Consider the following 144,179-nt stretch of genomic DNA (forward strand, 5'->3'; position numbering starts at 1 on the left):
AATAAGTAAAGCCACAATCATGAATGGAAAGCAAAGGGACAGAGTCTAGAGAAGAAAGAACATAATAGAATCAATGTCACCCCTAGTGCAATGTGAGTGCTCTGACTGAGCTGGTTTAGAGAGGATAAGCATAGTGTAAATAGAGAATAAGATACATTTTAGACTAGTCTAGGAAATGTTGGATCCCAGATCTGGTGTCTTGTGTGTGTGTGTGTGTGTGTGTGTGTGTGATGAGATAGAAGAGTGTCTTAAAGGTCTAGACTTCACATGACTTCAAAGAAGATCCAGGTAACATGTCATGGTATCCAGAGACTAATACAACCTGTCATAATGTAAAAACAAACAAACAAACAAACAAACAAACAAACAAAACCTGTCAATGCTCTTTTGGTCAATGAGGCTTCCAGAATCAGTATTAGGGATTATAAATAACAGTAGATATTTGGGATTTAGAAAGCAGCAAAATTTCATTCAGTTTGCATAGGAATGTAGTTGTTTGGTTGGAAACATTGTTATTTGCTATGCAGAGGGATACTGGTAAGAACTAAGAAGACTTTACGATTGCCAAATAAATAATAGTGGTAAAAAAAAAAAGTAAGTTCTGGTAGCAATAGCTTAATAGTACTATTGCTAATAGTAACCTGGGTTTCCAGTCAGGACTTTGTACTCAGAGAAGAGTGTTAGGAATACTAATCAAAGTAACCACTGAAGAGATGACTCTGGTCAGAAACCTAGTTCTTTAGACTGGACCAACATGTAGATGGTATGCGATAGAGCTTATTAATTTGGTACCATCTAGGGACCTAGCTCTCATATGTTAGCTCTGAAGCTAGAAAGGGACATAAGAAGGTAATGTGGACCAAATAGCTCAGAATTGAGCTAAGTTCTCTGGGCTTGTAGGTTCACTTGATTTTACCTTCAAGTAGGTAAGAATGAACTAGGAAGAGAACATGATACATGTTTTTTTCTATTGTTTCTATTGTTTTTGTTTCACATACCTGAGAAGGTCTGAAGCTACAAGGGGAGTGTGTCAGTAGTTGTAATTGTAATGAACCTAGGAAGGCTTAAACAGATGTAGAAAAGATAGATTCCAGATCTACCAGTCATTAAACTGTGTGACTTTGAGCAAGTTGAAACGGTTTTCTCTTTTCTTTCCTTTTCCTCTTTTTTGCTTTGCTTCCCTTCCATTCTCTTCCCTTCCCTTCCCTCCTCTACCCCCCCTTTTTTCTTTCCCTTCCCTTCCCTTCCCCCCCCCCCCCCCCCCCCCCCCCCCCCCCCCCCCCCCCCCCCCCCCCCTCCCTTCCCTTCCCTTCCCTTCCCTTCCCTTCCCTTCCCTTCCCTTCCCTTCCCTTCCCTTGAGAGAGCTCGAGCAGGTGAGATGGGCAGAGGAAGAGAGAGAGTGAAACATAAGCAGGCTCCAGGTTCAACACCAAGCCCATCAGGGGGCTCAATTCATACCATACCATGACCATGGGATCATGACCTGATCCAAAATCAGGAATCCAACACTCAGTTGATTGAGTCTTCCTGGTGCCCCAAAACAATATTCACTTGTACATCCTTAAATGTAAAAAATAGAATAACAATATTTATTTCATTTTAATAATTAAATGGCATAATTTGTATTAAAGGACTTAGCCCATGACTATCATTTCTTCAGATGGCAAGGTACGTGAACACAAAGACCACAAGCATCTTTTCAGTGTTACACAGTATCTAGCACATTGTAGATACTGAAAATTTATGAAATTAAGATAAAATAAATGAAAATTTATGAAATTAAGGAGCTCTCTTCAACATTTCTGAATAAATATTTACATGAAATCAGAGAATGCATGTTTTAAAGTAAAGATGACACATATGTGGCCAACATACTAGAGTTTTGGAGAAACAGCATTACATGGCAGAATGTGGTCTTTGGAGAAAAAGCAAATATATAGAAGACTAGGTGATCCTGTCTGGCTCCACCAAAGTCTCGGTAGTGACTTACTCAGTGGATAGATGATTAAATTATATGTTTTCAGAAGTGGTTTTTAGAGGTTCTACGCTCTTAATTTTGTATTTTTTCTGGTTTTGAGAAAATGAGAAACTTTATTGTTTTTAATGAATTATAATAGTTCTAAAAAGAAGAGACTGTCTTCTCAGTGACAGGACATGTCTCATCAGTATAGGAAGCTGCATATATTATTAGCTATGCACATGTTTATGCATATTTATCAGACAAGTATTGAAAATTTTGCCTGGGGGGGGATAACCTTACTGCATCCCAGAGTTCTTCCTTTTGCAGATATTTAAGAACCTTTTAAATATTCAAATGCAAATTTATTTGTATCTGTTATATAAGTGATAATTTTAGAGAAAAATGAGAAATATACTATAAAATTTCTTATGAAAAACAACTGAAAATCTAATTCTGGTTCATAGCAATCATGCCAAATTAAATCCTTCTATATTCCTCACATCACTTCCTCTGATGCTGCTTAGTTGTTTTGAAGGTTTTTATCTATATTGTGTCAGCATGACTCAATACTTTACTTTGAAAAACTGATGGCGATTCATCCATTGATTTAAAACAATTATTTCTGGCAAAAGAAGAGTCTATGTTTATGTATAATTAACTGTGCCACATCAAAGTCATCAGGAAACACTGAGAACATTCTTACAATTGAGTTGCACACTTTTTGTCTTAATCAAGAAAATCTAAAATATTGATTGAAAATGCCTCACTTGCAGGTCGGTTTTGTTAAGTATGTACATTGACTATATTAAATAATAATTTAAAAAACCAGCAACATTAAAACTACATTAAAGGCATGGCTTGAACTGACAAAGCTAGCCAATTTTAAGCTGACATGGAAATCAATCATTTATAGCAGTTCTTAGCCATGAAGAACTCCCTTTGAAATCATGGTGACATTTTCTGCTTTAAGCACTGTAGAATCGAGACATTCAACAAGTCCAGGCAGTGCATAGAATCTACACGGCGGGCAGGCATCTCATGTGTCTGGCTATAGTCAATTAGTTGAAAGATTATATTTCATTATGGATCCAGAATTCCTCAGCATTGCCACTTTTACACAGCATTGTTGACGTTTGTTTTAGAAAGAAACCCACATTGAAAAGAGAAGTCCTTTAAAAATAGTCTGCCTTCAATCTCTGTCTTGCAGTTTGTCCCAAGTGCCACTGTGAGCCCATCACTTTCTTCCGTCTGCCCCTTTTAGGATCCCAAAACTGCGGTCAAGCCTGCAGTCACCCTTCATGAAATTGTCTTAATCAATTTTAACATCGGATCACAAGATAATTATAATAAGTATGACTAATTAACTTTAAAAAATTACTCTTAATTATTAATTTTGTTAGGTACAGTGTTGTAAACATCAGTAGCTGACTTTTATTGGCTGATTTCCTTTGTGCAAAGTGCGTGCTGAGGGGCTTATAATCTTTTGCTCATTATATGAGCAATCCCATGTCAAATGTCTATCATTACAACTCATCTAGAAACTTTATTTTGGAGCACACTAAATTAATGTAACTTTTTCAAACACATACATGGCTAATTAATTCGATATTAATCAAGTGCCTCTTACAGTTTAAAATATTTACTAGATATAAATGAGTTTACAGTCTAATTGGTAAGACAACACAAATCAATGAAATAATTTTAGAAGTTGTACCTGTGTTAAAATGTAGCTGATGATGTTTATTAAATGGGGAAAAAGTGGTTATACGTATGTCTATGAACTTGAGACATAAACCTGAGATGTGACCTCTAAACTGACAGTCTGCATCGGTATCCATTAAGGCGGTTCATGCCTGAAACAAGTAATTTGGTTGGGAGAGACCCTATTGCCTTTGAAGACTGTGTGAAAAACAAAACAAAAATCAAAATGAAACAAAACAAAAAACTAAAAGTCTAAGAAACATCTGTGAAGTAGTCATATCTTCATATTAATTGTCAAAGCTTCAGAAAAGAATAAGGACAAGGAAGGTGATTATTTTTTATTTAAGAATACCAGTTTTTCAGTACTCTGGTTTTGGGACAAAGTGATAGTCTCCTAGCAGGAGATGGTTGAAATTCATGAAAACTAGGGAAACAGATTCATTGTCAGACTTGCCAAATAATCAAAATTATTTAAATCAGTATGCATGTAGAAATAAGAAAAACATCCGTTTGAAATTTGATATTCTTCTAGTAGGTCACACATGCAAACATGCACATAGTTATGTACATGCACACATATAGAAAGACCATATTGAATAAGTAGTCAGTAATTCTTAGAAGTAAGTAAAAGAGAGCTTTAAATTATATTATGGCTTAAGATATCTATCTAGCATTTTGAAGTTCATACTGCATATTAAATAAGTTTGAGATTTTAACACAGTGTGCTTTCAGAGGTATTAACAGGACTTGGCAGAACAATGGAAAAGAGCAGTGGACATTGTTATGGACTTAGTGTTTATGCCCACCCCAATTCATATGTTAAAGACCTAACCCCTTGTATGATGGTATTGCAGATATACTCTTCGGGGGCGGGTAATTAGGTTTAGATGAGGTCCGTAGGGTAAGGCTCTCATATGGAATTATTTCTCTTATAAGAAGGAACATCAGAAAGGTTACCCTCTGCCCCAACATGTGAGGAGGACACAGTAAGAAGGCAGCTACTTGTATGGCTGGGAAAGAATTCTCACAAAAACCCAGCAGCTCTGGCACTCTAATCTCGGACTCCCAGCCTCCAGAACTGTGACTGTTTAAAACAAATTTCTGTTGCTTAAGACACCTAGCCTATGGTGTTTTCTTATGGAAGCCCCACATGTTTTTTCTAAAGAAAGGAAAACAGAAGATGAGTATATTGAGAACATGTATAATTTTATGCTTTGTTTTTATAAACATGCCTTATTAATTAAAGTCTATGAGTAAGGGTAAAAATAAGGAAAATAAACAGCATTAATATCATTGTGGGTTAATATTCTGCCAAAATCTGGCTGCTAGGAAGTACAACATAAATACAAAATAAGTATGTTTTGAAAGACTGATATATATTCAAATCAAATGAAGATTATGGATAAAAATTCATGGGAGATTTCCAAATTAACACAAAACCATATGTATGAAAATAATGGAGGACTTAAACTCTGTGAACATCTGTTAGAAATCTAATTCTGGTAAATGGATGGCATCTAATAAATTCGTTATTTACCTTGTTGACAATTTCATCTTACATGAGGAAGCAAATGGGCATTTGCTGGATTTCATTCAGATGAGGGAAGAAAATTGGCTGGGGATATGAGTGTGATGGAAACCTTTCAATTAAAGTGGCTGTGCCTATTTAGAATTTAGAACGTTGAAGGACAGAATTGCTCAGTGGATTCAAAGACACGCTCTTGACTTTAGGAAAGCTTAGAAAGGTAAATGTGAACCCATGATCTAATCTGTATCTCTAAAGTGTACACGTTTTGACAGTGTTCAAAGAGTCTGAAATAAATTTTGATGATACATTTCTGCATAACTGTAAAGCAGAAAAATAGGAGACAGTAAATGGATTCTAAATGATAGTTTGGGGAAATCTTCAACAGGCTCAAATTTACCAGCATTTTCCAAAGATGAAAGGAAGGTCACAAAACCAAGGCAAAAGGCAAATGGAAACCAAGAAATTCTAAGAATAGAATTAAAGTACTTAAATCCAGAAATAAGTTGAGTTAATGAGAAAAGTGCTGGTATCTGTTGTTAGAATAAGAGGAGAAGTTAATGAGGTAATTGTCATCTCTTAGAGAGAAAGGTATGATATTCATCAATGGCATAATGAAGGCTAAATGCTCAATTCCTGAATATGTCTGACTTCTTCCATAAGAAGACTAGTCTTTCCAATTCTCTCCTAATAATCGTTTTCACACACCAATAATTTGAGATAAAATTAGAGTTTGTCTTAGATTGGATTTCCCAGAAGCAAACAATGAGATGGGAACCATATGTAAAAATGATTTTTTAGGAGCATTCCCAGTGCAGTTTGGGGGAGGTAGGTAAGTCTTACAGGAAAGAGTTTAGTTTCAGAGGGAGACTATGACAACAGCAATGCACTGTCTCACAGTTTCGAAGTGTAGACCTCTGAGAGTTGGGTGTCAGCAGGACTGATTCCTCTTGAGAGCAAGGGAGAATCTGTTCTTTGTTTCTCCTAGCTTCTGATGGTTTGTTGTCAACCCTTGAGTTTCTTTGGCCTGTAGATACATCTCCCCATCTCTGCCTTCTTCTTTACAAGCTGTTCTCACTGTGTGCATGTCTGTGCCCAAAGTCTCTCTTATGAAGACAATGGCCACATTGCATGAAGGTCCACACTAATGACCTCATTTTAATTTTCTTCCCTCTGTAATGAACCTGTTTCAAAATAAGGTCACATTCTTAGGTAATAGAGATTTGGACTTCAATTTTTTTTTTGGAGGGACATAATTCAACGCATAATGGAGTAGGACACCAAGCAGTTACCACATCAGACAGTTCGTCATAATCTAATTTGGGCTCAGTCCCACAGAACGCTCTGCACATGTTGTGGCCTATATCTCAGAGTTGTCTTACTCAGGAATAAGAAAATGAGAGTATTTATGCCATTGTATTATCAGGTTTGGATTAGAGGCTGCCTCACGTGGCCAGAACTCCCCAGGCACTCCCAAATCTAGACCTAGAATCTAATAACAAGATTCTAAGAAAGGAGTGCAGAAACTGGCTTTGAGGGATCAAAACACAGAAGGAGCCAGTATGTATTAAAATGGTAAAGGGATATGAGAGGCTATGGACAGACCATTGACAGTGTCTGTAAACAGCGGCACATATACACAAAAACCAGTTCATTTAAAGGATACTAGGTCTCCAGAACTGGAAGAATTACATTACAGATTGCTTAAAATACGTTGTAATTTTAACCACAGAACCACTGTAAGAAATCCATGAGAAATATGATGAACATTCCAGATTTTCCAATATTGGTAAGGAGCATCTGTTCTGTTTACAAAAAAGGAATACACACACACACACACACACACACACACACACACACACATATATTCTGGTAAATCTCACGTATAACTTGAGAGGAGTTAAAAATAAAATCAGTGGTCATAATTAGTCCACATGTATTCATCATGGACAATGTGAAAAAATGATTTCTTTCTGATAATTCTGTAGACCACATTTCAGGGAGATATTAGAGAACTGCCTGATTGAACTTCACTAGTTCCATTCAGGTGATGTCCCCACAAAAATGTAGTGAACAGTTGATATGGTCATTTGTATTGGCCCCATATATACAGATATGTGTAATAATTTAGCTTAAATTTAGGAGTATATTTGATAAACCTCCTAATTAATATCCTTATGAATATAACATAGATGGATACATAGATGGTTGGACTCTATGTTGATTAATAAAAATGTAAAACTAGAGATAACTGACAGCACATGAATGGATCAGTATTCAATTTTTCCAAACTATTATCAATTACTTGGATAAACACACATATTATCAAATTTTCTTATGTATTTGATTATTTATTATTGAAAACCAATTTGTATTCTTATGGTATGTCACAGGCTATTATTATTGAAGCTGAGAAACATAGGTAAAAGGACATGCCTGAGTCTTTTTTTTTTAGGGTGCTTACAGTTTGGCTGGGAAACCATCTTAATAATTAAAATAATACTAAAATATACCAGTCCCTATATATGAAGCCCTATGTAGTAGACTTTGTAATCAGTAAGTTTCTTAGAAGGATTTCATCATTTCTCTCCTTTTTTATCTTCCCAACAAATAGTGATGGTTTTTATGGCAAAGTCCAAAGACATCCACTGAATGGGCTAAATTTCTAGAGGAGCAAACACTAATAGCAAGGTGACAGGCCTTACTTGGTCAAATGCACCTTCTTTTTTGCTTGCTTGTTTTTATGTTTTTAAAATGTTGTGTTCTCTGTACTGGGAGTTGTAAGAGCATTCCAGAGCTGCCTAGGGAGTGCTGAGCTTCCCCTAGGAAGATTTCCAATAGTCAACTTTGGCCAGCTTCTCCTTAATGGCTGGTCTGTTCTACCTAGAACAGGTTTTTCCATTTCATAAAGTACAAAGAAATAGGATTCAGGTTTGGTCTTAAAAAGAACAGAGCAATACAGGCTCCTGGCTTTGAACCCAGTTCCAAGTATTAGGCCCACCACTAGTATAAGTAAAAGCAAGCCAGCTGGATTCATTATGATTTCATACTCAGGTTAGGGCAAAACACCTACTTGAACAGTGTTCCTTTCTGTAACTTTCTCTATTCTCTCTATATTTTAAAACACTCAGGGAACCTGGGTGGCTCAGTCTGTTAAGCATCCAACTTTGACTCAGATCATGATATCACGGATTGTGAGTTTGAGCCCTGGGTCAGGCTCTGTGCTGGCAGCTTAGCTCCTGGAGCCTGCTTCGGATTCCGTGTCTCCCTCTCTCTCTGCCCCTTTCCCACTTGCGTTCTGTCTCTCAAAAATGAATAAACATTAAAAAAAATTAAAGAATTCAAAAGTTAGTTTCTTAGATTGGCTTTTCTAGAAACAGATTCTGAGATAAAAAGGTGCATGCAGAAAATTTGTTGAATAGTGGTCTTGTAAGATAACTATAGAAAGTGAGACTTGCTGGGCTGGGCAGCAGGAGAAGTTGACCTCCATTGTTGTTTGCAGCTGAAAATTTTGCTGTTATTATGCAAAGCTTTGGATCTGGGATACTTTTTATAAATTTGAGACAGATGATAGGCCTGGTAATGCCTTTATTTCTCTGTTTCAACCTGTCATTGGCTATGAGCAGCACCTGGGGAATGAAGTTCCTGTGGTCAAGGGCAGTTCTCAACTAGGAACCGATCTATGAGTCTCCACAAGTAGTATTCCTAGAAGCTGGAATATCAGTGCATAAGCTTTGAAGAGGAGTTCTGAGTAGAATATTATACTATTTAAACAACTGGTTTAAAATATTGAAAAGAAAGAAAAATACTGGAAAGGAATATATGTGTCAAGAGTGGGGAGGATAGAAGGAAACCTATTTCAGATAATTCCAAAGAGAGAGGACACATGCAACTAAAACACATGAGTTGTTATTATCAAAGATAAACTAGGTTAAAAGCATGCTAAAAAAAATACATGGAAGACTTCAAAGGCTAGGGGTCGATGTGACTAGAAAAGTCAGACATTCACAGTGGAATTGTGGGAACCCATCTGTTGGGATATAAAAAAGTGGTCTCCATGGACCTGAGTGTGAATAATACAATTTAAAAAACTAATTCCTTATGCTCTTTTAACTTCTACTTTTAGCAGAGATCAGTGCAAATCACTAAGATTTCTTAGACTACTAAAATCAAAAATGTAAAGTTTCAGTAAGACACATATCATTCGTCTTTTTTACATAGGGAAGGCTATACTTACATACAGTTGTTCTTTCTTGCAACAGACTACACCAATATCAGAAATATTCGTTGTATAATAAATTTCAAAAGTAGCTGTTGTAGGTGTGCCTGGGTGGCTGTCACTTAAGCGTCAGACTTCGGCTCAGGTAATGATCTCATGGTTCATAAGTTCAAACCCCTCATAAGACTCTGTGCTGACAGCTCAGAGCCTGGCACCTGGTTCAGATTTTGTGTCTCCTTTGCTCTCTGCCCCTCTCCCACTTGTGCTTGCATTCTCTCTTTCTCTCTCTCTCTTAAAGATAGATAAACATTAATTTTTTTAAATAGCTATTGTATTTTTATGAGACTTGAGTTCCTAAAGTCTAAAATCTGGATTGTTTGTTTATTAAGATTTTATTTTGGGGGCGACTGGGTGGTTCAGTCAGTTGAGCATCTGACGTCGGCCCAGGTCATGATCTCACAGTCTGAGGGTTTGAGCCCCACGTCAGACTCTGTGCCAACTCAGAGCCTGGAGCCTGCTTCAGATTCTGTGTCTCCCTCTCTCTCTGCCCCTCTCCTTCTCGCTCTCTGTCTCTGTCTCTCAAAATAAAATAAAGACATTAAAATTTTTTAAAAACAATTTATTTTTTTAGTGCAGTTTTAGGTTTATAGATAAATTGAGAAGGTACAGATTGCCCTGTGCCCTCCGCCCTGCCCTCACTCATGTGTAAGTCTCCCAATTGCCAATATCCCCCATCATAGTGATATATTTATTATGATCAATAAACCTACACCGACAAGTCATAATCACCCAAGTCCACATTTTATATTTGGGTTTACCCTGATGTTGTACATTCTGAAGCTTTAGACAAATGTTTAATGACATGTTTCCAAACTGTTATAGTATCATGGAGAATTTTCATTGCCGTAAAAATCCTCTGTGCCTCACCTATTCATCCCCACTCCTTAACCCCTGGTAGCCGCTGATCTTTTCACGGTTTCCATAGTTTTGCCTTTTCCACTGACTCATATTGTTAGAACTGTACAGTATGTAGCCTTCTCAGATTGGCTTCTTTCACTTAGTATTACGTATTTAAGTTTCCTCCATATATTCTCGTGTCCTGACAGCTCATTTCTTTTGGGCACTGAGTAATACTTCATTGTTCTAATTGTATCACAGTTTAGTTATCCATTCACCTACTGAAAGACATTTTGGTTGCTTCCAAGTTTGGGCTATTAGGAATAAAGCTGCTATAAACGTCCACATACAGATTTTTGTGTGGACATATATTTTCCATTCTTTGGATAAATACCAAGGAGTGCAACTGCTGGATTGTATGACAAGAGTATGTGTACTTTTGTAAGAAACCACAAACTGTCTTCCAGAGTGGCTGTATTATCTTGTGCTCCCATACACAGTGTACCGGAGTTACTGTTGCTGCACACCCTCACCACATTTGGCATTGTCCGTGTTTAGTAATTTGGCCCTCCTAATAGGTATGTAGTAGTATCTTATTGTTTTCATTTGAATTTCCTGATGACATATGATGTGGAACATTTTCTCATATGGTTCTTTGCCATCTGTATGTCTTCTTTGGTGAAGTGTTTGGTAAGATCTCTGGGCTATTTTTTTATTAGATTGTTCATTTCTTATTTTTGAGTTTTCAGAGTTCTTTCTATTTGTTTCATAACAGTCCTTTATCAGATGTGTCTTTTGCAGATACTTTCTCCCAGTCTGTGGCTTGTCTTCTCATTCTGTTAGCATTGTCTTTCATAAGGCAGACATTTTTAATTTTACTAAAGATCATCTTATCAATTATGTAATTCATGAATCATGCCTTTGGTGTTGTATCTAAAAAGTTGTTATTACACAAAGTCTTTCTCCTATGTTATCTTTTAGGAGTTGTATAGTTTTGTGTTTTACGGTTAGATCTGTGATCTATTTTGAGCTAATTTTTGCTAAAGTAAAGTCTGGATCTAGTTCTGCTGTGCTCTGTTATATAATCAAGATAACATTAGCAGGTAATATCATAAGTACATGAATTGAATTTATATTTTATAAATAGGTACTATGAAACACTAAAATGCACATGGAAATAATGTGATGCCTCTTGATATTTGATATTAATTATCCAGAATTGGACTCGTTCTCTAATTTTATTCAGATAATTTAGTCTGTGAGAGAACCTAATACTTAAACAACTGAATTGATTTGCAAGGTTTTTAACAGTGATAGATTGTACTCTATGTGGATTAATGTAGACAAGTACAAGAATACTTTTGTTGACTTTATTTAGTCATTCTTGTTCATATCTAGGAATTTTCATGCCTTTACAACATTTCATGAACAAGTGATCAACAAATGGCACCTGCTCACCAGCATATTTAAAGAATTTTTAAAAATTGGTATATTTTTGAGAGCAGAAAGAGACAGAGCAAGAGCAGGAGAGGGGTAGAAGGAGAGGGGGATACAGAATCTGAAGCAGGATCCAGGCTCTGAGCTGTCAGCACAGAGCCTGATGCAGGGCTCAAACCCTGGAACCATGAGATCATGATCAGAGCTGAAGTCAGACACTTAAGCAACTGGGCCACCCAGGAGCCCCTAAAAGTATGTTTAAATATTGAATTATATATTTGAGCTTCTTTTGGAAAAAGTGGTGGAATTATTATTTTTAAAATATGTATGTATACTATTGTATAATAGGTCTTTGAGTGGGTTCCTAAATAAGGAAGTGGTAAATGAGTAGATCAGAGAACATAATTTAGTTTAGAATTTGAGGGGTAGTGAAATAATTCCTACTCTAAGATTCTGATTTCTTATTCTCTCCTTTTGCTCTATGATCTTATTAGTTAGAATATGCATGTCCAGTGATAGCACAATATATATGTGAAAATGGGAAAAGGTAATCAATATGTCCAGTAAACCTACAGATAGTAAGCTTAGATGTTCAAAAGTAACATATTTGCTAACTAATTCCAGAGGTTTTTGGTGTACCATTGATATATATTCAAATTATTGAGATTTAAGACTACCAAATGTGTAATCATGCAATTTATAAGCCTAAGAGTGCTGTATTTCTCCTCAAATTCATTTAGTTATGAACAAAATATATAAAATACTGACATACTTGTTACAAAAGCATTTTAGGTGTAATTAGGGTCATTAAATTTGAAGTGTTACCAAACCCCGTATGACAGCTACTGGAGAGTTAGTAGACACCAATTCAGAAAAAAATACAAATAGCCTTCAAGCACATAATTCTAGGCTCTGCAAAATCGTAGTGGTAGCAAGAGCTTGAACCTGGTATTTTAAGGATAAAATGTAATATTACCATTTGGGGGGTTTATCTTATTTTTCCGATCAGGACTGGTATGTTTAGAAGAGAACTATCTGCTAGTATTAACATGACATTTTAGTTAAGGAAGCTTCCTCTGACAAAGCAAAATTTGCAGTATTATAACTACACAATCTTTTAGAACTCTGTCTTGGCAACTGGACATAAAATGGCAACACTTATCCTCACACATTATTATTGAAAAAAAAATAGTATAAGTCTGTAACAGGCAACCTGAGAAAAATAATATGAAGAATCATATTCATTTCCAAAAGTGTCTGAATGCCCTGCTGCTATCTATAAATCTGATTTTCTTTGTCAATAATATAACTAATGGTAGAGTGTCCAAACTGTGACTGAGCGTTTCAATCCACAGCTGACTTTAATTTGCTTGCTGATTAATTGGTTTGGGTGAAGTTAGGAAATTCAATCTTTTCTACCTTTATTAAATTGCAGGACCAGAGGGACCACTTCTGCTGTATGAGCGACTGTAGCAATGGACTGAACTTGGGGAAACTGGGTCGTAGTGTATCTGTGCCTTTGACTTGTTCCAACGGCCTGAAACAAAAGATACATATATTTTCTTCATTGAAATTCCTTACAAGAACAGGGACTGGATTAGCTGAGCTTACCTTTCAACACTGATACTATATTTTTCTTTTTCCTTTGTGCAAGTGCAGGGGTGGTAAGAGGGTATTATGCAGGGTGACATATCTGAGGTGTTTAAAAGTTGGAATACATTATAGTTACTAAATTATGAAAGAGATTTTATTGGGAAGCAACTCGAGTATATTAAAATTATATAAAGACAGTTTTAATATTAGAGCAGACTTATTTTAATAGGGGGAGGGAACTATGTATGTGATAAGACTCCCTCCTGGGGAAGGGAGTTAGGACTCACAGGGGCCAGCCAATCAGTGTTGGTAACTGGAATGATTTTATGTAAATCCCGGGAATCAAGCAGTCATTCCATGGTACCTGTATTCGTGACATGAGAAAAGAAAATAGAGCAAGCCTCCCCAGTGAGTATGGGGAGGATGAGGTTACTGCAGAGGGAGGGGAAGAAAGAATTTAGGCGGCTGCTGCTTTCCCGCGGCTGCCTGGGGGCCTGAGAAAACAGAACAATTCCTGCCCTCCTCTTCATCAGAATCACTGTTCATCAGTCCTCTGAATCACAGCTCCTCTTCCAGAGAATTCTAAAGTAACTCAAATGAATTTCATTTGGTTTTATTTCAGTTAAAATTTTTATGGGACTGGATCAGGGTTCACAAGGCATCATGGTCAGAGGGCTCAGATAAGCCTGAGGAACACTGACTTTGACGTTCAAGGGGAATAAACGAGAGTCTGAAAAGGACACTGTGGCAAGTGATCGGAGAAGCAGAAGGAAAGTCAGAGGAGGTGGGGGGCCAGTGCATCATCTATACCCCAGTCGCTCCAGAGTCCCCACCTTACTTTTCATATTGAAACACACTTGTCATTAACGTGAAAAATGGTTAGGAAAATGCAGCTACAGTGCATATCTCCTAGCAGTATGTTTATAATAAATTTTTGTCCCTAAGCCTACTTATACAGAAATCCTTGTGCTCTCACTGTTGAAAAATAAAGGCAAAGAGTGCTTTGCTTTGAAAGAAAGCAGGTGATAACACTGTCAAACATTGCTGAAAGTTCAGTAAGAGGAAATTCTTGAAATCATCTCCTCAGTGGAGCATTATGGAGGTGAGAGAGGTTTATATTGAGTGTTTGGGGAGGAAGAGAGATAGTTCAGGTTGAAAAATTGGAGAACAAAAAGGTAAATGATCAGAAATTGGAAGAGGGACAATACAGAAACTCTGTAAAAAAGAGGAGTAGATAGGGCATTTTATAAGAGCATTTAGGAAGGATTGTTTTTTATTTAGAGGAGAGGAGAGCAGTGTAACTAAGCTCTAAAGAAGCCAGTAGATGGTGCCTGGGTGGTTCATTTGGTTAAACACCAGGCTCTTGATTTTGGCTCGGGTCATACTCTTAGACTAGTAAGACTGAACCCTGTGTCTGGCTCTCTGCTGACAGCGCTGAACCTGCTTGGGATTCTCTCCCTCTCTGTCTGTCCTTCCCTCACTTGTGCACACATGCTCTCTCTGTCTTTCAAAGTAAATAAATAAACTTAAAAAAATAAAGAAGCAGGGACACCTGGGTTGCTCACTCTGTTTAATGTCTGACTTTGGCTCAGGTCATGATTTCACCGTTTGTGAGTTTGAGCCCCACATTGGGCTCTGTGCTGACAGCTCAGAGCCTGTAGTCTGCTTCTGATTCTGTGTGTCCCTCTCTCTCTGCCCCTCCCATGCTCATGATCTGTCTCTCTCTGTTTTCAAAAATAAATAAATGTTAAAAAAATAAAAAAAAATAAAGAAGCTAGTTGAGGAAAATAAGGGCACAAAGGAGAGTGAATATGTCATGGAGAAAGTTAGGTTCTGAGATAATTGGAGAAACTGGGATTCAGACCATGGCAGGGGTTTGATGCTGTACCAGTTTCCCAGTTCAGAGTTGGAGGTGGAAATCCAAGTAGGCTGTCTTAAATTCCAACCCATTCACTCTACTTAATCCTCATGTGGGAGAGTAGTTTTACCTGACATTGCAACTTTTAGTTACCCCTCTGGCACCACTTTTGTTATGAAAAACCCTTTATATTTCCTGTGTTATATATAACTTATACAAACAGTTAATTTGATAAATGCTTTTATGAAGAAAAGCATTTTTTTCTTAGAGAGAGCAAGAGGGATGTGAGACAAAGGATGAAGGAGAGAGGGAGAGAGAGAGAGAGAGAGAGACAGAGACAGAGACAGAGAGAGAATCTTAAGCAGGCTTCATGCTTAGCACTGAACCCTGTGGGGAGCTTGGTCCCACAACCCTGGGATCATGACCTGAGCTGAAACCAAGAGTTGATTGCTTAACTGACTGAGCCTCATAGGTGCCCCAAGAAAAGCATTTTCAAATTCTGATTTTATAGAAACTAAATATTTAGTGATTACTTCGATGTTGCCACATTTTAGTGTTTTCTACCTGTGAGGTTCTTTACTATTATATGTATATTATATGTATATATGTATATATGTATATTTCAAAGCCATTGGGATACGACCATTCATACCTAAGTGCAGGGTAAATCCTTGACTTAGTTTCCTCAGGGATCTTAAGGCTGTTGTTTTATTTCTAAAGTTTACTTAAATAATGCTGAGATAGAACTTGAGAGACAATCTTTTGTTACTTAAACTATTTGGAGATATATTTATAATACATTTATATACATCTTTCTGACTTTTCATCACCAGGATGTCACCAAATAAATTATTATTCTATTTGAAAAGACAAAAATGATGTTTCTATATTAATCATGATAGGCTAAGTTATGCTGCATTAACAAGAAAATCTAAAGTCTTGTTTTGTTTTGTTTTGTTTTGTTTTAATTAAAGAGAGAGTGAGAGCATGCACACATGCATGTGTGTGGGGAGGAGCAGAGACAGAGGGAGAGAAAATCTTAAACAGGCTTGGTGATCAGTGTGGAGCCCAGCTTGGGGCTTGATCTCATGATGTGAGATCATGAGCTGAAATCAGGAGTCGACCACTTAACTAACTGAGCCACTCAGGTACCCAAAGAAAGTTTCAAATCTTAATGACATTTTAATGTTATAATATAAAGTTATAAAATAAAATGTTTCTTGCTTACCTGACATGTCCTTTGAAGTCCTACTCAGGGTTCTGACTGACATCACTTCAATCTACCTGACCTAGGCTTGACCTAGTATGTTGCATCCTAAATAAAGGGGTCTCCATCTTGAAAATTGCGAATCTACTAGGCAGTGGAAAAGAAAGCTCTGGAGAACCCCTAATCAGCTATTCTATGCTTTGGCTTCCTTATAATTCATTTGTCGTAGCAATCATGTGAACTCTTTTACCTTGTTACAACTTTCTCACAATCCAACTTCAGGAGATATAGGAAGTGCCATCTTGCCTTACCTCTGGAAAATGAAGACCTACCTGGAAATAGTTGGTAAACAATACTAAAGGTGGATTTAACAGGGTATTTTAACAATGTGGACACTGTTGTTAAAATATAAACACTACCATATTTGAAAGATCTCATATCTTACACCCATTTAAGATTTGTATCTTAAATGTCCTTCATTAGCTTTTTCATGTATTTTAGGGCATGGAGATAATTTGATGCAGTTTATTCTATAATGTTTCTTAATCTTTTTAAATTTATTTCTGTTCTTATTTGTAATTTCTACAAATATCTCATATTTTATCTGATAAAATATTAAACTATTAAACCTGATTATTTTCAAAGATATGTAACTGAATTTGTTTATAAACATTAAGTGTTCCTACATGTGTGACATTATTTTCTGTACCAATTTGTCCACTGAACTAGTATGAGAGAATAGGTCGTGATTAGATGTTGGTGTCTCATTAATATGTATAGTTGTTTTTCCTTTTTTTATTCACATTTTCCCATATATCTGGAGATAAACATGTATTATGACTAAACTTTTTTGGTTTTTGGTTGTATAATTGTTAGATGCAAGTGCCCTCCCTTCCTTTTTCACTGTCTCCTATGAGCCAAGGTATCAACTTTGGAATCTATTTGAAGAAAACCTAACCTGAATAAAACATTTTATGGGATTTTTAAGGAATTGAATGAGTTAAAATATCTGAACAAGCAAACCAAGGTTAGAAAGTGTTCTTTGTGTTTATCAAGACTGATCTGCATATTCACATTATCTGGGGCAATGTGTTTCTAAAACCTGATTATGTGTGTGTACCTATACGCACACATACACACACTTATATAAATTTCTAATGTTATGTTTAACTGAAATATTCAATGGGTGAATGTTATAGAATAGTATATACATCTTTTCTATGAGTATTTAAGTGTACTCTGCGGGGCACCTGGGTGGCTCAGTCGGTTAAGCCTCCGGCTTCGGCTCAGGTCAGATCTCACGTTCGTGGGTTCGAGCCCGGTGTCAGGCTCTGTGCTGACAGCTAGCTCAGAGCCTGGAGCCTGCTTCCGGTTCTGTGTCTCCTTCTCTCTCTGCCCCTCCCCCTCTCATGCCTGTTTCTCTCTGTATTAAAAATAAATAAAACATTAAAAAAAATTAAGTGTACTCTGCAACATGTGAAACAATTATGCTAATATATGCGCTATATATTTAGAGTAATTAGATGCTGCAGAAAAGAAAGGAGACCTTCTGGTATATGTTAATCACTAGCTTTGCATTGATATATGATTAACATTCCAGTTTACTTTTTCTTTAGCACTAATATATTGTATGTGGCTTTCATACATTTGAAATACTTAGCATTTTTAGAGTGAGATATTTGGTATATGGCATAGTTATACTTTATAAGTGTTTATTTGGTTTACTGCCAGAAGTATGCAGAATTTCCTTAAATTTACCATATACCCAAAGCCCGCAAAAAATAAATATTATTATTTTGTTTCGTAATGTATTAGTTAAAAGTTCCAGGGCCAGGCATATCTAGACTCAGCTCCATCTCCTCCAACTATGAGCCACTTGACAAAAAATTATTTAACCATTTTGTGGGTCAGTTTCTACATTGAAGAAGAGGGATAACAGGGTTGTGGGGAGGAATAGGGGCGATTTAGTTAATGTCTGTGAAGCACAGTGCCTTGGGTAAAGGAGCGTAGAGTAAACATTAGCTCCCATGGTTACTGTCAGATAGAATTGACAAACAGGCAAAATACTTACTACAAAATACTACAAATTCCTAAAAATGTCTAGAGTTGCATAAAGCTTGTATTTGCATTCCTAATGATTAGCCTGAAACTCTGGAATATTGAAAAATACTTTTTGAGTCAACTGTCAGATTAATTTATATTTGATATAACCTAGTGTCCTTATGTACTTTTCGATATAGTAATTCTCAGTAAATATGTAACAATTGATTGCTATCAATGGCACACATACCGGAGTGGCTGCTATGATTTAGTCAAAATAACTAAATCAATGATGCTCAGCAAATGACTTAATGTCTCCATTTTCTTTTCTGAAAAATGAAGAGAATAATGCATGCTGCATTAGGCAGGATTTATTTCAATTGTAAATGACAGAATCCAAACACAAAGCCGCTTAACAGAGTGGGCTAGTAAAAATTTTGAGAGAACCGACTAAATCAAATGGGAAGCAGTTGGAACCAGGAATTATCTAATATCCCAAAGGAATGACACCACAGACACCGGAATATTTCAATTTTCTCCACTCATTTGTCTCATGATTGCTTCTCTCTCCTTTGCTGTAAATGATTTCCTCCAAAAAAGAGAAGACCATAGGCAACCCAAGGGTTACACCATCAATCCATTGTAAGCTCATAACATATTTCTCTTTTGGGTGAGAATTATATACTCAGGGAATGAATCAGCTTGATTTGGGCTATGTGTCACTGATGAGCTAACTTGCTGTATTGATGAAGTTTATGATGACACCTAAATTTACTCATTATGATTCGAAGGGGCTCTGGCTTTTACCAACACTACCAAACCCCAAAGAAGCTCCTTGCTAGGAGCATGCTGGTTTCCCCCAGCAGCTGCTCCAAGGGCCACGTACTCCAGAAGTATCATAAGTAGAATCTAATCACCACTACAAGGTCACCACTGCCACCGACAAGGGGTGGGGAGTTGAGGGAAGTGGTGAGAAACTTTGCCTAATGAGAAATAGAAACAAGAGGAAAGAATCTGAAGATAGGCAGATAATTTCCCCTTCCTTCTTGTCTTTGAATGACTGTTACTAGTTTTCTTGAAACCCTGTCCAGAGCTATTCCTTATAGCCAATAACCATGACCTTGAAGCAGCAGCCAACTTGGTAACACAACCTTGTATTATATAATCCCAGCCTCCTCTGACATATTGAAATTTTTCTTCACTCTCACTGCCCTGGTTTAATGCTACTCAATGAGGAATTGACATTTGGTTGCTTTGATGCAGATTCTGTTTTCTAGGGTTCCTAAGCTAAAATTAATACATACTAAGTTATTTATCCATATTTCTTTTAATGTAAGCTCTAAGAGACTTAAAAAATGTCTTCTTCACTACATTCTCCAATGCTAAATCTTCTTGAAACATACCAGCTCCTCAAAAAATAATAATTTTAAGTTTAAAATTAATGGACTCCATTTCGGTTATATGACTTCAGGAGGGCGATTACAAAACGAAGTGCAAAAGAAGACTTTTTCCAAGGTGGAGCAGTAGAATAGTGACAAGCATGAAGTAGCGCTCAATAATTCTTCAGGAGTATTGGAAAAATAAGATTGATTCTATGTTGAATCTTAGCCATTTACTGAGTGTCTCCTGCATGACAAGTACTGCAAATTGCTGAAAGTGTAGTGATGACAGGGCAGAGTTCTCGCCTTCAGAAACCTGCAGTCCGGTGGGAATGCATAACTTCATAGTTGGCGTGAGGTATCCCAGCAAAAAGAGAATACATTGTAATCACTTCATTTTTCATGAAAAGAAAAGAAAAAAAAAACCATGTTGTTTGTGTCGATGACTGTCATCCTACTGATGCCTTCAGCGGGTTGCCAGGGATGGCAAGTTCGCTCCAAAATAAACGGCTTTGCTTAGGCCACTTTGCGAGCTGAAATGTTGCAGCAAGCTAAGATGGAGTAGAAACCCCATTCAGCAGCTTCCTTCCCTGTCCCAGTATTTATTTCTCTCTTTCCATCTGGCAACAAGGGAAAATAAACAAAGGCAACAGCATCTGTTGCTCCTGCTGCTTTGAATTAAGCTGACTTAGTTTAATCAGTTTGCCCCCACAAAATCCATCGGTGCACCTTTCCAGGTATTAGTCTGACCTTTCGTTTGACACTGCTGTTGGGTGAGTTTACCAGATTTCTTCAAAGACATAAAACAGAAATATTGCAATTAAAAAGTTAAAAACGTTTAATAACTTTTGCTTCAGTTGTATATGTGCATGTAAGCTTAAGGTTTTTAAAATACAAATCTCTACATTTGTGTCTATATGAAGCACAAGTAATAAGCCTCTGATATTAAAAGCAATGGATTTCCTGGAGATTTGTTTTAAATGATAGGCTTTTGAAGCTTTAGTGGTAGTTGTGGGGTGTTTCTCCTGGATAAGGAGATGGGATGTAAGAGAGATTACTAAATGATTTTGAATGTAGAGAATGCACTGATTTTTATGCAGGTCTTGATACGCTCGCTCGAGCACACAAATACAGGCCATAAATCTGTCTCAGTTCCTTGGAACTCAATGCATTTCCTCCTGAATTCTTGTCGTGATCAGCAACACACACACACACACACACACACACACACACACACACACACACACACCTCTTAAAAATGCAGCCCTAACATGAAGAAAGAGTTGTAATTCCTAATCTAATACATTAAACTAAAGAAGTAAGAGGAAATCGGAGCGATTTCTTCTTGTAAAATTGTCTCTGGGTATTTGAAATCTGTTCACATGATTGTAAAGCAACATTATGGCTCTAAAATGTTTAGAATGTCTGCCCTCTCTTTTGAAGTACTTAATTAGAAGAGTTTGATAAGAAAGGTGCTATGCAATTAAACTTGTGGACCATATTAACATTTAAATGAGAACAAGCAGCATCAAGATATTTAGAATAAGAAGTTTAAGAGAATATTCTAGCAAGGCCCTGACAAAGAAAGAGCATTTAGGATCTAACTTATAAAGTTCATATGCTAATTATCAGTTCCCTGTATAAAAATACAGTTAGTAAACATTGCCAGAAAGATGTTCTAAATCTTAACCCTCATTTCCAAGAACTTCAAATTCAAGCAGTATGTTTTGATCGTTAATGAACATAAAGTTTACCAAGTTAAAGGTTAAAACATACTACTGTTATAACTACCCATTTTCAGTAAGTAGGCAATTTAAAAAAAAACAACATTCTGTTACTTGCTACTGTTTTTTATAGCAGCGAGCAGTTGTGTTTTGCTTAAACAACATTTGTGAAATGTCTTGTGCTGATACTTGGTAAAAATGGAAAGATCAACATTGTTTATGTAGGTTTTCCAAGCCATAAATCAGTCAAAGGTACATTCTGTTCTGCAGTCTACCTATTAAGTATGAATGGGCTTTTCTGATTGGTGTGACATTTTACTTGACATTGTCAAATAACAAAGACAATAATACCCATTTAAAAGTAAAACAGAATGAAATGTTCATCTTTTTTGTCAAACAGAGAACAAATGATCCTTGTAAGAATAAAGCACTCTGCTACTCTCCAAATTGTCCAGCATTCAAAAGTGCATTTACCACAAGGCATTAAAGTAATTTTGTTAGGAGTGATTTTTTTGTGTACTAGTGATTTTTTAAACTTTTTATTAAGAATGTGAAGTATTTTATTCTTCAAGCTGAAACTTACTTGGTTATAAATCAAAGTCACTAAATTTTTTTAATTAAGTTGCCTTTAGAATTCTTTCCTTGCTTCTGTATATTTCCCCTTGTACAGACGTATGGAATAGAAGAAACCTAAAATTGGCAATGTCTATGCAAACCTCCTCCATTTTGTACGTGAGGGGATTGAGTCTAAGTTTTTATTGTCTTCTGTGTACCTAAATCTTACAGTTTTCTCTTTATTGAAAAGTAAATATGTCATCTTTTAGAGAATTACATATATTCAAAAAATGTATTATAATAAAATTATAAATTCTAATTAATAGTTCTTTATATATTAGACAAAATGCAATGAAATATATTTAAAGCATACATAGAAATGTTTAAAAAATTTTTAATATGTTTATTTATGTTTTGAGAGAGAGAGCTGTCAGCCAGAGTTTGATGCAGGCTCAAACTTGTGAACCCTGAGATCATAACCTGAGCTGAAGTCAGAGGCTTAACTGACAGAGCCACCCAGGTGCCCCAGAAATGTTGATAGCAATTTAATAATAGCCAACACATGCAGTCAATGATAATGGTAAGAATACTGGAAGTCACCCTATTTAATACAGAATATGAAGAAAAATTTGAACAGCTCATTTGACCCTTGAACAACATGGGGGTTAGGATACCTACTGTTACATAGTCAATATTTGTGTATAACTTTTGACTCCTCCGAAACTTAACTACTAATAGCTCACTGATGAATGGAAGCTTTAACAATAAACAGTCAGTTGGCACATTTTGTGTATGTTATATGTGTATGCACTACATTCTTATAATAAAATAAGCTGGAGAGGAGAAAATGCTATTGAAAAGTTCCTAAGATAGAACAAAATAGTTTACTGTACTGTGTGTAAGTGGACCCTAGCTGTTCAAATCTGTGTTTATGGTTCACCTGTAGAATATATTTTATAACTTATATTTTAGAATTTCATGCTTTCCACTTTGTTTGGAAGATTAGAGTTATAAGTATACAAAGTTTATTATCAGAGACTGCATTTGAGTGGATGTAACTTTTATATAACAATTACAGTACATTTGGTCCCAGTATGTCCATAGTAATGTGCAATGAGAAATGCTGTGACAGTCTAGGAACTCTGAGGCAATGTGTGTCATGCTTAAGGTCATTTTAGTTGTTGTTCAAACTTTGGAAAATTGTTTATGACTTATATAGAAAAAATCCAAGAATATCTATGTTCCATTTCAAAAATTGCTCTGAATGAATAAACAGGGTTTTAATATATTCTGAATAGGTTTCTGTATTTCCTTTTGGTGAGAAGATGAGCAAATCTCCATAAAATGGGCTAATCAGATTCCTATGGAGCTGCATCAATACTCATTTTTGCAGCCTCTAAAATATAGTTGGTTTAAGCAACTTACAGATAAATACCAGAGTTGGTGTATTCCTAAGAGATAAGGAGCAGGGACCATGACAGTCTTAGAAAGACCAAATACCAGTTAAGAATAGGACAGTAGGAAAACAGTTTAATTGGGAAGAGACAGAAAGAATAAATATTTTCAAAAGACTTTGATTTTGTTGATTTAAAAATGTTTTATTGTGAAAAATCTCAAGCACACACAAGAATGTGAAACAGCTATCTGGATCTTGCCTCACCCATTCCTTTTTCGATATGCTGTCCAGTACTCTAAAGCAACTGAAAGACCATACATCATTTCACCCATTCATCTTAAGATGTGTACATCTCCCCAAATGGTGGACAGTTTCTTATGTATTCACAAGAATACCTAACAAATTTAACAATACTTTCTTGCTATCATCTAATACCTAGCCGTATTTAACATTGTTTATAAAACTCAGAATGTAAGACAAGTCCTTAAAATGCATTTTTTATGCCTCTTATTTTTTAAAAATCTACAGCCTCTTGTTGCAGTTTTTAAATATGTCAGTAACTCATTGAGTAATTTGTTTCAGTTATTTGTAAGATGTTATAGTTCTTGGTTTTAACTCATTGCTTTTTTTATGGTGTCATTTAACTTCTTCCTTTTGGTTTTCCTGTAGAGGAAGGTACCTATATAAAGATTTAATAGATTTGTTTTCAACTTTCTTTACCTAACACTATTGATTGGTAATGCTGATTATTTCATGTTACGTTACATTAGGCAGCATAATGTAATGAGCAAATCTCATTGCATCACTTTTAGTGATACTAAGATTAAACAGTAGGTCAGACCATTACATCCTGAACCCTCATTGTAAAGTTCCCCACTAATCCTTTATCTAATGGTTTTATCTCTAAAGAACATTGCTTGAAACACTTCACATTTATTACTGAATGTTTTCTTTCTTTAAATATTAACTTTAAGAGGTACCTGGATGGCTTAGTTTGTTAAGCATCCTCTTGATTTTGGCTCAGGTCATGAACTCACGGTTGTGAGATTGAGCCCTGCATTACTGGGTACCTTGCTGGGCATGGAGCCTACTTAAGATTCTCTCACTCTCCCTCTATCACCTGTGCTCCCTCTCTCAAAAACTTTTTTTTTTTACTTTTCATACTCACATTGATCTTTTTAGTCTTCAACACAGTTTACATAGAAAATGTAGGTAGGGTACCTGGGTGGCTCAATGAAGTGTCTGACTCTTGATTTCAGCTCAGGACATGATCTTACAGATCTTACAGATCTCTCTCTCCCTCTCTTGACCCTGACCCTCCCCCACTTGCATAAGCTCACTTTCTCTCTCTCTCTTCCCCTCCCTACCCCCCCTCAAAATGAATAAATAAACTTAAAATAATGTAGGATAAATGCTGATTTCTTTCCATTGACTTTTACCCCCAATCTCTTTTATGAGTATTGATTTGTCGAGTCTCTTTTTTATGAAGTATATGCCAATCCATTGTAGTTATTATTTTTTTCCAATAATCCAATTGTTCCATATTTGGCCATGTGGAAAAGTTATTTTTAAATTCCTGTGTCATTTTCATTTTCATCTTATTCATTATTTCTCAGCTTTATTGAGTATAGGTGACGTTTAGCAAACTGCACAAATGTAGAGTGTAAATCAGATAAGTTTCCAGACCTGTATGTACCCATAGAATCATCATCATAATCAAAAGGATGAACATAATCATCACTCCCAAAGTTTTTTTCCTTAGTATAATCTCTTCTTCCAGAGTCTTGTCACTAGACCCACTCAGCTGTCTATCCCCTTTGCCAGCCAACTACTGATCTATTTTCTGTCTCTCCAGTGTTGCCTTTTAGAGAATTTGATGCAATTTAAATCATATCATAGTTTTTTGTGTTTGACTTCTACTTAGCATGTTGGTTTTGAGATTGATCCATGTTGTGTCTGTTGATATTTCTTATTGCTGAGGAATGTCCATAGGGTGGGTAGAACATTTTCCTCTATCCATTCTCCAGCCAATTAGCATTTAGGTTATTTTCAGTTTTTTGGCTGCTACAAATAAAGCTGCCGAGAACATCTGTGTACAACATTTTGTTTGCTCACATGCTTTCATTTTCCTTACATAAATGCCTAGAGGTAGAATTGCTAGATTTTATGGTACATGCATGTTTAACTTTTCAGAAACTGCCGAACTGTTTCCAAAGTGATTGAACAGTATTGCATTATCACCATCAGCGTAGGAGAATTACAGTTCTTCAATATCCCTGCAAACAATTGTTATACTCAGTTTGTTTTATGCTTAGGCATTCTAATAGGTATGTACCATGTATTGTGGTTTTAATTTGCATTTCCCTAATGACTGATGCTTTTCAGTACTTTTCATGTGATTATTTGGCATCTATATTTCTTCTTTGGTGAAGTCTCTATTCAAATATTTAGCTAAATTTTTTATGGTCTTGCTGATATTTTTAATTGTGTTTTGAGAATTCTTTAAATTCTAAAATCAAGACCTTTGTCAGATACATACATTGCAAATATTTTCTCCCAAAATACTACTAGTCTTTTCATTCTCTGAAAAGTGTCCTTCTAAAAACAGGAGGTTGGGGTGCTTGGAGTGGCTCAGTTGGTTAAGTAACTGACTTAGGCTCAGGTCACCATCTCCACAGTTCACAAGTTTGAGCCCACCATCAGGTTCTGTGCTGACAGCTCAGAGCTTGGAGCTGCTTCAGATTCTGTGTCTTCCTCTCACTCTGCCTTCCCCTGCTCACATTCTGTCTGTCTCTCTCAAAAAAAAAACCAGTTTTTTTTAATGAATTCCAGTTCATCACTGTGTTCCATTATAGGTCATGCTCTTGGTATTATAGCTAAGAAATATTTCCAGTTCAAGATGATAAAATTTTTCTTTTATGTTTTATTCTACAAGTTTTATAATCTTAGGTTTTATGTTTATTATCTATATGAAATTAAAGTTTGTAAATGGTGCAAATTATGGATTGAAAACTTTTTTAATGGATATTTACTTTCCAGTATCATTTGTAAAAAGATTTCCTTTTTTACCACTTTGCCATTATATCTTTTTGAAAATCAGTGATCAGTATTTATACATATATATATATATATATATATATATATATATATATATATATGTGGATCTATTTATGGACTATTTTATTCCATTTATCTACTTCTATCTTTACACCATTACTAGTCTGTTTTGATTACAGTGACTTTATTATAAATCTTTAAATATCCAGAGTCAGTTTTCTAACTTTATTCTTCTTTTTCAATATTGTATTGGCTGTTCTAAGTCCTTTCCATCTCTCTCATGTGCATACATACATATATGTATATATATACCTACATACACAAATGTATATACATACATATATATTAGAGTCGATTTGTCACTCTTCATTTTTAAAAGAGTCTACTGACATTTTAAAAAAATATTTATTTATATTTTGTTTTTTCTTAGGGGGCAGAGGTGCAGAGAGAGAAGGAAACAGAAAATCCCACACAAGAGCTTATGAGATTTTAATTGGGATATTATTTTTTTATGTTTATTTATTTTTGAGAGAGAGAGAGAGAGAGAGACAATGTGTGAATGGGGGAGGGCCAGAGAAAGAGGGAGATACAGAACCTGAAGCAGGATTCAGGCTCTGAGATGTCAGCACAGAGCCCAATGTGGAGCTTGAAATTATAGACCACCAAATCATGACCTGAGCCAAACTAGGAGGGTTAACCAACTGAGCCACCCAAGTGACCCAGGATTTCATCAAAGCTATAGATCAGTTTGGATTAAATTGACATTTTAATGATATGAGTCTTCTTACCCATGGACATGGTATATTATTTCTTCATTTATTTGGGGCTTCTTTAAATTCTCTCAGCAATACTTTATAGGTACCAGTGTATAGGCCTTTTATGACTTTTGTCACATTTCCATCAAAGTGGTTCATATTTTTGATGCAGCTGTAAATAGTAATTTTATGTCAATATTTGCTTATTTGATGCTAGTATATAACACTACAATTTATTTCACTATATTGAGTTACTACTCTATAAAATTGCAAGCCTCATTTATTAGTTTTGGTAGCAGTGACTGATTCCATCAGCTTTCTACATAGTTTTACTTCTTTTATATTTTGGATGCCTTTTTCTTCCTTTTCTTGCTTATTACACTGACTAAAGTCTTTAGTACAATATTGAATAGAATGGCACAGTGATTCTATACTTCCGATCTTTGAGGGAAAGCATTATTTTCTTTCGCCATTAAGTATGATGTTATTACTAAAGTTTTTTTGTAGATACATTTTATCAGGTTTAGGAGGTTCCTAAATATTCCTAATCTGCCTCGAGTTGTCAAGTGATTTTTCTACAAATATTGATGTAGTGTTTATTTTTACAAATAAAGCAAGTGTGTACATGTGCAAATATAATTCTTTGTATCCAATTCTGTGCCTTGTATTTTCACCTAAGCCTACATCTACATGACTAAAAGACATCTCATTCCTTTTTACAGCTGTATGCTGTCCAATGTGTGGTTGTACTCATATGACAATTTCTTATTGATAGATTTATGGATTGTTTTTAATTTTTGCTATTACTAACAATGTCATCATGAATAACATTTTGCATAATTATTTTGTCTTTCTTCCAGGGTGTCTTTGGAATAGATTCTCTCAAGTGTGACTGATGACTCAAAGGTACGTAATGTCAATGGAATTTTTTTACATATTGTATTTTCAGCAATAACATAGATTGATGTCTATTTCTTTTTTTAATCTGTGATATATATATATTACAAATATGTTTTCTAGTTTGTTACTATTATTTTTATTTTGTTTCTAGTGTCTTTGGCCATGTGGTTGATTTTATTGTTTTCCTCTTTCATTGGGTTTACCTTCTGAAGGACACTTAGTTGGAATGTTTTCTCTTTAGCTCTGTATTGAAAAGAAGTGCATCCTTGTTTTCTTCATATGTCCCTGTACCCTGTATTGTTGTTGTGTTGTTATTATTATTATATTTCATTTATGCCTCTTAATCATTTAGAATTTGTACTTTAGCTGCTGCTTTTATTGGTCCCTTGCGACTTAACAGCAGACTCCTGAGAGTCTGAAACAGAAGCAGCTCATATAAACTTCTATAAAATAACCAGCTAGTTCCATGAGTTTACATTTCTGTCCTATTACAATGCCCATAAATAGCAACAACAAAAATAGTTGTCAGGAAAGAATCTTCAGAATACTAAAAACAAAACAACAACAACAAAAAACCTCCTCAGTATCATTTGACTTTTTAATTTTGTGAGTAGAATATATTTGGGTTCCTTTGATAGCTCTATATCACCTGTAGAAGGTTTAAAAGGCCTATTTTCACTACTGGATCTTATAGTTATTCAAGAAATCTGAGGCCAACTTGCATTCCCTTAATATTTATAATAAATCTTGCTAAAATAACAAAAGATACAGTTATGATTGATCAATGTTATTTGAACTCCTCATTAGACTGAGTATTCTGAATTAATGGTGAACTCTTTAAAATCAAATTCTGTAATTGTGGTTCTCCTGGTAACCTAGAGAAGCAAACTATTAATTTCTTTAGGCTGTCACAATAATACAAGATTTTAAAAACAAAATATTAATCCCTCTACTTTGCTTTATCTCTCTTTAAAAGCATTTCTGGCTTCCTCTGTAATGTCAATTATCAATAGACTAATTAAAACATAGTCACACATTCTATTTCCCAATGTTTATATTATAAAGGTCAACAAAATGGCACAAAGACTTTAACTGTCATATTTATTTTTAAATTGCTGAGAAATAATGATACCATACTCTGCATTCTATCTAAGTAATTTAGCAATTCTCTAAGTGGCACTCAAGCAAGGCGAGAGAGGGATAGTATCTTTTCTGGGAAGCCTTTCTTTTCTGTCTCAAATTCAATTGAATTAACCCCTATGGAACTTACTCGAAGACAGGAATTAAGAGGAAAATGGTAGCAATGAAATGAATGTGCCCATCTGACTCTTTGCTTCTTTCAAAATGAAGTGGCTCCGTGGAAATGATATTACTGACATGTTGTTTGGTGGGTAAATTAAAGATAAAGTAAAGTAAAATACAAAAAGGGACTAAGCTATTTAAAAAATGGCATAATTAATGTTGGTTTAGTTTAGTTTAGTTGAGCCTGTTATTGGTGACTTTACAGAAACTATGTGCTAATGTTTGTATTAAGTGAAATGTATTCTGCTGTCAGTTTTTGTTGTTGTTGTTCTTATTGTTGCTGTTAATGTTAAAAAGCAGGCGAAAGCTTCAGAGTGCATGTGTATCTATTTATTGTATAAAGAGATTATTCAACATATTTAAAGTATCTTAAAGTGATAGTTGAAGTGTAGGGTTTTGTGTAATTTTCTGTGTCCAAAACCAAATTTAAGTTACATTTTGCTCTATGGTCAGACTGTGTCTATTTTTAAAAAACTGCCCGTGTATGTAATCTTATTTGTAAGAATGTAAAAACAAACAAAAAAACAAGAACAAAACAAAATGAAACAAAACCTTGACTTTTTACTCTTTGATATCCACAGTCTAATCAACATCATTTGACTCCGTCTCTGGGTTGCTTTACTTTTTTAGGTATTTGTAATTTCTTACAGTATTGAGATAGCTTTACCTATATCCCTATCCAAAAACACTTTTAATCCATAATCTTTTAAAGGATTATGGCCATTTTCCACATTCTTTTTTTTACTTTATTAAGGAATAATTAATGAATCTAATTACATATATTTAAAGTGTACTCTAGAATTTGATAAACATATATTGCAACACATCCAGCACTTGACATAGTTAATTCTCCTTTGTTTGTGTGTGATGGGAAAGCTTAAGATCGATAGATCTATTCTCAGCAACTTAAAAAAAATGCTTATTTTTGAGACACAAAGAGAGAGAGACAGAGACAGAGAGACAGAGTATGAGTGGAGGAGGGGCAGAGAAAGAGAGGGAGAAAGAGAGGCAGGCTTCAGGCTCTGAGGTGTCAACACAGAGCCCAATACGGCCTTGAACCCATGAGCTGTGAGACATGACCTGAGCCAAAGTCAAATGCTCAACTGACTCAACCACCCAGGTGCTCCTCACAGCAACTTTTAAATTGTATAATACCATATTATTAATGACAAATCACATGCTATATATTAAATTCTCAGAATTTATTCTTAAAACTGAACATATTTACCCTTATTCTGAAGCTCCCATTTCTTCCATCCTCTGTTTCTATTTCATCCCCTGACATCCACTGTTTCTGTGAATTTGGCATTTTTTCTTTTAAGATCCCACCTATAAATCATGCTATATGGTCTGTTTTTCTCTGTCTGGCTTATTTCACTTACCATAATGCCTTCCAAGTTCTTCTATGTTTTAACAAATGGAAGAATGTCCTTATTTTTTTATGGTCAAATAATATTTCATTGTATATACATACTACCTTCTTTATATAATTCATCAAAGAAAATTTGAGTTTTTTCCAGATCTTGCCTATGGTTGTTTGGAAGATACTTGATGTGGTATCAATCTCCTTAAATTTGTTAAGACTTTTTTTGTGACTAAACATAATCTATCCTAGAGAATGTTTCATGAACACCTTGGAAGAAAGTATATTCTGCTGCTGTTAGATGGAACATTTTGTATATGTCTCTCAGGATCATTTTGTCTAAAGTATAATTCATGTCCCTTATTTCCTTATTGATTTTCTGTCTGGGTGATCTAACCATTGCTGAAAATGAGATATTGAAATCTTCTACTTTTCTTGCATTGTAGTCTATGTCTGCCTTCAGAAAGGCTAAATATTTTTTAATATATTTAGTGCTCCAATATTGGGTGTATGTCTATATATATACACACATATAGGTATGTATAATTATATAATCAAAATCATAAAAATTGTACAATTTTATAATTGTACAATTATATTTTAGAATCTTCATCTAATAACCTAATTCTTCTTGTGACAGCTTTTGCTCAATGTGTAAGTTGTTCGATATAAGTACCTCTGCTACAGAGGTAGCATATCCTTTTGTTATTGTAGCTACTCTATGTCTTTCAATTTGAGACTTTAAACCATTTTTATTTAGAGTAATTATCAAAAGTAAGGACTTACTATTACCATTGTGTTCATTGTTTTTTGATTGGTTTGTAGATTCTTGGTCCTTACTTTCTCTCTTGCTGTCTTTTTTTTAATAAATTGATGATTTTTTGTAATGATATGTTCTGATTCTTTTCCTTTTATGATTTGTGTATCTAATATATTTTTGCTTTGAAATTACCATAGGGCTTTCATAATATAACTTATAGTTTATATCAGTGTATTTTATGCCAACAACAGCTTGACTTCAACTGCAGAAATATGTTCTATTTACTTGTCTATCCCCCAAATTTTATGTTTTTGGTATCACCATTTACATTGTTTTATATTATGTATACATTATACATAATACAGTAAAACCTTGGTTTGCAAGCATAATTTGTTCTGAAAAAAATATTTGTAATCCAAAGCACTTGTATATCAAAGCAAATTTTAAGAACCATCGGCTCACTTGTGATCATGTGATGCTGAATATCACGTACTACTTGTATTGCAAGACATCACTCATTTATCAAGTTAAAATTTATTAGAAATGTTTCCTTGTCTTGTGGAATGCAAGTTACTTGAAATCCAAGGTTTTGCTGTATGATAGCTATAGATTTTTTAAAAATCTCTCTTATACTAGAGATTGAAATTTAAAATGTGTTGTATATACTCATGTATCCATTGTCTCATTTTATTGCAACCAAATTTGGTGAATATGATTATCAAACTCAAAAAATTCTGCATGCCAAAATGAAATTATTTGTCTAAACCTGTATTAAGAATCCTGGCAAAAGCCTATTTCATCTCTTGAACCCAAAATTTATTCAAAGTTTTTATCTAAACCTTAGTGACTCAATAGTTTTTAAATATTGGTTCTGTCCAATCCAGTTCTGTTTTTCCAAAGCACTCACCCCTGTCTCTGTTTGTGATGTTATCTCCTTTTGCTCCAGTTGTTCTGGGAAAAACTAATGATTTTATTACACATTCTTCTCCACAATATGACTCATGAGTCCTTTAGACTTTAAACTTTGATATGTACAACTAAGCTTTTAGCGTTTGCAAAATCTTTTTCTTTTATAAGCCCCAGGTTCTTAAAATTAGAAAACATGGCTTTCAGATTGCTCTTTGCCACAGATTTATAGATGTCTACTGCAACATTGGTACTCCCGGGAATTTCTCTCAGTAAGTCAAGCAGTGATCTGCCAGTTGCCAAATCTTATGCATATGTTCAGTCCTTATTTCATTTGACCTCGCTGGCCTTTGGCACCATTAATGACTCTGTACTCCTCCCAGGATATCTGTGAAAATGTTCATTCTTTACTCTTCTATCTCCACAGACCACTTATTATAACTTTCCCTTTCAATTTGTGCACTCTGTATTGGTGTCTGAAAGGGTTCTGTGTTGTGTACTTTGCTCCTCTTTTTTATTTTTTTAAATTTTATTTTATTTTTTAAATCTAATTTATTGTCAAGTTGGCTAACATCTAGCGAATATAGTGTGCTTTTGATTTTGGGGATAGGTTGCCATGATTCATCGCTTACATACAACACCCTGTACTCGTCCCATCAAGTGTCCTCCTCAGTGCTCATCACTCATTTTCCCCTCTCCCCCACCCTCCCATCAACCCTCAGTTTGTTCTTGTATTTAAGAGTCTTTTATGGTTTGCCTCCCTCTTTGCTCCTCTAATTTAGATATCCTGCCCAGGATTTCAACTGTCATTTGGTACCTAGATTTCTAGCACAGATCCCCTAGAGTTCCTATGCAGAAATGCAGCAAATGGCTATTGTTCTTTTTTATAAATTTTTGGGTTTTTTTGTTTGTTTGTTTTGTTTTGCTTTTGGCTTTCTTGTCCCACTCAGGTACGGGCAATGCTGTATCTGAAATGATATGACTCTGGTCCCTATCCAAACTTATATCCTGTCATTTTTACTTTCTAAATTATGGTTAAACACCAAACTACTTTAGGGCTCTGAAATTGCCCTACTCTATTACTCTTTCATGATTTTACACAAAATCCTTCATTTGTTTGTAATACCTTACCTACCACTTCTTACTATGGGACATAGTAGTGTTTATCCTGTAATACTTAATTCTGATGCTTCCTCCTCTATGAATCCTCCATAGACTTCCTCAGTCAAATTAAGTATTTTTTTCCATAAGGTCCCTCTTTGTACCTTGCATATAATCATTGGTATAGCAATTATCATATTGTTTTATAATTGTTTGTTTTCATATTTTTTTCTGTACCAGATTTAGAGGTCATTTAGGGTAGCCATAATGTCTTTTATTTTGATATTTCTAAAATCAAACATCATGAACTGAATAGGATAGGTAGTTAATACATGTTGGCTAAATAAATGAGTGGTATTTAGTTGATGTGGCCTGTTTTACACATTGGACTAAATGTACATTGACTTCTTCACATGTGCTTTCACTCTCTGTCATTCCCTATGAGTAGAGACTAGTTTTTCTATTGAAAACTCATGATGAGTATGGTATTGTATCCAATCAGTCACTGATTATGGTTAGATGATGAATTGTTCATTGGAACTATGTTTTGGTAACAGATCTTAATAACATATCTTCAGTTTAGGGATACAACTGCTTCACTTCCAAGAAGGGAGTAAGTAAAAGCCTGCACATATAGGCTTGGTTGATCTGCTCCAAATCCAATCTATCTATGTGTTAGCAAAATTGAAGATAACAAAGTACAAAGAGTTTACATGGACAATTTTAATTCTTAAGACTCATTATCATTTTTTAATTTTAAAAACTATTAATCTTGATTGCTAAGACCTTAATATTCAAGAATGAATCATCTCTTATGTAACAAGGTATAGGTCTCTTCGAAAATAATTCTGAAAAAGTAGGTATAGCTTAATGTCTTGGAAATAACGGTGTTTCTCAAGCAATAGTATATTAAAGATACATTAGTGTATATATTAGATGAATTATGAAAATATATATCTAACTCACACTCATATGTTTATCAATAAATATGTACCATACACTAATATTTTTATGTATGAATATAGGAATAGACATATCCTCATAAAAATGGGGGAATGTTCTTAAGGATTCAGTTCAAAACTCCTAAATATCCTAATAGTGTTTTGATTAGTAGGGTTTCTAGTTGATTATTTGTTATTTATGTAAAGAGAGGGGGGATAAAGTACTTATTAAAAAGTATCTTCCTTTTAGCAAGTAATTTTGCTAAATTGTTTAATCTTTACTTTTATAGTTTTATCAGTTTTCATCCCTATCCCAAATCCTAATAGAACTAAAAACAATTTCAGAAATATTTAAACACAGAGTTACATATATCACAACTAGTTTATGCAGTAAAGAAATAAATTAAGTCAGAAGTTAGAAAATTACAACTGAAAATAGGAAAGGAAAGTGCTTTAACTGGGGTCATGATTTTGTTTTTACTGTAAATTCTAATAATGTATTACTAAAATTGATGGCAGTCAGGGAGAGGATAATCTGCCCAGGACTGGGGAGAGAATCTGCTGTCTAGGGGGAGTGTGGAGAAGCCACAGCAGGATGGAACAATCGGGCTTCTAAGCTGAATGAACACGCTGTGGGATGTCAGTTAAAAGCATATGGTAATAGTCCACACAGAAGGCCAGGGACAAGTGCAAACATATTTTATCCAAGAATATGGACACCTTGGGACACCTTTGGAGTTTTATATAAAATAGTGTATTAGATAAGTGTTTAGTTCATTTTATTTTTTTTAATTTTGTTGTTTTTATCATCAGTATTATTAATATGTAAAATAACTCATGTATCTAAATAAGCATATGACAATGCAAAACAATACAGCGCTCTGTTAGTTTATATTCCAGAAATCTCAGATAGGACACATGGTTTTCCTTTTCACACCTACAGTAAGTTTCTTCCCAGAGTCTACTGCAATGCCTTTAGTTGTTAAGACCTGTTTATGGTGACCTTTCATGCCTCCTTTGTGTCCCCATTCTCATTATTCCTCTTTCCTCTCTTCCTTGCTCTTTATGCTACATTTGCTTCTCCCCATCTTGTCTTTGCCTTTCTCTGCCCCTATTCGTGCTACTGAAGACTGACATTTTTGGACTGGTCAATCACGTTCTCTTGTTCTTGATTTCCAAATAGATTTTGCCAGTGGGTGGCATGGGCAGGAGAGCAGGATTTAGGAAGTAAGAGACTGTGTACTTGTTACACTAGCTGGTTTCTTCCACTGCACCACCGCTATTACATTCCAGAGCACCAGATCCTCTCCGAAGCCCCCATATGGTGGCTCTTGCTTCCTCTGGATTCTGGCAACAGAAGTTCCTCCATTTACCTCTTTAGGTCTAGAGCTGGTATGTCTTCTTCAGCTGACTTTTACTCCCTTAACTTCTCTTAGCCTCTGGGTTCATATCCCCTTCATTACACTGTTTTCAGTTACCCTCTTTGAGTGTGTCATTTTTTTTCCTGTCAAGGTAGGTAGGGCTGATACATTTTCTCCAATTTCACATGTGGGTACTAATTTCAGATTTCTTGGAACTGGTATAGCTTGCTTGGCTATGGCTGTGGTGCCCTCCCCATTTGTTCTTCTTTAAAATTTTTTTGTCTTTAATTCAAATTAGTTAACATATAGTGTAATATTAGTTTCAGGAGTAGAATTTAGTGATTCATCACTTACATACAGCACCCAGTGCTCATCACAAGTGGCCTGCTTAACATCCATCTCCTATTTAGCCCTCCCCCACCTACCTGCCCCCTAGTCATCTATTTAGCCCTCCACCAGATACCTCCCCTTGAGCAATCCTCAGTTTGTTCCCTATCGTAAAGAGATTCTTTTGGTTTGCCTCCCCTTCTTCCTTTTTCTTTCCCTTCCCCTATGTTTATCTGTTTTGTTTCTTAAATTCTGTATATGAATGAAATCATAATATATTTGTCTTTCTTGGAATAATTTTACTTAGCATAATGCTCTCAAGGTCCATCCATGTCCTTGTAAATGGCAAGATTTCATTCTTTGTTAAGGCTGAGTAATATTCCATTGTGTATATATGCCATATCTTTATCCATTCATCAGTCAATGAACATTTGGGCTGTTTCCATAATTTGGCTATTGTTGATAATGCTGCTATAAACATCAAGTTCAGTTATTTTTAAAGTATAGACATACCCCCCAAATTGTCTCCCCATTAGCATTTCTCAATAAACTTCCCCTTGCTTTTGGAAACCTTTGTTGTTTTGTGTTGGTTTGGTTTTACAAATGCTAATGTAGGGTTGACTCTTATTGAAGAGTCCAAAACATAATACATGATGTGTGAGAAAGTTATTATCAAAAAAACTCCTAAAACTCTCATTAGCAGAATATGCTTAGATGCTTAGAAAAGTAGAGTGAATGCCATAAGCAATGTGCAGAGGCAATTATGAATATTATCCTTTTATTGAAACCTAAGACAGGCTGGATTCTTCCAACATGCTTATTTTTTTAAAAGCTGAAGTTTAGCAAAGTGTAAGCAACGATCAATTCTGTCATTCTTTCACCCTTAAGCAAGAATCACCTAACCACAAATATTTAATACTTATTCCCTGTCAGCAGCGCCTAGAGCGGCACTGAACAGGCGGGGGTCTCTGCCGGCTGCTCTGCATCTCAGGTGTGCCTAAAGTTGCCCCTCCCTCACTCCAGTCCTCTGCCACATCCCGTTTTCTGTTTTCTTCCTTTTTTTTTTTTTACATCTATATGTTTATTTGTGATTCATATTCTCCTTTATGCACATTTCATTTCTGATAATATATTCCAAATTCCTCAGGTTAAGCATGTAAACACTGCTTTGTTAACTTATTAGGGCATTGTGTACATATTTTTCACATTTGTGGTAATGTAATATTTTAGATTATTTCAATCGAGAAAAGCAGACTCTCGAATAATGGATATAAGAAGACTGCAATGGAGAAGTAACAGAAAAAGAAACCCAAGAACCAGACACTCGACCAATTCAAAGATTATAAACGTCAGGGTTTTTGTTTTTCCAGGAATTTGGAGCTCTTGTCATTCTCTATGTGTGTCACTTCAACCACAACGATTGTGTTTCATTATTTCTCTTCTCTTTGTGTCTTGGTGCTTGTTTTATCAGAGCTTTTGCTGTCCCATAGCTCCAACATACCATCTTTCTTCGTTTTTTTTTAATAGTTTATTGTCAAATTGGTTTCCATATAACACCCAGTGCTCTTCCCCATAAGTGCCCTCCTCCATCACCACCACCTCTTTCGCCCCTCCCCCTTCCCCTTCAACCCTCGGTTCATTTTCAGTATTCAGTAGTCTCTCAGGTTTTGCGTCCCTCTCCCTCCACATCCCATTTTCAACCAGAAAGGGACACAGACTGCTGCAATCCTCTTTCCTCCTTTCCTCTTTCTTCAGGCTTGATCTTCCATGCCATGTGGGATATAAGTAAAACTTCATTTTTGAAAATTGCCTCCTTCTCACTATACATTTTTATTTGTATTTCTCTAATCAACTCATGTGTTGCTATCTGATGGGTTTGCTCTGCTTTATCCTAAAGCAGTGTCACTCTTAACAGGCTGCGAACTGCACAGAAAGAAGCGACTGGTTAAAAAACAGCTCGTGGTCAGAACATGGTGCCTTAAGCATCTCCTATCTTAGCACGATAGTTCTGCTGGTCACATGTAAGAACATTACTGTATTTTAGTTACCTTTTAGGAAATGGGTCTTTTGGTTTGATATGTAATTATAGCTTATAATTTATGAAACAAAACAACAACAACAACAACAACAACAACAACAACAACAACAACAACAAAACAACTGGGAGATAGGCTCCAGGTAAGCATTTTAATGCATATCATTTGACTTTTCAGGAGATCAGGAATGGATTACTGTAAGCAGAGATGCTTAATCTCCCCTCCCCTTTTTTTTATTACAATGTTTATTTTTTTCTTTCTGTTGTCAGAAACAATGACCTTGCAAATTAGGGGATGGCAGTAGCAAGTTGGGGAGACCTATGCACAGATTTTGCACATTTCAGAGCAGCAGTTGAATTGAGACAAATGTTACACGTGTGTAGCCTAAATTGAGCTCTGCATCTCTGAAACAAGGTTGAGAAAAACTTGAGTAACAGTTTAGTAATTTTTTTTTCCTAAATACACAGGGCCAGAAGAGCACACTAGAGGCAACATTTCTGAACCCCCGGACTCCAGTAAGAATGAAACTAAATAATTTCGAAACAGATAGTTATTTCCGCTCCTAAAATATACCCAGGAAATGAGAATCTACCCTTTGGTAACTAGTTCCACTATCTCACAGTCATTATGCCAATATGTACTATTAAGAGGCCTAAATGCACACATTACTGACACAATGGGCTATAATTGCGCTTTTGAAACTGCTACACAATATCCAATCTATGATTATTTAGGGAGTTTACATCTACCCATTATTGATGCAACAGCCCTTAATAGCACCTTTGTTGTCAGAAGGGGTTGTGTTGCTTAATATTCCCAGCATTGTTTGAAATAAATTGGTAGAATACCACAAACAGTGGCAAGATTTCAGATATTTACATGCAAGTATTATGTTCCGCACTTAAAATTGAATTTACACATTGTGTAGCTAGAGGAAGACTTCAATATTTTGGAATATTTTTGAAAACAATTCCAATTCAACAGAAGGATTCAGTATAACCAGAGCATGAAATAAACATTGATAAACAAGCCACAGTATGAGGACCTATGGTTAGTTAGGTTGTTTTTATATGCTATGTATCAAACATTTAAGAAAAAAAAATAAAAGGCATACTGAATTTTGTATCATTCTCTATATAATCCTGTTTTAATTGAGATATAATGGGCATAAGATTGTGTACATTAAAGTATACAATATATTGATTTGACACATATTCCTTATAGTCTTTAGGTAGCAAAATTTATCTAGAAAAAGTATATTTGTGTCAGTTTTTTATTATACTTCATCAAGACCAACATAAGGTAGAGAATCAGATGTGGAAATCCAGTAAAGGAAACTTTGCTACCATATATTTGTTCCTAGGTAGAAAGTTACAGGCTCATGAAGCAAAGAGTTGAATAGTGGATATTCTGGAATCTATACTGTTGAGAATATTAGCTTTTTTCGTCGAGTGTTGTATTTAATTCACAGATTTTCTTTTGAATTTTCTCTTTTGAAATTTTATGTTTCTGGAGACACAAACCAGTGATCACTGATGAGTTTTGGTATGATATACCAACATCCAGAAGGTAGTTCTAACTGGTAGTGATAAAGAACAAAAGGTCTTATGAGAGAGAGAGAGAGAGAGAGAGAGAGAGAGAGAGAGAGAGAGAAAAGAAGAAGAAGAAGAGGAGGAGGAGGAGAAGGAGGAGGTAGAGGAGGAGGAGAAAAGGAGGAAGAAGGGAAGGGAACATGAGTGAAAGGAGAGAGAGGAGAGAGAATAATTTGAGTTGGCAGTTTGGTAAAGACGATCAGAAAATACTCCTAAAATTAAAGTTTTATTTATAGTTGTTTAAGTTCTTGGGGGTCAGAGACTTACTACCAACACATATAACTACCCCACCTCAGTGAATCACAAAGTTAAATATAAATACTTTATACTGATTTACTCAGATACCTTTTTTTATAGCTGTTAAAATTTCACCTCATGTTTTTGTATAGATTTTTAAAGATATTAGTTTTTTGTTACTTTTTAAATTTTATTTTCTTAGTATTTAGAGGCTCAAGTTTAATTAGCTTGTTAGCTTCTTGAGTTTCCTTCTCAGTTCAGAAGTACATAAACTCACAAAGTAAGAAAATAAGCAATAAGTGGAATAATTAATACAACACATTGAAACTAATTTTAATTTATGTTGCTCCCCAATTCTTACTGGGGAGTAGAGAACTCAAAAGTTCTAGAGGTTGAAATACTCCAGTTCCAGTTAATTTTGAATGTATTGTAGAACTCAGAGTTTCTGTAAATTTGCAAATTTAAGTCTTAAAATATTTCTTATTTTTTAATGTTTATTTTTGAGAGCACGAGAGAGAGGCAGAGAGAGAGAGAGAGAGAGAGAGAGAGAGAGAGAGAGAGAGGAATACACAGAATTTGAAGCAGGCTTCAGGCTCTGAGCTGTCAGCACAGAGCCTGATGGGGGCACGAACCCATGAACCATGAGATTATGACCTGAATGAGTCAGATGTTTAACTGCCTGAGCCACCCAAGTGCCCCTGTATTTTTTTATTTTTAAAGTGAATTGTAAACTTCCAGATGGGAGGAAATGGAGTAGATATACTTTTCCATATTTCTCCTGCTAAGTACAACAAAAAAACATTAGCATTATATATGAAACAAACAGATGATGACTCTGAGAATTATAGAAAAGAAAAACTAGTTAGAAACTTAGTATCCTCAGAACAACATCTTAGAGTTGGAAATGAAGAAGCCAGCAATCCAAAAATGCCAGTAAGTGCAGACAAAAACTACAACTATAAAATTCTGCTCTCTCTAGCAAAAGGACCAGGAAGAGGTAATCTATCCTTATAGAAAATTCCTGGACAATAACTTCTCCACGTAAACACCACAGAAAAAACTCCTGTCCCTCCTCTACTCATGCCAGCAAATGCCAGGTGGGGAGTATAATCTACTACTCTGTCCAGGCTGTATGTAACAAGGCCCTGCAAAGCCCCACACTGGGGTCATGATAGAGAAGGCAAAGTAGGGAGCTGAGATTACCACCTGCATCAAGTAGGCAAATCCCACTTCTGCCTCTCTCCCGCATGTTCTCATGGTATGAATGGAGATATGTGTGGAGGATGGCTCCTCCCATTGGCAATAAGGAGTTGCCATCTTCCCCACCACTGAAGTGGTTCCAGAAGACCTAGTGGAGAGTCAGGACTTTTTCCACTTGCCCCAGTGTCCTCTGCCCCAGCCCACTCCACATAGTGTCAGTGAAGGCCATGTGGGAAGAGTGCTGAGGTGCTTTAACGACACCCCTCCAGCCAGGGAGGGCTCGCTGGAGGTTTGATGAGAAGCTAGAACTGTCTCTCATGACCATCATTTACAAGGAGCCCTCACGTCTTGTGTGTCAGTAAAGACCAAATGGGATACCCAGACTTCCTGCTTCACTTGGGAGTAATAAGGCAATCTTCCCTCTTTCTCTGCCTGAATGCTATTGTAAGAAGCCAATTAGAATATAAGGTTTAAATAAGACCCAGGGTTTAACAATACATTATCCAAAATGCCTATGTTTCAATTGAGGATCTCTCTTGTCATACTAAGAACAACAATGTATCAAAAAGGAAAATCAATAAGATGCCAACTTGAGATAATAGAGAAGTTAAGGTTATCTATCAAATATTTTAAATAGCCATAAAAATATTGAGTGGGCATTTATAACACACTTAAATTTAAAAAAAGGTTCAGCAAAGAAATAGATATCTCAGCAAAGAAATTAAAGATATGACAAGAAAACAACTGGTCATTTAAAAATGACAAATACAATAACCAAAAGGAAAAACTCAAAGGATAGGCTCAGAGCATAATGAAAGAAGGAGAGGAAAGGATTCTCTGAATTGGTAGATAGAAAAATGAAAATTGTACATTTGAACAAGATAAAGGGAATAGACTGAATGAAAATAGAGATTCAGGGACCTGGGGTACAATAGCCAGAAATCTAAGATTCATCTCATCAGAGTTTAGGACAGAGAAGAGAAAGAAGGTGCTCTTGTTGACTTTGTCTTTGTGTGGTCTGTAATGATCGATTATAAAACCATTCTTCGATGAGTTTCTGTTCATAGGCATTCTGTGCTTCCAGTTGGACAGTATGTCCCTATAGAAGTTTTCTTTAATTCTACCCAGAAACTGATAATTAAAAAAAAAGTTTTCTTTCAAATTTAGTTTCATTCTAAACTGTCATGAGACATAGTGCCATTTACTTTTGCCCCCCAACCAGAGCTCAAATAACTTTTCTAGTCACCTCTTTGTGCAAATAGAATCTTTCACTTTAATATTTCTTAAAGGAAGCATGAATGAATAAGTGAATGAACATTTAGAAACACAAGATAATATAATAGTATAATGCAATTTTAATACCAATCCTAATAAACTTATTGGGAATCTAATATTTTTTTCATTTACTGTAATAAAAGGAAATACCTGTAGAAATAACCAATTTTAAAATAATTTTTAAAACCTAATGAAGAGATAATTGACTTGCCACATAGTATAACTTATTATAAATTCACAACAATAAAGGCATTATAGAACTGGAACAAGAATAGTGAGATCAATGAACGAAAGGTGAAAGTGAGCAGGCAACCCCAATGACATTTAATAATTATTAGCATAAGATGAGAATGGCAGTTCAAATAAGCAGAAAAAGAGCTGATGAATCAATAAATGGCATTATGGCAACTAATTAGCATTTTGAGTAATACATATCCTTATTCTATATTTATACAAAAATAAATCCCAGATCAATTCAATTTTTTGTTGTAAAATACTAAAACTAAAATGAAATTTATATAACATAAATAATGTTTTATGTAACCTTTATAGAGAGGATGATATTATGGGAATGATACTTACACAGAGAACTCTAGGGAGCTAATTGTTACATCTTAATTTTTTTTTATTTTGAACTAATTCTTAGTCTATTGACAAGTTGCAAAATTAGTACATTGTATTTAGATATTCCCATCAATTAGCTTCCTCAAATGATAATGTCTTAGGTAAACAGTACAACATAAAAAGTAGGAAATTAACATTGACATACTACTAGTAACAGATTTACTTACTTTATTCAAATCTTTACATTTGTTCTGGAAATGCTCCTTTTCTGATTCAGGATTCAATACAGGTAGTCAACCTTGTGTTTAATCATGTTTTGTTAGTCTCCCCAATCTGGAATATTTTTCAGTCTTTCTTTGGTTTTCATGACCTTGGCACTTTTGAAAGTACTGACAAAATATTTTGTAGAATCTCTTTCAAATTCAGTTTACCAGATTTTCTCATGGTTAGATTGAAATTGTGTATTTTCTGAATACTTCAGAAATCATGTGCTTATTTCTTGTTTCTATTTATAATATTGTCTACTGGTTTTAGTATCCATAGGTGACTTTTTCCTAGAAAAAGTTTTACTCTTTTATTAATACACCAAATCATAGTTTTCTGTTTCCATTTTTCCTTCTATATTTATTAATTTGAAATTCTACCATAAGGAAGAGCTGCATATTTCCTCTATATAGTTATTTATTCAATTATTTATTTATTTCTGTTTGGATTCATGGAGACCTATACTATGGGTTATAATCCATAACTTAATTATTTTGATGCTCATATTGACTCACTTTTGTCTATTGGTATTTTCTTCAAGTTGGTTGCTGTCAGATAGGTTTTACTAGATGGATGTAGAAAATCTGAATATATTTGAAAATCATTAAACAAAAATTTAAGACAAATGAGTAAGTGGTAAAGGCTCTTCAATAAAAAGGAAAAACAATTTAATAACTTTAACATATACATGTTCTTACATATAAAATAATAGAAACCAATAAAATATGTAAAGCATCTAAAATCAACAGGTATCCAAAAATTAACAGATAATTATAATCTCTTTACAGATTTAATCTGATTGCATTTTTATAATAAAGGGAATGCATGGACATCATGTAATGTAATTTTTAAATATTTTCAGCAAGATTATAGTCTATATTATCAGACTTATGAAAGCAAATGCTGGCTGATAATTATGGTGAGGAGTATAAATTGCTGCAAACTTTTGGAAATAAGAAAATACATATTGAAAGTTCTAAATTATGCTATTATATTTCTGGAAATATTTTCACAGGAAATAATCATAAGATTATGTAAAAGTTTAGCTAAAATGATTTTTACTCCAGGGTTGTTTATTGGCAAGTGTTGGACAAAGATCAAATATTCAAACTGAAGAGATTAACTAAATATATCATAATGTAGCAACACCCGAAGTTATGTTAGACCTTTTTCCCCAATGCAAGTCACCAAGAGTAGAATCCACCAACACAAACGGAGTTGGTTAATGGGTTTTAGTTCAGGACGGCTCCTCCCCAGTAGCTGGAAGGAAGTCCTCAGAAGAGAGCCTCATTGAACAGGAGTTCCAGGGTTTTTTAAGGGTTTTGGCAAGACAAAATAGGTCATCATGTAGTTAACCAATTACAATTTACAGCATTTCATTGTAGCCATTTATATTGTAATACACAGAGGTTAGTTTCGGCGGGAACCTATTATTTTAAACTTCTTAGTCTTTTAAAATGACCAGTCATAGAGACATCTAAGATATCTAGGTGTCTAGGGGCTCGGTGACTTTAACCTCATCTTGGACTTTGCCTCGGCTAGGTCTTATGAAAAGGGTGGGGGTGCTTAACAGAGTCTTGAAAAACAAGTTAAATTTTAGGTCACAGTGTTCGATATCCAGTTACATTCTTAGGGTCTTTCCAGAGCCCAGTTGCTCAACCTTTAATTATTTACCAGAATGGGAATGGGACAGTGAAACAATGGTTAGTATTTTAGGGTCCAGTTTTACCTGAGTGGGTAGGGTTTTACAACAATTGAAAGATATATATAAACATCAGCAGTGGTTTTTGAGTACTGAACTTATGAGTGATTTTAATTTTCTTCTTTTTGCTTATCATTATTTGTGTATTTTTGTGTATGTTTAAAACTTTTTAATGAGGTAAAAATACAATGGCTCAAAAACTCTTATTCTGATAGGAAAAAAATTCTTTAATATATATTGCTTCATCTATGGAAAAAATAATGTTAAAGATTAAGTTTATCTATACGACCAAATTGAGATTTCCATAAATATGCCTTCATATGATTGATGACAGTTTTTACAAGTAAATGAAAGTGTATATATCTATTTATTAATGGAGGGCTCTTTTGGAGAGACTAGTAACATATCTGTGTGCAATCAGAACTGTCTTTTGATTATGTGATGATTGAATCATTCATAACTCTATGCACCAATTTAAAGACCTTTTGCTATTGAGTTGAAAAAAATCCATGTACAAAATCTTCTGGCTATTAATTATGTTGGAGGGTAACCCATTCTGAGAAATAACTCACTTGTCTTAGAAGCCCACATTGTGGTAATAAATGTCTGCAGCCAGCACTTGACTGGGAGATGGCAAAATCATAAAAATGAGCTTCTATTCTCTTGTGATTCCTGATGACTTTTCTCCGTGTTCAGTCTTTCACTTCCCTCCCTCATCCTCATGCTATAAATGTTATCTGTAATCAGGAGCGAAGGGATGGATGCACACCACAGGCTGTCACCTGAGTGATTGCAGCATTTAGACACTAATAATACCTGGAAGTATTCAGGATAAAAGAAATGTCCTATAATGTTTTTCTTTCAAAATACATATGTAATATAAAAAATCAGTAATGCATGAATTTTTCTTCACCTTCCGGCAAAATGTCCATTTTTAAGGTCATCTAAGGTGAGCTATTTAATTCAGCCAATCTTTCAACCTTCCATCTCTAGTAGACCATTTGGCGATGTAATTCTCAAGACTGTCATGTTCAGCAATTGGACTGGACAGAGCCTTATTAGAGAAGGGCTTTTCCCTGATTAATCACAATCAGTTCCCATGTTCTGAAGAGCACTGGAAATCTGTGAACTAGTTTTCAGAGACACTCGAGTCAGATGTTCTTATCAGAAGTGGTGCTTTTTATACCCACAAAATTAGAACCTGGAATTCATTGTATTACTGTTCTATGAAACTAAGCTCTTTTGCTATCAATTTAAAAGTTCATAAAGCATGTATAACTTTTTCCCCCTATTTGCATTCTAAATAAAATAGTCTATATCCTTAGTTTTATAGAGTTAATGCCTCTGTGGTTTATACCATATAGTCTGGATTTTCTACACAAAATAATTACTTCCTTGCTTAATCAAAATATAAATTTTAAGATAAGCTATTTTGGTGGAACTGAATATAATTTAGAATTATTTAAGAAACCACAGTAGCGTTGCATTTTGAACACTAGGCTTTAAAATTTTATTTTGGAATAAATCCATAATATAAATTTATATAATGTCAGTCTAATGATTATAATGGCCACTCAGTTTTATTCCAAAATACCATTCAATGTCAGTTGCAATATTAGTCTTTAGATGTTATAATGAATTGGACAACTTACAATCACACTGATTTCTATAGCATAATTGTAGATGCAAATTAAAGTAGTGTTTATGACACCCACATACAGAAGACAGAAAAGATTTAAAACACTGATTTCAGGGGCGCCTGGGTGGCTCAGTCGGTTGAGTGTCGGATTTTGATTCTGACTCAGATCATGATTGCATAGTTCGTGAGTTCAAGCCCCGCATTGGGCTCTGTGCTGGGAGTACAGAGCCTGCTTGGGATTCTCTCTCTTTCTCTCTCTCTCTCTGCCCATCCCCTTTGCTCTCTCTATCTCCCTCTCTCAAAATAAATAAACTTTAAGAAATAAATATAAAATTAGAAAAATAAAATATTGATTTCATTGTATCCTAGTGGACACAAAACAACACATAATAAACTTGAGGCTAATAGCTGTTTCTGTTTGATTGTTTTATCAGTTTATAGATTTTTATGTTAATGTTTTTCAAATACTATGCAAACCTATGGTTCAAATATCTGAAACTCTAAATAAGTATGTAAATGAAAGCTCTCTCTTCCAATCTTGTCCCTATCTGTCTCGTCATCTTCCTTTCCTCAGTTTAACCACTGTTGTTGGTTTACTGGAGACTCTCTGAGGATTCGTATATGAGCAAATACGTTTCAAAGTATTTTCACCTTTTTTTCTCAATAGTAAAGCACTTTGATATACTTCTAATACCTTCTACCCCTTTCTTTCTTCACTGAACAGTGTATCTTGGGCATTTCCCCTGCAGAGCTTTCTCAGTTTTTATTACTACTGAATAGTCTGTTAAATTGATAGGTTTGTGTGTATAAAATTAGTGTTCTCCTTTTGGGTTTCTAGGTTGTTTCAATTATTTGGCTTTAGCAAACACTGCTACCATCAGTAAAATAGTACAGATATCATTCCAATTGTGTATGAGTTTATCTGTAGGATAATTTATACCTAGGAATAAAATTTCTGTTTAAAACTGTATATGTACTTGAAATTTTGGTAATTATTACCAACGTTTCCTTAGAGTAAATACCAATAAACATTCCTACTAAGAAAAGTATGAGAGTTCTTATTTCCCTACAGTGTCTCTCACTAAGTGTATTACCAACATTTAGATCTTCCTAACCAGTGAGATTTTGATGGAAAAATAAGACCATATGTAAACATACATATATGTGTGTATCATATATATGTGTGTATATGTATGTATATATAATCTATATATATGGTTAATATTTGAATTTCTTGGTTTAGCATTTCCTGGATCTTATTCTCAAAATTTGGTTTGTCCTTCTGGAAATATGGTACTTCCCTAAGGGTTTATAACTTGAACCATGCAGAGGAAGCAAATCAGTGAGGCTTATAAAAATTCAAAATTCAGTTCTCTGAAGTTAATTGTTTCATCTAGCAATGCTCTTATTTTTCTTTTCCCTAATATATCCCTGTGACATGACACTCTCTCATTAGTAACAGGGGTTTACTACAGCAATTGTTCTTAAGCGTGGGAAGACAAAATAATTCCCCCAGGGCTTGCATGAGAATCTTGGTGAAATAGTAACAAAATGTGCAATTAGAATTTCTTCCACCAAGAATTTGCATGCCCTGCCTTATTTTGTGTAAAGATATGACAAGCTAGGTGTGGCTGTCCTTGTTTGGGCAATTGCATTTTTTGCAAAGAATAGACCCTTACCTACATAAGTCTGGGAGACGAGGTGGTCAGTATAGAGCAATAATGTACTGGAGAACCTGACAAATATGTTCGTGAAGTTACTAACACTGTGGACAGTAGTCAGTGTAAGATGAAAAATAAAAGTGTGAGTTACATGAAGATAGGACTCTCTTCACTAACTCATCTTCATCAGTTAGAACTGTGCTTGCCACATTACAGTTGCTTCATAATAGGATTATTTAAGGAATGTCTTAACTATAATGTTGCAGTATGGTAGGAAGCAACAGAAAACGTTTTGTAAAGATGCAGAGATTTGGGTTCTAATCCTGGGTCTGTGTTTTCTAGGTATTCTAAGCAAGATACTACACTCTCTGGGTGTCAGATGCTCATCTCTAAACTGAACATACTAATACCTGTATTATAGTCTATTCATAACTATGCTAGAAATAAAACCCATCCTGTAGTTTTCTGAGGTCCCAAGCTGAAGAATTACAATGCATATCTTAAACCAGCAACTTCCAGACCACGCAAATTTGCAAGGACTCTTCAAACGGAGGGTATGTAGGTTTTGCCTATCGTGAGTACCAAACAACCTCATTCATAACCATATGAATACAGTCAGGTAAAAAATTAACAATTAAACAACTGATTGGATTTATTATTCTCCAAGAACGTTGTAGTGGAATAGGCATCCCTTCTTTGGTAATGCAGCCTAGTCCAAGCTTCCCAAAGGTTTTCTCTGTGTTTAACCTTCTAAGGTCTACTTAACAGTTTTCACACATTGTAAATAAGTCTCTGGTATGCTCAGACCCAGGAGTATACTGACTGAGGTTTATTTTAAGAAAGAATCTTGATTTTCCTAGAAGTACTGAGATGGCTTTACAAAACCCTATCTTATCTTTTAAGTAAATACCATGCATTTTTAGCCTTATTCCCAATCTCCCAAGACTAAAGAAATTAAATATCAAAATTATATTTAACTGACATTAAGGCTTCAATACATATCAACACATGGTAGCACATTTGTTGAAGTGACTTACCTCTTGTCTTTTTAAATCACATTTAAAGATACAAGCTTTTATTTTTTTCTAAATTTAATGTATTTGGTGTTATTTATAACTTTCCATTCTTTTTTAAATAAGTTTTTAAATGTTTGGTTTTTTTGAGAGAGAGATAGAGTAAGAGTATAAGCAGGAGAGGGGCAGAGAGAGAGGGAGACACAGAATCTGAAGCAGGCTCCAGGCTCTGAGCTGCCAGCACAGAGCCCGACATGGGGATCAGACTCATGAACCATGATATCATGTCCTGAGTCAAAGTTGGACGCTTTACCAACTGAGGCCCCCAGGTGCCCCATTTTTTTAAATAACTGTTTATTTATTTATAAGATAGAGAGAGAGAGCACACAAGCAAAGAGTAGCAGAGAGAAGGAGACAGAATCTGAAGCAGGGTCCAGGCTCCGAGCTGTCACTACAGAGCCTGATGCGAGGCCTGAATCTACAAACCATGACCTCTTGACCTGAGCAGAAGTTGGATACTTAATCTACTGAGCCACCCAGCACCCCTAGAACTTTCTAGTTGCATCCTATATTTTCTCTGTATAATTATATATCATGTTTTCAGTGAAGTTTCATAGAAATTGGTAGGAAGACACATAGAAAATTATATAAAAAGATGGCTCAGAAAATAGAATATACCTAAAGTTTAAAAAGCATGTGTACTTGAGAAATCCTGCAAAAAGAAGCAGGATTAGAATTCCTTTCACGTTTATGATTATCTTTATTTTAAGATGCTTCTGCTTTTAGCTAGCAAGGCAATGTGTTTACCTGTGTTGACATCGAAATGATATCAGATATTTAAAAGCATATATACAGAGAAAAATCATGATTTGATATTTTGTCTGCCCTCTTCAGTGCACAGAAAAGCAGAGTTTTTGTTAAGAGTTTTTAAAATGAGATTTTTTTGGATACATAAACAGTAAAATTGCACAAGTCCATCCATGGACCATATTCCCTATTTTAGATTCTCACTGCCTTCAGAGCCCATCTCTAGTTGTTAAGTCAATTATGTGTATCACTAGTGGCTCAATCAATTAAAAAAAAAAGGTTCTACTGGTGTATTCCTGGCTGTCTGCCCCCCAAAAAAAATTTTTTTAGATTCCCTCTTGGTGTGCACTTAATCAAATTAACTCCAGGTAGAAAACGTGATATAGAGATATAGAGATCAAAGGAAAATGTTTAACTATAAATTATCTGAAACTCTCTTGGGAAAGAGTTACCTTCATCTAGATTAAGTGTGGAAGTATTTCATTCCTGTATACCTATTTTGAATTCCCCCACTAAAATTTTGATGGCATGTAAAGAAGACACAATGAAAAAATACAGTCAGAAGGCTGCCTTCTGGTTGCTGATTTTCTCTAGACAGTTGTCATCAAGATGCGTGAGATAATTTGAGAAACACCAAATAATAGTATTGTCTATATTACAGATTGGATAATAGAGTTACAGGATATCATGTGATCATACCTTACTTTCATTTTGATGAAACCAATTGATGGAGTTTTAATTTTTTTAAGACTGGAAAATATTATGAGATTATGTTTAAGGATAAATTTATTAATGAGAACTTTTATGTTGCTCTTATTTTCATACAAAATGTGTTAATGATGTTAGTCCTTTTCTTCTGGTTAGATGCCCACATTCCCCATCTACTTCTACGATTGACACTAATTGGCAAGTCTTTTGGCAGTCACAGCTAGGAGACAAATGACCGTTGGACACAGAAACTAAACAAGGTACTATGTGCTGGATAGAGTTAAAGGACATTGAGTAGGAAATCTATGCTGCCATTGGATTTGCCTCCACTAGGTTGCAAGAAGGAAGGATCCAGAATTTCTAGGCTGTCAGTTTAAACTTATTCATAGCTATTATATTCTAAATATAAATCTATCAATTGTTGGTCTCTGTGTAACAGAACTAACAATGTCAAGATGCATTTCACACAATTTCATCATCATGAACATGAAGAATGAAATCCTTTCTAGCCGACAATTAAGTGCCATTGTTGTTCACTTAAACAAAATATGCTAACAGCATGGTCCTTGTTTTCCTAGACACAAATTCCCAAGTAGGACAAATTGGCACAAAACCGTCAACACTGTGGGAAGTTTCAAGGACCACAGAGGTAACTGATAGCCACAGACTTGGACTTTCTAGGAGATTTTATTCTAAGAATGAACTATTGTGGATGGTCAAAGAATTTCTCTCACATTCCTTTCTGTCTAAAAGGCACATTAGAGAACTTGAACTTTAAATTGAGGACACAGGAATCACATACTTATGCCAACAGTGGAAAGAAGAGTTTCGGTGGCATAAATGAAGTTTTTCAGTTTCTTTATTTCTAGTTATCAGCTTTTCCTCATTTTAAGAATGCTTTAAACCATGTTTTTAGAATATAGCCCATGAAGTAGGAGTGATAATTATCAAGATATGTGCCAAAGAAAAAGGAAGCCTAGGGTTTACTAGGGTTGGCTTTAGAATTTTCTCTTGATCTTTTATATTTTGTTTGACTTTCTCACCAGGGAAATAGACAAGATAGGAACTCAAAACAAAGCCCTAAGTATGGTAGCCAGAAACCTAGATAGATCTATATATACTTTTGAATTCTGCTCTACCACTTAACGCTGAACTGGGACAAGCACATTAACTCCTCCAAGGCCTTCCTTTCCTAATCTGTATAATGGAGATAATGCTGTCTTATCATTTGTTGAGGAGATGACATGAGATTTTCAGAGAATGATGCCTGTCACCTCAGAAGTGATTAATATATTGTAGACAATTAAAAAAAGAGAATGTACCTGGCATAGCTTTCTTTTCCATCACTACCCTAGAGCTCACAGTACTTCACTGTGATTGCTTGCAAGTTGATGGTTGAAGTTTAGCAGTAGATAAAGAACCTCATTTCCCAGTTTTCATAGGAAATGGAGAATTGTAATAAAATTTTAGGAATAGGTAATTTGTTCACCTCTATGTCACAATTTAAAAAATTTTAAATTAAAATAATCATAAATTTTACTCTTATAAAGTACTATTAGATTCATGTGTTCAATGTCATTTTTTATTAGATTAGAACACAGGGTAGAAGTAACATTAAGCATTGAGGTTCCTTTGTCATCTGCCTCATAAATATTATAAACACTAACTTTGATCCTCTTTTTCTAATTCTCTGTCTCTCTCTCCATAAATATCACTTATTAAGCTTAAAATATGATAATGCTATGCATTTTTAAGAGCTCATGATTTCTTCATATATGATATTAGACTTAAATTAGGAAAATTCAGTCAATTCTCATTATTTTGGCTAGATCAAGTATAAGAAAATTCAAGTGAAAGATTGAACTTTACATTTTAATTATTTCACTTGATATCATTTAAACGTTTTTAATATATGTAACATTTTCAAAAAATATTATATTCTTTGACCAGCCTGTTAATCAACCACATCTGACATAGTCTGTTACTTGAATAAACAGTCAAGAGAGAAGGTTACAGGGGTGCCTGACTGGCTCAGTTGGTTAAGTGTCCAGCTCCTGATCTCTTGCTCTAAGGTTGTGAGTTCAAGCCCCACATTGGGTTCCATGCTAGGTGTGAAGCCTACTTAAAAAAAAAAAAAAAGAGAGAGAGAGAGAGAGAGAGAGAGAGAGAGAGAGACAGAGAAAGAGAGAAAGTCACAGAAGGAAGAACTGGGAGAACTGGGGGCTGATAACTGGTAGCCCACTGACAAATAATGAGGCAGATTTTATATGGAAATCTTCTTCACTATTTTAGAATATATGTAGATAAAAGATTCTTGAAAGGACTGATTTGTTTCAAAACTATGGAACCATGTCCTACACCCATGCATCTATAATGCATCTATATCACTTTTGATCATTTACATTTTTCATAAATAGCATTCCCAAGGCATTTCTATTTGTTTATTAATAAATTGCATACTTGCACTACCACTACATCAATGTACTATATAAATTATAAGAATATAACTCAAAGTATATGAGTAATCAAATACTTATAGAAATTGTAGTAATTTCCTCCTCTAACCCCGTGTATCTTTGTGCACACATTTTCCAAACTGGATGCTAATCATTTGGTAATGAAGTTTTATATTGTTAGTTTGTTGTCTATACAATTTCCCTAAATTCCCAAAATTTCTATTCTGTATAAGATAAAAATGATTTAGAGTCTTATGCCTCTGCATAAATATATATGTGATTATTCAAGAAATGTCACATATATATCATGTATGTGATAACACATATGTATATATACAATTATCATTAGGAAAGTTGTTTTAAAGACATCTCAGAAACTTTAAAAAATATTTTTAAAAAAGGTTTTCATGGATTTAAATGTGCTAAACTTAAATAATGTTTAAAATTGATCTCAAAATACAGTTTTTATACATGTTTTCCCTAAACTATTTTTTATGTCATCTGCAAAAAGTGAAAGTTTGACTTCTTCCTTGCCAATTCTGATGCCTTTTATTTCTTTTTGTTGTCTGATTCTATTTTTTTAATGTATACTTACCTACCTATGTAATGATTGTTGCTGTTTATAATTTGAAATAACACCATCCAATTGTCAATTTATTTTAACATATTTTTGTATTAATTACACATTTATTGGTGAGTTCTAGGAAGAAAACAAACAAGGACAAATGCAAACTGTTCAGTAATTTCCATAAACTCTACTGCAGAAGCACGAAATAGAAAAGAACAATTAGATGGGTTTTTATTACTAGTAGATAATCTGTGATTTATTTACTGGTAATAGACCTGGCACAGTTTCAAAATGGCTTGGCCTTTAACTGATGATTCCTATATATCTCAGATGTCAGCAATCAGGAACTGATGAATATTAGGGCAGCCACCTCAAAGAATTTGATTGACAAAGATGTGCTTCCACAAAGAGTGATATTGATTTAATTATAAATAGCTGACAAATTGTTAATACCAGTCAAGTCCTGATAGCCTTACTTCCATAGGCTGCTGGTGTAGTGTATTTATAGCATACCAAAAATTGCCTCACATTTATTAGAAAATCTTTTCGAATTTTGGGAGTGACATCTGGGAAAAATACAAGAGAATACACTTAAATACATTTCTTATGTGATTTTGTTTGTAAATGCATTCTGTTAGGATGAAGAATGAGCTCTCTGAACTATAAAACCAGTGTTTCATGGTTTATTCTGAGGGTGTGATGTTGCTTATTTTGTATGTTATATTTCTACATATTATTCTATTTATTAGCAGATAAAATGATATGGTATGATGAAAAGCAGAGAAGAATGAACGTTTCAATGTGTGAGAATATTTTTAAGTTTATTTATTTTGAGAGGGAGAGAGAGAGTGAGCACAAGAGCAAATGGGGGAGGGACAGAGAGAGAGAGAGAGAGACAGAGAGAGAGAGAGACAGAGAGAGAGAGAGAGAGAGAGACAGACAGAGAGAGAGAGAGAGAGAGAGAGAGAGAGAGAGAGAGAATCCCTGGCAGGCTTCTCACTGACAGCGTGGAGCTCAATCTCACAAATGGTGAGATCATAGCCTGAGCAGAAATCAAGAGTTCAATGCTTAACCGACTGAGTCACCCAGATGTCTCGGCTGTGTGGGTATTTTAACTGTTGGGAAAAGCAATTGGGAGCAAAATTGTTTGGAGGTGAAACTGCACCTTGACTTTTGTCATGCTGTCTGTACTTATCAAGTTCTACCGTTTTCTTCTGTGAGTAACTACCCAGTGATATCTTTTGAAAATATTGATTAATTACAGGTCCTTAACCTATTTTCTCTCTTTTCTTGGACACTTGAGGAAGAAGAGATGGCCAGTTAAATCTCTTTGTAAGAAAATCTCCTGATAAAGACACATGAAATGTTGATGTTAGAAAAATAATGAAGAATTCTAACCATTAAAATGTTTTTATCAGAATATTCCTGGCCTCTGATGTAAAGGGGCCTTCAGTTAATAGACCTGTGTGCCCTGACCCACTGGAAAATGTCACATAAATTATGAAGTAAACAGTATATACAAAAGAGATATTCCATAACTGAATGAATTCCTCTCTTCCAACAATGATGCATATGCATTGCTTATAAATCACATTTGAAATCTGTGTAAGGACATTTTCAAATGTGGAAGAGAAATTACATTTGGGAATTCTATCAACAGTGTCAAATCTCTGGAGGGGAAGGATGCTTGGCCTAATTCTTGCTATTGCTTCTGCCTTGAATCATTAATAAACTTGATTACATGTAAGATCTGTCATCTGTGTTGAGGGGCATTTGAGAGTTTGATTATGTTTATTATTTTTTCAGCCAGTATTCTTTCTCCTCTACCTAACAATCCACAAAACTTATTTTGTATATATGCATTCTACTCTTTATTTTACTGACTCTATTCTAATTTACTGGCTATTTTATATTGTATTCCTGGTGGTAAGTATGTAGATCATGTTTCATCATCTATATTGGTATCTCTATCTTGAAAGCAAACAGATAGTAGGTACTCAAATATCACGTAAACAATTGATTGGATTGTAAGAAGGTGGCCATCTATGAAAAATATTTTTTTTTCAAAAATGAATTAAGTGGCATGAATCTTCATGGGCATATGTTGGTTGAAAAATATGATGAGTTAGGTAGCTTTAGCAAACCTCATCTCCTTAAGTCTGGGAAGAGGTGAATATGACAATCCTCATCTAAACAGATCTGTCTTTTTTTTTAATGTTTATTTTTGAGAGACAGCAAGAGCAAGAGAGAGAGAGAGGGAATATAATTGGGGAGGGGCAGAGAGAGAGAGAGAGAGAGAGAGAGAGAGAGAAACACAGAATCCAAAGCAGGCTCTAGGCTCTGAACTCTCAGCACAGAGATTGACCCAGGGCTCAAACTCAGGAACCTTGAGGTCATGACCTGAGCTGGAGTTGGATGCTTAACTGACTGAGCCATCCAGGTACCCCACAAAACATGTCTTCTTTATGATAAGGATAAAGAAGAGCAATTGAAAAAGGCACAAATAAATGGAATGATATTCCATGCTTAAGGATTAGAAAAAATATATGGTTAAAATCTCTATCCTACCTAAAGCAATGTATAGATTCAATGCACTCCCTATCAAAATACCAATGGAATTTTTCACAGAACTAAAACAGAGATTCCTAAAATATGTATGGAACCACAGATGACCCTGATTAGCCAAAATAACTTTGAGAGAGAAGAACAAAGCTATAGGTATCACATTTCCTGATTTCAAACTATATTACAAAGTTGTAGTAATCAAGCCAGAATGGTATACACATGAAAATGTACACATAGATAAATGGAATAGAATAGAGAGGCCAGAAAAAAGCCCCCACAAAAATGGTCAATTAATCTATGACTAAGAAAGCAAGAGCATACAAGGAGGCAAAGTCTTTTCAGTAAATAGTATTGGAATAACCAGACAGCTATATGCAAAAGAATGAAACTAGACCATTCACTATCTTGCACCATATACAAAAATAAATTCCAAATGGATTAAAGACTTGAACGTAAGTCTTAAAATCATAAAACTCTTTGAAGAAACTGTAGCCAGTAGGCTCTTTGACATTAGTCTTAGTAATATATTTTTAGATCAGTCTTCTCAGGCAAGGGCAACAAAAGACAAAATACACATGGGATTATATCAAACTAAAAGGCTTTTGTAAAACAAAGGAAACTATCAATAAAACGGAAAGATAATCTACTGAGAGACAATATTTGCAAACCATACATTTGATAAGGGGTAAATGTCCCAAATACATACAAACTTAATTAACTTAATATGAAAAGTGGACAGAGGACTTCAACAGACATTTTCCAGAAAAGATATTGAGATGGCCAATAGACACATGAAAAGGTTCTCAACATCACCAATCATCAGGGAAATGCAAAACAAACCACAGTGAAGTATTACTTCGTATCTGTCAGATTGGTTATTGCAAAAAATATATACGTATATATCAATAAAACCCAAAAAAATTATTGGTGAAAATGTGGACAAAAGGGAAAATTTGTACACCATTGGTGGGGATGTAAATGGGTACAGCCACTATGGAAAACAGTATGGAATTTCCTCTAAAAATTAAAAATAGAACTACCATATGATCAACAATTCCACTTTTGTGTATTTATTAACAGAAAATGGAAATACTAATTCGAAGAGATATATTCACCTTTATGTTTATGTACAACATTGTCTACAAAAGCCAAAATATAGAAGCCACCTTAATGCCTGTTGATAAATGAATGGATAGAATAGATGTAAGATATAAAAAAATAATGAAATCTTACTATTGTGATAACATGGAAGAACCTAAAAGGTGTTATGCTAATTGAAGTAAATCAGACACAGAAAGATAAACATTATATGATATTACTGATATGTGGAGTCTAAAAAAAACAAAACAACCAAAAAAAAAAAAAAACCAAACAGAAATGAACTTACCAGAGAGAGGAAGGGTTGAGGTGGTTGGGGTACTGAGTGAAATAGGCAGGGGAGATTAAAAGGTACAAACATTTAGTAATAAATAAATCATAGCAATATAATGTATGGCATAGGTGATATAGTCAGTGATATTGTGGTAACTCTGTATGGTGACAGATGGTAGCCAGACTTATCTTAGGGATTATTTTGTAATGTGTAAAAATATCCAATTACCATGATGTAACCTGAAATTAATAGGGTAATCTATGTTAATTTTATTTCAATTAAAAGAAAATGATAAAGTTTAGCTCAGTGTTAAATTTGGCTATTTGATTTTCTATTCCAATCATTAAACTTGCTATGGGCAAGAAACTGGATGCATTGGTCAGAGAGTGCACAAAGATGATGCAATAAAACCAAAAAGAATAGTTTACAAAAGGAAGCAAGTGAATAAGCAATAACTAGAAAAACCTATTTGGTGTCATTAATACAGGTGTAAACAGTTCTGGAGCACCTGGGTGGCTCAGTCGGTTAAGCCTCTGACTCTTGATTTCTGCTCAGGTCATGGGATCAGGCACTGCTGATCAGCATGGAGCCTGCTCCCTCTCCCTCTGCCCCTACCCCACTAGCACTCTCTCTCTCTCTTGCAAAATAAATAAACTTAAAAAAAAGCTATAAGGAGTTCTAAATGTGTTTAAAACTTTAGAACATATGATATTATTTTACCAAGTTAAATTCAACCTTATAATCCTGATCAATGAAACAAAGCTCAAATTTATTCTAAGTATAACTTAATCAAATTATTTTTTAAAAGGACATTATTTCAGAAATACCATCAGAGCAACAGCTATTTTATCAATTATTACATTCTATTACTGAATTTTATTTGTACAATTTTCTGTTCTACATTTTCAGCTTTTTAGTAATTTTTTTTTCAGTTATTTATTCTCTGGATAGCAAAGAACACTGTGCACAAATATTTTAAGAACAAGTAAATGAATTCAAGACATTTAATTTATGTGGACCAATGAATTTTATTACAATGCCTGATAAATGAGTCATCATTATAAAACTATGCAGCATATTTAAGTTAGAAACTGGAAAATACCAACCGATATGATTAGATCACTCTAACAGCTTAGTCTAAGGGTTATTTGGTGTTAATTGTGATAAGAGATTTTGTGCACAAGTAAGTTTGAGAAATTTAAATATTCGTTATTGTTGCAACATTTTCAGAATCTTTAACATGTTAATGTATATTGAGAACAATGAAATAATGTAATATAAATTAATCTACAACCTATTTATCTTAGCCTGCAACTCTTGTTCTTTAGGACATGATTTTGGAAACTGCTCTAACAAAAGTGGCCTTTTCACAAGGAAAGTACTTTTTAACAGTTTCTTTCCTGAACTGTATGCATAATAAATATGTCTTGCCATTTTCAGCAGTGTTTTTAAGTGGTAGTGATTCTAAGGGTGCATGACGGGGGTGCTGGAATCCAAAATTATACTAGGACAATGGAAATAATATTTACAGTAGGAACCCAAATAAACTGATTAGAACAATTTATGATAAAATCTGATTTCTTTTGGATCCAAAGTCTATTGACATCCCTATAGTTGTCAGTAATCCAAACATTCATGAAATTTATATTTTTAGGGCTAAAACTTATTGCTGACTAGTCTGGGAGGTTATTAATGAATTGCCACCAACCATATTTTATGTATTTTTTTTTACTTTTCCCATAAAACCAAAACTTTGACTTTTGTTCAACCCCATGCTTTTTATCCTAATCTCCTATAAAATGGAATTTTAGAATTTAGTGTCAGTGATTTCATATTAAAAAAAGTCTTTACAAAATTTTTGCCATATGATCTAGCAGTCATATCTCTTGGTAACCATTCAAAGGAATTGAAAAGTTATGCCCAGCATAACCTGCACATCGATATTTATAGCAGTTATATTCAAAATTGACAATACTTGGAAGCACCCAAGATGTCCTCCTCTAGGTGAATGGATACATACATTGTGGTGATGCAGACAATAGAATATCATTCAGTATTAAAAAGAAATTAGCTGTCAAACCATGACAAGACATTGAGGAAACTCAGGTGCATATTAAGTGAAAGAAACCCATTTGGAAAAGCTATATACTGTATGATTCCAATTAAATGACCTTCTAGAAAAGGCAAAACTATGGAGACACTACAATGGCCAGTGATTGCCAGGAGTTAAGGGAGAGAAATAAATGACTAGGCAGAGTACATAGGATTTTTAGGGCAGTGAAACTATTCGGGATGATACTGTCTTCATGGATACATGCCATTATACATTTACCCAAATCCATAGAATGTACAATACCAAGAGCGAACCCTTTGTAAATTAGGGACTATAGATAATGATGATGTGTTGATGTAGGTTCATCATTTGTAGCAAATGCACCACTCTGGTGGGAGATGTTGATGATAGGAGAGGTGATGCATGAGTGGGCGCATGGTAACTTGGAAATATCTCCAGTTTTCATTCAATTTTGCTGTGAACCTAAATTCTCTCTCTCTCTCTCTCTCTCTCTCTCTCTCTCTCTCTCTCTCTCCTCCTATCTCTCTCTGTCTCTGTCTCTGTCTCCACACACACACACACACACACACACACACACACACACATATTTTAAAGGTCAGCCAAAGAGAATCATACTCCAGGTAATTTTTTCTTGGGATCCAGATTAATAGGCAACTTGAGAAAATAACAAATTTGTAGAGTATAACTGAAGGCAAGAAATAATGGTTTCTTTGTTCTACACATTTTTCTTCTGCTAGTCTTCTTCCTGCTTCAAGCCAGATTTAAACGGACACTAGGTTTTTAATGTGATCTAGAGTAATATAGTCGACCCTCTTAAAGTGTAAGGAAAATGGTGAAACTTTTATAATGAAAAATAGTACCTTATGAGAAATGCTGCTGAATTTTAGAGATGAAGAAAAACTTCAGATATAGTTTTTAAATCCTTTTGTACTATATTACTCTAATAATATGTATTGAGAACCAAGATTGCAGGTATTCTGTAGAAGAGAAAATGAAACAATAACTCAGCAATATAAGCACGAAGTTTTAATTATGAGGTCAGATCTAAATTTTTTTTATATATGTGCTAGGCACAAGATGGTTATTAATTTAAAAAATGACAGCATGGAGCAGTCTTTGAAATCTCCACCTTCCTTCCAGTTATCTTTCATTTTGTTGATGAATTTTAGAAGTCAGGCAACATGGTATATATCTCTGTGTAAACACATCAATTACATAGAATTAGCATAGTATTACTCAAAAACATGTCAGAGCCTAATACTGAGCCTAATACTTGGAACATGTGTAATAAAGAAGAACCTTTGCTGAGTGTTGGCTTTGTCCTAAACACTAGCCTCCAGAAGCTTAAAATCTGGTTGGAAAATTGAGACAATATTCAGCTATAATAAAAAAAATAGTAAATAGTACAGGACATTTTAAAAGATTGTGTGACTTTAAGATGAACTATCATGTGAAGAGAATCATGAACATTTTCAATAAGAAGTCAGTTCTTGGGCAACATCGTCAAAAGTGGTATGTCAAAAAGATAGTTGATACTGTTATTAGTTTTTCTGTAGATCAGACTTGCTTGTACTATATAGATTTATCACAAAAATTTTAGCTTATCCATTTCAGGAAAAACTTATCCATGCCACCAAATTCATAATTAGAGATTGATTAATCCAGCTTCTATTTGTCATATAGTCAACTACATATTTTGTTATACCAATTATATCTAAAAATAGTTTGAGTTTTGTGTTGGCCAGAATGTTCCTCTTCCAAAAATATTGTTATTTTAGGAAATTTAATTCAATTAGAAACCAATCTGGAAAGTCATGGAGAGGGTGGAGGCTTTTAGAAATAAGCTTGTCCTTGCTAATGAAAATTTGCACAGGGTTGTTTGAGGTTTCTGGGTCCTGTATTCCTGACTATCCTCTCTGCAACCTGCTTTGTTTCAAATCTCCAAGTTATTCTTTCCTTCTTCTGATTGTCCCATTGGGTCCATTTTTTGCTTCAGGAGGATATCCTCTGCTAGGCACTAAGCTTTCTTTTAACATCCTTTCAGTTCAAGAAACTGTCTCTGTGAGAAAAAAAATATGCTCAGGGGAGATGGTTCCTGGATTAGTAGCTTGCAGATGCAGCATGAGAAAGGAAGGAGGGAAAAGTAATAAAGTTAGGAGAACAGTTTTTTAAGTGCATGATTAGAATCAGTGCCACATTCACTGGTTGCTTCTCTTTTTATTGATGTGTTTATCAAACACTCTTCAGAAACTTGGGACCTAAAGTTTTAGTTAAATATATCTTAAAATGTCAAACTGATGATTAAGTAACTTTCTGTAATTCCCATCTTATAAGGTGTTTCTACTGGTGTATAATATGCCAATAATATCAATAATACTGGACCTTTGTGCATAGTGATAACTTCTTTTCTTTCTAGGGCTTTACTGTTTAGAAAGCTTATTAGAATAACTTTTCATTTGATGTTTAAAGAAACTCTTAGAACTAATTATTTCATAGATAAAATTTCTACATCAGAGAAATATTGTCACAAAATGTAAGAGGTTTTACAATTAAGACTAAACATCAGAGAATTTGGTTTAGAATATTGAGTGTTTCAATATAGTTACCAGTAAAACAGAAGTCAAATACTCCATAGAGTAAACCCTGACAAAGAGGCATCACTTCAGTCCCTCACATGAGGTTAGCTGATACAGCTAGAATATGTCCACTCTCTGACTATAAGGTTCTCTTTAACATGCACACAATTCTATCTCACTGGAAGGGGGACATTTTTGTGATGATTAAATTACAATTAAAATTTTACTTTTTGGTTGGATACAATCTTAAGAAATGAACAATGAAAAATTCTCGTTAAGTTCTAAAAATCCAAATTGACTTTCAGTGACAAATGGGGTGGACAGTGTACTGGTTGGCTCCTTTAATTGTATCCTCTATTTCCTGGATTCAGTGAAAAGATCTTACTGCAACTCCTAGAATAAAACCCAAATGGCATAAGCCGTTATGTGTATTCCATTATCCATTAACCTTGAGCTTACACCAGACTTATTAGAACAAATGCAATTCAATTCCTAACTTTTGAGGGAACTATTGTTGAGGTAGGAAGTTTTACTTTTCTCTAGGATTTGAAAGAACTCCATCAAAGAAGATCTCAGTTATGTGATCCAACAATTTCTTTATTGTTCAAAGAATACTATTGTTTGGTTTTGTTTTCATATTGCAAACAAAAGCATCCTAGCTAATGCAACAGCCGTAGTAAAAGTAGTTGGTTGGTGTCTCAAATTTTAGCAAACCAGTAACTTCTGATTTAAATTTTTTATTTTCTTTTATTTTTATTTATTTATTTTTAAAATATAGTTTATTGTCTAGTTGGTTTTCAGATAACCCCCAGTGCTCTTCCCAACAAGTGCCCTCCTCCATGCCCATCGCCCATTTTCCCCTCCTCCCCACCCCCATCAACCCTCAGTTTGTTCTCAGTATTTAAGAGTCTCTTATGGTTTGCCTTCCTCTCTCTTCTTAACTATTTTTGCCCCTTCCCCTCCTCTACAGTCCTCTCAGAACAGTAAATACTACTCTCTTACTAAGCCCTTGGTTATATCATAGTGATTCAATGCCACTGTTACTCATATATATATTTGCTTTAATCTTGCTTTTAAAAGAGTGGAAAGCTGATGTATAAGTTTTTATTTTTTTTTTTAAAGAACATAATCACTGATTAAATGCTATTTCTTGAGGAAGAAGTGTTCATATATGTTTTTTGGATTATACTCCATCTCTTTTCAATATTCCTATTTTATCAATATGCTCTCACTATTACGCAATGGATTTCTACTACTACATTGTTTTATTTTCTTTTTCAGTTGTTATTCTACAAGTAAGAAAAGGTTGGCATTTGTGTTTGCAGTGGAGATAAAATCTATTTGTCTGACATGTGTAAATTCTACCATAAACTCTTTAACAATTAGTACTGAAAAATTTATAGTGAGCCTGTCATACCTGGATTAAAACTTCCCTGACAAACCCTCTCTCTCATAGGTGCTACAGTCATCATTATCTAAAGTTAATGACAATTTCCTCAGAAGAGTAAGCATAAGGATAAAAAAAATATTCAAGGGTATAATTGAATATTCAAATGGAGGCAGCATAATACAAGTAAAAGTGTACTCTTTTTGGTTCTGAAAACCTGTACATGGAAACAGAAGCTTTGATGACAACTCCATTGGATCAGTTTAAAAACAGTCGGCTGACCCTCTCTTTTCACCATGTTTTTAGATGTTAGAATATTTCCCTAAAAGGAGATTCTGTTGTGTTTGGCATCATCTTGACTTTAGGGATATCCTAAAAGTCAGCCTCTGTCTTTCATATTCTGTCCTGTAAAGGCATAACATTGAAATATTTGGGGAGGAATAATTGTTGAGTAGTTGGATCAAACATTAGAAAATTAGGAATATGTATAGGAATTGAGTGATGATATGAAGCTATTCAGGAGAGTTTTAGACAGCCTGTGTGGAGTCATATCACAGTTGACCTGTGTCATTGTTGCAGAGTTTTATGGAACCTCAGCCATCAACAAGTGAGGTGGCATTATTTATGCTCATACTATTCTAGAACTTCTCCCACCTTAAAAAGGAGACAGTTCTGGTCTATTATAAAATTTTAGGTACCTGGGACAGTGTGTGTGAGTGTGTCTGTGTGTACGTTCATGAATTTGTATGTGCATTTGCTTATTGCATATAGAGTTTTATATCTTACTTTATTCCACCTATATTTACATAGAATTCATTTTTCTTTTTATTTATGTAGAAACAAAAATTACTTAAAATATCCTATGAATGTATTGAAACTTGCCTTCATTTGTTACAGTATTTATTTAAGGAGCATCCCATTGCTGATATTTAAGCAGTTTTAAATTTTATGACATTATAAATAATGCTTTAATGATATCTTGATAGTACTTTAATGCACATGCACTTTTCTGCACATTCCCACTTAGTTCCCCGGATAAATTCCTTGAAGTGATGTCTTAATTAAAAGGGTGACCATTTCTATGATTCTTGACATAAATTGTCAAATCACCTGCAAAGGGTTTGAACGAGTTTATGCTCATGGCAGTCACAGAGTGATGTGTCTGTTCATTGTGCCTCTGGAAAAGCTGACTTTTATGTAGCAAACGTTCACTAACTTGATGTATAAAAATGTATCCCTTTTCATCTGCATTAACTTGATTAGAATTGAGTTAAACATGTCTAATTTTCTTAAGGAGTATTTTTTTTACTCCCCAAAACTAGAATCAGTCTTCCCTTTCTCGATAGGATTGCCCATTGAAATGACAAGGACACTTGGCATGTAATTTCTATAGTTTAGGAATGTCATAGGCTTTTTCGCAGAGAATCTAAATAAACACAAAATGGTTTCTAAGTAAGGGACAAATCTTCCTGATGGGTTACATATGGGTGAACTGCAAGCTAGTATGAAGGGAAGGCATGGAGTAAGCAAGGATTTTGACTTTACCACCAAGGTGTCTTCAGTTCTTCCTTTACTGGCAATCATGGTCTAGGAACCTGGGCTCAGCTATCATGTCAGCCAGGCCCTGGTCACCGTCACTGCTCAGTAGTGTTCTGATTGATCCCACTTCTCTCCACACAGCCCTCCCAGGTCACCTTCTCCTGTATCCTGCCATCAGATTTTTGTCTAAGGCTGTGCTCGCATCCCCCTCCCCCAGCACAGACAACTCGTCCTTATGATTGGCTAATTGTGTATTTCATTCCTCTCTTTGCAGTTTAATATATAACGGTAACTTGATACCCTGCTACCTACCCTCAGCTTCATTCTAGTTGTAAAAAAAAAAAGGGAATAATGAAAAACATTGTCTTTTGCCTCTATTTCCACCGTAATAATACTGGAAATAGTCTGTCTCTGATTAACTAGAAAAAAAAAAGTCTCAAAGAGGGAAATGAATAAAAGAGAATCACAATAAATATATTTTCTGGTTATTTCATTACACTTTTATTTATTATTTATGCATGTTCTTTTGAGAAATGTCTCTTTATCTCTCTTGAACGTTTTTTATATTAAAGAAGAACTAAACCCATTTTAAAGAGCCATTATTAGGTTTTGACTTGGAACCTTCATTTTTTCTTTTTCTTGGCCAAATCACCTACTCTTCAAAGAAGAGAAATTGTTGCAATAAGTTCAAAAGCTCCTGTTGCTTAGAACTTTCCCACAGCCTCTTATTCATTACTTCTGTTATCAGTCAAGACCAGATCATAAACAGAATCCCTCTAGGGATTTTGACAGTATCATTCATTTTTTTCAGAGATGTTTCAAATACTTTGTAACACACACACACACACACACACACACACACACACACACACACACAGAGTAAATCCACTTTTTGTTCAGTACAATATAAAATTTATCTTATGATGTGATCCCAAGATTTAAATTGTTTTACTCTATAAACCTGAAATTTTAAATTTTTATAGAAATGGTAAATTCTTTAGACTATCCTTAACATTTCAAAAATGCAAACATTTCAAGGTTCCTTTAGAAGCATTTAGAAGGCATCTCAGACCCAGGATTTGTTTTCACCTAAGAAAATTTGGGGTTTCTCATCTGAAATAGGGATAGGAAATAACTGGTAGAAATAATAATTTCCTTGTTTTTCAGGTAATTTACAAGTAGATTAATGCTATGGAGTGTTAATTTTCTCAGTAATGAGAAACAGAGATACAAAACCTTGTAAAATGAGACTCTTTCTGTTTTGTTTTGTTTTTAATTTAAATCCAAGTTAGTTAACATACAGTGTAATAATAATTTCAGGAATGGAATTTAGTGATTCATCCCTTACATTAAACACACAGTGCTCATTCCAACAAGTGTCCTTCCTAATTCCCCTCACTCCTTTAGCCCTTGCCCCTTCCCAACACCCTGCCGGCAACCCCCAGTTTGTTCTCTATATTTAAGAGTCTCTTATGGTTTGTCTCCCTTTCGTTGTTTATATTATTTTTTTCTTCCCTTATGTTCATCTGTTTTGTATCTTAAATTCCATATATGAGTGAAATTATATGATAAATGTCTTTCTCTGACTGACTTAGTTTGCTTAACATAGTACACTGTAGTTTCATCCATGCTGCAGATGGCAAGATTTCATTCTTTTTGATTGCTGAGTAATATTCCATGGATCTCCTTTATTCATTTATCAGTCAAGGGGCATTGGTCTCCTTCTAATCTTTGGCCATTGTCAGTAGTGCTGCTGTAAACATTGGGATGCATGCACCCCTTCGAATCAGCACTCCTGTATCCTTTGGATAAATACCTAGTAGTGCAATTTCTGGGTCTTAGGATAGGTCTGTTTCTAATTTTTTGAGGAACCAGTTTGCATTCCCACTAGCCGTGCAAAAGGGTTCTCCTTTCTCCACATCTGCTGTTTCCTGAGTTGTTAATTTTAGCCACTCTGTCCGGTGTGAGGTGGTATCTCAGTGTGGTTTTGATTTGTATTTCCCTGATGATGAGTGATCTTGAGCATCTATTCATGTGTCTCTTTGCCATCTGGATGTCTTATTTTGAAAAGTGTCTATTTATGTCTTTTGCCCATTTCTTTACGGGATTATTTGTATTTTGTGTGTTGAGTTTGATAAGTTTTTATAGATTTTGGATACTAACCCTTTATCTGCTATGTCATTTGCAAATATCTTCTCCCATTTTGTCAGTTACTTTCAGTTTTGCTGTTTTTTTTTTTCCACTGTGCAGAAGCTTTTTATCTTAATGAGGTCCTAATAAGTGACATGTCAAGTAAGAAGTTGCTGTGGCCAAGGTCAAAGAGGATGCTGCCTGTGTTCTCCTCTAGGATTTTGATGGCTCCCTGTGTTACATTTAGGTCTTTCATCTAATTTGAGTTTATTTTTGTGTATGGTATAAGAAAGTGGTCTGGGTTCATTCTTCTGCATTTCATTGTCCAGTTACTCCAGCACTATTTGCTAAAGAGACTGTCTTTTTTTCCATTGGATATTCTTTCCTACTTTGTCAAAGATTAGTTGGCCATTTGTTTGTGGGCCCATCTCTGGATTTTCCATTCTATTCCATTCATCTATATGTCTGCTCTTGTGCAGTACCATATTGTCTTGATTATTACAGCTTTGTAGTACAGGTTGAAGTCCAGAATTATGATACTTCCATCTTTAGTTTTCTTTTTCAGGATTTATTTGGCTATCCTGGGTATTTTCTGGTTCCACACGATTTTTAGGATTGTTTGTCTAGCCCTGTGAAGAATGCTAGCATTATCCTGATAGGGATTGCATTGAATATGTAGATTACTTTGGGGAGTAAAGACATTTTAACAACATTTGTTCTTCCAATCCATGAGCGTGAACTGTTTTTCCACTTTTTCGTCTGTCGTCCTCACATTCTTTCATAAGCTTTCCATAGTTATTGGTGTGTAGATTTTTCACCTCTTTGATTAGGTTTATTCCTAGGTGTTTTATGGTTTGTGGTGCAATTGTAAATGGGACTTATTCTTTGATTTTTTCTTTCTGCTACTTCATTATTGGTATATAGAAATGCAACTGATTTCTGCACATTGATTTTATATCCTGCAAACTTGCTGAATTCATGGATCAGTTCTAGCAGTTTTTTGTTGGAGTCTTTTTGGGTTTTCCACATAGAATATCATGAAAGTGTGACTTCCTCCGTGCCAATTTGGATGCATTTTATTTCTTTGTGTTGTCTAATTGATGAGGCTAGGACTTTTAACACCATGTTGAATAACAGTGGTGAGAATGGGCATTCTTGTGTTGCTGACCTTAGTAGGAAAGCTCTTAGTTTTATCCCATTGAGGATGATATTAGTGGTGGGTCTTTCATAGATGTCCTTTATGATCTTGAGGTATGATCCTTCTATTCCTACTCTCTTGAGGTTTTTTATCAAGAAAGATGCTATATTTTGTCAAATGCTTTTTCAGCATCTACTTAGAGGACCATGTGGTTCTTATTCTTTCTTTTATTAATGTGATGTATCACACTGATTGATTTGTGGATATTAAACAAGCCTTGCATTCTAGGGATAAATCCCACTTTATCATGGTGAATATTTCTTTTCATGTATTTGGAATCCATTTGGCTAGTATTTTGTCGAGAATTTTTCCATCCATGTTCATCAGGGAAATTGGTCTGTAGTTCCCCTTTTTAGTGGGGTCTTTGGTTTTGCAATCAAGTTAATGCTGGAATCCTAGAATGAGTTTGGAAGTTTTCCTTCCATTTCTCTTTTGGAACAGCTTGAAAAGAATAGGTGTTAATGCTTCTTTAAATGTTTGGTAGAATTCCCCTAGAAAACCATCTGTCCTTGTATTATTGTTTGTTGGAAGATTTTTGACTAGTCATTCAATTTCTTTCCTCATTATGGGTCTTTTCAAATTTTCCATTTCTTCCTATTTCAGTTTTGGTAGTTTACATGTTTCTAGGAATTTCTCCATTTCTTTCAGATTGCCCAATTTGTTGGCAAATAATTGCTCATAATATTCTCTTATTGCTGTTTGTATTTCTGAAATGTTGGTTGTAATTACTTCTCTTTCATTGTCGATTTTATTTATTTGGGTCCATTCTTTTTCATTTTGATCAAACTGACTAAGGGTTTATCAATTTTGGTATTTTTTTTTTCAAATAACTGGCTCCTCGTTTTATTGATCTGTTCTACTGATTTTGCTTGTTTGTTTTATTTTGATATCAGTGATTTCTGCTATAACCTTTATTATTTCCTTTCTTCTGCTGGTTTTTGGTTTTATTTGTTGTTGTTTTTCTAGCTCTTTTAGGTTGAAGGTAATGTTGTGTATTTGAGACATTCCTCCCATCTTTAGGAAGGCCTGGATTGCCATATATTGTTCTTTTATGACTACCTTTTCAACTTCCCAGAGATTTTGGTTTGTCCTATTTTTATTTTCAATGGCTTCCATGTACTTTTTAATTTACACCTTAACTTCTTGGTTAATCCATTCATTCTTTAGTAGGACATTCTTTAATCTCCAAGTATTCATGGTCTTGCCAAATTTTTTATTGTGATTAATTTCAAGCTTCATAGAGTTGTGGTCTGAAAATATGCAGGCTATGGCCTTGATCTTTTTGTGCTTGCTGAGAGCTAACAGTAATCTGTTCTGGAGTGAACTTGAGAAGAATTAATTTTCTGCCGCTATAGCATGAAAATTTCTGAATATATCTGCTAAGTCCATCTGATCTAGCATGTCATTCAGAGCCATCGTTTCCTTGTTGATTTTTTGCTTAGATGATCTGTCCATTGCCATAAGTGGGGTGTTTAAATCCCCTGCTATTATGGTATTATTATCAATTAGTTTCTGTCTGTGATTAATTGATTTATATATTTGGGTGTTTCTAAGTGGGTGTTTCTAAGTAAGGGGCAAAAATATTTACAATTGTTAGATTTTCTTGATGGATATACCACTTATGATATAATGCCCTTCATCTCTTGTTACAGTCTTTATTTTAAAATCTAGTTTGTATGGTATAAGTATGGTTACACCAGCTTTCTTTTGATGACCATTAGCATGATAGATGATTCTTCCTTCTCTTACTTTCTTGCAGATGTCTTTAGGTCTAAAGTGAATTTCTTGTAAGCAGCATATAGAAATGGCCTGTTTTTCTTACCTATTCTGATACCTAGGTCTTCCAAATGGAGTATTAAGCCCATTGAGTGAGTACTGAAAAATATGAATTTAGTGCCATTGTGTTCCCTGTTGAGTTGGTGTTTCTGGTGATGTTCTCTGGTCCTTTCTAGTCTTTGTTGCTTTCTAGTCTTTTTGTTTTGTTTTGTTTTGTCTTTTCTCCACTCAAAGGATCCTCCTTAAAATTTCTCTCAGGGCTGGTTTGGTGATGATGTACTCCTTTAGTTTTTGTTTGTTTGGGAACTCTTTATCTCTCCTTCCGTTTTGAATGACAGCCTTCCTGGATAAAGAATTCTTGGCTGTGTATTTTTCCAATTAAGCACGTTGAATATATCCTGCTACTCCTTTCTGGCATGCTAAATTTCTGTGGATGGGTCTGCTGGGAACCTGATATGTCTTCCCTTATAGGTTAAGGACTTTCTTTTTTCCCCTTGCTGCTTTCACAATTCTTTCCTTGTCTGTGTATTTTATGAATTTGACTGTGATATGCCTTGGAGATGGTTGGCTTTGTTGAATCTTAAGGGAATTCTCTGTGTTTCTGGATTTTGATATTCTTCCCCAGATTAAGAAAATTTTCTGCTATAATTTGCCCACATAATCCTTCTGTAGCCTTTTTTCTCTCTCGTCATCTTCTGGTACTCCTATGATTCAGATCCTATTTGTTTTTAAAAAGTCACTGAGTTCTCTTACTCTTGCATCATGATCTTTTTGTCTTTGTTTCCCTCTTTTTTCTCCTTCAGTATTCTCCAGGATTTTCTCTTCTAAATCACTGATTTATGACTCTGCCTCTTGCATTCTTCATCGTGACATCCTTCCAATATTACATCTCAGTTGTAGCATTTTTAATTTCATCCTGAATAGATTTTATTTTTTTGTCTCTGCATAAAGGGATTCTATGCTTTTTCTCAATCACAATTAGTATTTTTGTTATTGTGGTTCTAAATTATAATTCAGATGTGTTGTTTATATCTATGTTGATTAAGACCCTGGGTGTTATTTTTACCTCTTCTTTTTTAGTGTGTGGGTGAGTGAGTTCCTCTGTTTGTCATTTTGAAGGTAGAAAATAATAAAGTAAAAAATAAAAATTAAAAAAATTAAAAACAAAACAAAAAAATCAAATAAAAGAAGCTAGAATCTTGGTGTGTTTTTGTCTGCTTGTTTAAAGAAGGTTGGTAGAATACAGAAAATAAGAAAAGTAAAAAAAAGGCAAGAACAGAAATTTTAAAAATAACCTTTATTTATTTTTGAGACAGAAATAGAGTGTGAATGGGGGAGAGGCAGAGAGAGAGGAAGTCGCAGAATCTGTAGCAGGCTCCAGGCTCTGAGCTGTCAGCAGCAGGGAGTCCGACATGGGACTCAAACTCATCAACTGTGAGATCATGACCTGTGTTGAAATCAGATCCTTAACTGACTGAGTCACCCGGGTGCCCTGAAAAATCTTTTAAAATAATTTAATATATATAATAGGATAAAACGAAAAAATGAAATGAAATAAAAACATTTAAAATAAAAAATAGAGTAAAAATAAAAATAAAAATTTTCTCTCTCTGTATCCAAGAAAGAGGAAGAAAAGAAAGGAAAAAGAAAAGAAGAAAAAAGGAAACAAAATAATTTAAGCAAAAACAGAAGCAAAGAATAGGAACAAATAAATGAACCAGTGAAAACCCAAATGAAGTAGCATCCAGTTTCCCCTAGAACTAAAACTATAAAACCTTCTATAGTCCATACACTAAGCAGGTGAAGTAACTCGTGCTGGTTTTCTAAGGGATGTGCTTGGATGGTGCTGTTTGGTATAACTTGGTGTAAATGCTCCCTTCTCCACTAGGTGGCACTGCTAAGCTTACTGTGGTGGATCAGTGTGGTGTGGATGTGCATGTGTTCCCATGCACCTGCACAGGAGGGATGGACATGGCTTCACCCAGGCCTTGGTCCCTGGCACAGGAACTTTGCATTCTCACCAACCTGTGATCAAGCACCCCTTCTTTGTCTCAGGCCTCCGTCTACTCCCCATCTCTTCCCTGTCCGTGTCCAAGCTGTCCACCTTCCAGGCAGCACCTCCCTCCCGAGTCTTATCTCAGATGAGTCTGTGTTTCAAAACCCCCCAGGTCTCTGAAACCCCCCCAGGGATCTCAGACCCGAGCCAACTCTCTGGGGGAAGGACTTGCTGAGCAATGACCATGTGCCAGCTTGTCCCAGAAAATGTTCATGTGATCATGCAGTGGCAGAGGTTCAGAGATTATGGCAATCAACACACAGCTGGCTCCAGGTTTCTCCACACTTTGTTGTCTTTCTTTGTACAAATACCAGCAAATGTGGGTGCTCTCTGTGGACTGCTGGGACCTTTGCCTGGGAGAGGCTATACCGCCTCTACCAAATGTACTCCAAGCGGGGGAGTGTGCGGCACACAGACCCCCTCAGACCCCACCTCTTGCTCCTGGCGATTCCTCCTGTTTCCTTACCAGAGCACTGCCAGGGACTGAGCTCTGAAACTGAAGACCCTGTGCTCCACCGTTTATAGAATTTTTGTGGTAGTGAAACCCTCTCCTTTCTTCCCATCAATGGTTTTGGGGAAGAGATTTCTTGTTCCATCCCCTGAGAGCGTGTTCACTCTTTCTCTCCAGCTACTTTTGGGGAAGTGCCTTTCTTGCATGATCCCAGTGCTCCCCAGTCTTCCCCTTTCCCTTTCTCTGTCCCTTCTCTGGAAAAACAGCTCCCAACCTTCTGTGGCTTTTCTCTCCCCCAGTTCATCTCTATGTACCACAAACCTCCCACGTTCTGTGTCTCATGTTCTGCAGATTGTTGTGTAATCCTCAGATCAATTCCTAGGTGTTCAAAATGGCTTTGTGCTGATCTGGCTGCATTTCAGGGTCCAGACAAGCTCAGGGTCTCCATCCTGCTTCACCATTGTAACTCCTAGTCCAATGAGACTCTTAACATAAAAATAAAGTCTTACCACACAAGAAAAAATCATAAGTGAAAAGCAAAAATAGACTTATATCAACCTTTTGAATTTGTGACTCTAGGGGACCCCATTCAATAAAAACCTTAAGACAAAAAATATAGCACAAAAATAGTGTCCATGGTTATAATTGATTGGATTAGATTGATTGTTTTAATGATCCCAAAATTTTCTGAGTGAAGTTTGTGGAGTCCAATGTCAAATGATATTATCAGTCTTTTTTTTTTTAAGTTTATTTATTTATGACAAGAGTGACAGCATGAGTGGAGGAGGGGCAGAAAGAGAGGGAGGCACAGAATCTGAAGAAGGCTCCCAGCTCTGAGCTGTCAGCATAGAGCCTGACACTGGGCTCGAACTCACAAACCATGAGATCATGATCTGAACTGAAGTCAGTCTTAATTGAGCCACCCAGGGGCCCCTGTACTGGTCTAATTTTGAGAACAACTCATCAAATTGATTATATATGTATATATTTTTCTCTACATCCATTTGAGTATTGGTAAAACTTCTGATTTTCCCAGGAAATATAAGTGGCTCCACAGAATATTCCAGGAAAATTGCTAGAAAATAAATGAAATGTGTTATGATTTTCATTTACCAAATGGCCTTACTCTATTTTTGTTATGTATTAGTTCATAAATTCATAAGAAAAGATATCTGAGAGAAAGCTCATCCTGGTTTTGATTAGTTTGGTAGAATAAAACCTGATGAATGGAAGAGATGGTATTTTTTCATGGGGTATCGTTATGCTAATAGTGTGTTTTGAATATATAACAGATCTAAATAAATATATTGTTGAACAAATCAGCAATGCATTTTTTCATCAATCAACTTAGGGAAAAAGAGTCAGTCGAATTAGACTACATTAACATTTTCATTTGATCAAAAATTTTCCAAGTAACTCATGCATACAAAATATCCAAAACCATATCAAACCTCAAAATACTTACTAATAGCATTATAATTGATACCTTAATTAATTTTAAATGTAGAGTAACTTTCTTCTATCTCTGCAAAAGAAAATAAATTTTGGCATCATTACTTCCTCAAGAAGTTTTCTTAATACCCAAACCAAATCACTTGAGCCCATTTTTTTTTTCTCTAAAACTTTCCATCTGACTTTTATGCTTGGCAGGAAGCAACCATCACCATAATTTTAAATAATGTATGATTTAAAAACAAACTGTTAGTAATGCTAGATTTTAAGCCATAGAAGCAAAAAAAATTAAAGTAAAAGAATTAGATATAGACTGTTGCAAAAAAATGTAAAACAATAGTTTTAACTAACATCTCAGGCTTTTTATAATCTAAATATGAACAAATAGTTTCCAAACATGTTTTGAGTATCAAATGACATATGACTTTAAATATGCAAAATTTATATATGTTAGAGATATAAAGTCTATTGTACAAAATTTGTAATAGTGCCATGTATGTGTATGTTTATGTGTATGTCTTAAGAACACTTAACATGAGATCTACCTTAACAAATTTTGAAGTGCACGATACGATATTCTTGACTATAGACACTGTGACATACAGCAAGTCTCTTGAAGTTATTCATCAAATATAACAAATTTTAAACACACAGAGTGACTTCTCATTTGCCTCTCCTACTAGTGTTACCTACTGCCTATGTTTGAATTCATTAAATGGTACACATTATGTATGTGCATATTTGTATATCAGTTATACTCCAAAAAACTGATACAGGTGTGTAATAGTCTACATATCTGTATATAGACATATATTTACATATGTAAATGTGTAATAGTGCATCCTACAATACATGTTCAATATTAAGCTAAAAACAGTGTCAAGAGTGGGAATTTAAAAGGTCTAGAAAAAATATCAGTGAGCATTTTACAGGAAAGATTTTTGTTTTGTTTTATTGATATAATCAAGTCTTGTTTGAACAATAGCAATTGGAAGGATAGGGAAAGATGCCAAGAGGAGTCAAGAATTAAGTTAGACAGTGGGGAAACAATGGGATGTAAAGGGCAGGTAAGACTTTCAGAAAGTCAATTCTGTTTCACAGGACATTGTTTCTGCCCTCTTCTCAGTCAGCTGTGTCCTATGTTCTTTCATGAGCTATCTGAATTTTTCTCAGCCATCAAGGCAACTTTGTAGAAAAATTTTATCTGGCCTCCTGAGACAAAATAAATACATCTTACTTTTGCATTCTTACAATATGTTTCTTGTACTTCTACTTAGGGCTTCTGAAATTCTATATGACATTTGAGTTAGTTGTGTTTGTTTTCTTCTATTAAATGTTAAACTCCTTAAGCCAAAGACAGATTTTAACAACTTTTTTTAGTCTCATAATGCCATGAACACTGAATATCATAAAGTAGATATCAAAGAGTTCATTGAAATAGAAGACAATAAGAGGGAACTAATACAGGATAGTATAGTGAAGGAATTTGTTACGGATAATAAGAATTTTGATTCATAACATAATGGTAACTCTCTAGAAAATTAAAATTAAATTAAAATTAATGCAACAATGTGAATGAATCTCACAAGCATAATATTGAGCAGAAGAACACATACACACAATAGCAGCGCATACTGAATGATCCCATTTAGATGAAATGTAACAAGATGCACAAGTAATCTCTGAGGAAAGAATTCATGATATTAGCACCTCTTGGGAGGCACAACTAAGAAAAAGCAATGGGGGCTTTGGGCATGCTAGAATATTCTGTGTCTTTATTTAGTTGATGCTGACTGAACAAAAATGTTCTAACTGTGAAATTCATTGAGCCGTAGACTTTGATTGTTGTACTTTTCTGTATGTATTCTACTTCGATGAAAAGTTCTGCCCCCACGTGCAGTTTAGTCCAAAGTCTGAGTGAGAAAACACGCATAATGGCAGGGATAAAAGTGCTATACCTGGTCCTGTAAAGAATCTGGATGAAAACCTCAATTCCGAGTGTAACGGCCATTGTGATGAACCTTATGGAAATCCTCTGGTGTTTGTGTTTGTGTTTGTGTTTGTGTTTCCTGGTGTAGGACGGGTTTTGGAATGTCTTAAACTGGTGGATTTGTCAGGCTTCGATGGGAGGTATATTCCACCATATTTTGCTATCAATACCATGGGTTTTCTCAAAATAGCAGAATCCAGATGATGAAAACACATTGATCAACTTTATTTTTATGATTTGAAATAATCTTATAGTTAGTTAGAATTGTGTAGATAGAAACTGAAAATAAAACAGAAGTAAGTAAAAAGAGTTTATCACAAACTTTGGATTCTGTGGCTCCATACAGACGTGGCCTGTGAGTCACTGGTGACATTTCTCATATTCAGGCCTTCACACCAAACAGCATGCCACATGGGAGCTGAACACGGTATTTAAGCTTGTTTGCAATATACTAAGAAATTCAATTTTATTTTCTCCATCTGTTGTTATTTTTTATTTCTGATTCACAGTTTAAAACCCAACTGAATGCCATTGTGTATGTTTTCAAAATGACCGATGTAATATGTGTTAAAATCCTAAAACTCTTGGCAGAGGAAAGAGTAAGTCCAATTGCCTTGATTTGAACTTTCCTTCCGTTCAAATAAAACAACATTAGGTGATCTTCATATGTTGTGTTCTAAACTCACAACTCATCCCTGACTGCCTATGCTTGAAGTGAAATTGTATTTGTGAAGAATGGAATGCTTCTCTAGCTAACTCCCCTGTGCATAGTTATTCTACTTCTATTTTCCTGAAATGAGGAGCTGCTATTGTATAATGCATCTGGAGGTCATTAAAATGAAAGTTGGTAATTTCTGAGTATGGTGCTCATAATAAGATTTACTTTGTTTTATGGGTAAGTTTTTATATAATTGCCCAGTTATTTTAGATGAATTTTCCAAAAACTGAGTATAAATGCTAGCCTTTGATAGCCAGGCTAATGTGGCATTTGCAGAAGAGGTATATGAGTATGCTCAGCATGGCATCTAAAAATGCTGTGAAAACGGGAATTAGTGACTTTTCATCCACAAATCATTCAGAGATGCTGTGAGCTATGGAGATTGTCTTAGTTAAATTTTATTCATGTTGAAATGCTTACTCTGGCCACACAGTGCTGACTGCTTATCAGAGCTTGTGATGGGCTTCCTGGGATCTCTCGATGAGACCAACTAATAATTATGACTGTTTAATCTAAAATTTGGAGGCTGAACTGGAATATATCTGCACATATTCTATTCTAAAACAGGAGGTGGAAGGTAATCATTCCAATAACCTCGTAACATAAAGGGTAAAAGAGTAAAAGAACACATTTAAGAAATTTTCTTTTTTTAATATGCATATTTTTAAATGTTTATTTACTCTGAGAGAGAGTGCACAGGTGCATGAGCTGGGGAGGGGCAGAGAAGGAGAGAATGAATCCCAGGCAGATTCTGCTTGTCAGCACAGAGCCCGCCGTGGGGTTCCATCCTCGGAACAAGAAGATCATGACCTGAGCCGAAATCAAGAGTCAGATGGTCAACCTATTGAGCTACCCATGTGCCCCAAGAAATTTTCAACTTGTATCTAATGCATGATGTGACTTTAGGGGGTGGCAAATGTCTCTGTAAAGAAGCAGAGAGTGAACATTTTAGGCTTTACAGCCTTGTAGTCTGAACACAACCACTCACCTCTGCTGTCATGTACAAAAGCAGCCATAGACAATTTGTGAACAAATAAGCCTGACTGTGTTCCAATAAAACTTTATTTACTAAAATTGGTAGTGACCTGGATTTGGCCACACAGGCAAGTTTACATACCCCAGTCCTAGACAAATGAAACAATTAGCATGAGAGGTATTGAAGTTTCTTCTATCTCTTGGCTTAGCTATCCAACTCTGGTATTTTTTTTTTTCATGGAAACTTCCTTAAAAATTATTTTATAGGCAAGACTGGTTCCTAATGGGTGTGTTATCTGTGCAGTCACACAGGACTCCACACTGATAAGCACCCCACATTTGGTTTAATGCTCTGCTGTGGTTATCTTGACATTTTTATGTTTTTACAAGCGATCCAAACATTTTCATCTTAAACCCCACACATTATGTATTCATCCTGGCATGTATCACCCCACTTATACTTCATACTCTTTGTTGCATGGTTTCACCCATTAATGTTCTTTTGAAACCTTTCCTTGGAAAATCAGATCATGATGTCATATAAAACTTCATCTTTCTCATCTACCATGTAGCATTGGATGCCTTTGACCTACTCTAAGCTTTTGACATTAGGAGATGCATTTGTTTATAAATTGATACTAATTAATTTTTTTAAATCAACTAATCTCTTTAAAGATCAAAACATAAGTTACATGATTTATAATATATAGGGTCATTGTTGGGTGGGGAAAGTTGAAACCATTTAAGTATTTTTCTTAACAGAGAGGATTTAATACATAAAATTGATCACAGGGTTTTGGAAGTTTGAGATAGCAAAAAGACTATGCTAAGGTAACACAGATATTAGAAACTCCGAGAACCAGCTACCACCTCCAGGACTTGGGAAACCAAAGACAAGGCAGTAGACATTAGGATACAGGATGTGTGCCCTTAGCACTGGTACCTCTGATGGAAGAACCTCACAGGGGTGCTCTAACCATCCAAGGCTGGTGCGAAAATCTGTGAGGTGATACTGGGAATATGGCAGTTGGACTTAAACCTCTCTTTTGCTACTAGAAGGGAGGGGCAGGAACTAGAGGCAAGAAAGAAATTACCTCCCTCCTTGTCCTGCCTTACCAACTCCCACTGGGCCTCCAAAGAGTCTGGGAAATGCAGTTTGTGGCTTATCAGTCTCAGTGTCACAAAGCAGAGAACACAAGGTTAAATTAAGAGTTGAAAGACAAAAATAAAATAAAATAAAATAAAATAAAAATAACCTAGTTGCTGAAGAAGAAAGTCAAGAGAATACATCTCGCATGTGTCCTCAGTAAAGTATGCCCATGACATATTTAATAACATCTCTAAAGTAAATATACTTTTTTGTTTTATGTTTTCTTATGACATTCCATGATTTGGGATGGTGGCATGTGACTGAAAGCAGAAGTCAGTTGAAATCTTTTATAGAAAATGAAGACAATATAGCTAACCTGAATCCAGAGAGACTTTGAGAATACTCATAGCAAGTTTTATTAACCATTTTGTGTCACTATTATCATTTATAATTTGATTGATAACCATGAACTCTTCCTAGAAAACCATGCATACATATACCTATATACAGAATTGTATTTGTTTTGAATGGGCTGATTTATCCTTTGAAGTTCATTCATGATCCCATTTAAAGAACCCCTAGATATGGAGGAACAAATGTCTTCATTGTTAAGGTTCTTCAACAGTTTCAGATAGCCATCAAGTAGACTTCCATTCAAGGTTGTACTTTTTGATCAGCAGTTGGATGATAGAAAGATATATAACATTAATTCTTTTTTCAGAATCTGCTTTAGCTAGAAGAAAGAACCCAAACAAAGAAATCTTAGGTAAGCTAATAAATTACTCTTTAGGACCCTTTAATGAATCAAAGTGGTGTTTGAAGTAGATAATTGGGAAATGAATATAATAAAATTACCGAGAAAGAAAGCCTGCATGTGACACTCGATATCAGTGTTTTTCAGGTATGAGCAAATATGGTGACATTTATAAGATGCTATTATATTGTGTTGAATAAATGATGTATGTGTTCTATGAATGTAGGGCAGAGTATTCATGTTACCACTTAAGTTCCTAATCAAAATGAATAACTCTTTTGATGGCAAGGAAAATCAATAATTAGAGAAGAAAGCTTCCTTTGAGGACTTTAAGGCAGTGGCTTTAAAAATAATATTTAGACTTGTGAGTCAGCCCCAGGAGCAGAAGTGCCAGAGACTATATGCATGCATTTCAAAGGATATTATAGATTCATATGAGTGAAAAGCTGAGTCTTTGGTTTGTATTCTACTCTATAATAGGTCAATAAGCATTGGCTTACTTGTTAATCTTCACAAGTTTTAAGAGTAGCTATTTTTCATATTCAGTTCTTTTAAGGGAAAGGAGATGTTTTGCAATTTTTTCTTACGGTAGCCAGGAAGAAATTTCTACTGTCTGTAGTTATCCATTACCCTAGATCAGTGGCTTGCAAACGTGGATGCTTATTAGAATCAACCTTACAACTTTCAAAACACCAAGATCTGAACCCCATTCCCAGAAATTCTTATTTAGTTGGCCTGGGCTGTGGTGTGGGCATCAGCATTTTTAGCCCCTTCCCAGCTGGATCTCTTGTGAGGCAAAGGTTGAAAATCACTGCAGCTACTTCATTCTTGAAGGGCCCCAGGCAGGAAATAAGATCTCAAAACTCTTTTGTATTGCTTTATACCAACACAATTATACTTTTAGGTTACCTGTTCATAGCATTGTTTTTGTTTTTGTTTACCTTCTCTAAAATCATTTTTACACCTATTGAAAATGCTTTCCCTTTTCATCTCCACATTACTGGTTCCTTACAGCAGCACCATGTGCACAGCAGCACCATGTGACAAATCATTTGAGTTTGAGGAGAAGGGGAAGCTTGGGATTGCAAGGGACACATGAATCATTGTTGAACGAGTGATCTGAAAGTCCCTGTTTTACCAGTATCATTCCAGTAGTTATCTCCTCTAGGTCAAGAGCCCAAGTACCTGGGTGCATTATGCCATCACATGATTACTTCCATATCTGCCAGTTCTATGCAGACAAGTAATTTCCTCACTCAGGAAGAATTTGCTAGACCACAGTTTCTAATGCTAATTCATCAATTCCTATAGACTCGGTCCTGACAGTCTTCCACAAATACCTTACAGCCCTTAATTTTTAGTATTTCTGTAAGTGAGAATTAAAATTTCTGACCACCATCCTGATTCTTCAGATTTTGAAGTTTAAACCTGAGATGTTCAGCCATTTTCACTGTTCCCTCATAAACACTTTACAGGAGGAGAATTTTTACCCTTTCTTTTGAAAGTGAATAAAATGAAGATTATTCAAAAATTGTTTGGTATTATTTAATCACAGCAGAGCTAAGGATTTAAGATTCTAGTTTTCTGGCTTCTGGTGAAATGCACTATACACTAGACCATTGCTGCCTCTCTCTAGTTATAGAGCACTGAAATCAGACATCTGTTAAATATTGTATGTGACAAATTTTATATAAGTATTCTCTGGCTTACTAGGAACATTTTTAATACTAACATATTTCATGATGCAATGTGAAAGAAATACAGCAAAATATATATTTTTATGATATAAAATTTCAATTAATTTTTTATCATTTTCACTGGAGATAATGAATAGACAGAATATATTGCCTGTAAAGCAGAGAGAACACAGTCTATCCTGAGACTGAGAAAATAACACTAGAGGTCTATTAATTCCTTTTAAACTAACCCTTCTATTAAGTTGATACATATATATATATATATATATATATATATATATATATATATATCAAGAGATATGTAGATAGAGATAAAGGTAGATATATATATATATATACTTAATTTGCCATTTTGAGGCAACCTTAACTACTTTCAGGAGTCAAGAGGCTGAAATTTAAGGAGAAAGAGTTCTTCTTGTTAAGAAGAACCCTATAGAAGTCCTATTTGTCAATCAATATTGCTTTGTAGAGCTCATTTCAGAGCCTCCATAATTTATTCAGTTGACTTTGACTTCCAATGTGCATCTCATTCTGTGACAGCAACAGTAGCCAATATCAGCTACACATACTCTGAGTGAAAATTTATTTGAAGTATCCTGCTTTTCTTCAACAATGACCATATCAAAAAACAAAAAGGCTTCAATTGACTCCAACTGCTCCAATTTTGCAGAACTTCCACTTGTTTTTCAGACAAGTGTATTGCATCAAAGAAATAGTCACTTCTCTTTGAAAATTAACTCAATGTGGCACCTGGGTGGCTCGGTCAGTTGAGCATCCACCTTTGGCTCAGGTCATGATCTCATGGTTTGTGAGTTCAAGCCCTGTGTCAGGCTCTGTGCTGACAGCTCAGAGCCTGGAGCCTGCTTTGGATTCTGTGTCTCCCTCTCTCTCTCTCTCACACTGTTTCTTTCTCTCAAAAATAAATAAATATTTTAAAAAACATAAAAAAAAAAAAGAAAATTAACTCAACGTGAATCCAGGGATGGCATGGCATTTTCTTATAGTTGGTTCTTCCTAGCTCCTTCCCAGACTTTCTTTTTTTTTTTTTTAAGTTTCTTTATTTTGAGAGAGAGAGGGAGAGAGTATATGCACAGGTGCATGCAAGGGAGAGGCAGAGAGTGAGGGAGACACAGAATCCCAAGCAGTGTGGAGCCTAACATGGGGCTTGATCTCACAAACCATGAGATCATGACCTGAACTGATATCAAGAGTTGGAGGCTTAACCAACTGAGCCACCTATGCCCCCCATCTTTCGCAGAATATCTTAAAACCAGTTATAATATAATTATTTTTAAATATAAAAAATAAAATAATGTAAGAAAGAGAGTCTGTCCTTGCATAAGCTGATAAAGCCTCCAGGATCTGGTGAAAAAGTACAGAAAAGGGCAAACACTTTATTAATTGTGTAATATGTTAAGAAAAAGTTCTTGGTAGATACAGTCTCTCTCTCTCTCTCTTTTTAATCTCTTGGGCAACTTTGTTTTGTCTTTTGAGAGCAGCTATGTGTTCCCCAGTTCCACAGGCTTTTATTTCCTCCCACAGAACTAGAAATCTGACCCCCCTGACCACAATAAAGAGGTCAGAGATGCAGCCACCAGGGGTCATCTGTAAGACATTAACCAGACATTAACTTGCTCTGAGGCAAGTGAGGTCTTCATTTCAGGATTTGCCCATTAAGATCTGTGTAGACCTGGAGCTGCCACTGACCACAATTGCCATTCCTAGAGATAGAAAGAGCACAGAGGAACTAGAGACAAGTGGTGGAAAGAAAACAGATCATAACTAACGTACAATCCACAAGCACAATTCCATGGGTGTTATGAAGATTTTCTTAAGTCAAAATGATAAATTCATCATTTTTGTTTTCCAGGTGTAGAAAAAGAAATATGTTTAACTAGCTGTATCTTACTCAATATAGAATTATTGTTGGTAGTATCTTTGGAATAATAACGCTATGCACTGAAATATACCTTGAGCATTCTTTCCAAATACATTTCTTAGACTATAAAAATACCTGGGCACACTAAAGTACTTCTTTATGTTAGAACATGAGTTTTATTTAATCAGAGGGTATTTGGAGTAAATACCTCAAAATAGTGACCAGAAACAAGAACTGAATGAACTATCCTAGTTAATAAATACAATTTTACTTTTATAAGTGAGTATCAAAATCAAAGAGGAGGCCGTTTATACCTATATATTACTTTCCCTTTTATGCATTGTTTAGCAGAATAGATTTTTTTAGTGTTTTTAATTTTTTAATTTTTAATTTTTATTTATTTATTTATTTTTTAACAGTTATTTATTTTTGTGAGACAGAGAGAGCCAGATCATGAGCAGGGGAGGGGCAGAGGGAGAGGGACACACAGAATTGGAAGTAGGCTTCAGGTGCTGAGCCATCAGCACAGAGCCCAACACAGGGCTCAAACCCACAAACTGTGAGATCGTGACCTGCGCTGAAGTCATATGCTCAACCGACTGAGCCATTAAGGTGCCCCTAGTGTTTTTTTTTTTAATATGAGTATAATTGATATACAGTGTTATATTAGTTTCAGGTAATCAATATTTCAGGTATCCTATATATTTTACAGTGTTCATCAAGAAAAGTACACTCTTTTTTAAAAGTTAAAAAAAAATAAGGTTTATTTTTATTTTTGAGAAAGAGAAAGAAAGAGGCAGAACATCATCAGGGGAGTAGCAGAGAGAGAGGGAGACACAGAATTGCAAGCAGGCTCCAGGCTCTGAGCTATGAGCACAGAGCCTGATGCGGGGCTCAAACTCATAAACTGTGAGATCATGACCTAAGGTGAAGTCAGACGCTTAACCAACTGAAGCGACCCAGGTGCCCCAAGATAACTATACTCTTAATCTTCTTATTTCACCCATGCCCCCACCTACCTACCCTCTGGCAACCACTGGTTTTTCTCTGTATATAAACATCTTTTTTGTTTGTGTTCTTTTTTCTTTGTTCATTTGTTTTGTTTCTTAAGTTCTACATATGAGTGAGATCATACAGTGTTTGTCCTTCTCTAACTGTATTTCACTTAGCATTACACTCTCTAGATCCATCTATGTTGTTGCAAATGGCAAGATTTCATCTTTTTATGGCTGAATAATATTACTTGTGTGTGGGTATGTGTGTGCGTGTGTATGTATATACATGTATATATGTGTGTGTCTATATCTATATATATCATATCTGCTTTATACATTTATCTATGGGTGGACACCTGGCATTTTCCATATCTTGGCTACTGTAAATAATGCTATAATAAACACAGGGGTGAAAATACCTTTCCAAATTAATGTTTTTATAGTCTTTGAGTAAATAGCCTGAAGTGGAATTACTGGATCATATGGTAATTTCATTTCATTTATTTTATTTTAATTAATTAATTTACTTATTTATTTGTGTTGTTGTTTAGCTTTTGTTTCATGCTCATAAATTTCACACTGCAAACCAGTTATCCTTGGGAGGCAGTAAGGAAAACATGGAACCTATGGAACTGCAGCAGAAGCACAACAATTATAGATTTAGAGCAGATGGGAGTGAAGGGGTGCTCTCCTGAGCTGCAAAGGGAATCGTCTGATAGTTAAGATAAAACACAAATCAAATTTGGGGCACCTGGGTAGCTCAGTAGGTTGAACATCTGACTTTGGCTCAGGTCATGTTCTCATGGTTCATAGGTTCGTAGGTTCGAGCTCTGTGCTTACAGCAGCCGTCTTCAGATTCTGTATCTCCCTCTCTCTGACCCTCCCCTGCTCATGCTGTCTCTCTCTCTCTCTCAAAAACAAATAAATAAATAAAAGTTTAAAAGAACCCTGCAAATTTATTAGATTTGTCCACAGTCAGCAATGGTGATCTTTTTGCTGGTTTTGCCATTCCTGGACCCAAAGCATTCCATAGCTTCCCAAGTTCATACCTTCCTTCACCTTGCTAAACACCACATGCTTGCCATCTAAGCATTTAGTCTTGGTGGTGCAGATGAATGATTAAGAGTCTTTTGTGTTGGGTCCAGCATTTGCCATGGACAGGATGCCAGGGCGTGTGGGATTCAGGATGAAATTCTCATCATCAAATGATGATGCAGGAACCGTTGTAACCTGATCCTTTTTCCCCAGTGCTCAGAGCATGTAAGTTCTCTGCTGTTTTTGGAAATTTGTGTGCAAATAGCTCTAAGGAGATGTAGATCAGGGGCTTGCCGCCAATGGTGATGTCAAAGAACACAGTGGGGTGGACTGTGGTTGGGCAGGTTGTTGGTTCTGTGGTGGTGGCATATGTAATTTGACTTTTCATGTTTCAAGGAATCTGCATAGTGTTTTCTATAGACTAAGCTCTATTAAATAGGTATATAATATTAAGTTAGGTTTCTCTGTGTATCCCTTTCACTAATTTAATAAATATTAAGTACCTATAGTACATTTGCTGATCTTGTAAATACTGAAAGTACAACAAAAAGACAAACAGACCCTTCCCCCTAGTCTAGTAAGGAAGACAGGCATTAATCAAATAATTACACACTATATGAATATAAACTGAACTCTAATCATGGAGTAGATGTTATGATTGCCTGTAGTACAAGTTTGGATTTTAACTGGGGCTTGAGAAATTGGTAAGGATAGATTTGTTACATAATTCTTAAGAGTTTCTTTTTGAATATGAATACAATCTTCCTTTTTCTGTCTTTAACTTTGTTTATGCCATGGTTCTCCATTATGTGCAGCTATGAATCATTGGCCACAGCTACATAAAGCTATAAGTAAAGAAAAGGGCCTCTTTTTTATTTTTTCTATTTACCATGGTTATAGGAGCTGGATATTATTAGCACACTTCTGTTCACATTACCCTTATACTATAATAGAAGTGGGAGCCCCTGGGTGGCTCAGTTGGTTAAGCATCTGACTTCGGCTCAGGTCATGGTCTCACAGTTTATGAGTTTGAGCCCCCTGTCGGGCTCTGTGCTCACAGTTCAGAGCCTGGAGACTGCTTCCGATTTCTGTCTCCCTCTCTCTCTGACCCTCCTCTGCTCATGCTCTGTCTCTGTGTCTCAAAAATAAATAAACATTAAAAAATAATTAAATAAAAATATACTACTATAGAATTAAAACACCAGAGATGTTTATTTTGTTTTATTGATAGCATAACATGTATTTGCTGATCAGCTATGTAAAATATTGAATAAGGAAGGCAAAAATATTGAAGATGGTAAATTAAGTGCACACTATAAATCAAATGATTTTTTAAAAATTTAAAACAAAGTTCATAGAAGTTTCCATATTAAAAATATTTGAATATCTATGAATATATATAATATTGAATATATATATATCAAACTGAATTGTGTTTGTTCATTGGTTGACTATTATTTAGTCCACAATTTTTCCAAGAAAAAAGCAGTCATGACTTTTACAAAGGCCTTAGAGGAATGGCAAAATTTTTCTAGTTATAGAGGTTGTAAGAATTTTAGTGTCTTTTCTATTAATGCATACTATCTCATAAGTTAGAGTTATACAAAATTAGAAATCTATTTTATTTCTTTGAGTATACAGCAAGAGATAAAACCTGTAAGGATATGTTTACGTTTGGGGGCAGTGATCAGAAAACCTGGTGTGTTTTTGAAGGAGTCTAACCCTTATTAGTAATTCAGTAATTATTGACTCTTCCAAACTTGCTACATCTCATTTTGGTTAGTTTTATACCCATATATTAAATATTATTTTATATCTAAGTTTAAAAAGTAGGAATTAAGTCAGTAGCAAAAGTAATGTAACTTGAGATAAAAAAGAAAATTCTATTTCAGCTATAATTTCACCTATTAATGTCTATTCCAAATATTCAACAGAGTCCCATGCAGTACAGGTGAATGATTTTATGCAATACTTGCTTAATTGGCCACATTTTGAATCACACGGTTAGTGTCAAATTTTTGACATACTCCTCAAAAATATTTTTATTTGTGTATCAATTCAATGTTTTCCTTCTACTATTCATTAAGTCTCTCGTCATTAGTTTATTCTTTTTTTTTTTTTTCTTAAATTGAGTTCTGTTCCCAAAACCAAATACAGAGGCACCTGTGTGTCTGGATTAAGCCTCTGACCCTTGATTTCAGCTCAGGTCATGATCTCATGGTTCATGAGATAGAGCCCCAAGTTGAGATCTGGGCTGAGAGTGAGGAGCCTGCTTCGGATTCTCTCTTTCCTTTATCTCTGATTCTCCCTGCTTTTCTCTCTCTCTCTCTCTCTCTCTCTCTCTCTCTCAAAATACATAAATAAACATTAGGGAAAATCGATACAAAGAGTTTTTTTGTTTTATTCTTTCTTTTTTTCTTTCTTTCTTTTTTTTTTGGAGAAAATTAGCTTCCACTCTTTCTCAGGCTTATGAAGAATGTATCTTACTTTTGAGACAGATTTAAATATTTTGTTATTTATTTAGGCCTTTCTGAGAGAAGAGCAATGGCACTGTGGTGTGGACGTGTGTATTGGGGTCTTACAGCCTGGTGTTCCCACCCCGAGCATCTGTGGTGTCTCACTGTTCTTGTGAGAACAGGGCCTGAGAATCATGCCCACTTGCCTGATTGTCATGGAGCCCTTTGCTCTTCTGTGAAAGTTCCCAGCAAATATGTGCTCAAGAAACAGGCTTTATTAAACATTCATAATGATCACTTCTGAACATCTTAGAACATCTCTGTGAGTTTTTCTGTTGTCAAGAAATTTAATGTATAAAAGAGTGAAAATTTATTTTTAAATATTATAAAAAGGCCTGTATCATCATACCTTACTGTGGAATTTGATACTAGGTTTCAGATGTTTCATTAAAAAATACTTTTAAAATTTGTATTCATTAAAAATCTTATTTACTTAAAAAAAGGAGTAATGGGATGATTTTGACAACAAAGACACAAAAACTCTTCAAGTATAACTTGGCTTTTTTAATGATAATACTTGTGGTCTACATATTTATGTATCAATTTGTATATTAATTTGTACACCTGTGAATCTTTAAAAATACACTTTCTCATCTATATGATGGGACAAAGTAATATCAGACCATTCTGATGATTTTTACAATGGCTGTTTAAAAAGATTTCTAGGAAAAAATACCTGTTACATTTTAATTTACTTAAAAAGCAATGATGCCTCTTACCCTAAGGATCTCATAATGCATTGTAAATGGTCCTAATCACATACCATACAGAATTATAGATAGAAGGAGACTAAACAGGTGTATTAACTCTTTCTGGACCAAATATGCCCTACTACTCTGTAAGGGTGAATGGAATTCTAAGCTCCTGCCAGGGAGTAAATTAAGTACTTGGAGAGTCTTCATTTAATGATCTCATGAATCCTCATAATATTCCTTATGAGGTAGATGACAAGTTGTATTAGTTCCATTTATATCATAAGAAAAATGAGGCCTAAAGTTGTTACACAATTTCAATACATAGATTAAAAAATGTGTTTCTACCACAGTATGGTCTATAGGATTATTTCATTGCACATGTGTTATAATTACTTTGTGTATGTAGAATTACATTTGGGACCTCTTCAAATTGAAATGATATCCTTATGCTTTGTGTTTTATATATGTTTGTCTTTTTATATATCAATAAGCACCATGTCCCCAAAGCCTCTTCCAAGACTTATATTTTGCATTTCTCTGAGTACACAGGCTTTCCCATTTGTAGGAATAGCTATGTTAACATCTCCCTGAGACGGCCCAGTCTTTATAGAAGGTCAAATATCTTAGTCCTGGAAAGTACTCAGCTGTCCTTTAAAACATCAGTATTGCCGAAGGGCCATGGAGCCATCATTTGAGTGTTTCTGTAAGGAGGAGTGGCAGAACCGTCACCCGCAGGTTGTTGTGGGAAGACATTTCTTTAGCCATCCAGAAACAAGGAAGACAAAGAGTCTCAACTATGCAAAGTAGTTCCCACTTAGCCCAACACTGAAAAATGGAGAAGGAATGCTGTTATTAAATGGACAAAAATATTGATCAGAAACAACTCATTTTCAACTGCCATACCACTTGCTGTCAGATGATACAGTCCCTGTGGTCTTTTTATTCTCTTTTCTGAAGGTAAATGTTCTGGTGAAACCTCTCTTAGACCATGGAGAAGTAATGTATTGGACTTTACCAGATTTTACTTATGTAGTTTCATCTTTTCCATCTTTTAGAAAATTGTTGGGATTAACGATATTATGAAAGCTTGATTTGTGCATTCACCTTTATTTACTATGGTGGATTATAAAACGGAAGTTAGTAGGACTTTGATGTCTATACATTCATACATTTCTAGGAAGAGATTAGCAACCTGTTGAAAATTTTGAATGGAGAGTATCACTGAAGCACACTTAATTTACCTTGTCCAGGTGGTTAATTTGTCTCTTTCCATTGTCTTTACTGAAACCACCATTATTCTGAAAGATGATGCAAGTATAATATTACCTGGTATGACACATTCTTACTTTTGATCACATTCCTCCAGAGAAATCATTAGTTTCTGTAAAAGATATTCTCTCCAATGATAAGAAAATGAAGACTAGCCATGAGAAAAATGAACAACACTGTACTCACTGTCACACATAGAACAAAATAAATACAGATATCTATATGTAGATGTGTATAATTAAATTGCTATGAAGTAGAACATAAAAGTGATTATCTCTGAGAAGAGATGGAGGCATGAGATAATTAAGGAGATCATTAACTTATTTGCTAATGTAAAATTTTCTTAAAATAAAACTGAATTCAAATATAAGTAATTAATAGTGGTTAATTCTTGAATGTGATAGTTTGGGTTTTTGTCACATTAATATTTTGTGCTTTTCTGTATTTTAAAAAAATCATTAAAGAGTAAATTTTAAGAATAATTTCTTAAAGGGAAGTAGAGAATAAAAATTAAGAACATGGCTTAAATTATGATTTTGAATCCTGTTTAATACATTTTCTTCCCGCAACTGTGAAAAGCTGAATTCATCGCATCTCAGTTTTCTTGTTCGTTAAGTGGTGAAAATAAATATCATTCAGCATTGCAGCAAGGATGCAAAGAAAAAAAAATGTGTGGAAAGCATTTTTCACTATACCTGTCATTTAGCAAGCTCTCATTAAATTGTTAGTGTGCTATTATAAAGCAGAGGTACTTTTTTTTTAATAATTAGAAATTATCCATGTACTAATTGAATAATTGTGTTATAATGTGTCTTTCCATGAAGATAAGTGCTTAATAATTTTCAGGTGCTATTGATCTTAAATTCAATGCATTTTAATCTAGTATATAAGCATTTGTGTTTGCATGAGTATGTAATATAACATGGATAATTTATGACTCAATATGCAAAGATTATATAAAAGTAAAAGACACTTAGTAAGAAAAAGGATTAATTTGAATCTTGAAGACTTTAAGGATAAGGAACAAATGTGTGTTCACATAGAGCAGAAGGAAATATGTGTAAAAAATGGAGCAGTATTAGAGAAAAGCTCAACATTTGATGTTTGTGGTCATGTACTCTAAAAAACAACTATTCAAATTGGATTTGAAACTTTGGAATATACGTGTTTTTTTTCCCTCTAAATTTTTTCTATTCCCTTTGTATGTTATTTTTCTTGCTTCTTGGTTTTAATCATTTATTCTTTATAGGCTTAAGTGTACTTTTTTTCTATTATAAATTTCTAGAGAAAAGAAATAAGTGGTATAGTAGCAGACTCAAGACAATTCTTTTCTTCCATTTATTTTTATTTATATTTTAAAATATCTGAAATAGAAAAAAGTTTCCTTCTCTGTTATACGAAGCATTGGGTTAGTGCTCAGTGAATAATAAATCATCGTAATAAATGAGATGACTAGATTTCTTGCAGAATTGCTGCACTCTGGTTTTAATATTGTTAGAGGATGTGTGTATCTTGTCTCATGTGTTACTGCAGCTAATTTAAAGAGGCTCCAAGTATCTTCTACAGAGAAAATAAATAGTGCTTTATATAAATGTATGAATCCCAAGGAATGTATCATAAATTATGTTTTCTCTTCATTATTTTTTCTTATTTCCATAAATATAATCCCAATGTACTCCATTATTTTCTCCTTCTTTGAAAAATTTCTTTGTCTTCATTTGTTTCTTTATTTTCTTTAAAGCTTTTTAATAATTCCTTTAAATCAGTTTTGCATCTGGGCCTTGTTTTTGTTTGTTTGTTTGTTTTGTTTTGTTTCTTTCCGAATCCTGTGATCAGTCGGAACTGCCTCTGTTCCAGTTCTGTTTCCAGATTCTTTCTAACTCATGCCACGCCCTGGTCTTTTTGAAGTCCCATTTCTATAACAAGATCACTATGGTATATTACAGCTGAATATAAAATTAAGGCAAAAATAATAAGACAATCTGATTGTTCTTTTTGTTATGACATTGAAAAACAATATCAAACGTGTCAAATTACCTTGCTTTGTTAGCTTGCCACTTTAAAGTTGTGAATAAGAAGAAATATGTTTATATTTCCTTATTTCACAATGTTCTGTCTTTGATTGTCAACCTTATCAGGTCCAACAAACTTTTTAATAACAAATGTAAAGTGAGCTAAAAAAAATCTCTAATTAAAATAATGGATAATAAAATCTACCTATTATGTAATATTATAAAATCAGTGCAGTACCCTAAATGTATGAATAAAAAATGAAAAGAAGTAAATGCACATTAAAATAGTACGTATTTGGGGGCGCCTTGGTGGCTCAGTCAGTTAAGCATCCAACTCTTGGTTTTTGCTCAGGTCATGTCACAGAGTTTATGAGTGTAAGCCCCACATCTGGCTCTGCATTGACAGAGTAGAGCCTTTTTGGGAATCTCTTTCTCCCTTTCTCTCTCTGTCCCTCCACCTCGTTCTCACTCTCTCAAAAATAAATAAATAAACATTAAAATAGTACACATTTCAGTATGCAAATACACAAATATAATATTTTATCACTACAAGATATATATTTTTAAAAATTTTAATGCTTATCTATTTTTGAGAGAGAGAGAGGCAGAGAGAGAGACACAGAATCCGAAGCAGGCTCCAGGCTCTTAGGTGCCCAGAGACCAACACAGGACTCGAACTCATGAACCAAAAGATCATGACTTAACCAGAAATGCAACTCTTAACTTCCTGAGCCACCCAGGTGCCCCAAGGTATTATTAAAGAGCCAGTTTATGCATTATATTTATGACAACTATAAATAACAGACTGATATAATTAAGTCAATACTGAGTTAAATACCACAAGTAGCATTGCCACTGGGGATATGATTTTCTGAAATCATGAACTACTCTTGGAAAAATTTGAAACCAAATATATGCAATCCTTTTTGAATTTACACAGTTCTTGCATTCCTGGAAAATCCAATGCATATAAATTTTCTAAGACAAATACTTTTAGTTTATTTGTAAAATAGTTAGAATCCAGCTTCAGATAATTGTACATTGAGTTTTAGCCTAAATAAACATTGTGTGACATTAGAATATTGTGTGGGGTGTAGGAAAATTCTTTACTGTGTAGGACTGTCTCACGCAGAACATTCTCTCCTAAGTGCCAGTGTCTCCCCCAATCATGGTGACAACAAAAATGTCTACACAAATCACCACAGCCCATTCTGGAACCCACCAGAAAGCAATTCTCAAGGGATAATGTATGTTAAAAATCATCAGTGTTAAAATAGTCTAATAGGTTTATAAGAAAACATGTATATATTCCATGGGTGTCTGTAGAATACTATCACAACACTATAATCCATTAATCTATTTCTTCTCATGTTTCATAAATTAAATTACCATATTTTACTTATATGGTAGGATATATTTTTCACAGGAATAGAAACAGCAATAAGAACAATAATACCCACTTTCATGATGTTTACATAGGGACTTTTGAAAAATCAGTTATATATATACATATATATGTATATATATATAAAACAAAGAGAGTGCAAATTGAAATTTCAGACATTTACTTTTTTTTAATTATAGCTTCTTCAGTACTAGTAATACTCTTTCTATATTTCTTTCTCATTTTTATGAGTAGTGCCTTTCATAGGAGACTCTTTTCCTGGGATGCATACTTAAAGATATCCTCATATTCATTACCATGAGACAGGGAGTACAATTTGCCTCTTATTGCATTATTATTGCAAGTATAGGGTTTTTTTTTTTGAGTTTATTTATTTATTTTGAGAGAGAGAGAGAACAATCAGAGAAGAGACAGAGAGAGAGAGAGGGAGAGAACGAATCCCAAGCAGGCTCAGAGCTCAATACGGAGCTTGACCTTACAAACCACGAGATCATGATCTGAGCTCAAACCAAGAGCTGGTTGTTTAACCAACTGAGCCACCCGGGCACCCTGCAGGTATTTTTTTTTTTTAAAGAATGTGTTTTTCAGCCAAGAGAGAATTTATGGATACTCACAGAAAGATGATAATATAGTGGCATAACCATCAAGGGGAGTGAATAGTATTCCTCAGAGCCATTTTAGTAGAGTGACAAAAGAGTCAGTCATAATGCAGACAGAGAATGGAGGGTGAAGACATGGAAGTAATTACTAATTGTTAGCAGTGTTACAGGTGTTAGAATTGTAACTGTTAGAAAAAAAGCTGAAAATAAAAGATAAGAAAGCAAATAATGATTAGTCAAGCACCGGTTTTGAATTTTTTTTTCTGAAAACTACTCATTATGGGTTAGCATTTCCTGGAGATGTTAAAAATTGTAGTATTAGACCTAGGGCAAAAATAGGGAATTAAATCTACACTTAAGAATATTGCAAATTCTATTTATCTTTTATATATTAATATTTTATCTGTGGAAAAATCAAGATTGAAAATCTAAGTTTGACTTATTTTAATGTTATGGAAAAATATTGTACTCAACCTTCAAAAGAGGAAAGAAAACATCAAAAGTCTTTTTTATAACAATGATTTTTAAATAAAAATATATCTCATTTGTACCAAAATAATTTCACAGACAGCATAATTCATCTTATCTTCTCATACCTATGCACAGAGGCAGTGCATTAATATATTTAGACCTTTTGATTGGAAACTTAGCATTTACACTGGCATAAAATATTAATACTATCACCCAAGCATGAAAATTCCAAATTAACAGAAACCAATATTGCTATTCAGGCAAAGTGGGAGTTACTGTGAAAAATGGAAGCAATTCTATAAAACATGGGTTAGCAGCATATTAAGAATCTACATTTAAGCTTTATTCTTCATACATGGTAGGACAACACATAAGCTACTATTGTCTCTGTTTTGAATGAAAATGCTTTCTTTCTATGAATTTAATATTAATATCTGATGATGATTCTAGACTCTGGATCCAGATTGTTTGGCTTTAAATCTGGCTTTGTCAAGTAATCCTACACAGGTTCCTTCAAAATTCTATAGTTTTCCCAACCTTATTTTTATTTTTTATTGAAGTATAATTGATATACAGCCTTACTTTAGTTTCAAGTGTACAACCTAATGATTCAACATTTCTGTACATTGTAAAATGATCACCACGTTAAGTCTATTCACCGTACAAATTTATAACATTTTTTATTCTCATGAGAAACTTTAAGATTTACTTTCTTAGCAACTTCTGAATTAGCAATATGATATTATTGACTGTAGTCCCCATTCTATAAACTGCATCCCTATGAATTATGTATTTTATAAGCTGAAGTGTGTACCTCTTTATTTTATAAGCTGAAGTGTGTCACTTGTGATCTCCTTCAGCCATTTTACCCACTCCTCAGACGCTCCCCTCTGGCAACCACCGATCTTCTCTTTATGAGTTTTGTTTTGTTCACTTGTTTTTTATATTCCAGATACAAGTGAAATAATACAGCGTTTGTCTTTCTCTGTCTCACTTATTTCCTTAGCATAATACTCTCAAGGTCCATCCATGTTGTATCAAATGGCAGGATTTCATTCTTTTCATGGCTGAGTAATATTCCATTGTAAGTAAATACCACATGTTCTTTAGCCATTCATCTATCAGTGGATGCTTAGATTCTTTTCATATCATGGCTTTATAAAAATGTTGCAATAATTATAGGGATGCATGTGTCTTCAGGTAAGTGTTTTCATTTTCTTCAGGCTAAACCTAGAGGTGAAATTACTGGATTATATGATATTTTCGTTTTTAATATTTGGAGAGCCCCCACATACTGTTTTCCTCAGTGATTGTACCAATTTACATACCTAGCAACAGTGCAAGAGGTTCTCATTTCTCCACATTCTCGCCAACACTCGTTATTTTTTGTCTTGTTGATAAAAGTCATTCTGAGGTGTCATTGTGGTATTGATTTGCATATTTTTGATAATTAGTGATATCGAGCATCTTTTTCTATGTCTGTTGGCCATCTGTATCAATTCTTGGGAAAAATGTCTTATCAGATCCTCTGCCCATTTTTAAATCTGATTGCTTAATTTTGTTATTGTTGATTGTATGAGTTTTTAAAATATATTTTGATATTAACCCCTTATTAAATATATGGTTTGTGATATTTTATCCCATTCAGTAGGTTGCCTTTTTATTTTGTTGATGGTTTCCTTCACTGTGCTTCTTTTAGTTTTATGTGGTCCCATTTGTTTATTTGTGCTTTTGTTGTCATTGATTCCAGAGTCAGATTTAAAAATATATAATAAATTTATATATTATATATGCAATATGTATATTTTGTATATATAATATATACATATATATGTTAATATATTATTTAACATATATATATGTATCTGCCTGTCAGTAGTCCACTTAGAACCTAGTTTGAAGCTGATTTTACATTAAGCCCTCAGTTCTCTACAGACCTTTGGATCTCCTGGAGGTAAGCCCAGCTGATTTTTAAAACCAGGTGTTTGGGGGGCTCCTTTATCCAGAAAGGTCTCAAGGGTTGGGGTAGCTGACCTGGAGTACAAACCCCTGCCTCCTCAGGCACAAGTTCCATGTTTGTGAGATCACTCCCAGTGTCTGAATGGTGGATGGGGTTTGTGGCAAGACTGCTTCTCTACATCTCATACTTATCTCAATGTGGCCCTTTGATGCTTTGCTGGATGTAGATTGATTTTGGCCATGGGGGGAGATGAGTTTAGATTCTGCCTACACTGCCTCCTTCCTCATCTCTAACTGGGACACTTGTGCTGATCTCCTAGAGATGATGTCACTGAACATGAGAAGCACTCCTGGAGTGTGAGCAATTTTTACTGTAGTTTTTCAATCAAACAATTTAATTGAAAAACCAAAAATGACTCCAGTAATCTACAAAAATACATGAAAAAGCCCTTCTATAGGTAGAAAACTATCTGTAATGTTAATGAATTAAAATATCACCGTTTAATGGATAAACAAATAAGTAAAGTGAGTATTATTATTTTTCTTAAATTGATATACAGCATAATTTTGCTATATTTAAGCACCGTTTTTTTTCTTTTTTTATATACCAACTTAAGCAAATTTTAGTCAGCAACAACCTAAACAGAGGTTTCTTTTGTGAAAATTATTCACCTTCAATAGCATACGTATTATTTAAATTCATTCCGCATATTTGAAATCCAGACATTAGATTTTTTATTTGCAATTCTTTCTATCTCTGTGCACTCTCAGAAAAGTAATGAATAGCCCAAATGCCTTTGCTCTCAAACTTCAGTTTGCAATGATGAAATCACTCCTGAGCCAAGCATCTAGTCTGCAGGAAGGGAAAGCACTAATGAAAATTAGCATTCCAAAAGAATCTTCAGCAGCTGTCATCATAAAAAGAAACTGATTAGTGGTTTGGACGGTGCTAACTCTGTAAATTATCAAACAAAATACTGCAGAAGCATCCATTTACGTATATGAAAATTACAATTTGAACATCACACTTAGAGCACATTAATCAACTTCATTCTTTGTTTTTATGGGTAATGAGGCTTTGCAGAAAGGTAAACAGCCAGCTAAATAAAGTTGCTTTGACAAAATGGATTAAATGTATTCACACTTTTTACAAAATGTGCTAAGAGGTGTTTAAATAAAGGAAGCATCCCCTGGTCATTTATTTCTATTTTTGGTTCCTACTTGGACTTTTCTCAGTTCTGGCTTAATTATTTTTTGTTTTTTTTTTGTTTTTTGTCTTACATGCATTTTGGTATTACCCAATACATGTAAGTTAATACTATATTAACATTACAGATAATGTAATGTTAATAAGCTGATTAATATGTTCCTTTTGTTTGACATCCAAAAATATAACCTTAATTAAAATATGTTGATTTGTAAAAACTCAGGTGTCACATGTGTTTTTGTATATTACACTATTTCCTGTGATCAAAATGGCATGATTTTTTTCTAATAACTTATATGTAATAATTTACATAAAGGGAAACTTCTCCTTTTATGGGAATTATATTTCTGGGAAATGGAACCAACATTAGAGATGGCTAAATTTATAGTTCTGATCATCTATGGGTAAGTGGATTAGTCAGAGAAACCAAATATTAACATAAATAACCATTGTTTCTCTAAATATTTGAATACCTAATACGCACAGGGTACTGTTGATGTATCAGTAGAAAACATTTTAATGATTGACCAATGTTTTAATAAGTGTTACTTGCTTGTGTTGACCAATGGTGGAAAACCACTGGAGAACTGAAAATCCAGCAAATACTAGTTGTCACTGAATGCGTTGAAGAATAGAAGATTATATACCAAAATTGAAATCAATTTGTAATATACCTATACTTCCTTTTTACAGTGGATTAAAAGACAGCATTGCACCGTTTTCTTCTCATGTGCCAGTTGTTTCCATTCTATTCTGAAGATTATGTGATAGTCCCACGCCACCTTTTTCGGTTCATGTTTTCAAATTTGCCTCAGGCTTTATGATTTTAGCCTCTTAATTATTATTGTTACTTAAATAAATTCTTCCAAATTCTGTCAGTTCTGTCAATTCCAATTTTCAAATATCTTCCCCCCAGCACCACTTCAGAAAAATTCCAGAAAATCAGGAATTGACTTTAGTATAAAACACTATTTTTCTAGCGTTTGGTTTTATATGAGGTAATGTTTATCTCCACCCAGAGTGTTCAAAAATACATGAGGTGGAGCCTCTGAGTGGCTCAGTCAGTTGAGCATCTGACTCTTGATTGCAGGTCAGGCCATGATCCCAGGATCAAGGGATCAAATCCCATATCGGGTTCTGCACTGAGCAAGGAGCCTGCTTGAGATTCTCTCTCTCTCAAAAAAACAAAACAAAACAAAACAAAACAAAAAACAAAAAACAAAAAAAACACCATGAAGTGGACAAAATAAAATTAAAGTTAACATTTCTGGTAGTCCTAATTTGGAGAGAAGTTGAATTGCATTGGATTGGCTAATGTGAAATTACATTTAGTAACGGAAAATAATCTTAAGTTTTGGAGAAGTTTATTAACTACTTTATGGGTAACCAGTTTCATTATTTTAAATTGTGGGATAGAAATCTATTGTCATTCATGCTTGGTAACTTTTAGCTTGATGGATAGAACAATTTTGATATTGATCATATATCTGTGCATTAACCACAGTCACTCTACTTGCAGACTCAAAGGGAAAAAGGCACTGCTTTGGAAATGATTGGCAATGATTATTTTATCCATTTAACCTAAAGTGTTTCTTATGTGCAAAATTGTCAACAACCTCATCAACCAGTCTATAGAGGCACAGACACAGAGTAGAATAATAAATATGAATTTGGATGTTTTAGAGTTTTTGACTAATGTATTTCCTTGGAAAGGTATGCACATATAGGGACTTTAAACAAATCTCAATCACTGGTATTGATATCTGTGATTTTTAGTATATTTCTCTTCAAAGACCTTCTGTCTTCAAAATTATTTAAAAATATTTTTGTCGGGGCACCTGAGTGGCTCAGTCAGTTAAGTGTCCGCCTTCGACTCAGGTCATGGTCTTGCTGTTCGTGGGCTTGAGCCCCGCTTCGGGCTCTGTGCTGACAGCTCAGAGCCTGGAGCCTGTTTCATATTCAGTGTCTCCCTTTCTCTCTGACCCTCCTCTGCTAGTGCTGTCTCTCTCTGTCTGTCAAAAATAAATAAAAAGCATAAAAAAAATTTAAAAATATTTTTGTCCATGGTACAATTATTCAGTGATACCTTAGCTAGCAACTTATACATTTCATATTGTATTCTAACTGGATTTAAATATACATATGTATATATATTTATGTTTTATATGTATATACCTGGCCAATGTCATAGTGAACAGATGACTTGGTGGTGGGTCCTTCAATGATCACTATTATACATATGTTTTAACATAGCAAAAATTCTTATCATTATGTCATGTTCATTATGTAGTTCTACAAAAAATATCTTTCATGTTTCTCTGTATACCTTTACTTAATAATTTATTGATTCTTTGTAATAACCGAATAATACACAATTCTCCTAATTATCTACTGTAAAAGTTAATGTTTGTACTCTAATTGGACTATAATAACTAAGAAATAGTGTCCGTAGAGCTATGAAGAGATAGGAGAGGTAAGGAAAAGATAGTAATATAGGTTCAGTGGCCTTTCCTGGCTTTGTCTTTCTTCTTTTAACATATAAGAAATACGAAATCTGGAAAATTGAAAATTAAATTTACCTCTGTAGAATTACTGAACACTCTTACAAGCCAATTATGGACCTAAATTACAAATGTAGAATTATCATTTTATGCTTTTCACTTTAGTTGTGAGAGTTGTCCCCTGAAGTTCCTCTGAAGCTCTTTGATGTTCATCTTTATTTTACTTTTTTTTACTTTTTTATTTATTTATTTTTTTATTTTTTTATACAATTTATTTTTTTAACATATGCAATTATTTTCCATCATTTACAATACAGTAGTTACAATGATACTCCAAACAGAAAAGCAAAGTAAAAAATCAAAACTCCCACTTCTATTTCATGTAATTAGACTTATACAGAAATTAGAAGGTTAGGTACCAACTAATTCATCTTTAAATGTATACCGTTTCTCAAAGAAAATGTGTTGTAATATAAAAGATATTTCAACAGAAACCAGGCATTGAATGAGAGTTGTAATCCAGGAAATCGTATTAATCTGTGGAATAATTTGAATCTGTTACCAGGCCGCTGGGTACTTGTCCTAGATGCACCAAAGAGTTGGAAGCCCAAGACCGGAGAGGGGAGATAGCGTTTACTGAGTACATGAGTATAGTAAACTTTGAAGAGTGAACGCAGGCCACTGCCAAAACAGGAGTGGCAGGAGCACTGAGAAGCTCAAGCTGAATCCTTTTAAACCTGCTTTCTACATATATAAATTTGTCTTTGTTAGATATTTTTGATTGACAGCCTGTGGTTATGTAACATTTTGGCTTTTGCACATGTGCCTACCCATGATGCATTCTTATATAACTGTATTTATTTATATATTGTATATTTATGAGTATCTAATGAGCTTTTGCTGTGACCTTAAAGGTACTGAAGGGCAAGTTGCTCCTTTTGTATTCATGCTCAGCTCTTAGAAGTCCCCTTGTGGCTATTTAGCCAGTTCTGTGGCTAGGCCTTTCCTGTTCTGTAAGCCCTTGGAGGTGGCCCTGAAAGAGAGGCCATTAAGCCCTCAGCGGTGGCTCTGAGGGTGTGGCCAGCATCTGCTTTATCCTCCTTGTTCATCCCTAACCGCCTAACAAATCCATTATGCTTTAAAATGATTTTTTGAATTTTTTTAACGGTTATTTATTTTTGAGAAACAGAAGAGACAGAGCATGAGCAAGGGAGGGGCAGAGAGAGAGGGAGACACAGAATCCGAAGCAGGCTGCAGGCTCTGAGCTGTCAGCACAGAGCCCAACAGGGAGCTTGAATTTGGGAACCATGAGATCATGACCTGAGCTAAAGTCGGCCACCCAACTGCCGACGGAGCTATCCAAATGCCCCTAAAATGCTTTTTTAAATGTAGTCTTCTACAAACATTTGCAATGTCTTTTTTTTTAAATAATGTATATATCTGCTCTCAACTATTTGCCTACTTGTTTGTTTTGCTGGCTTGTTTGTTTCTTTGCTTTAGTGTGAAAGATTTGTGTCCATTTTAGCTAAGTTGTGCTACAGTAACCACCAAATCCTAAACCTCATAACCTGTAATCATGTCTTCATCATATGTCGTGTCTCTCCTGGACTAACTGCCACATTATCTTTATTTTTGAGCTGAAAGCTAAAGGCATGTCCCCTATCTGGATCGTTATAAATCTCAAGGAAAAGGAAACAAGAGCATGAGGAAACCATGTGATAATTCTGAAACTGATTAAAAGTGGCTCCCATCACTTTAGCTCACACTTACCGGCAAGGAATTGTCAAGATCTGATGTGAATGGGTAATATAGTTTCTGCAAGGGGAAAGGAAGTAAATAATTTGAACAATGATATAACTTACCACAGAGGAATTTATTAATTAATTAATTTTTTTTTGAGAGAGAGAATACATGTGAGTGGGGGAAGGAGACAGAGGGAGAAAGAGAGAATCTTAAGCAGGCTCCTTGCTTAGCACAGAGCCCAACTCAGGACTTGATCTCATGACCCTGGGATCATGGCCTGAGTGTATGTCAAGAGCCCGACACTCAGCTGACTGAGCCACCCACGTGGCCCACCACAGAGGAATTTAAAAGAAAATAATATCAAAAGTATAATTGCCTAAGACCTACATGAGTGTAAGAATTTGTGAAAATTTTCCCCAGTTTTACTGAGATAAATATTGATAAGCTTAAGAGGTGGAACATAATGATTTGATATATGTATATATTGGAAAAGAATCCTCACAAATAGTTTAGTTAACACATACCACTTCACATAGTTACAAGATTTTTTCCTTATAATGAAATATTTTATGTTCTATTCTCTTTCAAATATACCAACCAGTATTGTTAGCTATAGTCATCATGTTGTACATTGCATCTCAGAAACTATTTCTCATATAACTGGAAGTTTACGTGTTTTGATCACGTTCACCCAAATCCCCTACCCCCATTCCTGTTTTTGGCAACCATAGGACTAATCTGTTTCTGAGTTTGGTTTTGTCAGTCCATATATAAGCTAATCATACAGTACTTTTCTTTTTTTGTATGACTTATTTCGCTTAGCATAATGCCCTGAAGGTCTATCCATATTGTCACAGATGACAGGAGTTCCTTATTTTTTATTTTTTATGCCTTAATAGTATACCATTGTATATATATATATACACTCCACATTTCCTTTATTCATTCATCAGGTGTTGGACACTCAGATTATTTCCATGTCTTAGCTATTGTAAAAAGTTCTATGAACATGGGGGTAGAGATATCTTTTCACGTTAGTGGTTTTATTTCCTTTGGCTATATTCCCAGAAGTGAAATTCATGAATCATATGGTAATTCTATTTTTAAAATTTTGAGAAATTTCTATACTGTCTTCCAGACTGATTGTATCAATTTAAATGCCCACCAATAGTGCACAAGGATTCCCTGTTCTCCACATTCTCACCAGCATTTGTCATCTTTTGCCATCTTGATAATGCTCGTTCCAACACATGTGAGATAATATTTCATTGCAGTTTTGATTTTCACTTCCCTTATGATTAGTGATGTTGAACAATCACTACTGTACACTAAATGTGCTTGTTGGCCATTTGAATATCTTGTTAGCAAAAATGTCTCTTTGGATCTTTTGCCCATTTTTTAATTGGGTTATTTATTTATTTCAGTATTGGGTTGTATGAGTTCCTTATATGCTTTGTATATTAACACTTTCTCAGTATAGAGTTTGAAAATATCTCCTCCTGTTCTGTAAGTTGCCTTTTCATTTTGTTATCTGTTTCTTTTCTGTGTAGATTTTTTTTTTAGTTTGATGTAGTCCCGCTTATTTTTTATTATGTTGCTTGTGTTTTAACTGTCATATGTTTTTAAAAATTCACTGCCAAAAGCCTTGTCAAGAAGCTTTTTCACTAAATTTTATTTTAGAAGTTTGATAGTTTTGGTTCTTACATTTAACATTTTAATTCAAGTTAATTTTTGTGAATGGACTAAAATAGAAGTCTAATTTCATTCTTTTGTATACAAATGTCTAATTTTTACAGCACCACATATTAAAGAGATCATCTTTTCTCCATTGAGTATTCTTTTCTCTTTTAAAATATGTTTTGACTATTTACGCACGCTCTCATTCTATTCTTTTGATCTGTGTTTCTGTTTTAATAGCAGTACCATATTGTTTTGATTACAATCACTTTGTTATATAGTGTGAAATCAGGCTGTGGGGTGCCTTCAGCTTTGTTTTTCTTTCTCAATTTGATTTTGGCTATTCACGGTGTTTTGTGGTTCCATGCAAATTTTAGGATTAGTTTTCCTACTTCTTTAAAACATTCATTGGAAACTTGGTAAGGATTGCATAGGATCTATATATGGCTTGTGGTTCCATGCAAGTTTTAGGATTAGTTTTCCTACTTCTTTAAAACACTCATTGGAAACTTGGTAAGGATTGCATAGGATCTATATGCGGCTTTGAGTCATATGGACATTTTAACTACGTTAATTCTTCCAGTGTACGAGCAAAGAATATCTTTCCATTTATTTGTGTCTTCAGTTTCTTGAATCAATGTATTACAGTTTTCAGTGTAGAGAACTTTCACCTCCTTGGTTAAATTTATTCCTATGTGTTTTACTGTTTTTGATGCTATCATAATCGAGATTACTTTATTTCTTTTTCAGATAATTTGCTGTTAGTGTATAGAAACACTACTAATTTTTTTGTATGTTGATTTTTATCCTACAAATTTACTGAATTTGTTGATTAGATTTTTTGGTGGAGTCTTTAGGATTTCCTGTATATACAAGTATATAATCTACAAATAGAAACCATTGCACTTCTTCCTTTCCAATTCTGATCCTTTTTTTTTTTTTTTTTTTTCTTGCCTGACTAATGTAACTGCAATTTTCAGGTCTGTGTTGAGTAGGAATGCTGAGACGGGACACCTTTATCTCGTACCTGATCATATGAGAAAAACTTTTAATATTTTATCATGGAGTATGATGTCAACTGTGGACTTACAATATAGAGTTTTTATTATGTTGAGGTACATTCCTTGAATACCCAATTTGTTGAGTTTTTATCATGGATATTGAATTTTGCCAAATGTCTTTTCTTCATCTTTTGAGATGTTCATATGATTCTTATTTTTCATCCCATATATCCCCTTGATTTACTTGCATATGTTAAACTATCCTTTCATCCAAGGAACAAATTCCATTTGCTCATTGTGTTTAATCATTTTAACATGTAGATAAATTTGGTTGCCTACACTTTTGTTGAGTATCTTTGCATCTATAGTCATTAGGCATATGGACTTGTAATTTTATTTTCTATAGTGTCTTTATCTTCATTTAAATGAGGGCAATGCTTGACTTGTAAAATGAGTTTATGTTCCCTTCTCTTTACTTTATTTTTGAATAATTTGAGAATTAACAGTAATTCTATTTTAAACATTTGGTAGAATTCACCAGTGAAGGCATCTGAGCCTTAGCTTTTGTTGTTATTGAGAAGGTTTGATTACTGACTCAATCTTACTACTTATTATTGACCTGTTTAGATATTTTTTTCTTCCTGACTTAGTCTTGGTAGGCTATACATTACTAGTAATTTATTCAATTCTTCTAGGTCGTGTGGTTGTTCATAGTAATCTCTTATAATATTTTGTATTTGAGTGTTAATCAGTGTTAATGTCTCTTATTTCATTTATAATATTTTTTTTAATTTGGGTCCTCTCCCTTTTTTTTCTTAGTCTAGCAAAGATTTTGTCAATTTTCTTTATTTTCACAAATAATTCATAATTTTATTGATTGTTTTATTGTTTTTTCTAGTCTCTATTTCATGTATTTCTACCCTAATCTTTATTATTTCTTTCTTTCTTCTCACTTCGGGTTTAGTTTATTCTTTTTTATTTGGTTCCTTGAGATGGAAAGTCAGTGTTTTTAATTTTGGAATCTTTTTATTTTTTTGATGCATGTGTTTATAGTTATACAATTTTCTCTATGAACTGCTTTTTATGCATCTGTATTTTAACTAATTGTGCTTCCTTTTTCATTGCCTGAAGATACCTTATTGATCTATTAAGGTTTTCTTTGATCCGTTGGTTGTTTAGGATTGCACTAATTCATTTCCATGTATTTGTAATTTTTTTCTGTTTTTCTCCTATTGTTGATTTATAGTTTTGTTTTTTTTTTTTACCATTGTAGTTGGAAAAAATACTAGGCATGATTTCAATCTTCTTAAATTTACTGAGCCTTGTTTTATAATCTCACATATAATATATTTTAGGAAATGTTCCATGTCCCCTTGAGAAGAATGTGTATTCTGCTATAGTTAGAAGGAATTTTGTCTATATATCTCTTAGTTCTGCTTGGTCTCTAGTATTGGTCAAATCCATGGTTTTCTTTTTGATTCTCTGTCTAGATGATCTATCCATTGTTGAGAATGGGATAGTAAAGTCCCTAACAATTATTGTGTTATTGCTTATTTCTCCATTTAGTTTTGTTAGTATTGGCTCTACATATTTAGATGGTCTGATATTGGGTACATAAATATTTACCATTGTTATTTGTTCTTGAAAGATTGGCTACTTCATCATTTTATAATAACTTTCTTTGTCTCTTTTGACCATTTTTAGCTTAAAGTATATATATTTTCTGATATAAATATAGCTACTCCTGCTTCCCTTTGCTTACCATTTGCTTGAAATATTTTTTTCTATCCCTTTTAGCTATGTTTACTCTTAAAACTAGGTAAGTCTCTTGTAAGCAGGATATTGTTGGATCACAATTTTTATACATTCAGCTATTTCATGTCTTTTAGTTGGAGAATTTAATCCATGTATACTTAAAGTAGTTATTGTTAAAATGTTAGGTGAGAACTTACTAATTCCATTGTTTTCTGACATTGTTCACTGTTTTCTGTTTGCAGATATATTGTTCCTTACTTATTTTGCTGTCTTTTTTTTTTGTGATTTGATTTTTTTGCAGTGGTGTGCTTTGTCTTATTTATTATAATCTTTTCAGCATCTACTAAGAGTTTTTCATGTGGTTATCATGAGGCTTATCTAAGATCTATTTTTAACACCATAATTCAAGTGAATAACATCTTAACTTGAATAGCATTTATAAAATTACACTTTTACTGTTCCCTCTCCCCCTCACATTTTAGGTTATTAATACTACAACTTACATATTTTTATGTTGTGTATCCAAAAATAAATTATTGTAATTATGGTTACATTTAATTGGTCTATATTTTAACTTTTAAACTACAGTTGCAAGTGAATTATGCACCATTTCTTTTACAATATGTGATAACCTTACTTTGACTATACATTTACAATTACCAGTGAGTTTTACACCTATATTGATCTGTTTTCATGATGTTTATTAGCATTCTTTTATTTCCACTTAAAGAATTCCCTTTAGCATTTTTTTAGTTTATTTATTTTGAAGGGGCAGGGGCAGAGAGAGAGAGGGAGAGAGAGAGAATCCTAAGCAGGCTCCCTGCTTTCAGCACAGAGGTTGATGTGGCTGGATCTCATGATCTCTGAGATCATGACCTGACCCCAAATCAAGTCAGACACTTAAACAACTGGGTCACTTAGGTGCCCCTCCCTTTAGGATTTCTTATAAGGTAGGTCCAGTATTTATTTAGTGATGATGTAGTCTTGGCTTTTGTTCAGAAAAATCATTATTTCTCCATCATCTCTGAAGGACCACTTCTCCAGGTATAGTATTCTTGACTGACAGTTTTTTTCTTCAATATTTAAAATATATCATTCTGTTCTCTGCTGGCCTGAAAAATTGATTTTGAGAAATTCACCTATAGTCCACTTCTTTGTAACATGTCACTTTTTTCTTGATGCTTCCAAAATCCTCTTTTTGTCTTTGACTTTTTTTTTAATGTTTTATTTATTTTTGATACAGAGAGAGACAGAGCATGAGATGGGGAGGGGCAGATAGAGGAGACACAGAACTGAAAGCAGGCTCCAGGCTCTGAGGTAGCTGTCAGCACAGAGCCTGACATGGGGCTTGAACCCACGAACATGAGATCTGACCTAAGCCAAAGCCAGAGGCTTAACTAACTGAGCTACCCAGGCACCCCTGTCTTTGACTTTTGAGTTTAATTATAATATGTTTCAGTGCATCCCTTTGTCAGTTCAACATGTTTGGGATCTTTTGGGCCTGTGAATCTAGATGTCAATTTATCACACAGAATTGGGAAGTTTTCAACTATTTTTGTCTGAAATATAATTTCCTTTACTGTTTTTAACTTTACATTTATATTTCTTTTACTCTTTTTCTGGGATTCCTATACTGAAAATATATTTTTTCCTGATGGTATCTTATAAGTTCTGTAGACTTTCTTTACACTTTTATTCCCTTTGGCTCCTTTGTTTTGTTGATTTCAAATGTCCTGTCGCTGTTTCCACTGAGTTTTACTTTTCCTGGGTTGATTTGCTATTGAAGCTCTCTATTGAGTTCTTTTCTTTTAGTCATTGTCTTCTTCATCTCCAAGGTATGTTTTTTTTTTCTTTTTGATGGTTTCTACTTCATTGAACCTCACATTTTGTTCATTCATTATTTTCTAATTTTGTTTAATTATCTATTTGTGTATTCTTGTAGTTTACTAAACTGCTTTAAGAGGACCATTCTGAATTCTTTAGCAGAGAGTTCATAGATCTTCATTTCTTTAGAAGTGGTTATGCTTTATTAGTTTCCTTTGGTGGCATCATGTTTATTTTGTGCATCTGTGTGTGTATATGTGTGTGAAATTCTTTTTTAATGTTTTTATTTAATATATATAGAGAGAGACAGCATGAGCAGGGGAGGGTCAGAGAGAGAGGGAAACACAGAATCTGAAGACAGGCTCCAGGCTCTAAGCTAGCTATCATCACAGAACCTGATGCGGGCTCGAACCCACGAAACCTGAGATCATGACCTGAGCCGAAGTTGGATCCTTAACCAACTGAGCCACCCAGGTGCCCCTGTGTGTCCAATCCTTGATTCTATTTTTTTTTTAATATTTATTTTGGGGGATAGCCTGAACAGGGGACAGGAAGAAAAGGAGGACAGAGGATCTGAAGCAGGTTCTGTGCTGACATGTTAACAGAAGTGAGCCTGAGATGGAGCTCAAACTCACGAACTGTGAGATCATAACTTGAGCCAAAGTCAGATGCTTTACCAACTGAGCCCCCCAGAGGACTGATCCTTGATTCTTTATATTGGTATCTTAGCATCGGAATAAGTGGTATCTTCTTCCAGATTTTACATGTTTGCTTTGACAGAGACAGCCTTTCACTAGTCAGATCAGCTTAGTCTTCTAAAAGGGTCAGTTCATACAGTCTCTGTACAGGTAGGGCCTGCGTTGGGGATCCATTTCTTGAGTGAGCCCACTGCCTGAACTCTGAGGTCATGGGAGAATGCTACTGGATGGCTACTAGATGGGGATGATTGGATAGGACTGCTGGTGCGGCTTCCTTTCCAAGTGCGGTTCTAGGATACACTCCGTGGTTGTCTGGATTTCTTTGTCAGGCATCCTAGTTGCGTAAGACTAGTTACTATACTCAACACTACACAAGACTATAAATTAGCTTTCTTGCCTGGGAGGGACAACAGAACAGGTTTCAAGGCCAGAACAGCTCATTGTTTGGATACCCAAGTCATGCAGAACTGTGCACTGGATTTCCTGGTCATCTGAGGTCACCAGGTTTGCTCTGCAGATGGCAGTCTCTGGCTGCAATTTCAAGTCAAATGCCGCGGTATAGGTGCTATAGGATGGGCTACACAGTTTTCTAGGTGCTCTGATTAGGTTTTCTGGTCAGGACTGAAGACCTGACTCAAAAGTGGGTGGGGATACAAATTAGCTTCCCTGTCTTAGTAGAGGTACATAACAGACCCCAAGGCCAGCAAGACACACTGTTTTGGGGAACAAATCAGATTGAACTGCACATCAAAATCCCTGACTACATGGAGCTGTCACTGACCCATCTCTGTACTTGAGTGTTCCAGGGTTACCTAGCTTCTCAAGTTCTCTGTTCAGGTTTCCATTTTGGACAGAGTTGGGGACTACATTTGGCAGTAAACAAGACTGTGTATTATCTACCTTGCCATTGTGGAGTGGCAGAATACACTTCTAGGCTGACATTTCTTGCAGTCCAAAATTAGGTAGAACTATGTACCAAATTCCTTCTTGGCTTGGCTCCACAAAGGTGCACAGCCACTGTCTGGGCATTCTGCTCAGTGCTGCTGAGTTACACAGCTTCCTGGGTGCTCTGCTCAGATTTCCTTGTTGGGTAATCCTGGGGACCACACTCAACAGTAGGCATGCCTATAAATTAGTCCCACTACCCAGTGTGAGTGCCAGAACAGGTTCCAAGACCAGTAAGACTCACTGTTTGGTGTCTTGAATTCAGACCGAACTATACATTGAGTTTCTTTGCAGGATGGAACCACTGTCTTGGCTCTGCAAATGGGCAGAGCCACTTGTTGGGATTTTGGGCTGGGTGCTTCGCATATAGGAATTTTATATGCCAAGATCCAAGCATTGGTTACCCAACTTCTACCTCACAATATGATTTTCAGTAAACAAGCCCCAATGATTCCCCCTCTAATCTCTGTGAGAAAAGACCTAGTTGGGCCTCCTAGGAGGTAACCCATAATATTGGGGGAGCTGGATATCTACCGTGTGTTCTCTGCCCACTGGAGAGACCAGAGGCTCAGTTGTCTCTCTTTGTGTGGTGTTGTGTTGGCCTGGGAGAGGGTTATTGTGGTCAATGTATAATTGCTCCACTTACTCTTTTTATGTGGTTGTTTTTGGTCTCTGGTCCTGGGGGTGTTCTGCTTCATCTCTGTGTTCCTGAATTTTCACAACGGTGTCTTGTCTATGTATAGTTGCTATGTAATTTTTTAAGGAGAAATGAGGTTGGGAATGATCTGTGTCACCATCTTGATGTCACACCATAATTTGCAGAATTTTAGTGGTATTATACAAGTGTTAAAATGCTCTTTTGAGGTTTTCTTACTGAGTTTGCCCTATAGAATTACTATGGCTAAGTAATACAGATTCATGCTTTATTGATCTCAATCTGTCGATTACATCTTCTTGTTGATAGAATGAAAGCATGTCATCTTTTCTTGGTATGGTTTCAGAGGCTATCTTGGCCATTTTTCTACAAGGTGTAAAACATCTGACATTTCCTTCATGGATAACCTTGCTCATTTATTTAATGGACTGTGTATGACTGATTTAAAACATAGTTGATGCCAACTATTCAAAAATACATCATTGGATGTAAGCCTTTTTCCCAGTGGCACTTGTCAGATTTCATGTTATAACACTAAGGTAACTTTAACTCACAATGCTCATCAAAAATAAAGACTTACCTTCTTGGGATAGGGATTCTTTTCATTGCTCAGAAGTTGAAGTTAACTAAAGCCAGTCTCCCGGCATCTTCCTTGCTGAAATATGTCTCTGTAGGTGGTCTTTTGAACTACAAGGCACCTGCTTTAAGGAACTCCTCCATGTCTACTGATATTGATTCCAGGTTTAAGCCTGAATGTAAGATGTGTTTGTTGTCATTGCCACTTACCTGATTTTAACTAATTAACTCAGCAGGAATGATAACTTTTTTAAGTTTAATGTTATTGCAAAGCACCTTGAGATACCACAGCATGACAAGATGACATAAAAGTTAGTGTGCGTACGCCTCCACGTTCTCTTAGAGATAGGCACCCTGGTGGTTTAGATAAATGCACTGGTCGTTGAAATGGAAACTGGATACTAAGAGTCATGGGGAGAAAAAAGACTGAATTCTAATTTGATGTTTTCAGTTTGTTACAAACATAAAAAAATGAGGGACTTATGTATAATTTCTATGGATTCTTGCAACCAGATAGAAAGTACTGAGATGTGGAACAAACTACTGGGGAAAGTGCTTAATGATATTAGTATTTCTTTTTCATATCATCTGTTATTGTATAAACTGTGGTGTACCATTTAAAGCTGAGGTTTGGATGATATGGGTTTTAAAAAAAGCTTCTTTTACATAAATTATTTTTATATCTCCTATAACCATTATTTTAATACGTCTATGTAACAAAAAATAAATAACATTCTAAAAATTGAATAAAATTATCTAAACATATAGGTTTAGAAAGAATTATATTGGTACTTAAACTCAGGTATCATATTAAATTATGCTTCTAATATATGTTATTTTAACAATTAAAATTGTGTAATTTTCTAACAAGTGAATAATTTTTGAAACAAATACAATACCTATTAAAACTCTACTGTTCTATGTCTTGGTTGGAATGTTCTGGGAAGAATAGCTTAAAAGATTAATGAAATTAAAGCAAATACATACTATGTGTTTCTTTAGTTTAAAAATGAATTACAGTATGTATCTAAACATTTATAACATGTATGGAATATTGGTACTAAATGGAATTTATTTTTCCTTGTGATATATTTAGTAGAGATTTAAGATTTCAAGTAGAGCTGCATATTTATAAGAACTATTTTTAAAATAAGATGTCCTGGGGCACCTGGGTGGCTCAGGTGGTGAAGCAGCAGACTTCGGCTCAGGCCATGATCTCAGGATTTGTGGGTTTGAGCCTCACATTGGGCTCTGTGCTGACAGCTCAGAGCCTGGTGCTTGCTTTAGATTCTATGTTTCCCTCTCTCTCTGTCCCTCCCCCACTCATGATCTGTTTTTCTCTGTCTCAATAATAAATAAAAAACATAAAAAATTTAAAATAAGATGTCCTGATATATCATGGTAGTGTTTGGGGGGGGAGGTATGCTATAAATAAATATATAACAAATTCTTACTTCTTGTATGCATATAAAAGCAAATGAAACAGAGCTAATTAATTCACCTTTCCTAGGTCTAGAGATGAAAAGTTAAAAAAATTAAAATTTAAAGGCAAGTTGTCAATGAAGTACTTGATGATGAGACATTATAAGTCAATCACCTGTTGATTCTTTTTTGTTTACTCATTTACTTAACATTCTTAACATAAGTTAAGTATTCCTACTAGTTTAAGTGTATTATCATAGGACTTTTGATACAGATAAGCCTCTATCCTAAAAGAATTTCAAAGAAAAGGAGGCAAATATTAAACTTTTAATTAAATATAGTTATCAATAAATAAATATATATTACAAAGATTTAGAGAAAGAGAAACAAGCAATAAAAATGATCTCAAGGAGACTAACTTTAAAAAGCAGTTTGATAGAGAATAATGTGTGATGATTGTTAAGGGTGGGCACATATATTCATGCCTAGAAGATGCAATTTAATTCGAGCTCTGAAGATTGAGGAGAACCAGTCACATGAGTACATAAGGAAGGATGAAGAATAGAGCTGCTGCTAAGTTCTGAGCATGGGAGAGTTTGGCATGTGTGAGAAACAGAAAAAAAACCAATGGGCTTGGGTTATAGCAAGTAAGGGAGAAATTGCACAAGGTTAATCTATAGATATAAGTAGCAAATCAGAATAAATACATAATTGTAGATCTAGGAAAGTATTTGAAGTTTGACCATGCGCTTAATGAAAAAGAAAACACTGATTTTAAAAGTTCAAATAAAGTTTATTTGTTTGCAGGTAAAAAAAAAAAAAAAGAAAGAACAGAAAAAAAGTGCTGAAGGGGAAATTAAGAAGAGGTTTAAATGAATGAATGAATGAATGAACAAATAAGCCAATCAATCAAGCAACTTCTGCTATTGATAAAGAATGATGTCCTAGAAGGACAGAAGCAGGCCAATCAGGAAATAAAGTATGGAGATTAGTTAAAAGATTATTATAATAGCCCTAATAGATGGTAACTTGAATGTAGATGGTGAAAATTTAAATATACAAAAGTGAACAGATTTTACCTTGGGTCATCATCTTCAGGAAATTTAAAATCTGAAAGAGGAGGGTGATTACCTTTTTCCTAATCCAGGTAATTTAAATTGACATCTGAAAAGGCTTCAGGATGTAAGAGGCAACCAGACACAAGCAGGAATTAAGAAACTTTAAAACAAACTGTAAATATAGTTTGGAGTAGAGTATAATGTTGAGCACAGAAAGAAAATAACAGGGCACATAAAGTAAATGCTTAATTATAAGAGACTAGGCAGATAAATGAAAGATATGAAGGCATTTTGAGAAAATGGAATTGATTAAGGACTTGTCAAATGAGTATATTTTCTTAGTATGTGGCTTGAAATGTAAATACAGAAACAGAAAGTTACGGTTTTGGTCATAAGAAGAATAGTTCCCAGAGTACTATTGGAAGTGAGTATTGTCGTGTCCCACCCTGGCCACTCGGGCCCGCGGGGCGGTAAATCCTCCTGGGTTCTTGATCCTGGGAGAGGGAGAGAAAGGGCAGGAAGGGGGAGCACAGAGAGTAAGGACACAACACACACTTTCTGATCAAGCCTCCTTCTTTATTCAGCAAACACCGTATCTTATTAAGCTTTTTAGGTGGGAGAACAAGGCAGCTGACCTAGGTCGGTTGCTAGGAAACAGGGTCAAGGGATTTTGGCTAGGGTAAAGAAGGAAATAAACTAAAGTTTTTAGCACAGCACTGAAGGGCTGATACCACCCTGCCTGTAGGCAATTGATCTTTGTTCTTCTGGCTTCTCCTCTGACAGGGAGTGGCGCTCCCCTGCCTATTTTTGCAACTCCCCTCAGGGAGTGACATATCTGGCTAGCAAATGGCCAAGCAGCTGAATCTTTGCTGCTCCCCACAGAGTATAACTAGAAGAAGTCTAAGATAGTATTTTAAGACTATTTTTAGAGTAGTTTTAAGTTCACAGAAAAATGGAGAGGCAATCCAAAGACTTCCCATATACTCTATACCCGATATATCCAATAACCTTCCCATAATCGATATTCACCACCAGAGTGATGTATTTGTTAAAATTTATTTGGCACATTATATCCACTCATTGTTCATAGTTTACATGAGTTTTCAGCGTTGGTGTTACACATTCTATGGGTTTTACTCCTTTAGTTAAATACCAAGGAGCCCAATTGCTGGATGACACGGTAAGAATATGTTGGGTACATGTATGATAGTGTGTGCCCATCATTACAGCACTACACAGGATATTGTACTGCCCTAAAGTTCTCTGTGCTCCATCTGTTCACGCACAGCCTCTGACCTGCCGCAGTCACTGACTTTTTATTGCCCCCATAGTTTTGCCTTTTCCCAAGTGCTATATAGATAGGATTATACAAGACATAGTCTTTTCATATTGCCTTCTTTCACTTGGTAATATGCATCTAAGTTTCCTCCATGTCTTTTCATGGCTTGGTAGCTCATTTCTTTTTGGAGCTGAGTAATATTCCATGGTCTGGATGTACCATAGATTATCTATCCATTCACTTACTAAAGGACATTTTGGTCTCTTCCAAGTTTTGTCAATTATGAATAGAGCTGCTGTAAATATCTATTTTATCTAAATAAATATCTACTTATCTAGGTTTTTGTGTAGACATGTGCTTTTTACTCCTTTAGTTAAATACCAAGGAGCCCAACTGCTGGATGACACGGTAAGAATATGTTTAGTTTTGTTCTATGATAACATTTTATGTACTAATCAAAGAGAACAATAGATTACTAGATTGGAAGAAATCAAGATTTAAATGTCATATCCAAACCCAAATCAGGATGGATATATCTTTTCCTTTGCAATCTGGACCAGTAGGAATTTCTTTTGCTTCCTAATTTGATTTCTTTCAAATTAAACAATCCTAATTTTAGAGATATTAAGAGTCTTACTTGGATATACATGCTAATCTGTTGCTCATGGAACTAAAATTTCATAAATACAGTCCCTTCCCCAATAATTTTCTGAATAATGAGAATTTCTATATGAACAAGTTAAAATGTGATTTCAGTACATGTATAAGACTATTGGACTCTATTGAAAATCTTCATTTTCAAAATAAGCAAGCTATGTTAATTAATGCTTTATCATATTTTTAAACATATTCTGCTTCATTAAAATATAGTGAAATGTCCTTTAAACGAGTTGCTTATATACTATGTTGTATATTTGTATTAATGAAAAATGCATTCTAAAAGTCAGTGGTTGATTCATTTTCTACTCTTCCAAATCCAAGAAAACTGCCAACATGTCACTCTGAAGGAGAAAGAAAACATTTTTCTTGTGGGGAATGCTTGTGGGAAATTTTTCCTATAAGGTTATGAAAATTCTTGGAGAAACTAGTATTAATGACACAAAAGAGATTTCAACTTCCTTTTTTCTAGCTCAAAACATTAACTTTCCTTCTCGTTCCTATTACTTAACAGTAATAGCAGTGAAACAAATGCTTTTATACCCTACGATGCTCACCAACCCCCAAAGCTAGCGATCCATTTGATTTCCATGTTTTAGTAGCACTTGCTCCACAACTTATATCCTCTGTTTTCTGGGTTTTTTTTTTTTTTTGGCACCTCCTACTTGTATAGCTGATGATACTGATGCTTAAGAAAGAAACAAAAATCCATTTTCTCTTCAAACTTTGTTGAATGAAGTCAAAATTCCAGAGACAACCATTTCATTTTCTCTGTTCTCATATTTAACTATTTTTCTAGTTTTATATTTTTCAGTGTTGACAGATATTCTAAAACTAGGTAAACTGGTCCATTCACCATTGTTAAATAGACAAATATTTCCTCATCTTTACTTATCCTATTCCATCTGGCACAAATGTTCTCTTACTGTTATTTCTGCCATTTCCATTGACCACAATCTATTTTCTTAAGATTTAGCTCTGATGTGATCTCCTTTATGAAATCTTCCATGATATTCCACTCATTTTTCATTGACAAAGATAGAAGTAGTTTAACTTTTTCTTAAAGTCTTCAGAAGATTGGAAGCCCAATTTTTTTGTTGTTCTTCTTTTTAGATAGTGGCTTTTTTTTGTTCTTTTCAAGCCTGTATTTAAATTCCAGTTAGTTACTATACAGTGCAATATTGGCTTCAAGTGTTAGAATTTAGTGATTCATCACTTACATACCGAGTGCTCATCACAGGTACCCATCACCCATTTAATCTGCCCTCCCCTACATCCACTCCAGCAACTTTTAGTTTGTTCTCTAAAAGTAAGAGTCTGTTTTCTGCTTTGCCTTCTCCCACCATGCCTTGTTCATCTGTTTTATTTCTTAATTCCACATGAGTGAAATTTTATGGTATTTGTCTTTCTCTAATTGACTTAGTTTGCTTAGCATAGTACTCTCTAGCTCTATCCACATCATTGCAAAGTGTGTGTGTGTGTGTGTGTGTGTGTGTGTGTGTGTGTGTGTACATAAAACCTCTTCTTTATCCATTCATCTATCAATGGACCCTTGGGCACCATCCATAGGTCATCTATTGTTGATAATGCTACTATAAACATCAGGGTGCATGAATCCCTTCAAATCTGTAGTTTTGTATCCTTTGGGTAAATACCTACTATTACAATTGCTGGCTCATAGAATAGTTCTATTTTTAACTTTTTGAGGAACTTCCATACCATTTTCCAGAGTGGCTAGATCAGTTTGCATTCCCAATAGTGTAAAAATGTTCCCTCTCCACATCCTCCCCAATATCTATTGACTGTTATGTTGTCAACTTTAGCCATTCTGACAGGTGTGAGATGATATCTTGTTAGTTTTGATTTGCATTTTTTCCTAATGATGAGTGATGTTCATATGTCTGTTAGCCATCTGTATGTCTTCTTTAGGAAAATATCTATTCATATCTTCTTCCCATTTCTTCTTCGATTATTTGTTTTTTTCTTGGGGGAGAGGCTGAGTTTGATAAGTACTTTATATTTTTTGAATACTAATTTTTTTATCAGATATGTCATTTGAAAATATCTTCTCCCATTTCAAAGATTGCCTTTTAGTTTTGCTGATTGTGTCCTTCATTGTGCAGAAGCTTTTTATCTTGATGAAGTCCCAATAGTTTATTTTTGCTTTTATTTCCCTTGCTTCAGGAGACATATCTAGTAAGATGTTGTGATGGCCAATGTCAAAGACATTACTGCCTATGTTCTTCTCTAGAGTTTTGATGATTTCCTATCTCTCATTTGGGTCTTTCATCCATTTTGAATTTATTTTTGTTTACGGTGTAAGAAAATGGTGCAGTTTCTTTCTTTTGCATGTTGCTGTCCAGTTCTCCGAACACCATTTGTTGAAAGCCTGTCTTTTTTTCATTAGATATTCTTTCCTGCTTTATTGAAGATTAGATGATCATACAGACTATGAGTCCATTTCTGGGTTTTCATTCTGTTCCATCTATGTGTCTGCTTTTGTGCAAGTACCATACAGTCTTGACACTACAGCTTCATAATATGACCTGAAGTCCGGAATTGTGATGTCTTCAGCTTTGCTTTCTTTTTTTTTTTCTTTTCAAAAAATTTTTAATGTTTTTTATTTATTTTTGAGAGACAGAGAGAGACAGCATGATTAGGGGTGGGTCAGAGAGAGAGGGAGACACAGAATCGGAAGCAGGCTCCAGGCTCTGAGCTAGCTGTCAGCACAGAGCCCGATGCAGGGCTTGAACCCACGAACCATGAGATCATGATCTGAGCCAAATCCAGAAGCCAAATGCTTAACTGACTGAGCCACCCAGGTTTTCTGCTTTTCTTTTTCAAGATTGCTTTGGTAATTCATTGTCTTTTGTGGTTCCATACAAACTTTAGGATTGTTTGTTGTAGCTCGATGAAAAGTGCAACTTGGATTTTGTTATGGATTGCATTAAATGTATAGATTGCTTTAGGTGGGTTAGACATTTTAAAAGTATTTGTTCTTCTAACCCATGAACATGGGATGTGTTTCAATTTCTTTGTGTCATCTTCAGTTTCTTTCATAAGTGTTTTATCATTTTCAGAGTACAGGTCTTTTACCTCCTTGGTTAGGTTTGTTCCGAGGTATCTTTTGGTTTTTGGTAAAATTGTAAATGGGTCTGATTTCTTGATTTTCCTTTCTGCTGCTTCATTACTGGTGTATAGAAATGCAACAGATTTGTGTACATTTTATTATGATTTTATATCTTGTGACTTTACTGAACTTGTGTATCAGTCCTAGCAATTTTTTGGTGGAGTCTTTTGGGTTTTCTACGTGGAGTATGATGTCATCTACACATAGCGAAAATTTGACTTCTTCATTGCTGATTGGATGCCTTTTATTTCTATCTTGCTTTCTGATTGCTGAGACTAGGACTTCCAAAACTATGCTAAATGACGGTGATGAGAGTGGACAGCCATTTCTTGTTCCTGACCATCGGGGAAAAGCTCTCAATTTCCCCCTATTGAGGATTATATTAGCTGTAGGTTTTTTTGTATATGGTCTTTATGATGTTGGGGTATGTTCCTTCTATCACTACTTTGTAGAAGATCTTTATCAAGAATAGATGTTGTAGTTAGTCAAATGCTTCTTTCTGCCTCTATTGACAGGATCTTATGGTTCTTTCCCTTCTTTATTAATGTGGTATATCACACTGATTGATTTGCTAATACTGAACCATCCTTGAAACCCAGGAATAAATTCCACTTGTTTGTACTCAGTGATTCTTTTAGTGTACTGTTGGATACAGTTTGCTAGTATTTTGTTGAGAGTTTTTGCATCCATGTTTATCAGGGATATTGGCCTGTAGTTCTCTTTTATTAGTGGAGTGTTTGTCTGATTTTGGAATCAAGTTAATGTTGGCCTTATAAAATGAGTTTGGAAGTTTCTATTCAATTTAGTGTTTTTTGGAATAGTTTGAGAATAGATATTAATGCTTCTTTAAATGTTTCATAGAATTCCCCTGTGAAGCCATCTGTTCTGGACTTTTGTTTATTTCAACTTTTTGATTACTGATTCAATTTCATTGCTAACAATTTATAAATTCAATTTTTTTATATTTTCCTGATTTAGTTTTGGGAAGTTATGTTTCTAAGAATTTATCTATTTCTGTGAAGTAGTCCAATTTGTTGGCATATAAGTTTTCATAATATCCTCTTATAATCCTTTGCATTTCTGTGGTGTTGGTTGGTATTTCTCCTTCTTATTTATTAGTTTATTTATTTGAGTTCTTCAAATATGACAAAATTTTAACAAAGGTCAAATATAGATGATGGGCTTACTGGTGATTATTATATTTGTTTTTATTCGACCTTGTCATAAATATATTTTTTTACATAAAACTTTGTAAGACTAGTTTTAACCTACTTATATTTTAACCTTATTCAACTAAGAGAAAGAGTATAGAATAAGTAATTATTGGATGAACAATAATGATGAGTTTCTATTTTTATAAGTAACCTTGGTGATGGCAGTTTGTTACAATTACAAACTACTAAAAATGATTTAAATCATTACTGAGAAATTTTGCAGTATATTAAGCTAATGTGATGAAAAAGCAAACCCTAGTTTCTAGTAGATTCTATGATAGAATTTGCATATACAGTAACAGAGTATACTACTATAAATGCTACTATAAACTTACTTTCTTTCTTTCTCAGAAGACAAAATATACACCAAATCTGTTACTTTCTTTTTGTTTCTCTTTTACTTATACTATTTAAAAAACATTTTTTTTCATTATCATATTGGTCAGATTATATTTTATTGGTATCTCAACCCTACCACTAAGCTAAAATTTATTTCAAAATTTTATTTTAATTTTACTGCAGTAAGAATATCTAATATGAAATTACTCTTTTACCAGATTTTTAAGTATAACAGAGTATTGTTAGGCTCAATGTCATACAGCAGATCTCAAGAACTTATTCATCTTGCATAACTAAACTTACCGTTATTAACAGTTCCCCTTTTTCCCTTCCTCTTACCCACTGGCAACCACTATTCTACTCTCTGTTTCTATGACATTTGGCTATGTCATATGCCTAATTTAAGTGGAATCATGTAATATTTCTTCTCCTGCAACCAGCTAATATCTCTTCGAATAGTGTCATCAAGTTTCATCTATATTGTTGCACTTTGTAGCATCTCCTCCTTTTTGAAGGTTAAATAGTATCCCACAACATGCTATACTACATTTTCTCTATTCATCTATCTATGAGTACTTGAGTCGTTTCTACATTTTCCTATTGCAAGTAGTGCTGAAATGGACAGGGGAGTGCTAATATCTCTTTGAGACCCTGTTTCATTCTTTTGACAAATATCCAGAAGTAGGATTGCTGGATCAAAAACAATTATAAAATTTCATGTAACTACAAAGGACCTCAGATACCCAAAACAATCTTGAGAAGGAAGAATAAAGCTTAAGAGATTATACTTTGTAATTTCAGAATATATTATAAAACTAAAGTAATTAACCAGTATACTATTGGCATAAAAAGAGACATAAAAAATAGAATAGAGAGCCCAGAAATAAACCCACAGATAAACTGTAAACTGATGAAGAATACTCTATGGGGAAAAGATGGTCTCTTCAATAAATGTTTATTGGGAAAACTTGATAATTACCTGAAAATATGCAATTGGATCCCAATTTTATTTCACTCACAAAAATTAACTTGAAATGGATCAAGGCAAATTGTAAGACCTGAAACCATAAAAATCCTACACAAAAACATAGGAGAAAAACCCCTTGACATTGGTCTTGGCCAAAATAGTTTGGATATAACACCAAACCACATGTAACAAAAGCAAAAGTTGACAAGTGGGATTTCATTAAATTAAAAAACTTTTATTCAGCAAAAACAAACAAGCAAACAAATACAAACAAACAAAAACCTAAGATAACAAAAAGACAACCAAAAAAATGGGAGAAGATATTTGCAAACCATATTCTGGTAAAGGATTATCACCATAATGAATACAACTCATTAATAAATACACAACAAATAATCTAATTTTAAAATGGACGAGGGACCTGAATAAGTATCTTTAAAGTTATTAGGCCTGTTAGGATAGCTATTACAAAAAAGACAAGAAATAACAAGTGCCAGCAAGAATATTGATAAATGATACTTTTGTGGGGTCCCTGGGTGGGTCAGTAGGTTAAGCATCTGACTCCTGGTTTGGGCTTAGGTCATGATCTCGCAGTTTGTGAGCGCAGAGCCTGCTTGGGATTCTCTCTCCCCTTCTATCTCTCTGTCCCTCCCCCACTCACATGTACTCTCTGTCTTTCTCTCCCTCAAAATAAATAAACTAAAAAGAAGCCATTGCTTTGGACATTGTTGATGGGAATTAAACTGGTATAGCTATTAATGAAACAACTTGGAGTTTCTTCAATAAATTAAAAGTAGAACTACCTTTTGATCAATCAGGCATTCCCACTTCTAGGCATATAGGTGAAGAAATGAAATCACTATTTCAAGAAATATCTGGAATGTTCATTGCAGCATTATTCACAATAGCCAAGACACACACACACACACACTCACACATACGTGTGAATATTATTCAGCCATAAAAATAATAATTATGCAACTTTTGTTAAGATGCATGGACTTGAGGGCATTTTGATAAGTTAAGTAATTCTGACACTGACTAATCTAAAATAGCCGTACAGTTTCACTTTATACGTGGAATCCAAAAAATGCTATATTCACAGAAACAGAGAGTAAATAAATATCCAGTAATAAGATTAATAATTATTGGGGATCTAATGTATAATATTGTGACTGAGTTAATAATACTATCTTTTATAGTTGGAAAATTGCAAAGAGAAGAGATCTTAAATGTTCTTACCACATTCAAAAAAAGTGATGATGTGAAGTGATGGATATGTTTACTAGAATTATTATGGTAAACATTTCACAATATATATATATCAAATAATCACATTGTACACGTTAATCTTACATGGTATATGTCAGTTATATTTCAATAAAGCTTGAAAAATGGACTAAGAGTTTCTCTAAGGAAAAGTTACAAAAGGCAAACAGGTATATAAAAATGCCACTAATTATCAGGGAAATACTAATCAAAATTATAGTGAGATATCTCTTCACACCTGTCTTGATGGCTATTATATTTTTTTAAATGTGAACAGGGGTTGGCAATAAAATGGAGAAAAGGGAATCTTGTATACTGTTGGTAGAAATATAAATTGGCATAGATACTATAAAAATATGAAAGTTCCTCAAAACATTAAAAATAGAACTACTTATAATCATATTCTCTTTTTTTTGCTGCTGATAAATACTTCGTCATATATGCACTTGCTAATATTAATTATTATTATTTTCTATATTGAAAACTAATTTTCACTAATTTGGCCAATTAAAAAAATGCCTTGGTTAATAAGCAAATAGAGTGATTATTTATTATTTTGCTCTGTAACCGTAGTCAGAATACAAAAAAATAATAATAATTTACTCTTTTTACACAGAGATCCTTCTGCTTTTATTGAACTGTGCAAGATTTTAGTACCAAGAGTTTTGAGCCAAACTTTGACTTTTTAAGTGATCTTTGTAATATATCATGTCTAAAATAACAACTCTTTTATTGCTAATATAGTTATTATATGAAAAGATTAGCTAACCTTAATTCTCATATATGTTTGTGAAAAACATACATTGACAACTGGTAAATTGTTTACACAGGGAATCTTATTTAATTAAAACCAATATGAGTAATAATATGCAATAGTAATAATCAAAATGTATATTCATGGAATGTTCTGTAGATCTACATAACTATTATGGAATTGGAATTGATGGTGAGATCACAGCCAATTGGTAAGCATTAAGGGAATAATGTAATATAATGATGAGGATTATAATTAATACAGAAGTATATTTGGCATGAAGGATATAGAAAACATTTGAAGAAGCAGAAATAGAAAATAACTACTCAGAAATTTAAGAGTTCAATTTAAGGATATGTTCAAGGGGTGCCTGATTGGCTCAGTCGGTAGAGCTTGTGACTCTTGATGTTCAAATCAGAGTTCAAGCCCCACATTAGGTATAAAGTTTACTTAAACTAAGAAAGAAAGAAAGATAAAAGGATATATTTGGAAAAGATGGGAAATTCAGAGTTTTCTGAAATATTTACAAGTTCTCACTCCTCTTCTAAATGTAAATATATTTCTCTCTAATATGTGGATCAGGAAATAGAGATATATTACAATGCTTGGTTCAGATTACTCCTCTCTTGTACAAAAGATCTGAGAAAGAAAATCCTTTATGTCAATAATATTGGAATGCAGTTACATTCAGACTTTGATGTGCAATGTGTTTCACATGGTTTATGAATACTTTTTAATACCATTGTTTTGTGATTGGATAAGGTCCTGAAATCAAGGGTGAGTTTTGGCCTGTCACCAAAAGCTTTGCTTGACCAAGTTACCTTCCCCAAGTTTCATCTTCCCCAAGCTGAGCCATGGCATTCCTCTTGTTTCTATAATATGTACTACCATAACTTTCAGAATACTCTATTTAAACTATATTATCTATCTCTGTGCCTTCTTTACCCTTTGTGAACTCTGCCAAGGAGTGCTTACTTATATCTATAACCCTAGTGTTAACCTAAAGAGGTGCATTGTGTCTGGCATGAATTATCCTTTCTTATGAGGTAAAGTAGCTTATTCATTCATCTATCCAAAACCCTTTATGTTGTGACTATTATCCCTAGAGCACTAGTTAGGAGAGTAGTATAGCTTGCCTTTGATTTTTAATATTTTAAGGTTTAAATTTTGATTTAATATTTTAATACTTGCATTACTAATATCTGATTCAGAAATCAGAAGACCCAAAGTAAAAACTTCAAATTTCCTTGCCCTTAACAATAGTAGAAAATTGGGCAAGTTAATTAAGTTTTGAGCTGAGCTTGAATTTCTCTGCCTATAACAAGAAGTAATAATTTCTATATCAAAATGCTGTTGTAATGGCTAAACCAGTTAAGATTAAATTAAAATGCAAAATAACAATAATCATAGACATATTCAGGACTTTATGGAGTAAATGTTTACATCCTCCCAAATTCATATGTTGAAGCCCTAACCCCCATCCCCACAATGTGGTGGTGTTTGCAGTGGGGCTATTGGAGGTAATCGGGTTTAGATGAATTCATGAATATGGGAGCCTCATGGGGGACTCAGTGCCTTTATAAGAAGAAACCAGAGAGGTAGCTCTTCCTCACCGCTCTGTGAGAACACAGCGAGAAGATGGCCTCCCGCAAGCCAAGAAGAGTGCCTCCACCAAAAGTCCAATCAGCCAGCACTCAGATCTAGGACTTCCAGCCTCCAGAACTGTGAGAAACAAATGTCTTTTGTTTAAGCCACCAGTTCTTGGTATGTCGTTACAGCAGCTAACATCAGGTGCTGCTATCGGGCATATTATCTCTGCAATACATGTCAGCATTACCAATTGTGCTATATTGAAGTATCTCTTCAGTTGCTTTAGTTTTATCCCCTTGCTTATGTGTCCAGTACCACTGTTATCATTTTGTTTTTTAATATCTACTACCAGGGAAGGACAGTCTTACATATCTGTTAGAGTATCTGCTTTTTAATATGTACAGAATTTACCATCTCAATATCATTAAGTTGCTTTAAAAGAGAATATCTTTCTTAGAGCATAAACTTAAAGCAGCACATAGCATTTACCTCGAGTGAGTTTCTTAATTTAAAGCTCAGATTTAGAAATATCCCATTACAAAATATGCAATAGAAAAAAATTAAAAAAAAGATTGACAGGCAAAACATGTATTTTATTCAGGAAAAAAAAATCTTCCAAAGGCTCTGTTTTTTTTTTTTTTCCTTCATTCTGTTATTGTGGTTGCCTAGAAACCAGTACTAAGATCATGGTTTAAGGGAGTGCTATCAAATGTCCACTTTTCCCCCTAATGCAGAAAGAAGAGTGCACTGATTATCACTCAAAATTAACAGCATCTCATTAGAACTTTGTCACACTTTCCTGTGACTGGCCACGCAGGCAGACCCACTGCTGGTTGTCTTTAAAACCAAGGAAACATACTCTTGTTAATTGGCCAGCGGGGGGGAGCCAATTTTCCTGCCCACTTCTAACCTGGGATTAACACTCTTACATCTTCATGTCTCTAGCATAGGAAGTTTTGAGCACATTCGACTTGTGAGTTATACACTCTTTTGTAGTCTTTCTTTACAACTGCATCCTGTGTGTTGAACGGTTGCAAATGATTTTTAAAATGGTTCTTTAGTAACAAAGGAGAATGGTAGAAGCACCATGAGGTCAATGCAGTGAAAGGTGTGTATCATTTCATTTATCCTTTCCAATGTAACTGACTTCTTATCAAAGTAGAACTAAGGATATATTGCTCAGAAAACTTTGAGTCCAAATGTGATATTTGTGAAGAGCTAAACATAACATTGATAACAATTCTATAGAGGATGCACTCTCCAGATTCATGTGAAGCACATGTGATCTGCCATTTAGTTCTATTGTGTTCAAGTACTTTTTCTTCCCATTTCAGATGATACCAGAGATGAAATTTAACCAGGCGTTAGCTCTCTTCTCAAGGAAAGAACAATTTGTGTTTGAAATGAACTGCTGGTGCTCAGGGACTGGAATGGTCCAGTGCTGATTTGCTAGTTAGGAAGGTGTGTTACAAAGCAAATGGGACTTGATAAAGCCATTTGACAAAGAGAGATTAACATTAAGTCCAAATGTAAACAGCTTGGCTAAGAACAAGAGTGAGTGTGGGGGCAGAGAGAAGCTGATTAGTAATTCAGATTTTATCTTGGCTGAAAGGGACTGAGAGCTAGAGTCCTGGCAATCTTCACCTTTTGTTGACCATCTGTACTGTGAGTTCCCCAGCGGAGAGCCTGCTCATCTGGGGACAAGAGAGCAGAAGGGCATAGCTTCTCATATGAGTGCAAAACCAAAAGCCACGCTAAACACCATCAATTAAAATGCATTAGTCCTGTAGGAGCTGCCCATTAGAGGGTTGAGTGTGCACAGATGTCGCCGTTACAAGCATGACACCAGTAATTAGGTATCACAAGTAGGAGGACTTCACACACTATTTAGCAAAAATATCGCACTGTTTTTGCATAAACTTTTGCCATAACTTTAATTGCAGTAGGTTTCACCAATATCGGTCAAAAGAAATATTGCCATTTTATCACAGCCTGGACTGTTGCTTTCTAATTAGGTTGAAGACACATAACAAAATAGATGAGATTACCAAATAGGAGGGAAAAAAAAAGTACTCTGCTATTATAAGTGCATTAGTTATGATAAATGTCTATAGTTAGTATAGAAGAATTAAAGCCCAATTTATTCTTATACATTTTCATGTTCTCTGTCATTGCTGACTGATGGCTTGTCTTTGAGTGCATCTGTAATGCTTTAAAATAAATAAAACAGGACTTGCATCTACATCTCAACTGCTGCAACATATTTTCAGTAGTACTATGTCTTGTGTTAAAGGGACTTTTCTTATTCATCTAAGAAAGTGTCCGTCCTTTTCTCACTCTCAGTATCACAATCAATTGATCTCTCTCCCTCTCCCCTCCCCTCTCCCTCTCTCTCTACTGCAGTATTATTTTCACAAAATTCAGGGAGAAAACAATACAGTGATTTTAACTGACATGGAGTCTGGGCCATCCCGAATGGGATATTGTGAATAGATCCGCTGTACACGAGCGTCACTTTTCTAAGAAACATCATCCACATAAAACACGATTTTCCCCCTTCTGTCTTGATGCCTCGGAAAAGGTAATGAAAGGGTAGAGTCTTCCCCTGACTCCTGAAACCGGGACTCTCTAAATACAAATGGGACAGTTGCAAGCACCACCTCCGTGTCACAGTAAACCTCTCAAGGGAATGGGGTGTGCAGCATGCAGATTAATAGGAAAGGGAGATTAAACAAATCACTTGGGCATCCCTGATGCTTCCTCCCTGGTCATCGCACATCTTTGTGAGAGCTCCGTACATTACCCTCATTAGGACGGTCTGTACAGGGCCCTGTGTCTCCCAGGAAGAGCATCCCAGTAAGGAAATAGGATCAATGGGGAAAGCTTCAAGAGGACAATCAGGCAGTCCCCAGGACAGTGAGGAGGCAAGGAAAATAACAGCTTGTAAAGCTTGACAAGCTGGAGTCAGATGCTGCTTCAGGACTCCTGTTGCTTGGCGTCTGCATCCTAAAATAAGAACATTGTTCTTAGGGGATGGCCACGGCCCTGCTGTCTTTATTTGGGATGCATAAAACTGCCTAAGGCAGAGGTCCAGAGTGATTTAGAGAGTACATTTCATATAGAAATGAATACCAGACCACTGGGAAGACTAAAAGTAAAATAAAATAAAATACCTAAGAATCTGTGAGTGCATGTGCATGTACATGTGAGTGTATGTCTATGTCTGTGTATTGGGACCCATTGATGAGATGTGCAAAATCAATAATCCAGCAGCTTCGCACAGACCTTTTTAGCTACTAGACCAGGAAAAGAAAACAAGAAAATGCAATATACAATCAAGAAATAAATATGGTTGATCATTTTATTTTTGTTCTATATTATGTTACTAAATAAAATGACATTGTTTTTTCAAAATAATAATTAAAATCCCATGTATTTTGAGTCCATTCTCAGAAGTTAAGTTATCAAGAAGCTAAGATATTAAGCTTTATAGAACATATATAATATGTAGCACTATGTATCTTATATGTAATATACGTTCTTATAAAATCTTCAAACATATTCTAAGTGTATTCTACTAATTAGAAGTCCAATTAAAAAAATCACAAGTGATGTTCCAGGGTTTCTTATTGGAATTTATGAGTGCAGAGCAGAAATTAAAATGGCAACCTAATTGCTTTGAATACAAACATCATATTATTTCATTGGCTTGGTATTTGCATAAGATGATTAGTCCTCTTACCAGTTGAAAGAAGCTATCAGCACTAGAGAAACAATTAAAAGTATTTCTGATCCTATGAGGCACAGGCTAGTAAAAGTACTCCCTCTCGGGAGGCAAGTGCTTGTCCATATGAGGTAAATTATCTCTCCGAGGGAGCCAAATGATGATAATGATTTTCAGAGGCCAAGTAATAATTCAGCAACAAGTAAAATTTTTCCATGGCAAGTATGAGTTTAGAGTATTTATAGATTCCCCTGAGCCTTTCACATTAGAAATATAGCAAATAGCCCCATAATTTGATATTTCCAAACTTAAATGCATTTACCCAACATGTAGCTGATTATTAGAGATCATTGTAATATTTATGACATGATTTTTCTGGCCCTGTAGGTGTGCACCAAAGAGGCTTGCTGTGTCATTTAAAACCTTAAGACACAATATATTAGGATATGAACTACTCCATATTCACACACACACATACACACACACACACACGCACACACACTGATAATTGAGTAATTACATATATGTCATAGACATATTCCCTCTCAAGGGCACATCTAAAATGTCTAGCATCTTTCAGTCTGAAATGTTGCCTCTTGTCATATTTTTCTTTGTCTTCAATCCTAGCGATAACTACAGTAGATGCTGAGGTGATAACAGAAGTATATTTGTTCCAGTGTTTTCTCTAGCTTCTTATTTATTTATTTACTTACTTTCTTACGTATTTTTGAAATCATCAGATTGGCATTTATTATTGAATCAACTTTTCCCATAGAACTTCACAATAAATTTACAAATTAAAGATCTCTTTAAGGTAGATAAACAATTATGCTTGTGGACCTTAGGTACTTCAAGTGGAGGCAAGCAGTGAGTTTTCTCTGCCAGGATCTTTAGTTCTGGTGAAATCAGTGAAAAAGAAAACATAGCTGAGTCTTCAATAAAACTTAAGACACAGTCTTCCTTCAAAATTACACTTTGATTGAAGCACAAAGGTTCTAAGCCAAAACAGCTAAATATATAGGAGAGAAAAGCGTCGATGTTTTCAAGTAATGAAAATATATCAATTTATCACACACTGTATATTCTTCTAGTTTGACTTCCATTTTTTATAAAAGCAGAACGAAATTGTAGGTATCTTTCAAAGTAACCTGAGAAACTATGGAAACTCATCTCGGGCACTGGTCCCGCATGCCAAACTGAAAAGAAAAATGAAAACCGCACATAAATAACAGTAACTAGCAAAAGTACAACTTTTATAATAAAACTATGAAAATGCCACAACATCATGTTGAATTATTGTTAAGATTTTGTTTTCATACTCATTTCTTTCTTTCTTACTAATTAATTAATTTCTTGTTATCCACTTTGTTGCGTCCTTTGTATAGGGGATGGAAATGAAAAAAGTTATCTTCTCTAATGTTCAAATAGTTAAAATCATATACTAGAAAGTTCAATAAATTCAAGAATAGTGAAAAGATTCTTAAATGTCTCCTTAAGGGCTCTTAGCAGAACCTCTTGTAATTCCCCCTTTGCTAGTTTCTTCCTGATATACTATGCTTTGCTTCCACCAATTTAAGGAAGAATTCACTATCACCTTCAGTTTATTTCCCAAGTCTCTCCAAATAGCATTCTCCTGTGATTCAAAAATTATCTTAAATGGGTTATTCACTCCGATAATTCAAAATGTTCTGAAACTACCTCTTTCTTGATGAAATTATACAAATGATCATGCAGAAGGAGTCACCAGAAAAATTCTGTAATGAAGAAGGGATCGTATGACCAAGTACTTTAGAAATATTATAAAACCATGATAATTGAAAGACTGTGGTTTTGGTACTGTGACACATGCAATTATCAAATTAATGCAAGACAATTGAGACATTTCTATTTAACAGAGACAAAACTGGCAACTCAACCAATGATGTAGGGGCAGTTTGTTAGTTAGCCAGTTAGAAATACAAGTCAGTTTATCGCTTCTCAGACTTCTGGCTAAGACCAAGTGAAAACCAAGTCAGTTTCCTCATGTCATTTGCACGTGTTTATAAAAATACATGTGACTCAATGATATAGAGATAAAAGCTAAAAATAATCTGTATAATTAATAGAGGAAAACATGAACTATATCTAATATATATCATTTTTTTTATTAAGTGGAGAAAAAAGCAAAGTGCAGATGTATGTTAGTGCTTTCATTGCACTAATTTATGTATGTATGTGTTTGGGTACACATTGGATGTTTCTAAAAAGAGCTCAGATATTGAAATGGTTGAAGGTCAGTGATAATACTGGTTGCCACACACACACACACACACACACACACACAAATAGGTTTTTGAAATCATTAAAATTCTTATTCTTAACATGGATTTTTATCCTAAAACTTTGTCACTACTTAATGAAACAAGAAAATTTATTCTACTTCAAGGTCTCCCTCATGAAATTTTCCCTTTGCATGTAACTTTTCTACTCACCATATAATCATAATGATACTGGTATTCTCACTGCCTTTATTTGTACATACTGAACAATAGTATTGTTAGTTCAGTATATATCCTAAAAATATATGGCAACCTCAGAGGACACTGCCAAATTTTGAACACCTTGGTAAAATAAACTTTGGATTTTGAACATGCAACATATAGAAACTAAATTGCATCAGTTTTCCTTAGCTTTTCAGAAATGTCTACCTGATCAAGATCCTCATTGAAAACACGTGCATATCTCTTCAAGAATCCAGGTCATTTCACTGAATGCAAGTAAGTGCTTAATCTTAACCTTATTATAATTACATCCTTCTTAAAAAGGGAAGCAGAAGAAAGCCAAGAATTCTCAAGATAAGGCTCTCTTTTCACAACACCAATTGTTCACTGGCAAGTGTGAAGTGAGGTGATGTCCATCCTCTTTTTTTTTATTTATTTATTTATTTATTTATTTATTTATTTATTGAGTAAATTCATCACTGTTACCAAACACCCTAACACTCTTGTTTTTTCTCACACCACCGAGCAGTTCTTCAATTTGCTATGGGCACTGACTGAGTATCCTTCAGTAGAACTGAATTCTGACATTATCTACCTGGAGATAACATCAGATCCAACAGGTCAGGGCTCAGTTCCCAAAGACTGCCAATGCCTTTCAGATGCCAGTCACAAATCCAGGTTGTCAGCCATGCTTCTGACCTATATGGCCTATAGATGAGACCTTTCCATGACACCCTCCTTGATTTTGATTAATTGCTACTGCAGATTGCAGAACTCAGAGAAACATTTACTTATATTTACTTGTTTATTACAAATAACACTGTAAAGGATATGAATGAAGAAGTATGTAGTGTGAGGTCTGGGAAGGTCCTGAATGCAGGAGCTTCGCTCCCTATGGAATTGGTGTGCACCATCCTCTGGCCTGTGGATATTCAACCAACCTGGTAGTTCACCAAACCTTGTTGTTCAAGAGTATTTATATATCTTATTTTGCACCCCCCCTTCCCCTTGCGGGGCAAGGTCATTAAATGTGCTGAAAGTTCTAACCCTGTTATCACTTGGTCTTTCTCATGACTGGCCCCATCCTGAGTCTATCCAGGGACAGGGCCCTAATTTACCTCATTAGCATAAGCTCAAAAGGTCTCTGGATAAATGACAAAAAGTTACTCCTATCACTCAGGAGATTCCAAGAATTTGAAGAGCTTGGTACCAGGAATCAGGGGTGAAAAACAAATATATACCTTACTTTATACCACACCCACTTCCCAGGATTTTTAAACTGATCAACACAAGAAGCCCTAAACTCTCAATTCAATTTCTCACAACTATTCTCTTATTCCGTTCCCCTCTCTCATCCCTCTTCATCTTAACCTCTCCACTCTGCCCTCTGGAAGACAGAGTTCATTGTTTACCCTTTTTGTAGTCTACATTCTTAACCTCTGCAAAAGTTTTTTTTACCAATTTGCTTTTATTGAAACCTGCTTATTCTCTGAGACTCTTCCTTCTCCTGTGACCTTCTCAACTGGTTGGAGGTCCTCTCTATATGGTTCATATTACTGAACCTGACATGGGATAGATGGCTCCATTACTTAAAGCCTCATCCAGATCCTCTTGTTTTCTTCCCCGAAGTGCCCAAGCTTTGAATTTCATATCATTAGACAAAGCCGATAACACATCCTTGTAACAGATCCTGAGTTTGGACACCATCAGTTTTCAAGTATTTAGGTTTTTGGCTTACTCTTTCCAGCACCACTCCTTACTCAGTTCTTTGTAATTTCAGTAGTCACACAAATAATCCCATTTTAGCTCTGTAAGATATTCTCACGTGGCTGAACAAGTATCCTTCACTGAGTGTCCTCTACAGGATTAGGCTGCTTGTTTCCTTGGTCGTACCTAGACTGTATCAATACAAATAACCATACACTTTCTTAATCGTAGTTTTATTCATCCTTCTTAGAATCCCAGCCTCTTTTTTTTTTCCAGTTCACTTTCTCTCATCTTTGTCCTCTAAAAGTTTTTGCCCTTTGTTTGCCATAATCAAACTCCATCATGGGTTAAATCCAAATTTCTCTTTATCCAGAGTTTGTACTCATGCAGCTAGCTGATTGTGGCCAGAGAAAAATCACTCAGTAATGCTTACTGTTCTTACATCAAATTTATGATCACTGATCTTAAGTGGGCCCTTAACTCTGACAGATAAAACCAATGAATTCCCTTACTCTGTGTAGGCTCTTACTATCTGAACTTCATACCTTCTATTCTTTTCTCCAGTCTCCAAGACCGTATCACCCTGTATATGCTCAGCTGATGAGTCTGCTTATCTATTGAGATAAAAAAGGAATCAGAAAAGAACTTCCACAGACTTCTTATTTACCATCTAATTTTCTGCCACTGTCTGTACTCTGCTCTCCCTTTCCTTTCTTTTTGTTCTTCCTCGTACTAAAGAACATAGTCCTTCAATCTTCTTCTTTGTTATCTCAATGGTCACTCTCTTTTTCAAGATAACCTCATCAAACCAAAATAGGAGGCGTTTTCTCCTCATTTAAAAAATAAAAACACCACAAAAGACCCTGCTCTGATGCCATTATGTCTGTTGCCATTCACTTCCCTGTTCCTGTATGGTAAAATGGTAAAACTTTCTTAAAAAGTTGGCTGTCCATAATTCCTCTCGTTACATTCTGACATTTTTCATAAACCATATTTAAAATGGACTTCCTTAACACATATCCTTAAAAATTTATTTTATCAAGGTCATCAATTATCTCCATATACTACTAAATCCAGTCTTCATCTTATCGCCTCCTTGATAACATTCAGCAAAGTTGATGATTCTTTCCTTTTGAAACTATTTAAAAAAATTAATGTTTTATCTTTTCTTTTGAGAGAGAGGCAGTATGATCAGAGTAGGGTCAGATAGAGAGGGAGACATAGAATCCGAAGACAGGCTCCAAGCTCTGAGCTAACTATCAGCACAGAACCCAATGTGGGGCACAACCCACAAACTGAGATCATGACCTGAGCAGAAGCCAGGCACTCAAATGACTGGGCCACCCAGGCACCCCTTGAAACTTTTTATTCATATAGTTTCCACATTCTCTTTTTTGTTCCTTGATTCTTTGGATTCTCCTCCTAATCATTTTTGCAAGTTTCTCTTTAGAATTTTGAGCTCTTAATATTGGAATTTTCTTTATTGAACCCTCACCGTGATGATCTCATTCAGTCTCATGATTTTAAATAACATCTATCCATGGATAGCTAACAAATGTGTATTTATAATCTAGACCTTGCCCTGAATTTATGAAACAGATGTGCCTATACAGATCCCCATTTGAATGATTTATAAGATATCTGGCAATTGTCTTATGTAAGACTAAAGTCTTGATATTCCTCCCTACATAAAATTAGCATTCTCCATCTCAGTTGATGGCAGTATCTTTGAAATGCCCAGGTCAGAGTCCATGGACATATTATTGATCCTTTTCAAATCACTAATCAAAGCATCATAGTCCAAGTATCATAATCTCTTACTGGATTATTGCCAAGACTCCTCCCTGAGCTCTGTGCTTTTACCTCTGTCCCTCTAACACTGTATTTTCAACATGGTAATTGGAGTGACCCTACTGAAATATAAGTTAGATTTTACATTTTTTTTAAAGTCTCAAATGGTTTCCCAATTCAATTGGAGTTCAAGCAAAGTCTTTACCAAAGGCGTATAAAACCCTTCTCACTCTGGTTACCTCTGTAATCCCTTCTACCACCCTTCCTACCGCACATTCAGGTTACTTCTTCTGCAGTCTTTTTCATGTTGCTTTTTCTACCTAGAAATTTATTTTCCTTGATATTCACATGGTTCATCTGATCATCTCCTATAATTCTTTTCTGAGGTATCACCTTTTTTTTTTTAGTTTATTTATTTTTGAGAGAGAGAGAGAGTTCAAGTAAGAGAGGGGCAGAGAGAGAGAGAGAGAGGGAGACACAAACTCTGAAGCAGGGTCTAGGCTCTGAGCTGTCAACACAAACCCCAATGCAGGACTCAAACCCACAAACTGTGAGATTATGACCTGAGCCGAAGTCGTACACTTAAATGACTGAGCCACCCAGGTGCCCCTCACTTTTATTTAGTGATGCCTCCCCCGACAAATCTATCTAAAATTTCAACATGTCACCCAGCTAACAGCTCTTATTCCAGCCCCCTGTTGTTTTTCTCTTCAAATCATCATATCTAATATAGAATATATCCACTAATTTTTTGAAGTGTCTGTTCCACTTCCCATATTATAAAGTAAGATGTATGAAAGAATAAGTTTTCACCTTGTATTTCTTGTTGGTGAAGTGAATGCCATTTTTATAAGCATATTATTTTTGGTTGCTTACTAGATAAAAGAAGCAAATCTCTAATAGTGGACTTTTAGACAGTAAGGAGACAAATTTCACAGGAGTTGGACAAGGTTACACCAGATTCTACATTAAGTTGTAAGTTAAGCCTTAATTCTAGGCATGAAGGTTAAATGAGGTACTTTGATCCTTGTATTCTAGAAAACACGAGCTGTCACATTTAAAGAAAAAAATTACAGTTTTGTAAATCTGACACTAAGCTCCTTAAGTTGTAAGTCTGAATCTTTGTAAATTTAGTTACAAACTATCTAGCATATATTCACTCAATTAGTAGCTTGTATGTGTCTCTTTTGAATATACTAATGCCCAAAGATGCTCTTAAAGTATCTCAGTGCCTCTGAAGGTTTACTGACTCTATTAAAGAAAAGGAATGGAAGTCCAATATATAAAAATTATAATACCTAAGGACACCTGGGTAGCTCAGTTGTTTCAGCATCCAACTTCGGCTCAGGTCATGATCTCATGGTTCGTGCATTCGAGCCCCAAGTCAGGCTTTGTGCTGACTAGCTCAGAGCCTGGAGCCTGTTTCAGATTCTGTGTCTCCTTCTCTCTCTACCCCTCCCCTGCTCATGCTGCTTCTGTCTGTCTGTCAAAAATAAATTAAAAAATTAAAAGATGAATAAAATTAAAAAATATAACACCTCAAATACACAATATAGTCTAAAGATTGCTTCATTAGTTTTATTTTAAATCATATTTCAACACTTCAGTTTTTAAAATTATTTGTGCTTTTCAAAACATTTACATGCTATTTAGTAAAATTTCTCAAACAACAGTCATTCAATGAAAAGAGTCAACTGTTCTGAATTTGTAACACATGTTATTTAATAATCTTCTCTTTAATTAATTTTGGCTTTATTAATCTCTTTCTTTCAAATGAATGACTGAAATCCCATTTAAAGAAAACTTCCAAGTGATAATGTATTTGTCAAATAATCTCAAGCAATTTGTAAAATTTATATACAGATGACCCTTTTGTATATCCAATGAAGTTTAATAATCCAATCAATATAATAGCTGAGTTTAGACAACATAAGAAAACTAGCCTTGGTTGGCCATTTTTAGCCAATACAATGACTTAATTAAATCACTGTATAGTTGCTGCAATTAATTGGCAGTAGAACATAAATGGTTGAAAGTAATGAACAGATTGGAGTCAAAATAAATATAGGCATATATATGTGTACATGTCTGCATGCATATGTACAATCTGCATAGATACAGCTATGCTGAGACTTCCATGAAGAGATACATGTATCTGTATTGATTTATCTCGATTCCACACTATGATTAGCCATATATTTCTCTCAGTGATTCATGATATAATAAATGATTGATACATATTTCCTCAGCTATTTTTAAGAAATGTTATGCTGTAATATAAAGTGGATTGGCGCCTATCACATAAGGTTTGAATATCACCTCACCTACTCCTAGCTGAAAATACTACTTAAAATCCCACTATCAATCATTTATTACTGGAGTTAGCACTTTCCCTCTGTTAAAATAGAAGTGTCCTGGTGGAAGAGAAACATGTTATGCAGGATTAAGCTATTAATAAAACGAGTAAAAAATACCTTGTATTTCTGTATAATATATCAATTTAGCAAAGGTCACTTTATCAGTATTCTAATCTTCTAGCAAGTAGTAATGGAAGGCAGTATTTGTAGTTTTTGTAAGAGAGAGGCTAGAAAGTCACAGAACTGGGTCGCTGTCTGTGGGAAATTGATGTGGATGGGGCATGGCAGTCAGAGGGTGAAACCACCCAGAGGCCCATTTACAGGTACAAAGGGTCAGGGATGGTGGGTGGCAGTCAGGTGTTTCAATACTGACAGCTAGCAAGTCAGGTGATAAAGGTGGAGAAGAAGATGCCAAAAGCCACTGTAACATATTTAGTTATTTAATCGGCTGCTATCTCTGCACAACTGCATACCATGACACTTATGGAAGTAATAAACATAATTATTAATATTACTTATGTTCTGCTCCTCTCCCTGAGAAATTGGTAGATTTGCAAATGTCTTCTAGCAGGAAAACATACCCATCAGAAAAGGTAATTAAAATCTGGGATTTTTATTTGGCTTGAAACGTTCATAGGTGTCAATCTTTCTTAATTAAGAATACAGTGGGGAAAAAGGCATCCCATATTACTCTAAGCCATTTTGTGCACAGTGAAATTGCTTTCTCTTCTCAAGGAACTGCAAAGTCATTTCTTGGTCTTAACACACATTCCAGACATTTTAAATGGACATTTCTTGGAAGAGATGCAAAATCCACGAAGGACTTACTTTCTTGAAGTATTTTCACTTTTGTAAATAAGCAAATAAGGCAAATAGATAAAAAGGGAAATCTATATGTGGGTTTGTAAGGAAAAATTGAAATATATGTGTATAAATATGAATTTAATACATACACATATAAATAGAAATTAAATCTATATGAATATATTTAATATATGCATATTATGTACATATTAATTTTCCCATTGAGATATTATTTATTATCGCTGTTTTGCCAAAAAGCTCAGATTAATTCATGCACATTTAATTAATATTCAGTATTTCTACAAGTTTTTTTTTGTTTTTTGGGGTAAATAAAATGTATAACAGCATAATAAGCTTTTAATTTCCATTAAAAAAGTGCATTAAAAATTTTTTTAATGTTTTTATTTTTGAGAGACAGAGACAGGGTGAGCAGGGGAGCGTCAGAGAGAGAGGGAGATACAGTATCTGAAGCAGGCTCCAGGCTCTGAGCTGTCAGCACAGAGCCTGACGTGGGGCTCGAACCCACTAAATGAAACATGAGATCATGACCTGAGCCAAAGCCAGACGCTTAACCGACTGGCCCACCCAGGCATCCCAATAAAGTGCATTTTTTTACAGTGAGCATACAAACTTGACAAAAAATATATAGTGATAAATATATTTTTTGCATGCATGTGTGCATATATACAGTTTGACTCTTAATCTTCAAATGTGTCCACATTGTCAAATAATAAATTGTTTTAGCTCTTCCAAATTATTGACTATTAGCGATAAAATACTTATTTCAGTGATACCACTATTTACATGACTATCTCTTGGAATTTTCTTCAGAGCCAAAACCACATTTCTTGCTTTTTCATCAGTTGCTTGGAAAGGATAAAATTGACTAGCGAGGAATTCTCAATGGGCAATAAGAGCTTAGAGCATTTATCTGGAGGCCTGCAAAAGTGGTTTGTAATCCAGTAAGATCATGGTTACAGAAGAAGCCAGTCCTTGGTTTAGAATTAAAGACAGTACTATCAGAAAAGATAGCCTTAGGCCAGAATTCTTGCAGGAGCAAGAACTCCTCGTAAGCCGTGTCTTCCCCTCCAGCCAGCACCAACTGTTGCTCACTGCTCCCTAATGGGTTTCACCTGCAGATGTGGCTCTCTAAGACTCTACAATCCCATTACAAAGAAGAAAATTGCAGTCTGGGGTAAGATTAGTGAAAAGTACATAAATTTGGTAATAAGCAAATGGAAATTTGAATTTTTTTTCATACTGCCAGTGGAGACATATTACATAAATTATTTGGACCTTAGTGTTCTTACCTGCAAAATTGCAATGATAATATCTACTTCATATGATCTGTATGTGAATTTGATACTATGATTCATAGGAGATAGGTTCTGAATAAATATTAGGTTTTTGTTCTTGATTATTTCAAAGAGCAGGAGGAAAATCAGCTTTTCATTAGCTGAATTGGACACCAGCATATGGACAGGGGCAAATAAACAAGCTACAGGCAGATGTAATAAGAGAACCATGATAAGTAAAAGTATGAGACTGTAAAAGTATGAGTAAAAGTCACCCAGCTTTCTCAGTCACAGTCCTGGGCGTGCCCTGAACCTACCACTAATCAGTGAGTCTGGAATTTGTAAAGATGAACAAACAGGCAGAAGAGAAGAAGGAAATAACATTTGCTAAATTCCTATCAGGCAAGAAACAATGTGATAGCTACTTTCTTTACAATAATCACTGATATATTTAATGATTCTATTCCAAGTACATTCAATGACTTGTGAAATCACCTGTCTGGAAAGTGTAGAGGCTGATTATAACCTGTGACTCCAAAGATCCTGATTGTCTTCTCAGATAATTCTTACTAGGGACACAGGGAAGATTCATCAGAGGCATTTTAAAAATGTGTATGTCAATTTTCTATCCAAAATGTTTTATTTTGTTTTAAATTTTCAGAAGTGGGGAGGGACATCTGGTTGGCTCAGTCGGTTAAGCGTCCGACTTTGACTCAGGTCAAGATCTCACAGTTTGTGAGTTCAAGCCCTGCATCGGGCTCTGTGCTGACAGCTCAGTGCCTGGAACCTGCTTCAGATTCTGTGTCTCCCCCTATCTATGCCCTTCCTATGCTCATGCTCTGTCTCTTTTTTCCTCTAAATAATAAACATTAAAAAAAAAAGAAGTGGGGAGAAAGATATAAAATTATTTTATTTTTATTTATTGTTTATTTTTTATTTATTTTGAGAGAAAGCACATGTGTGAGTGGGGGAGGAGCAGAGAGAGAGGGAGAAAGAGAATCTCAAGCAGGCTCCACACTGTTAGCACAGAGCCTGATGCATGGCTCAAACTCACGAAAAGTGAGATCATGACCTGAGCCAAAATCAAGAATTGGAAGCATAACCTAAAATGTATTTTAAAGATATTTTCTTCTCTTTCTGATGATTCATTATTTCTCCAGGAGAAGTAAACAAATATAAATAATAATAAATAGAATCACCGGGGTGGGGGAGGGGGTGGTGCCTGGGTGGCTCAGTCTATTAAGCATCTGATTCTTGATACCAGCTCAGGTTGTGATCTTGTGGTCATGGAATGAGCCTTGTGTTGGGCTCCATGCTGAGTGTGGAACCTGCTTGGGATTCTCTCTCACCTTTTCTGGCTCTCTCTCATGCTCTCTCTCTCAAAATTAATAAACATTAAAAAAAAGAAAGAAAGAAACACTGGGTGGTCATCTGGGAGGTCAGAAGGACTGATTTCTCTTGGTCCTAGTTGATGGCTAGGAGGTGGCAGAGAGTAGAGTGTTCCTAAATGGGCAACATAAAAACATATTGATCAGAGTATTTAAAATATTTCATATGTGTAATCATGGACATCAGTCAGTTATCCCTACATTGGTTTTAAGGTCAACAACCAATAGTTTAGGAGAAACTATAAAATTCACTGTAGATGTTTATCACTTGATTGTTGTTAAACAGAGTAAAATTAAACATAAAAAGGAATTCTTCTTTCAAATCTTAAATGGAGAATGAATTTAGAGGACTATACATTATTAGTTATGATAATTTGATGTATTTTAATATAGGCATGTAGAAACCCTGGATCAATCAACATCTGTTTATTCAGTTAACCATAAGAGTTAGTTAGGAAGGTACATATGAATTTGCCTACAAACACTGAGTCAAATTAGAGGGCAGGAAGGTGACAATAGTTGTATTCTTCATGCAAACTATGCAAACCTGAATCAATTGTTAATGGTTCTGGAACACTGTTGAAGGATTCTGGGATACCTTTGCCAAGCTGGAGTGCAGTGTTTGGTTAGTAAGGTCTGTTACAGCCAGTGAAAGGATGATGGTTTTCTTTTTTTTTTCTTTCTTTCTTTTTTTTTTTTAAATCTGGTTTCAATCCCTATGTTGTATAGCCCGGTTTACAGATTACTATTATGTGTGTTAGTAAAGTTTCCTGTGTCAAACCATGCATTGATAAAACAAATATCCCCCACCCTTGATTTTCCAGAGAAGGAAAATGCCAAAAATCACACAGAATAAATGATATAAATGAAAAGTTTTGTTCAGGTAGGATACAGTATAATTAAGAGAATAACAATAAGGAACAACATAGTAGAACTTGGACCCCTGGATCAAGGCTGGGAAGAGGAGGGTGATGATGAAGACCATTGACGGAGATATTGCTGTCTGGCCACCCCCATGCCAAATGCAAGGCGTTTTAGTAAATAATCACATCAATTCATTCGGTTATTTACAATTACCCTCATTTTTCAGATGAAGAAACTGGGATTTTGAAAGTTTAATTTAGTTGCCTATGGTTCATGTTATATTCAAATATGCTTACATCTGAAACCAGAGCGTGGCTCCAAATTTCTTGTTTATTTAGCATTCTACTCAGATGTTCAGAAGTTGAAGATATTGTTAAGGAAAGAGCTCAGAGATTTAGACAGGATATAGGTTGATAGCTTGGTTTTAGCATACTGTGGCTTTGTAAAGCTAATCAACTTCTCAAACCTTCTGACTCTATCAGTAACAACAATGTAGGAATGTTTTTAACAGCCAGGAAGCTGCTATAAAATTAGATAAAAATAAAGGTATGTAAAATACACAGCAAAATACTTTATATTTAATAAGCAAAGGCAATATTTCATATTGTTAGTATAATTATAAAACAAATATAACTTAATTGACATACTGCAATGAGCTTAAATTAAAGTAAAATTAGGGGCGCCTGGGTGGTTCAGTCAGTTGAAAAAAAAAAAAGCCGAAGGGCTTTGGCTCAGGTCATGATCTCACAGTTCGTGGTTTCGAGCCCCACGTGGGGCTCTGGGCTGACAGCTCAGAGCCTGGAGCCTGCTTCAGAGTCTGTGTCTCCCTCTTTCACTGACCCTCCCCTGCTTGCACTGTCTCTCTCCGTCTCTCAAAAAATAAATAAACAAAACATAAAAAATAAAGAAAATAAAGTAAACTAGCAGTGACAATAGTTTTCCCCACACACCCTACTTTTTTGTTGTTGTTACTCTTAGAGGCTTTAGCTTCCATGCATTAAGACATTTAAAACATGTCTCAGTCTCCTGATCCCAGATTTTAAGCCTTTTTAAGTGTTCATCATAGAAAATTTCTGAGAATTTTGATGGAAAGTTTCAAATTACTAAATTTCCATTATTTAGTTTTTATAAATAATATTTGTCATCGTATTAAATGATCAATATGTTTATCCTTTCTATTGTTATATAGTTGATCAAATCACAGCTTATTTTCAGAAAGCACCCCTCACTAATCCGCTAACAGATCTATTCAGAATTATATCGTGTTGCCAATTGAAAGATATTATCATTAATATGGACCCTCTCCCCGAAGATGTGGCCCAGCCGAGTATTCCTGGCACACTGCTCAGATATTTCTTTGCTAGTACCTGTAATTTGCAAATTCTAGTGCCTATTCATGAATACTCCTTGGACCTACATTTCTTCTGATGTCTTTGCTACAAGGTGGCACTCTATTTCTGCCTCATAACCATTTTAGTGCCCTGAAACACTTGCTTCTTATCAATAACTGAATTACAAATTGATTCTCCACCTAAACCTCAGTAATAACGGATGTCCTTCTGCAACCCCCTTAATGAAAGATTTCCAATGAGCAATTAGCAATGTGATATTCCAGAAGATAAGTGACTGTACTCTAGCAGATGGAATTTACAATTTTTTTTATCCTGTTTGTGATTGACTTGGCTGGACATCTTTGTTAGTAAAACTCCTCAGTGCTTTTAATATGTTGTTATTAATGTCTTAGACATATAATATTTTTTGAGAATGCCAGTAAGTAGCATGAGTGAATATTAGAACTTTTGGTAATAACAACAGTATCACCAACAAATGCCACCTGTATAAACGACTTACTCAACTTTGCTGATGCGTTTGGGTCTCTGGGGTGTGTGTTGTAAAATCTAGGAATATATGGTGTGTTTGCATGCATGTGTGTGTATGCATTTGAAGACTTCAAGAATAATTAGTGATTATCATTCGAGCATATTGAAAAATAACTATAATGCCAGGAATGTGCAAAGTGGTAACCTCTTCTTACTCTCTAAGATGTCACTGCACATGTTTGAAGGTTTAATATAATATGGTGCAAATATATGATTCATCAAAAAAGCATGTAAATAAAGACAGGGAAATAAGACTGTTCACATATTCGTTTTAGCCAGAACTGTGCTATTAAGGAATTGGAAAAAAGAAAGAGTGAAAATGTAGAGAAATTAACTCGTCTATATAGGAGAGTGAAGATAACAGCAAATCACATCAGTTCTGGCACTATGTTACGTGACAGGGTTTTCTGAACTAAAACACAAATTGCGTCAGCACATTCAGATTCTTCCCCTAGGCATCCTAACCCCCTGAGGGCTAGAGGAGCCCTAGCCATCCTTCCTCACTGAGCTTTGAGAGGGAATTTTCTAAGATGTTGATGTTCCTCCCGTCAGAACTTCTGGTTCCCTACTCTATGCCAAAACACGTTTTCCCCCATACACATATAATTGTTCTCTTGGTATAAATGTCTTATTAGGTTATAAAATGAAAAATTTGGTTATTATAACTTTCAGTGAATTTTCCCCCTTTATAGGTGAGTAAACTGTGGCCCTAGACTTAGAATTTCTTCAAAAATTCTGAGTGAAACATGTTTAAACCAAAAATGAATTGAATATTGTAAATACCCTCTTTGAACAAAACTAAATCTCTAGTGTTCTGTTGTTGTTGTTTTGGGTTTTTGTGGGTGTGTGTGTTTGCTTGTTTTGTTTTCATTTTCAGGTAGAAATTGCTACTCTGGTCAGATATAACACAATTCTCACTTGCCTCATGATTTTACAAGGTATTTGTAAAGTGAAAATTTCCCTCTAAGTTGTTAATGGGAAAATCCTAAGAAAAACAAGGCAATTTA

General features: G+C 34.8%; 1 pseudogene; it reads right to left on the reverse strand.

The window, feature by feature from the left end:
• Positions 1 to 85,619: 85,619 nt before the first annotated feature.
• On the reverse strand, positions 85,620 to 86,083 carry LOC115290563 (annotated as a pseudogene).
• Between the last annotated feature and the right edge of the window lie 58,096 nt (positions 86,084 to 144,179).

The sequence above is a fragment of the Suricata suricatta genome, chromosome 4, assembly GCF_006229205.1.
Source record: "Suricata suricatta isolate VVHF042 chromosome 4, meerkat_22Aug2017_6uvM2_HiC, whole genome shotgun sequence".
Classification (NCBI taxonomy): Eukaryota; Metazoa; Chordata; class Mammalia; order Carnivora; family Herpestidae; genus Suricata; species Suricata suricatta.